This window comes from Schistocerca serialis, chromosome 9 (assembly GCF_023864345.2).
Source record: "Schistocerca serialis cubense isolate TAMUIC-IGC-003099 chromosome 9, iqSchSeri2.2, whole genome shotgun sequence".
Lineage (NCBI taxonomy): Eukaryota > Metazoa > Arthropoda > Insecta > Orthoptera > Acrididae > Schistocerca > Schistocerca serialis.
Window position 1 is genome coordinate 151,442,003 of NC_064646.1, and position 144,179 is coordinate 151,586,181.

Here is a 144,179-nt window from a genome sequence, read left to right on the forward strand (position 1 = left end):
TTGACAAGAGATGTGTGGGAGCGGCGACATATTCTAGAAGAAAATCGCTAGTGCTGTGCACATAGCATTCTTCACACCGAATGTATATACGTACAGGGGATCACTGCATTAGTAATAAGTTTTTTGGTAAGAAACAGCTCGATGTTTAAATTGTTCTCAATATGCTTTAGAATACAGATAAAATTACACATTGTGGCGACTTTGGATTGCGCTAATGGTTGCATTTTCTTTCGTTAGCAGGTTGACAAGATATGTGTGGGAGCGGCGACATATTCGAGAAGAAAATCGCTAGTGCTGTGCACATAGCATTATTCACAAAGAATGTATCTACGTACAGGGGATCACTGCATGAGTAATAAGTTTTTTGGTAAGAAACAACTCGATGTTTAAATTGTTCTCAATGTGCTTTAGAATACAGATAAAATTACACATTGTGACGACTTTGGATTGCGCTAATGGTTGCATTTTCTTTCGTTAGCAGGTTGACAAGAGATGTGTGGGAGCGGCGACAGATTCTAAAGGAAAATCGCTAGTGCTGTGCACATAGCATTCTTCACACCGAATGTATCTACGTACAGGGGATCACTGCATGAGTAATAAGTTTTTTGGTAAGAAATAACTCGATGTTTAAATTGTTCTCAATATGCTTTAGAATACAGATAAAATTACACATTGTGACGACTTTGGATTGCGCTAATGGTTGCATTTTCTTTCGTTAGCAGGTTGACAAGAGATGTGTGGGAGCGGCGACATATTCTAAAGGAAAATCGCTAGTGCTGTGCACATAGCATTCTTCACACCGAATGTATCTACGTACAGGGGATCACTGCATGAGTAATAAGTTTTTTGGTAAGAAACAGCTCGATGTTTAAATTGTTCTTAATATGCTTTAGAATACAGGTAAAATTACACATTGTGGCGACTTTGGATTGCGCTAATGGTTGCATTTTCTTTCGTTAGCAGGTTGACAAGAGATGTGTGGGAGCGGCGACTTATTCTAGAAGAAAATCGCTAGTGCTGTGCACATAGCATTCTTCACACCGAATGTATCTACGTACAGGGGATCACTGCATGAGTAATAAGTTTTTTGGTAAGAAACAGCTCGATGTTTAAATTGTTCTCAATATGCTTTAGAATACAGATAAAATTACACATAGTGGCGACTTTGGATTGCGCTAATGATTGCATTTTATTTCGTTAGCAGGTTGACAAGAGATGTGTGGGAGCGGCGACATATTCTAGAAGAAAATCGCTAGTGCTGTGCACATAGCATTCTTCACACCAAATGTATCTACGTAATGGGGATCACTGCATGAGTAATATGTTTTTTGGTAAGAATCAGCTCGATGTTTAAATTGTTTTCATTATTCTTTAGAATACAGATAAAATTACACATTGTGGCGACTTTGGTTTTCGTTAGCAAGTTCACAAGAGATGTGTGGGAGCGGCAACATATTCTAGAAGAAAATCGCTAGTGCTGTGCACATAGCATTCTTCACACCGTATGTATCTACGTAATGGGGATCACTGCATGAGTAATGATTTTTGGGAAGAATCAGCTCGATGTTTAAATAGTTTTCATTATGCATTAGAATACAGATAAAATTACACATTGAGGCGACTTTGGATTGCGCTAATGTCTGCATTCTCTTTCGTTCGCAGGTTGACAAGAGATGTTTGGGAGCGGCGACATATTCTAGAAGAAAATTGCTAGTGCTATGCACATAGCATTCTTCACACTGAATGCATCTACGTACAGGGGATCACTGCATGAGTAATAAGTTTTTTGGTAAGAAACAGCTCGATGTTTAAATTGTTTTCATTATGCTTTAGAATACAGATAAAATTACACACTGTGGCGACTTTGGATTGCGCTAATGTTTGCATTCTCTTTCGTTCGCAGGTTGACAAGAGATGTGTGGGAGCGGCGACATATTCTAGAAGAAAATCGCTAGTGCTGTGCACATAGCATTCTTCACACCGAATGTATCTACGTACAGGGGATCACTGCATGAGTAATATGTTTTTTGGTAAGAATCAGCTAGATTTTTAAATTGTTTTCATTATGCCTTAGAATTCAGATAAAATTACACATTGTGGCGACTTTGGATTGCGGTAATGATTGCATTTTCTTTCGTTAGCAGGTTGACAAGAGATGTGTGGGAGCGGCGACATATTCTAGAAGAAAATCGCTAGTGCTGTGCACATAGCATTCTTCACACCGAATGTATCTACGTACAGGGGATCACTGCATGAGTAATATGTTTTTTGGTAAGAAACAGCTGGATGTTTAAATTGTTTTCATTATGCTTTAGAATACAGATAAAATTACACATTGTGGCGACTTTGTATTGCGCTAATGATTGCATTTTCTTTCGTTAGCAGGTTCACAAGAGATGTGTGGGAGCGGCGACATATTCTAGAAGAAAATCGCTAGTGCTGTGCACATAGCATTCTTCACACCGTATGTATCTACGTACAGGGGATCACTGCATGAGTAATAAGGTTTTTGGTAAGAAGCAACTCGATGTTTAAATTGTTTTCATTATGCTTTAGAATACAGATAAAATTACACATTGTGGCGACTTTGAGTTGCGCTAATGATTGCATTTTCTTTCGTTAGCAGGTTGACAAGAGATGCGTAGGAGCGGCGACATATTCTAGAAGAAAATCGCTAGTGCTGTGCACATAGCACTCTTCACACCGAATGTATCTACGTAATGGGGATCACTGCATGAGTAATATGTTTTTTGGTAAGAATCAGCTCGATGTTTAAATTGTATTCATTATGCTTTAGAATGCAGATAAAATTACACATTGTGGCGACTTTGGATTGTGCTAATGTTTGCATTCTCTTTCGTTTGCAGGTTGACAAGAGATGTGTGGGAGCGGCGACATATTCTAGGAGAAAATCGCTAGTGCTGTGCACATAGCATTCTTCACACCGAATGTATCTACGTACAGGGTATCACTGCATGAGTAATAAGTTTTTTGGTAAGAAACAGCTCGATGTTTAAATTGTTTTCATTATGCTTTAGAATACAGATAAAATTACACATTGTGGCGACTTTGGATTGCGCTAATGATTGCATTTTCTTTCATTAGCAGGTTGACAAGAGATGTGTGGGAGCGGCGACATATTCTAGAAGAAAATCGCTAGTGCTGTGCACATAGCATTCTTCACACCGAAGGTATCTACGTACAGGGGATCACTGCATGAGTAGTAAGTTTTTTGGTAAGAAACAGCTCGCTGTTAAAATTGTTTTCATTACGCTTTAGAATACAGATAAAATTACACATTGTGGCGACTTTGGATTGCGCTAATGAATGCATTTTCTTTCGTTAGCAGGTTGACAAGAGATGTGTGGGAGCGGCGACATATTCTAGAAGAAAATCGCTAGTGCTGTGCACATAGTATCTTCACACCGAATGTATCTACGTACAGGGGATCACTGCGTGAGTAATAAGTTTTTTGGTAAGAAACAGCTCGATGTTTAAATTTTTTTCATTATGCTTTAGAATACAGATAAAATTACACATTGTGGCGACTTTGGATTGCGGTAATGTTTGCATTCTCTTTCGTTCGCAGGTTGACAAGAGATGTGTGGGAGCGGCGACATATTCTAGAAGAAAATCGCTAGTGCTGTGCACATAGTATCTTCACACCGAATGTATCTACGTACAGGGGATCACTGCATGAGTAATAAGTTTTTTGGTAAGAAACAGCTCGATGTTGAAATTGTTTTCAATATACTTTAGAATACAAATATAATTACACATTGTGGCACTTTGGATTGCGCAAATGACTGCATTTTCTTTCGTTAGCAGGTTGACAAGGGATGTGTGGGAGCGGCGACATATTCTAGAAGAAAATCACTAGTGCTGTGCACATAGCATTCTTCACACCGAAGGTATCAACGTACAGGGGATCACTGCATGAGTAGTAAGTTTTTTGGTAAGAAACAGCTCGCTGTTAAAAGTGTTTTCATTACGCTTTAGAATACAGATAAAATTACACATTGAGGCGACTTTGGATTGCGCTAATGAATGCATTTTTTCGTTTGCAGGTTGACAAGAGATGTGTGGGAGCGGCGACATATTCTAGGAGAAAATCGCTAGTGCTGTGCACATAGCATTCTTCACACCGAATGTATCTACGTACAGGGTATCACTGCATGATTAATAAGTTTTTTGGTAAGAAACAGCTCGATGTTTAAATTGTTTTCATTATGCTTTAGAATACAGATAAAATTACACATTGTGGCGACTTTGGATTGCGCTAATGGTTGCATTTTCTTTCATTAGCAGGTTGACAAGAGATGTGTGGGAGCGGCGACATATTCTAGAAGAAAATCGCTAGTGCTGTGCACATAGCATTCTTCACACCGAAGGTATCTACGTACAGGGGATCACTGCATGAGTAGTAAGTTTTTTGGTAAGAAACAGCTCGCTGTTAAAATTGTTTTCATTACGCTTTAGAATACAGATAAAATTACACATTGTGGCGACTTTGGATTGCGCTAATGAATGCATTTTCTTTCGTTAGCAGGTTGACAAGAGATGTGTGGGAGCGGCGACATATTCTAGAAGAAAATCGCTAGTGCTGTGCACATAGTATCTTCACACCGAATGTATCTACGTACAGGGGATCACTGCGTGAGTAATAAGTTTTTTGGTAAGAAACAGCTCGATGTTTAAATTTTTTTCAGTATGCTTTAGAATACGGATAAAATTACACATTGTGGCGACTTTGGATTGCGCTAATGTTTGCATTCTCTTTCGTTCGCAGGTTGACAAGGGGTGTGTGGGAGCGGCGACATATTCTAGAAGAAAATCGCTAGTGCTGTGCACATAGTATCTTCACACCGAATGTATCTACGTACAGGGGATCACTGCATGAGTAATAAGTTTTTTGGTAAGAAACAGCTCGATGTTTAAATTGTTTTCAATATACTTTAGAATACAAATATAATTACACATTGTGGCACTTTGGATTGCGCAAATGACTGCATTTTCTTTCGTTAGCAGGTTGACAAGAGATGTGTGGGAGCGGCGACATATTCTAGAAGAAAATGGCTAGTGCTGTGCACATAGCATTCTTCACACCGAAGGTATCAACGTACAGGGGATCACTGCATGAGTAGTAAGTTTTTTGGTAAGAAACAGCTCGCTGTTAAAAGTGTTTTCATTACGCTTTAGAATACAGATAAAATTACACATTGTGGCGACTTTGGATTGCGCTAATGAATGCATTTTTTCGTTAGCAGGTTGACAAGAGATGTGTGGGAGCGGCGACATATTCTAGAAGAAAATCGCTAGTGCTGTGCACATAGTATCTTCACACCGAATGTATCTACGTACAGGGGATCACTGCGTGAGTAATAAGTTTTTTGATAAGAAACAGCTCGATGTTTAAATTTTTTTCATTATGCTTTAGAATACAGATAAAATTACACATTGTGGCGACTTTGGATTGCGCTAATGTTTGCATTCTCTTTCGTTCGCAGGTTGACAAGAGATGTGTGGGAGCGGCGACATATTCTAGAAGAAAATCGCTAGTGCTGTGCACATAGTATCTTCACACCGAATGTATCTACGTACAGGGGATCACTGCATGAGTAATAAGTTTTTTGGGAAGAAACAGCTCGATGTTTAAATTGTTTTCATTAAGCTTTAGAATACAGATAAAATTACACATTGTGGCGACTTTGGATTGCGCTATTGATTGCATTTTCTTTCGTTAGCAGGTTGACATGAGATGTGTGGGAGCGGCGACATATTCTAGAAGAAAATCGCTAGTGCTGTGCACATAGCATTCTTCACACCGAAGGTATCAACGTACAGGGGAGAACTGCATGAGTAGTAAGTTTTTTGGTAAGAAACAGCTCGCTGTTAAAAGTGTTTTCATTACGCTTTAGAATACAGATAAAATTACACATTGTGGCGACTTTGGATTGCGCTAATGAATGCATTTTTTCGTTAGCAGGTTGACAAGAGATGTGTGGGAGCGGCGACATATTCTAGAAGAAAATCGCTAGTGCTGTGCACATAGTATCTTCACACCGAATGTATCTACGTACAGGGGATCACTGCGTGAGTAATAAGTTTTTTGATAAGAAACAGCTCGATGTTTAAAGTTTTTTCATTATGCTTTAGAATACAGATAAAATTACACATTGTGGCGACTTTGGATTGCGCTAATGTTTGCATTCTCTTTCGTTCGCAGGTTGACAAGAGATGTGTGGGAGCGGCGACATATTCTAGAAGAAAATCGCTAGTGCTGTGCACATAGCATTCTTCACACCGAAGGTATCAACGTACAGGGGATCACTGCATGAGTAGTAAGTTTTTTGGTAAGAAACAGCTCGCTGTTAAAAGTGTTTTCATTACGCTTTAGAATACAGATAAAATTACACATTGAGGCGACTTTGGATTGCGCTAATGAATGCATTTTTTCGTTAGCAGGTTGACAAGAGATGTGTGGGAGCGGCGACATATTCTAGGAGAAAATCGCTAGTGCTGTGCACATAGCATTCTTCACACCGAATGTATCTACGTACAGGGTATCACTGCATGAGTAATAAGTTTTTTGGTAAGAAACAGCTCGATGTTTAAATTGTTTTCATTATGCTTTAGAATACAGATAAAATTACACATTGTGGCGACTTTGGATTGCGCTAATGATTGCATTTTCTTTCATTAGCAGGTTGACAAGAGAAGTGTGGGAGCGGCGACATATTCTAGAAGAAAATCGCTAGTGCTGTGCACATAGCATTCTTCACACCGAAGGTATCTACGTACAGGGGATCACTGCATGAGTAGTAAGTTTTTTGGTAAGAAACAGCTCGCTGTTAAAATTGTTTTCATTACGCTTTAGAATACAGATAAAATTACACATTGTGGCGACTTTGGATTGCGCTAATGAATGCATTTTCTTTCGTTAGCAGGTTGACAAGAGATGTGTGGGAGCGGCGACATATTCTAGAAGAAAATCGCTAGTGCTGTGCACATAGTATCTTCACACCGAATGTATCTACGTACAGGGGATCACTGCGTGAGTAATAAGTTTTTTGGTAAGAAACAGCTCGATGTTTAAATTTTTTTCATTATGCTTTAGAATACAGATAAAATTACACATTGTGGCGACTTTGGATTGCGCTAATGTTTGCATTCTCTTTCGTTCGCAGGTTGACAAGAGATGTGTGGGAGCGGCGACATATTCTAGAAGAAAATCGCTATTGCTGTGCACATAGTATCTTCACACCGAATGTATCTACGTACAGGGGATCACTGCATGAGTAATAAGTTTTTTGGTAAGAAACAGCTCGATGTTTAAATTGTTTTCAATATACTTTAGAATACAAATATAATTACACATTGTGGCACTTTGGATTGCGCAAATGACTGCATTTTCTTTCGTTACAGGTTGACAAGAGATGTGTGGGAGCGGCGACATATTCTAGAAGAAAATCGCTAGTGCTGTGCACATAGCATTCTTCACACCGAAGGTATCAACGTACAGGGGATCACTGCATGAGTAGTAAGTTTTTTGGTAAGAAACAGCTCGCTGTTAAAAGTGTTTTCATTACGCTTTAGAATACAGATAAAATTACACATTGTGGCGACTTTGGATTGCGCTAATGAATGCATTTTTTCGTTAGCAGGTTGACAAGAGATGTGTGGGAGCGGCGACATATTCTAGAAGAAAATCGCTAGTGCTGTGCACATAGTATCTTCACACCGAATGTATCTACGTACAGGGGATCACTGCGTGAGTAATAAGTTTTTTGATAAGAAACAGCTCGATGTTTAAATTTTTTTCATTATGCTTTAGAATACAGATAAAATTACACATTGTGGCGACTTTGGATTGCGCTAATGTTTGCATTCTCTTTCGTTCGCAGGTTGACAAGAGATGTGTGGGAGCGGCGACATATTCTAGAAGAAAATCGCTAGTGCTGTGCACATAGTATCTTCACACCGAATGTATCTACGTACAGGGGATCACTGCATGAGTAATAAGTTTTTTGGGAAGAAACAGCTCGATGTTTAAATTGTTTTCATTAAGCTTTAGAATACAGATAAAATTACACATTGTGGCGACTTTGGATTGCGCTATTGATTGCATTTTCTTTCGTTAGCAGGTTGACATGAGATGTGTGGGAGCGGCGACATATTCTAGAAGAAAATCGCTAGTGCTGTGCACATAGCATTCTTCACACCGAAGGTATCAACGTACAGGGGAGAACTGCGTGAGTAATAAGTTTTTTGATAAGAAACAGCTCGATGTTTAAAGTTTTTTCATTATGCTTTAGAATACAGATAAAATTACACATTGTGGCGACTTTGGATTGCGCTAATGTTTGCATTCTCTTTCGTTCGCAGGTTGACAAGAGATGTGTGGGAGCGGCGACATATTCTAGAAGAAAATCGCTAGTGCTGTGCACATAGTATCTTCACACCGAATGTATCTACGTACAGGGGATCACTGCATGAGTAATAAGTTTTTTGGTAACGAACAACTCGATGTTTAAATTGTTTTCAATATACTTTAGAATACAAATAAAATTACACATTGTGGCGACTTTGGATTGCGCAAATGAATGCATTTTCTTTCGTTACCCGGTTGACAAGAGATGTGTGGGAGCGGCGACATATTCTAGAAGAAAATCGCTAGTGCTGTGCACATAGCATTCTTCACACCGAAGGTATCTACGTACAGGGGATCACTGCACGAGTAGTAAGTTTTTTGGTAAGTAACAGCTAACAGCTCGTTGTTAAAATTGTTTTCATTACGCTTTAGAATGCAGATAAAATTACACATTCTGGCGACTTTGGATTGCGCTAATGAATGCATTTTCTTTCGATGGCAGGTTGACAAGAGATGTATGGGAGCGGCGACATATTCTAGAAGAAAATCGCTAGTGCTGTGCACATAGCATTCTTCACACCGAATGTATCTACGTACAGGGGATCACTGCATGAGTGATAAGTTTTTTGGGAAGAAACAGCTCCATGTTTAAATTGTTTTCATTATGCTTTAGAATACAGATAAAATTACACATTGTGGCGACTTTGGATTGCGCTAATGATTGTATTTTCTTTCGTTAGCAGGTTGACAAGAGATGTGTGTTAGCGGCGACATATTCTAGAAGAAAATCGCTAGTGCTGTGCACATAGCATTCTTCACACCGAATGTGTCTACGTACAGGGGATCAGTACATGAGTAATAAGTTTTTTGGTAAGAAACAGCTCGATGTTTAAATTGTTTTCATTATGCTTTAGAATACAGATAAAATTACACATTGTGGCGACTTTGGATTGCGCTAATGATTGCATTTTCTTTCGTTAGCAGGTTGACAAGAGATGCGTAGGAGCGGCGACATATTCTAGAAGAAAATCGCTAGTGCTGTGCACATAGCTTTCTTCACACCGAATGTATCTACGTACAGGGGATCACTGCATGAGTAATATGTTTTTTGGTAAGAAACAGCTCGATATTTAAATTGTTTTCATTATGCTTTAGAATACAGATAAAATTACACATTGTGGCGACTTTGTATTGCGCTAATGATTGCATTTTCTTTCGTTAGCAGGTTGACAAGAGATATGTGGGAGCGGCGACATATTCTAGAAGAAAATCGCTAGTGCTGTGCACATAGCATTCTTCACACCGAATGTATCTACGTACAGGGGATCACTGCATGAGTAATAAGTTTTTTGGTAAGAAACAGCTCGGTGTTTAAATTGTTTCCATTATGCTTTAGAATACAGATAAAATTACACATTGTGGGGACTTTGTATTGCGCTAATGATTGCATTTTCTTTCGTTAGCAGGTTGACAAGAGATGTGTGGGAGCGGCGACATGTTCTAGAAGAAAATCGCTAGTGCTGTGTGTGGTGTCACCGCCAGACACCACACTTGCTAGGTGGTAGCTTAAATCGGCCGCGGTCCATGTAGTACATGTCGGACCCGCGTGTCGCCACTGTGATCGCAGACCTAGCGCCACCACCAAGGCAGGTCTCGTGATACGAGAGTGGACTTACCCCAGTTGTACGAGAACCTAGCTACCGCCCAGTTGTACGAGAACCTAGCTACCGCCCAGTTGTACGAGAACTTAGCTACCGACCAGATGTAAGAAGCCTTTCTCTCTCATTAGCCGAGAGACAGAATAGCCATCAGCTAAGTTAATGGCTACTAACTAGCAAGGCGCCATTTGTATCAGTGCCTATAGCTTACGAGTATTCAAGAGAGATGTATTCCAAGGACTAATTAAAAGATAAGTAATAAGCATCTACATACTTTTCTTCTTATTCATTTATAAGTTCTCATTTTCCAGTACTTCACGCCCGTCTGCATTTTCAGCCATCTCAACTTCACGGTGTCGGCCCAGCTACCGACACAACACTGTGCACATAGCATTCTTCACACCGTATGTATCTACGTACAGGGGATCACTGCATGAGTAATAGGTTTTTTGGTAAGAAACAGCTCGATGTTTAAATTGTTTTCATTATGCTTTAGAATACAGATAAAATTACACATTGTGGCGACTTTGGATTGCGCTAATGATTGCATTTTCTTTCGTTAGCAGGTTGACAAGAGATGCGTAGGAGCGGCGACATATTCTAGAAGAAAATCGCTAGTACAGTGCACATAGCATTCTTCACACCGAATGTATCTACGTAATGGGGATCACTGCATGAGTAATATGTATTTTGGTAAGAATCAGTTAGATGTTTAAATTGTTTTCATTATGCTTTAAAATACAGATAAAATTACACATTGTGGCGACTTTGGATTGCGCTAATGATTGCATTTTCTTTCGCTAGCAGGTTGACAAGAGATGTGTGGGAGCGGCGACATATTCTAGAAGAAAATCGCTACTGCTGTGCACATAGCATTCTTCACACCGAATGTATCTACGTACAGGGGATCACTGCATGAGTAATATGTTTTTTGGTAAGAAACAGCTCGATGTTTAAATTGTTTTCATTATGCTTTAGAATACGCAACGGCCTTGCCGCAGTGGATACACCGGTTCCCGTGAGATCACCGAAGTTAAGCGCTGTTGGGCGTGGCCGGCACTTGGATGGGTGACCATCCAGCCGCCATGCGCTGTTGCCATTTTTCGGGGTGCACTCAGCCTCGTGATGCCAATTGAGGAGCTACTCGACCGATTAGTAGCGGCTTCGGTCAAGAAAACCATCTTAACGGCCGGGAGAGCGGTGTGCTGACCCCACGCCCCTCCTATCCGCAACCTCCTCGGAGGATGACACGGCGGTCGGATGGTCCCGGTAGGCCATTCGTGGCCTGACGACGGAGTTAGTAAAGTTAGTAGTATGCTTTAGAATACAGTAAAAATTACACATTGTGGCGACTTTGAATTGCGCTAATGATTGCATTTTCTTTCGTTAGCAGGTTGACAAGAGATGCGTAGGTGCGCACGACATATTCTAGAAGCAAATCGCTAGTGCTGTGCACATAGCATTCTTCACACCGAATGTATCTACGTAATGGGGATCACTGCATGAGTAATATGTTTTTTGGTAAGAATCAGCTAGATGTTTAAATTGTTTTCATTATGTTTTAGAATACAGATAAAATTACACATTGTGGCGACTTTGTATTGCGCTAATGATTGCATTTTCTTTCGTTAGCAGGTTCACAAGAGATGTGTGGGAGCGGCGACATGTTCTAGAAGAAAATCGCTAGTGCTGTGCACATAGCATTCTTCACACCGTATGTATCTACGTACAGGGGATCACTGCATGAGTAATAAGTTTTTTGGTAAGAAATAGCTCGATGTTTAAATTGTTTTCATTTTCTTTAGAATACAGTAAAAATTACACATTGTGGCGACTTTGAATTGCGCTAATGATTGCATTTTCTTTCGTTAGCAGGTTGACAAGAGATGCGTAGGAGCGGCGACATATTCTAGAAGAAAATCGCTAGTGCTGTGCACATAGCATTCTTCGCACCGAATGTATCTAAGTACAGGGGATCACTGCATGAGTAATAAGTTTTTTGGTAAGAAACAGCTCGATGTTTAAATTGTTTTCATTATGCTTTAGAATACAGATAAAATTACACATTGTGGCGACTTTGGATTGCGCTAATCAATGCATTTTCTTTCGTTAGCAGGTTGACAAGAGATGTGTGGGAGCGGCGACATATTCTAGAAGAAAATCGGTAGTGCTGTGCACATAGCATTCTTCACACCGAATGTATCTACGTACAGGGGATCACTACATGAGTAATAAGTTTTTTGGTAAGAAACAGCTCGATGATTAAATTGTTTTCATTACGCTTTAGAATACAGATAAAATTACACATTGTGGCGACTTTGGATTGCGCTAATGAATGCATTTTCTGTCGTTAGCAGGTTGACAGGAGATGTGTGGGAGCGGCGACATATTCTAGAAGAAAATCGCTAGTGCTGTGCACATAGCATTCTTCACACCGAATGTATCTACGTACAGGGGATCACTGCATGAGTAATAAGTATTTGGTAAGAAACAGCTCGATGTTTAAATTGTTTTCATTATGCTTTAGAATACAGATAAAATTTCACATTGTGGCGACTTTGGATTGCGATAGTGATTGCATTTTGTTTCGTTAGCAAGTTCACAAGAGATGTGTGGGAGCGGCGACATATTCTAGAAGAAAATCGCTAGTGCTGTGCACATAGCATTCTTCACACCGAATGTATATACGTACAGGGTAACACTGCATGAGTAATAAGTTTTTTGATAAGAAACAGCTCGATGTTTACATTGTTTTCATTATGCTTTAGAATACAGATAAAATTACACATTGTGGCGACTTTGTATTGCGCTAATGATTGCATTTTCTTTCGTTAGCAGGTTGACAAGAGATGTGTGGGAGCGGCGACATATTCTAGAAGAAAATCGCTAGTGCTGTGCACATAGCATTCTTCACACCGAATGTGTCTACGTACAGCGGATCAGTACATGAGTAATAAGTTTTTTGGTCAGAAACAGCTCGATGTTTAAATTGTTTTCATTTTGCTTTAGAATAAAGATAAAATTACACATTGTGGCGACTTTGGATTGCGCTAATGATTGCATTTTCTTTCGTTAGCAGGTTGACAAGAGATGTGTGGGAGCGGCGACATATTCTAGAAGAAAATCGCTAGTGCTGTGCACATAGCATTCTTCACACCGAATGTATCTACGTACAGGGGATCACTGCATGAGTAATATGTTTTTTGGTAAGAAACAGCTCGATGTTTAAATTGTTTTCATTATGCTTTAGAATACAAATAAAATTACACATTGTGGCGACTTTGAATTGCGCTAATGATTGCATTTTCTTTCGTTAGCAGGTTGACGAGAGATGCGTAGGAGCGGCGACATATTCTAGAAGAAAATCGCTAGTGCTGTGCACATAGCATTCTTCACACCGAATGTAGCTACGTAATGGGGATCACTGCATGAGTAATATGTTTTTTGGTAGGAATCAGCGAGATGTGTAAATTGTTTTCATTATGCTTTAGAATACAGATAAAATTACACATTGTGGCGACTTTGTATTGCGCTAATGATTGCATTTTCTTCGTTAGCAGGTTGACAAGAGATGTGTGGGAGCGGTGACATGTTCTAGAAGAAAATCGCTAGTGCTGTGCACATAGCATTCTTCACACCGAATGTATCTACGTACAGGGGATCACTGCATGAGTAATAAGTTTTTTCGTAAGAAACAGCTCAATGTTTAAATTGTTTTCATTATGCTTTAGAATACAGTAAAAATTACACATTGTGGCAACTTTGAATTGCGCTAATGATTCCTTTTTCTTTCGTTAGCAGGTTGACAAGAGATGCGTAGGAGCGGCGACATATTCTAGAAGAAAATCGCTAGTGCTGTGCACATAGCATTCATCACACCGAATGTATCTACGTAATGGGGATCACTGCATGAGTAATATGTTTTTTGGTAAGAATCAGCTAGATGTTTAAATTGTTTTCATTATGTTTTAGAATAGAGATAAAATTACACATTGTGGCGTCTTTGTATTGCGCTAATGATTGCATTTTCTTTCGTTAGCAGGTTCACAAGAGATGTGTGGGAGCGGCGACATGTTCTAGAAGAAAATCGCTAGTGCTTTGCACATAGCATTCTTCACACCGTATGTATCTACGTACAGGGGATCACTGCATGAGTAATAAGTTTTTTGGTAAGAAACAGCTCGATGTTTAAATTGTTTTCATTATGTTTTAGAATAGAGATAAAATTACACATTGTGGCGACTTTGGATTGCGCAAAGGAATGCATTTTCTTTCGTTAGCAGGTTGACAAGAGATGTGCGGGAGCGGCGACATATTCTAGAAGAAAATCGCTAGTGCTGTGCACATAGCATTCTTCACACCGAAGGTATCTACGTACAGGGGATCACTGCATGAGTAGTAAGTTTTTTGGTAAGAAACAGCTCGCTGTTAAAATTGTTTTCATTACGCTTTAGAATACAGATAAAATTACACATTGTGGCGACTTTGGATTGCGCTAATGAATGCATTTTCTGTCGTTAGCAGGTTGACAGGAGATGTGTGGGAGCGGCGACATATTCTAGAGGAAAATCGCTAGTGCTGTGCACATAGCATTCTTCACACCGAATGTATCTACGTACAGGGGATCACTGCATGAGTAATAAGTTTTTGGCAAGTAACAGCTCGATGTTTAAATTGTTTTCATTATGCTTTAGAATACAGATAAAATTACACATTGTGGCGACATTGAATTGCGCTAATGATTGCATTTTCTTTCGTTAGCAGGTTGACGAGAGATGCGTAGGAGCGGCGACATATTCTAGAAGAAAATCGGTAGTGCTGTGCACATAGCATTCTTCACACCGAATGTATCTACGTAATGGGGATCACTGCATGAGTAATATGATTTTTGGTAAGAATCAGCGAGATGTGTAAATTGTTTTCATTATGCTTTAGAATACAGATAAAATTACACATTGTGGCGACTTTGTATTGCGCTAATGATTGCATTTTCTTTCGTTAGCAGGTTGACAAGAGATGTGTGGGAGCGGTGACATGTTCTAGAAGAAAATCGCTAGTGCTGTGCACATAGCATTCTTCACACCGAATGTATCTACGTACAGGGGATCACTGCATGAGTAATAAGTTTTTTCGTAAGAAACAGCTCGATGTTTAAATTGTTTTCATTATGCTTTAGAATACAGTAAAAATTACACATTGTCGCAACTTTGAATTGCGCTAATGATTGTTTTTCTTTCGTTAGCAGGTTGACAAGAGATGCGTAGGAGCGGCGACATATTCTAGAAGAAAATCGCTAGTGCTGTGCACATAGCATTCTTCACACCGAATGTATCTACGTAATGGGGATCACTGCATGAGTAATATGTTTTTTGGTAAGAAACAGCTAGATGTTTAAATTGTTTTCATTATGTTTTAGAATAGAGATAAAATTACACATTGTGGCGTCTTTGTATTGCGCTAATGATTGCATTTTCTTTCGTTAGCAGGTTCACAAGAGATGTGTGGGAGCGGCGACATGTTCTAGAAGAAAATCGCTAGTGCTGTGCACATAGCATTCTTCACACCGTATGTATCTACGTACAGGGGATCACTGCATGAGTAATACGTTTTTTGGTAAGAAACAGCTCGATGTTTAAATTGTTTTCATTATGCTTTAGAATACAGTAAAAATTACACATTGTGGCGACTTTGGATTGCGATAATGATTGCATTTTGTTTCGTTAGCAGGTTCACAAGAGATGTGTGGGAGCGGCGACATATTCTAGAAGACAATCGCTAGTGCTGTGCACATAGCATTCTTCACACCGTATGAATCTACGTATAGGGGTCACTGCATGAGTAATAAGTTTTTTGGTAAGAAACAGCTCGATGTTTAAATTGTTTGCATTATGCTTTAGAATACAGATAAAATTACACATTGTGGCGACTTTGAAATGCGCTAATGATTGCATTTTCCTTCGTTAGCAAGTTGACAAGAGATGCGTAGGAGCTGCGACATATTCTAGAAGAAAATCGCTAGTGCTGTGCACATAGCATTCTTCACACCGAATGTATCTACGTAATGGGGATCACTGCATGAGTAATATGTTTCTTGGTAAGAAACAGCTCGATATTTAAATTGTTTTCATTATGCTTTAGAATACAGATAAAATTACACATTGTGGCGACTTTGGATTGCGCCAATGATTGCATTTTCTTTCGTTAGCAGGTTGACAAGAGATGTGTGGGAGCTTCGACATATTCTAGAAGAAAATCGCTAGTGCTGTGCACATAGCATTCTTCACACCGAATATATCTACCTACAGGGGATCACTGCATGAGTAATAAGTTTTTTGGTAACAAACAGCTCAATGTTTAAATTGTTTTCATTATGCTTTAGAATACAGATAAAATTACACATTGTGACGACTTTGTTTTGCGCTAATGATTGCATTTTCTTTCGTTAGCAGGTTCTCAAGAGATGTGTGGGAGCGGCGACATATTCTAGAAGAAAATCGCTAGTGCTGTGCACATAGCATTCTTCACACCGTATGTATCTACGAAAAGGGATCACTCTATGAGTAATAAGTTTTTTGGTAAGAAACAGCTCGCTGTTAAAATTGTTTCCATTACGCTTTAGAATACAGATAAAATTACACATTGTGGCGACTTTGGATTGCGCTAATGAATGCATTTTCTTTCGTTAGCAGGTTGACAAGAGATGTGTGGGAGCGGCGACATATTCTGGAAGAAAATCGCTAGTGCTGTGTACATAGCATTCTTCACACCGTATGTATCTACGTACAGGGAATCACTGCATGAGTAATAAGTTTTTGGTAAGAAACAGCTCGATTTTTAAATTGTTTTCATTATGCTTTAGAATACAGATAAAATTACACATTGTGGCGACTTTGAATTGCGCTAATGATTGCATTTTCTTTCGTTAGCAGGTTGACATGAGATGCGTAGGAGCGGCGACATATTCTAGAAGAAAATCGCTAGTGCTGTGCACATAGCATTCTTCACACCGAATGTATCTACGTACAGGGGATCACTGCATGAGTAATAAGTTTTTTGGTAAGAAACAGCTCGATGTTTAAATTGTTTTCATTATGCTTTAGAATACAGATAAAATTACACATGGTGGCGACTTTGGATTGCGCTAATGAATGCATTTTCTTTCGTTAGCAGGTTGACAAGAGATGTGTGGGATCGGCGACATATTCAAGAAGAAAATCGCTAGTGCTGTGCACATAGCATTCTTCACACCGAAGGTATCTACGTACAGGGGATCACTGCATTAGTAGTAAGTTTTTTGGTAAGAAACAGCTCGCTGTTAAAATTGTTTTCATTACGCTTTAGAATACAGATAAAATTACACATTGTGGCGACTTTGGATTGCGCTAATGAATGCATTTTCTTTCGTTAGCAGGTTGACAAGAGATGTGTGGGAGCGGCGACATATTCTAGAAGAAAATCGCTAGTGCTGTGCACATAGCATTCTTTACAACGAATGTATCTACGTACAGGGGATCACTGCATGAGTAATAAGTTTTTGGTAAGAAACAGCTCGATGTTTAAATTGTTTTATTATGCTTTAGAATACAGATAAAATTACACATTGTGGCGACTTTGGATTGCGATAATGATTGCATTTTGTTTCGTTAGCAGGTTCACAAGAGATGTGTGGGAGCGGCGACATATTCTAGAAGAAAATCGCTAGTGCTGTGCACATAGCATTCTTCACACCGAATGTATGTACGTAATGGGGATCACTGCATGAGTAATATGTTTCTTGGTAAGAAACAGCTCGATATTTAAATTGTTTTCATTATGCTTTAGAATACAGATAAAATTACACATTGTGGCGACTTTGGATTGCGCCAATGATTGCATTTTCTTTCGTTAGCAGGTTGACAAGAGATGTGTGGGAGCTTCGACATATTCTAGAAGAAAATCGCTAGTGCTGTGCACATAGCATTCTTCACACCGAATATATCTACCTACAGGGGATCACTGCATGAGTAATAAGTTTTTTGGTAACAAACAGCTCAATGTTTAAATTGTTTTCATTATGCTTTAGAATACAGATAAAATTACACATTGTGACGACTTTGTTTTGCGCTAATGATTGCATTTTCTTTCGTTAGCAGGTTCTCAAGAGATGTGTGGGAGCGGCGACATATTCTAGAAGAAAATCGCTAGTGCTGTGCACATAGCATTCTTCACACCGTATGTATCTACGAAAAGGGATCACTCTATGAGTAATAAGTTTTTTGGTAAGAAACAGCTCGATGTTTAAATTGCTTTCATTATGCTTTAGAATACAGATAAAATTACACATTGTGGCGACTTTGGATTGCGCTAATGATTGCATTTTCTTTCGTTAGCAGGTTGACAAGAGATGTGTGGGAGCGGCGACATATTCTAGAAGAAAATCGCTAGTGCTGTGCACATAGCATTCTTCACACCGAAGGTATCTACGTACAGGGGATCACTGCATGAGTAGTAAGTTTTTTGGTAAGAAACAGCTCGTTGTTAGAATTGTTTTCATTACGCTTTAGAATACAGATAAAATTACACATTGTGGCGAATTAGGATTGCGCTAATGATTGCATTTTCTTTCTTTAGCAGGTTGACAAGAGATGTGTGGGAGCGGCGACATATTCTAGAAGAAAATCGCTAGTGCTGTGCACATAGCATTCTTCACACCGAATGTATCTACGTACAGGGGATCACTGCATGAGTAATAAGTTTTTTGGTAAGAAGCAGCTCGATGTTTAAATTGTTTTCACTATGCTTTAGAATACAGATAAAATTACACATTGTGGCGACTTTGGATTGCGCTAATGAATGCATTTTCTTTCGTTAGCAGGTTGACAAGAGATGTGTGGGAGCGGCGACATATTCTAGAAGAAAATCGCTAGTGCTGTGCACATAGCATTCCTCACACCGAATGTATCTACGTACAGGGGATCACTGCATGAGTAATAAGTTTTTTGGTAAGAAACAGCTCGATGTTTAAATTTTTTTCATTATGCTTTAGAATACAGGTAAAATTACACTTTGTGGCGACTTTGGATTGCGCTAATGAATGCATTTTCTTTCGTTGGCAGGTTGACAAGAGATGTGTGGGAGCGCGACATATTCTAGAAGAAAATCGCTAGTGCTGTGCACAAAGCATTCTTCACACCGAATGTATCTACTTACAGGGGATCACTGCTTGAGTAGTAAGTTTTTTGGTAAGAAACAGCTCGTTGTTATAATTGTTTTCATTACGCTTTAGAATACAGATAAAATTACACATTGTGGCGACTTTGTATTGCGCTAATGATTGCATTTTCTTTCGTTAGCAGGTTCACAAGAGATGTGTGGGAGCGGCGACATATTCTAGAAGAAAATCGCTAGTGCTGTGCACATAGCATTCTTCACACCGTATGTATCTACGTACAGGGGATCACTGCATGAGTAATAAGTTTTTTGGTAAGAAACAGCTCGATGTTTAAATTGGTTTCATTATGCTTTAGAATACAGATAAAATTACACGTTGTGGCGACTTTGGATTGCGCTAATGATTGCATTTTCTTTCGTTAGCAGGTTGACAAGGGATGTGTGGGAGCGGCGATATATTCTAGAAGAAAATCGCTAGTGCTGTGCACATAGCATTCTTCACACCGTAGGTATCTACGTACAGGGGATCACTGCATGAGTAATAAGTTTTTTGGTAAGAAACAGCTCGATGTTTAATTTGGTTTCATTATGCTTTAGAATACAGATAAAATTACACATTGTGGCGACTTTGTATTGCGCTAATGATTGCATTTTCTTTCGTTAGCATGTTGACAAGAGATGTGTGGGAGCGGCGACATATTCTAGAAGAAAATCGCTAGTGCTGTGCACATAGCATTCTTCACACGGTATGTATCTACGTACAGGGGATCACTGCATGAGTAATAAGTTTTTTGGTAAGAAACAGCTCGATGTTTAAATTGCTTTCATTATGCTTTAGAATACAGATAAAATTACACATTGTGGCGACTTTGGATTGCGCTAATGATTGCATTTTCTTTCGTTAGCAGGTTGACAAGAGATGTGTGGGAGCGGCGATGTATTCTAGAAGAAAATCGCTAGTGCTGTACACATAGCATTCTTCACACCGAAGGTATCTACGTACAGGGGATCACTGCATGAGTAGTAAGTTTTTTGGTAAGAAACACCTCGTTGTTAAAATTGTTTTCATTACGCTTTAGAATACAGATAAAATTACACATTGTGGCGACTTTGGATTGCGCTAATGATTGCATTTTCTTTCGTTAGCAGGTTGACAAGAGATGTGTGGGAGCGGCGACATATTCTGGAAGAAAATCGCTAGTGCTGTGCACATAGCATTCTTCACACCGAATGTATCTACGTACAGGGGATCACTGCATGAGTAGTAAGTTTTTTGGTAAGAAACACCTCGTTGTTAAAATTGTTTTCATTACGCTTTAGAATACAGATAAAATTACACATTGTGGCGACTTTGGATTGCGCTAATGATTGCATTTTCTATCGTTAGCAGGTTGACAAGAGATGTGTGGGAGCGGCGATATATTCTAGAAGAAAATCGCTAGTGCTGTGCACATAGCATTCTTCACACCGAAGGTATCTACGTACAGGGGATCACTGCATGAGTAATAAGTTTTTTGGTAAGAAACAGCTCGATGTTTAAATTGGTTTCATTATGCTTTAGAATACAGATAAAATTACACATTGTGGCGACTTTGGATTGCGCTAATGATTGTATTTTCTTTCGTTAGCAGGTTGACAAGAGATGTGTGGGAGCGGCGACATATTCTAGAAGAAAATCGCTAGTGCTGTGCACATAGCATTCTTCACACCGTATGTATCTACGTACAGGGGATCACTTCATGAGTAATAAGTTTTTTGGTAAGAAACAGCTCGGTGTTTAAATTGCTTTCATTATGCTTTAGAATACAGATAAAATTACACATTGTGGCGACATTGGATTGCGCTAATGAATGCATTTTCTCTCGTTAGCAGGTTGACAAGAGATGTGTGGGAGCGGCGATATATTCTAGAAGAAAATCGCTAGTGCTGTGCACATAGCATTCTTCACACCGAAGGTATCTACGTACAGGGGATCACTGCATGAGTAGTAAGTTTTTTGGTAAGAAACACCTCGTTGTTAAAATTGTTTTCATTACGCTTTAGAATACAGATAAAATTACACATTGTGGCGACTTTGGATTGCGCTAATGATTGCATTTTCTTTCGTTAGCAGGTTGACAAGAGATGTGTGGGAGCGGCGACATACTCTGGAAGAAAATCGCTAGTGCTGTGCACATAGCATTCTTCACACCGAATGTATCTACGTACAGGGGATCACTGCATGAGTAATAAGTTTTTTGGTAAGAAACAGCTCGATGTTTAAATTTTTTTCATTACGCTTTAGAATACAGATAAAATTACACATTGTGGTGACTTTGGAATGCGCTAATGAATGCATTGTCTTTCGTTAGCAGGTTGACAAGAGATGTGTGGGAGCATCGACATATTCTAGAAGAAAATCGCTAGTGCTGTGCACATAGCATTCTTCACACCGAATGTATCTACGTACAGGGGATCACTGCATGAGTAATAAGTTTTTTGGTAAGAAACAGCTCTATGTTTAAATTGTTTCAATTATGCTTTAGAATACAGATAAAATTACACATTGTGGCGACTTTGTATTGCGCTAATGATTGCATTTTCTTTCGTTAGCAGGTTCACGAGAGATGTGTTGGAGCGGCGACATATTCAAGAAGAAAATCGTCAGTGCTGTGCACATAGCATTCTTCACACCGTATGTATCTACGTACAGGGGATCACTGCATGAGTAATAAGTTTTTTGGTAAGAAACAGCTCGATGTTTAAATTTTTTTCATTATGCTTTAGAATACAGATAAAATTACACATTGTGGCGACTATGGATTGCGCTAATGAATGCATTTTCTTTCGTTGGCAGGTTGACAACAGATGTGTGGGAGCGGCGACATATTCTAGAAGAAAATCGCTATTGCTGTGCACAAAGCATTCTTCACACCGAATGTATCTACTTACAGGGGATCACTGCTTGAGTAGTAAGTTTTTTGGTAAGAAACAGCTCGTTGTTATAATTGTTTTCATTACGCTTTAGAATACAGATAAAATTACACATTGTGGTGATTTTGGAGTGCGCTAATGAATGCATTTTCTTTCGATAGCAGGTTGACAAGAGATGTGTGGGAGCGGTGACATATTCTAGAAGAAAATCGCTAGTGCTGTGCACATAGCATTCTTCACACCGAATGTATCTACGTACAGGGGATCACTGCATGAGTAATAAGTTTTTTGGTAAGAAACAGCTCTATGTTTAAATTGTTTTCATTATGCTTTAGAATACAGATAAAATTACACATTGTGGCGACTTTGTATTGCGCTAATGAATGCATTTTCTTTCGTTAGCAGGTTGACAAGAGATGTGTGGGAGCGGCGACATATTCTAGAAGAAAATCGCTAGTGCTGTGCACATAGCATTCTTCACACCGTATGTATCTACGTACAGGGGATCACTGCATGAGTAATAAGTTTTTTGGTAAGAAACAGCTCGATGTTTAAATTGGTTTCATTATGCTTTAGAATACAGATAAAATTACACATTGGCGACTTTGGATTGCGCTAATGATTGCATTTTCTTTCGTTAGCAGGTTGACAAGAGATGTGTGGGAGCGGCGACATATTCTAGAAGAAAATCGCTAGTGCTGTGCACATAGCATTCTTCACACCGAATATATCTACCTACAGGGGATCACTGCATGAGTAATAAGTTTTTTGGTAACAAACAGCTCAATGTTTAAATTGTTTTCATTATGCTTTAGAATACAGATAAAATTACACATTGTGGCGACTTTGTATTGCGCTAATGATTGCATTTTCTTTCGTTAGCAGGTTGACAAGAGATGTGTGGGAGCGGCGATATATTCTAGAAGAAAATCGCTAGTGCTGTGCACATAGAATTCTTCACACCGAAGGTATCTACGTATAGGGGATCACTGCATGAGTAGTAAGTTTTTTGGTAAGAAACACCTCGTTGTTAAAATTGTTTTCATTACGCTTTAGAATACAGATAAAATTACACATTGTGGCGACTTTGGATTGCGCTAATGATTGCATTTTCTTTCGTTAGCAGGTTGACAAGAGATGTGTGGGAGCGGCGATATATTCTAGAAAAAAATCGCTAGTGCTGTGCACATAGCATTCTTCACACCGAAGGTATCTACGTACAGGGGATCACTGCATGAGTAATAAGTTTTTTGGTAAGAAACGGCTCGATGTTTAAATTGGTTTCATTATGCCTTAGAATACAGATAAAATTACACATTGTGGCGACTTTGGATTGCGCTAATGATTGCATTTTCTTTCGTTAGCAGGTTGACAAGAGATGTGTGGGAGCGGCGACATATTCTAGAAGAAAATCGCTAGTGCTGTGCACATAGCATTCTTCACACGGTATGTATCTACGTACAGGGGATCACTGCATGAGTAATAAGTTTTTTGGTAAGAAACAGCTCGATGTTTAAATTGCTTTCATAATGCTTTAGAATACAGATAAAATTACACATTGTGGCGACCTTGGATTGCGCTAATGATTGCATTTTCTTTCGTTAGCAGGTTGACAAGAGATGTGTGGGAGCGGCGATATATTCTAGAAGAAAATCGCTAGTGCTGTGCACATAGCTTTCTTCACACCGAAGGTATCTACGTACAGGGGATCACTGCATGAGTAGTAAGTTTTTTGGTAAGAAACACCTCGTTGTTAAAATTGTTTTCATTACGCTTTAGAATACAGATAAAATTACACATTGTGGCGACTTTGGATTGCGCTAATGATTGCATTTTCTTTCGTTAGCAGGTTGACAAGAGATGTGTGGGAGCGGCGATATATTCTAGAAGAAAATCGCTAGTGCTGTGCACATTGAATTCTTCACACCGAAGGTATCTACGTATAGGGGATCACTGCATGAGTAGTAAGTTTTTTGGTAAGAAACACCTCGTTGTTAAAATTGTTTTCATTACGCTTTAGAATACAGATAAAATTACACATTGTGGCGACTTTGGCTTGCGCTAATGATTGCATTTTCTTTCGTTAGCAGGTTGACAAGAGATGTGTGGGAGCGGCGATATATTCTAGAAGAAAATCGCTAGTGCTGTGCACATAGCATTCTTCACACCGAAGGTATCTACGTACAGGGGATCACTGCATGAGTAGTAAGTTTTTTGGTAAGAAACACCTCGTTGTTAAAATTGTTTTCATTACGCTTTAGAATACAGATAAAATTACACATTGTGGCGACTTTGGATTGCGCTAATGATTGCATTTTCTTTCGTTAGCAGGTTGACAAGAGATGTGTGGGAGCGGCGATATATTCTAGAAGAAAATCGCTAGTGCTGTGCACATAGCATTCTTCACACCGAAGGTATCTACGTACAGGGGATCACTGCATGAGTAATAACTTTTTTGGTAAGAAACAGCTCGATGTTTAATTTGGTTTCATTATGCTTTAGAATACAGATAAAATTACACATTGTGGCGACTTTGGATTGCGCTAATGATTGCATTTTCTTTCGTTAGCATGTTGACAAGAGATGTGTGGGAGCGGCGACATATTCTAGAAGAAAATCGCTAGTGCTGTGCACATAGCATTCTTCACACGGTATGTATCTACGTACAGGGGATCACTGCATGAGTAATAAGTTTTTTGGTAAGAAACAGCTCGATGTTTAAATTGCTTTCATTATGCTTTAGAATACAGATAAAATTACACATTGTGGCGACTTTGGATTGCGCTAATGATTGCATTTTCTTTCGTTAGCAGGTTGACAAGAGATGTGTGGGAGCGGCGATATATTCTAGAAGAAAATCGCGAGTGCTGTGCACATAGCATTCTTCACACCGAAGGTATCTACGTACAGGGGATCACTGCATGAGTAGTAAGTTTTTTGGTAAGAAACACCTCGTTGTTAAAATTGTTTTCATTACGCTTTAGAATACAGATAAAATTACACATTGTGGCGACTTTGGATTGCGCTAATGATTGCATTTTCTTTCGTTAGCAGGTTGACAAGAGATGAGTGGGAGCGGCGACATATTCTGGAAGAAAATCGCTAGTGCTGTGCACATAGCATTCTTCACACCGAATGTATCTACGTACAGGGGATCACTGCATGAGTAGTAAGTTTTTTGGTAAGAAACACCTCGTTGTTAAAATTGTTTTCATTACGCTTTAGAATACAGATAAAATTACACATTGTGGCGACTTTGGATTGCGCTAATGATTGCATTTTCTATCGTTAGCAGGTTGACAAGAGATGTGTGGGTGCGGCGATATATTCTAGAAGAAAATCGCTAGTGCTGTGCACATAGCATTCTTCACACCGAAGGTATCTACGTACAGGGGATCACTGCATGAGTAATAAGTTTTTTGGTAAGAAACAGCTCGATGTTTAAATTGGTTTCATTATGCTTTAGAATACAGATAAAATTACACATTGTGGCGACTTTGGATTGCGCTAATGATTGTATTTTCTTTCGTTAGCAGGTTGACAAGAGATGTGTGGGAGCGGCGACATATTCTAGAAGAAAATCGCTAGTGCTGTGCACATAGCATTCTTCACACCGTATGTATCTACGTACAGGGGATCACTTCATGAGTAATAAGTTTTTTGGTAAGAAACAGCTCGATGTTTAAATTGCTTTGATTATGCTTTAGAATACAGATAAAATTACACATTGTGGCGACTTTGGATTGCGCTAATGATTGCATTTTCTCTCGTTAGCAGGTTGACAAGAGATGTGTGGGAGCGGCGATATATTCTAGAAGAAAATCGCTAGTGCTGTGCACATAGCATTCTTCACACCGAAGGTATCTACGTACAGGGGATCACTGCATGAGTAGTAAGTTTTTTGGTAAGAAACACCTCGTTGTTAAAATTGTTTTCATTACGCTTTAGAATACAGATAAAATTACACATTGTGGCGACTTTGGATTGCGCTAATGATTGCATTTTCTTTCGTTAGCAGGTTGACAAGAGATGTGTGGGAGCGGCGTCATATTCTGGAAGAATATCGCTAGTGCTGTGCACATAGCATTCTTCACACCGAATGTATCTACGTACAGGGGATCACTGCATGAGTAATAAGTTTTTTGGTAAGAAGCAGCTCGATGTTTAAATTGTTTTCATTATGCTTGAGAATACAGATAAAATTACACATTGTGGCGACTTTGGATTGCGCTAATGAATGCATTTTCTTTCGTTAGCAGGTTGACAAGAGATTTTTAGGAGCGGCGACATATTCTAGAAGAAAATCGCTAGTGCTGTGCACATAGCTTTCCTCACACCGAATGTACCTACGTACAGGGGATCACTGCATGAGTAATAAGTTTTTTGGTAAGAAACAGCTCGATGTTTAAATTTTTTTCATTATGCTTTAGAATACAGATAAAATTACACATTGTGGCGACTTTGTATTGCGCTAATGAATGCATTTTCTTTCGTTAGCAGGTTCACAAGAGATGTGTGGGAGCGGCGACATATTCTAGAAGAAAATCGCTAGTGCTGTGCACATAGCATTCTTCACACCGTATGTATCTACGTACAGGGGATCACTGCATGAGTAATAAGTTTTTTGGTAAGAAACAGCTCGATGTTTAAATTGTTTTCATTATGCTTTAGAATACAGATAAAATTACACATTGGCGTTTTTGGATTGCGCTAATGTTTGCATTTTCTTTCGTTAGCAGGTTGACAAGAGATGTGTGGGAGCGGCGACATATTCTAGAAGAAAATCGCTAGTGCTGTGCACATAGCATTCTTCACACCGAATATATCTACCTACAGGGGATCACTGCATGAGTAATAAGTTTTTTGGTAACAAACAGCTCAATGTTTAAATTGTTTTCATTATGCTTTAGAATACAGATAAAATTACACATTGTGGCGACTTTGTATTGCGCTAATGATTGCATTTTCTTTCGTTAGCAGGTTGACAAGAGATGTGTGGGAGCGGCGATATATTCTAGAAGAAAATCGCTAGTGCTGTGCACATTGAATTCTTCACACCGAAGGTATCTACGTATAGGGGATCACTGCATGAGTAGTAAGTTTTTTGGTAAGAAACACCTCGTTGTTAAAATTGTTTTCATTACGCTTTAGAATACAGATAAAATTACACATTGTGGCGACTTTGGCTTGCGCTAATGATTGCATTTTCTTTCGTTAGCAGGTTGACAAGAGATGTGTGGGAGCGGCGATATATTCTAGAAGAAAATCGCTAGTGCTGTGCACATAGCATTCTTCACACCGAAGGTATCTACGTACAGGGGATCACTGCATGAGTAATAAGTTTTTTGGTAAGAAACGGCTCGATGTTTAAATTGGTTTCATTATGCCTTAGAATACAGATAAAATTACACATTGTGGCGACTTTGGATTGCGCTAATGATTGCATTTTCTTTCGTTAGCAGGTTGACAAGAGATGTGTGGGAGCGGCGACATATTCTAGAAGAAAATCGCTAGTGCTGTGCACATAGCATTCTTCACACGGTATGTATCTACGTACAGGGGATCACTGCATGAGTAATAAGTTTTTTGGTAAGAAACAGCTCGATGTTTAAATTGCTTTCATAATGCTTTAGAATACAGATAAAATTACACATTGTGGCGACCTTGGATTGCGCTAATGATTGCATTTTCTTTCGTTAGCAGGTTGACAAGAGATGTGTGGGAGCGGCGATATATTCTAGAAGAAAATCGCTAGTGCTGTGCACATAGCATTCTTCACACCGAAGGTATCTACGTACAGGGGATCACTGCATGAGTAGTAAGTTTTTTGGTAAGAAACACCTCGTTGTTAAAATTGTTTTCATTACGCTTTAGAATACAGATAAAATTACACATTGTGGCGACTTTGGATTGCGCTAATGATTGCATTTTCTTTCGTTAGCAGGTTGACAAGAGATGTGTGGGAGCGGCGATATATTCTAGAAGAAAATCGCTAGTGCTGTGCACATAGCATTCTTCACACCGAAGGTATCTACGTACAGGGGGTCACTGCATGAGTAGTAAGTTTCTTGGTAAGAAACACCTCGTTGTTAAAATTGTTTTCATTACGCTTTAGAATACAGATAAAATTACACATTGTGGCGACTTTGGATTGCGCTAATGATTGCATTTTCTATCGTTAGCAGGTTGACAAGAGATGTGTGGGAGCGGCGATATATTCTAGAAGAAAATCGCTAGTGCTGTGCACATAGCATTCTTCACACCGAAGGTATCTACGTACAGGGGATCACTGCATGAGTAATAAGTTTTTTGGTAAGAAACAGCTCGATGTTTAAATTGGTTTCATTATGCTTCAGAATACAGATAAAATTACACATTGTGGCGACTTTGGATTGCGCTAATGAATGCATTTTCTTTCGTTAGCAGGTTGACAAGAGATTTGTGGGAGCGGCGACATATTCTAGAAGAAAATCGCTAGTGCTGTGCACATAGCATTCCTCACACCGAATGTACCTACGTACAGGGGATCACTGCATGAGTAATAAGTTTTTTGGTAAGAAAATGCTCGATGTTTAAATTTTTTTCATTATGCTTTAGAATACAGATAAAATTACACATTGTGGCGACTTTGGATTGCGCTAATGAATGCATTTTCTTTCGTTGGCAGTTTGACAAGAGATGTGTGGGAGCGGCGACATATTCTAGAAGAAAATCGCTAGTGCTGTGCACAAAGCATTCTTCACACCGAAGGTATCTACTTACAGGGGATCACTGCCTGAGTAGTAAGTTTTTTGGTAAGAAACAGCTCTATGTTACAATTGTTTTCATTACGCTTTAGAATACAGATAAAATTACACATTGTGGCGACTATGAATTGCGCTAATGATTGCATTTTCTTTCGTTAGCAGGTTGACAAGAGATGCGTAGGTGCGGCGACATATTCTAGAAGAAAATCGCTAGTGCTGTGCACATAGCATTCTTCACACCGAATGTATCTACGTATTGGGGATCACCGCATGAGTAATATGTTTTTTGGTAAGAATCAGCTCGATGTTTAAATTGTTTTCATTATGCTTTAGAATACAGATAAAATTACACATTGTGGCGACTTTGGATTGCGCTAATGATTGCATTTTCTTTCGTTAGCAGGTTGACAAGAGATGTGTGGGAGCGGCGACATATTCTAGAAGAAAATCGCTAGTGCTGTGCACGTAGCATTCTTCACACCGAATGTATCTACGTACAGGGGATCACTGCATGAGTACTAAGTTTTTTAATAAGAAACAGCTCGATGTTTAAATTGTTTTCATTATGCATTAGAATACAGATAAAATTACACATTGTGGCGACTTTATATTGCGCTAATGATTCCATTTTCTTTCGTTAGCAGGTGACAAGAGATGTGTGGGAGCGGCGACTTATTCTAGAAGAAAATCGCTAGTGCTGTGCACATAGCATTTTTCACACCGTATGAATCTACGTACAGGGGATCACTGAATGAGTAATTAGTTTCTTGGTAAGATACCGCTCGATGTTTAAATTGTTTTCATTATGCTTTAGAATACAGATAAAATTACACATTGTGGCGACTTTATATTGCGTTAATGATTGCATTTTCTTTCGTTAGCAGGTTCACGAGAGATGTGTGGGAGCGGCGACATATTCAATAGGAAAATCGCTAGTGCTGTGCACATAGCATTCTTCACACCGTATGTATCTACGTACAGGGGATCACTGCATGAGTAATAAGTTTTTTGGTAAGAAACAGCTCGATGTTTAAATTGTTTTCATAATGCTTTGGAAAAAAGATAAAATTACACATTGTGGCGACTTTGAATTGCGCTAATGATTGCATTTTCTTTCGTTAGCAGGTTGACAAGAGATGCGTAGGAGCGGCGACATATTCTAGAAGAAAATCGCTAGTGCTGTGCACATAGCATTCTTCACACCGAATGTATCTACGTAATGGGGATCACCGCATGAGTAATTTGGTTTTTGGTAAGAATCAGCTCGATGTTTAAATTGTTTTCATTATGCTATAGAATACAGATAAAATTACACATTGTCGCGAGTTTGGATTGCGCTAATGATTGCATTTTCTTTCGTTAGCAGGTTGACAAGAGATGTGTGGGAGCGGCGACATATTCTAGAAGAAAATCGCTAGTGCTGTGCACATAGCATTCTTCACACCGTATGTATCTACGTACAGGGGTTCACTGCATGAGTAATAAGTTTTTTGGTAAGAAACAGCTCGATGTTTAAATTGCTTTCATTATGCTGTAGAATACAGATAAAATTACACATTGTGGCGACTTTGGATTGCGCTAATGATTGCATTTTCTTTCGTTAGCAGGTTGACAAGAGATGTGTGGGGGCGGCGATATATTCTAGAAGAAAATCGCTAGTGCTGTGCACATAGCATTCTTCACTCCGAAGGTATCTACGTACAGGGGATCACTGCATGAGTAGTAAGTTTTTTGGTAAGAAACACCTCGTTGTTAAAATTGTTTTCATTACGCTTTAGAATACAGATAAAATTACACATTGTGGCGACTTTGGATTGCGCTAATGATTGCATTTTCTTTCGTTAGCAGGTTGACAAGAGATGTGTGGGAGCGGCGATATATTCTAGAAGAAAATCGCTAGTGCCGTGCACATAGCATTCTTCACACCGAAGGTATCTACGTACAGGGGATCACTGCATGAGTAGTAAGTTTTTTGGTAAGAAACACCTCGTTGTTAAAATTGTTTTCATTACGCTTTAGAATACAGATAAAATTACACATTGTGGCGACTTTGGATTGCGCTAATGAATGCATTTTCTTTCGTTAGCAGGTTGACAAGAGATGTGTGGGAGCGGCGACATATTCTAGAAGAAAATCGCTAGTGCTGTGCACATATCATTCCTCACACCGAATGTATCTACGTACAGGGGATCACTGCATGAGTAATAAGTTTTTTGGTAAGAAACAGCTCGATGTTTAAATTTTTTTCATTATGCTTTAGAATACAGATAAAATTACACATTGTGGCGACTTTGGATTGCGCTAATGAATGCATTTTCTTTCGTTGGAAGTTTGACAAGAGATGTGTGGGAGCGGCGACATATTCTAGAAGAAAATCGCTAGTGCTGTGCACAAAGCATTCTTCACACCGAAGGTATCTACTTACATGGGATCACTGCCTGAGTAGTAAGTTTTTTGGTAAGAAACAGCTCTATGTTACAACTGTTTTCATTACGCTTTAGAATACAGATAAAATTACACATTGTGGTGACTTTGGATTGCGCTAATGAATGCATTTTCTTTCGTTAGCAGGTTGACAAGAGATGTGTGGGAGCGGTGACATATTCTAGAAGAAAATCGCTAGTGTTGTGAACATAGCATTCATTACACCGAATGTATCTACGTACAGGGGATCACTGCATGAGTAATAAGTTTTTTGGTAAGAAACAGCTCGATGTCTAAATTGTTTTCATTATGCTTTAGAATACAGATAAAATTACACATTGTGGCGACTTTGAATTGCGCTAATGATTGCATTTTCCTTCGTTAGCAGGTTGACAAGAGATGTGTGGGAGCGGCGACATATTCTAGAAGAAAATCGCTAGTGCTGTGCACATAGCATTCTTCACACCGAATGTATCTACGTACAGGGGATCACTGCATGAGTAATAAGTTTTTTGGTAAGAAACAGCTCTATGTTTAAATTGTTTCCATTATGCTTTAGAATACAGATAAAATTACATATTGTGGCGACTTTGTATTGCGCTAATGATTGCATTTTCTTTCGTTAGCAGGTTCACGAGAGATGTGTGGGAGCGGCGACATATTCAAGAAGAAAATCGCTAGTAATGTGCACATGGCATTCTTCACACCGTATGTATCTACGTACAGGGGATCACTGCATGAGTAATAAGTTTTTTGGTAAGAAACAGCTCGATGTTTAAATTGTTTTCATTATGCTTTAGAATACAGTAAAAATTACACATTGTGGCGACTTTGAATAGCGCTAATGATTGCATTTTCTTTCGTAAGCAGGTTGACAAGAGATGCGTAGGAGCGGCGACATATTCTAGAAGAAAATCGCTAGTGCTGTGCACATAGCATTCTTCACACCGAATGTATCTACGTATTGGGGATCACAGCATGAGTAATATGTTTTTTGGTAAGAATCAGCTCGATGTTTAAATTGTTTTCATTATGCTTTAGAATACAGATAAAATTACACATTGTGGCGACTTTGGATTGCGCTAATGATTGCATTTTCTTTCGTTAGCAGGTTGACAAGAGATGTGTGGGAGCGGCGACATATTCTAGAAGAAAATCGCTAGTGCTGTGCACATAGCATTCTTCACAAAGAATGTATCTACGTACAGGGGATCACTGCATGAGTACTAAGTTTTTTGGTAAGAAACAGCTCGATGTTTAAATTGTTTTCATTATGCATTAGAATACAGATAAAATTACACATTGTGGCGACTTTATATTACGCTAATGATTCCATTTTCTCTCGTTAGCAGGTGACAAGAGATATGTGGGAGCGGCGACTTATTCTAGAAGAAAATCGCTAGTGCTGTGCACATAGCATTCTTCACACCGAATGTATCTACGTACAGGGGATCATTGAATGAGTAATTAGTTTTTTGGTAAGAAACCGCTCGATGTTTAAATTGTTTTCATTATGCTTTAGAATACAGATAAAATTACACATTGTGGCGACTTTGTATTGCGTTAATGATTGCATTTTCTTTCGTTAGCAGGTTCACGAGAGATGTGTGGGAGCGGCGACATATTCAATAGGAAAATCGCTAGTGCTGTGCACATAGCATTCTTCACACCGTATGTATCTACGTACAGGGGAACACTGCATGAGTAATAAGTTTTTTGGTAAGAAACAGCTCGATGTTTAAATTGTTTTCATAATGCTTTAGAATACAGATAAAATTGCACATTGTGGCGACTTTGAATTGCGCTAATGGTTGCATTTTCTTTCGTTAGCAGGTTGACAAGAGATGCGTAGGAGCGGCGACATATTCTAGAAGAAAATCGCTAGTGCTGTGCACATAGCATTCTTCACACCGAATGTATCTACGTAATGGGGATCACCGCATGAGTAATATGTTTTTTGGTAAGAATCAGCTCGATGTTTAAATTGTTTTCATTACGCTTTAGAATACAGATAAAATTACACATTGTGGCGACTTTGGATTGCGCTAATGAATACATTTTCTTTCGTTAGCAGGTTGACAAGAGATGTGTGGGAGCGGCGACATATTCTAGAAGAAAATCGCTAGTGCTGTGCACATTGCATTCTTCACACCGAATGCATCTACGTACAGGGGATCACTGCATGAGTAACAAGTTTTTTGGTAAGAAACAGCTCGCTGTTTAAATTTTTTTCATTATGCTTTAGAATACAGATAAAATTACACATTGTGGCGACTTTGGATTGCGCTAATGAATGCATTTTCTTTCGTTGGCAGGTTGACAAGAGATGTGTGGGAGCGGCTACGTATTCTAGAAGAAAATCGCTAGTGCTGTGCACATAGCATTCTTCACACCGAAGGTAACTACCTACAGGGTATCACTGCATGAGTAGTAAGTTTTTGGTAAGAAACAGCTCGTTGTTAAAATTGTTTTATTACGCTTTTGAATACAGATAAAATTACACATTGTGGCGACATTGGATTGCGCTAATGAATGCATTTTCTTTCGTTAGCAGGTTAACAAGAGATGTGTTGGAGCGGCGACATATTCTAATAGAAAATCGCTTGTGCTGTGCATATAGCATTCTTCACACCGAATGTATCTACATAGAGGGGATCACTGCATGAGTAATAAGTTTTTTGGTAAGAAACAGCTCGATGTTTAAATTGTTTTCATTATGCTTTAGAATACAGATAAAATTACACATTTTGGCGACTTTGTATTGCGCTAATGATTGCATTTTCTTTCGTTAGCAGGTTGACAAGAGATGTGTGGGAGCGGCGACATATTCTAGAAGAAAATCGCTAGTGCTGTGCACATAGCATTCTTCACACCGTATGTATCTACGTACAGGGGATCACTGCATGAGTAATAAGTTTTTTGGTAAGAAACAGCTCGATGTTTAAATTGTTTTCATTATGCTTTAGAATACAGATAAAATTACACATTTTGGCGACTTTGTATTGCGCTAATGATTGCATTTTCATTCGTTAGCAGGTTAACAAGAGATGTGTGGGAGCGGCGACATATTCTAGAAGAAAATCGCTAGTGCGGTGCACAGAGCATTCTTCACACCGTATGTATCTACGTACAGGGGATCACTGCATGAGTAATAAGTTTTTTGGTAAGAAACTGCTCGATGTTTAAATTGATTTCATTATGCTTTAGAATACAGATAAAATTACACATTGTGGCGACTTTGAATTGCTCTAATGATCGCATTTTCTTTCGTTAGCAGGTTGACAAGAGATGCGTAGGAGCGGCGACATATTCTAGAAGAAAATCGCTAGTGCTGTGCACATAGAATTCTTCACACCGGATGTATCTACGTAATGGGGATCACTGCATGAGTAATATGTTTTTTGGTAAGAATCAGCTCGATGTTTAAATAGTTTTCATTATGCTTTAGAATACAAATAAAATTATACATTGTGGCGACTTTGTTTTGCGCTAATGATTGCATTTTCTTTCGTTAGCAGGTTAACAAGAGATGTGTGGGAGCGGCGACATATTCTAGAAGAAAAACGCTAGTGCAGTGCACATAGCATTCTTCACACCGAATGTATCTACGTACAGGGGATCACTGCATGAGTAATAAGTTTTTTGGTAAGAAACAGCTCGATGTTTAAATTGTTTTCATTCTGCTTTAGAATACAGATAAAATTACACATTGTGGCGACTTTTTATTGCGCTAATGATTGCATTTTCTTTCGTTAGCAGGTTGACAAGAGATGTGTGGGAGCGGCGACATATTCTAGAAGATAATCGCTAGTGCTGTGCACATAGCATTCTTCACATCGTATGTATCTACGTACAGGGGATCACTGCATGAGTAATAAGTTTTTTGGTAAGAAACAGCTCGATGTTTAAATTGTTTTCATTATGCTTTAGAATACAGATAAAATTACACATTGTTGCGGCTTTGAATTGCGCTAATGATTGCATTTTCTTTCGTAAGCAGGTTGACAAGAGATGCGTAGGAGCGGCGACATTTTCTAGAAGAAAATCGCTAGTGCTGTGCACATAGCATTCTTCACACCGAATGTATATACGTAATGGTGATCACTGTATGAGTAATATGTTTTTTGGTAAGAAACAGCTCGATGTTTAAATTGTTTTCATTATGCTTTAGAATACAGATAAAATTACACATTGTGGCGACTTTGGATTGCGCTAATGATTGCATTTTCTTTCGTTAGCAGGTTGGCAAGAGATGTGTGGGAGCGGCGACACATTCTAGAAGAAAATCGCGAGTGCTGTCCACATAGCATTCTTCACACCGAATGTATCTACGTACAGGGGATCACTGCATGAGTAATAAGTTTTTTGGTAAGAAACAGCGCGATGTTTAAATTGTTTTCTTTATGCTTTAGAATACAGATAAAATTACACATTGTGGCGACTTTGGATTGCGCTAATGAATGCATTTTCTTTCGTTAGCAGGTTCACAAGAGATGTGTGGGAGCGGCGACATATTCTAGAAGAAAATCGCTAGTGCTGTGCACATAGCATTCTTCACACCGAATGTATCTACGTACAGGGGATCACTGCATGAGTAATAAGTTTTTTGGTAAGAAACAGCTCGATGTTTAAATTGGTTTCATTATGCTTTAGAATACAGATAAAATTACACATTGTGGCGACTTTGGATTGCGCTAATGATTGCATTTTCTTTCGTTAGCAGGTTGACAAGAGATGTGTGGGAGCGGCGACATATTCTTGAAGAAAATCGCTAGTGCTGTGCACATAGCATTCTTCACACCGAAGGTATCTACGTACAGGGGATCACTGCATGAGTAGTAAGTTTTTTGGTAAGAAACAGCTGGTTGTTATAATCGTTTCCATTACGCTTTAGAACACAGATAAAATTACACATTGTGGCGACTTAGGATTGCGCTAATGAATGCATTTTCTTTCGTTAGCAGGTTGACAAGAGATATGTGGGAGCGGCGACATATTCTAGAAGAAAATCGCTAGTGCTGTGCAGATAGCATTCTTCATCCCGAATGTATCTACGTACAGGGGATCACTGCATGAGTAATAAGTTTTTTGGTAAGAATCTGCTCGATGTTTAAATTTATTTCATTATGCTTTTGAATACAGATAAAATTACACATTGTGGCGACTTTGGATTGCGCTAATGAATGCATTTTCTTTCGTTAGCAGGTTGACAAGAGATGTGTGGGAGCGGCGACATATTCTAGATGAAAATCGCTAGTGCTGTGCACACAGCATTCTTCACACCGAAGGTATCTACGTACAGGGGATCACTGCATGAGTAGGTAGTTTTTTGGTAAGAAACAGCTCGTTGTTAAAATTGTTTTCATTACGCTTGAGAACACAGATAAAATTACACATTGGCGACTTTGGATTGCGCTAATGAATGCATTTCCTTTCGTTAGCAGGTTGACAAGAGATATGTGGGAGCGGCGACATATTCTAGAAGAAAATCGCTAGTGCTGTGCACATAGCATTCTTCACACCGAAGGTATCTACGTACAGGGGATCACTGCATGAGTAGTAAGTTTTTGGTAAGAAACAGCTCGTTGTTAAAATTGTTTTCATTACGCTTTAGAACACAGATAAAATTACACATTGTGGCGACTTTGGATTGCGCTAATGAATGCATTTTCTTTCGTTAGCAGGTTTACAAGAGATATGTGGGAGCGGCGACATATGCTAGAAGAAAATCGCTAGTGCGGTGCACATAGCATTCTTCACACCGAATGTATCTACGTACAGGGGATCACTGCATGAGTAATAAGTTTTTGGTAAGAAACAGCTCGATGTTTAAATTGTTTTCATTATGCTATAGAATACAGATAAAATTACACATTGTGGCGACTTTGAATTACACTAATGATTGCATTTTCTTTCGTTAACAGGTTGACAAGAGATGCGTAGGTGCGGCGACATATTCTAGAAGAAAATCGCTAGTGCTGTGCACATAGCATTCGTCACACTGAATGTATCTACGTACAGGGGATCACTGCATGAATAATAAGTTTTTTGGTAAGCAACAGCTCGATGTTTAAATTGTTTTCATTATGCTTTAGAATACAGATAAAATTACACATTGTGGCGACTTTGTATTGCGCTAATGAATCGATTTTCTTTCGTTAGCAGGTTGACAAGAGATGTGTGGGAGCGGCGACATATTCTAGAAGAAAATCGCTAGTGCTGTGCACATAGCATTCTTCACACCGAATGTATCTACGTAAAGGGGATCACTGCATGAGTAATAAGTTTTTTGCTAAGAAACAGCCCGATGTTTAAATTGTTTTCATTATGCTTTAGAATACAGATGAAATTACACATTGTGGCGACTTTGGATTGCGCTAATGATTGCATTTTCTTTCGTTAGCAGGTTGACAAGAGATGTGTGGGAGCGGCGACATATTCTAGAAGAAAATGGCTTGTGCTGTGCGCATAGCATTCTTCACACCTAAGGTATCTACGTAATGGGGATCACTGCATGAGTAATAAGGTTTGGTAAGAAACAGCTCGATGTTTAAATTGTTTTCATTATGCTTTAGAATACAGATAAAATTACACATTGTGGCGACTTTGGATTGCGCTAATGATTGCACTATCTTTCGTTAGCAGGTTGACAAGAGATGTGTGTTAGTGGCGACATATTCTAGAAGAAAATCGCGAGTGCTGTGCACATAGCATTCTTCACACCGAATGTATCTACGTACAGGGGATCACTGCATGAGTAATAAGATTTTTTAAAGAAACAGATCGATGTTTAATTGTCTTCATTATGCTTTAGAATACAGATAAAATTACACATTGTGGCGACTTTGGATTGCGCTAATGAATGCATTTTCTTTCCTTAGCACGTTGACAAGAGATGTATGGGAACGCCGACATATTCTAGAGGAAAATCACTAGTGCTGTGCACATAGCATTCTTCACCCCGAATGTATCTACTTGCACTGGATCACTGCATGAGTAATACGTTTTTTGGTAAGAAACAGCTCGATGTTTAAATTGTTTTCATTATACTTTAGAATACAGATAAATTACACATTGTGGCGACTTTGGATTGCGCTAATGAATGCATTTTCTTTTGTTAGCAGGTTGACAAGAGATGTGTGGGTGCGGTGACATATTCTATGAGGAAATCGCTAGTGCTGTGCACATAGCATTCTTCACACCGATTGTATCTACGTCCAGGGGATCACTGCATGAGTAATAAGTTTTTTGGTAAGAAACAGATCGATGATTAAATTGTTTTCATTATGCTTTAGAATACAGATAAAATTACACATTGTGGCGACTTTGGATTGCGCTAATGAATGCATTTTCTTTCGTTAGCAGGTTGACAAGAGATGTGGGGGAGCGGCGACATTTTCTAGAAGAAAATCGCTAGTGCTGTGCACATAGCATTCTTCACACCGAATGTACCTACGTACAGGGGATCACTGCATGGGTAATAAGTCTTTTGGTAAGCAACAGCTCGATGTTTCAATTCTTTTCATTATGCTTTAGAATACAGATAAAATTATACATTGTGGCGACTTGGGATAGCGCTAATGAATGCATTTTCTTTCGTTAGCAGGTTGACAAGAGATGTGTGGGAGCGGCGACATATTCTAGAAGAAAATCGCTAGTGCTGTGCACATAGCATTCTTCACACCGAATGTATCTACGTACAGGGGATCACTGCATGAGTAATAAATTTTTTGGTAAGAAACTGCTCGATGTTTCAATTGTTTTCATTATGCTTTAGAATACAGATAAAGTTACACATTGTGGCGATATTGGATTGCGCTAATGAATGCATTTTCTTTCGTTAGCAGGTTTACAAGAGATATGTGGGAGCGGCGACATATTCTAGAAGAAAATCGCTAGTGCTGTGCACATAGCATTCTTCACACCGAATGTATCTACGTACAGGGGATCACTGCATGAGTAATAAGTTTTTTGGTAAGAAACAGCTCGATGTTTAAATTTTTTTTATTATGCTTTAGAATACAGATAAAATTACATATTGTGGCGACTTTGGATTGCGCTAATGAATGCATTTTCTTTCGATAGCAAGTTGGCAAGAGATGTGTGGGAGCGGCGACATATTCTAGAAGAAAATCGCTAGTGCTGTGCACATAGCATTCTTCACACCGAATGTACCTACGTACAGGGGATCACTGCATGTGTAACAAGTCTTTTGGTAAGCAACAGCTCGATGTTTCAATTCTTCTCATTATGCTTTATAATACAGATAAAATTATACATTGTGGCGACTTTGGATAGCGCTAATGAATGCATTTTCTTTCGTTAACAGGTTGACAAGAGATGTGTGGGAGCGGCGACATATTCTAGAAGAAAATCGCTAGTGCTGTGCACATAGCATTCTTCACACCGAATGTATCTACGTACAGGGGATCACTGCATGAGTAATAAGTTTTTTGGTAAGAAACAGCTCGATTTTTAAATTGTTTTTATTATGCTTTAGAATACAGATAAAATTACACATTGTGGCGGCTTTGTATTGCGCTAATGATTGCATTTTCTTTCGTAAGCAGGTTGACAAGAGATGTGTGGGAGCGGCGACATATTCTAGAAGAAAATCGCTAGTGCTGTGCACATAGCATTCTTCACACCGAAGGTATCTACGGACAGGGGATCACTGCATGAGTAGTAAGTTTTTTGGTAAGAAACAGCTCGTTGTTGAAATCGTTTTCATTACGCTTAAGAACACAGATAAAATTACACATTGTGGCGACTTTGGATTGCGCTAATGAATGCATTTTCTTTCGTTAGCAGGTTGACAAGAGATATCTGGGAGCGGCGACATATTCTAGAAGAAAATCGCTAGTGCTGTGCACATAGCATTCTTCACACCGAATGTATCTACGTACAGGGGATCACTGCATGAGTAATAAGTTTTTTGGTAAGAAACTGCTCGATGTTTAAATTTATTTCATTATGCTTTAGAATACAGATAAAATTACACATTGTGGCGACTTTGGATTGCGCTAATGAATGCATTTTCTTTCGTTAGCAGGTTGACAAGAGATGTGTGGGGAGCGGCGACATATTCTAGAAGAAAATCGCTAGTGCTGTGCACATAGCATTCTTCACACCGAAGGTATCTACGTACAGGGGATAGCTGCATGAGTAGTAAGTTTTTTGGTACGAAACAGCTCGTTGTTAAAATTGTTTTCATTACGCTTTAGAACACAGATAAAATTACACATTGTGGCGACTTTGGATTGCGCTACTGAATGCATTTTCTTTCGTTAGCAGGTTGACAAGAGATATGTGGGAGCGGCGACATATTCTAGAAGAAAATCGCTATTGCTGTGCACATAGCATTCTTCACACCGAAGGTATCTACGTACAGGGGATCACTGCATGAGTAGTAAGTTTTTTGGTAAGAAACAGCTCGTTGTTAAAATTGTTCTCATTACGCTTTAGAACACAGATAAAATTACACATTGTGGCGACTTTGGATTGCGCTAATGAATGCATTTTCTTTCGTTAGCAGGTTGACAAGAGATGTGTGGGAGCGGCGACATATTCTAGAAGAAAATCGCTAGTGCTGTGCACATAGCATTCTTCACACCGAAGGTATCTACGTACAGGGGATCACTGCATGAGTAGTAAGTTTTTTGGTAAGAAACATCTCGTTGTTAAAATTGTTTTCATTACGCTTTAGAACACAGATAAAATTACACATTGTGGCGACTTTGGATTGCGCTAATGAATGCATTTTCTTTCGTTAGCAGGTTGACAAGAGATATGTGGGAGCGGAGACATATTCTAGAAGAAAATCGCTAGTGCTGTGCACATAGCATTCTTCACACTGAATGTATCTACGTACAGGGGATCACTGCATGAGTAATAAGTTTTTTGGTAAGAAACAGCTCGATGTTTAAATTGTTTTCATTATGCTTTAGAATACAGATAAAATTACACATTGTGGCGACTTTGAATTGCGCTAATGAATGCATTTTCTTTCGTTAGCAGGTTGACAAGAGATGTGTGGGAGCGGCGACGTATTCTAGAAGAAAATCACTAGTGCTGTGCACATAGCATTCTTCACACCGAATGTATCTACGTACAGGGGATCACTGCATGAGTAATAAGTTTTTTTTAAGAAACAGATCGATGTTTAAATTGTTTTCATTATGCTTTAGAATACAGATACAATTACACATTGTGGGACTTTGAATTGCGCTAATGATTGCATTTTCTTTCGTTAGCAGGTTGACAAGAGATGCGTAGGACCGGCGACATATTCTAGAAGAAAATCGCTAGTGCTGTGCACATAGCATTCTTCACACCGAATGTATCTACGTACAGGGGATCACTGCATGAATAATAAGTTTTTTGGTAAGCAACAGCTCGATGTTTAAATTGTTTTCATTATGCTTTAGAATACAGATAAAATTACACATTGTGGCGACTTTGTATTGCGCTAATGAATCCATTATCTTTCGTTAGCAGGTTGACAAGAGATGTGTGGGAGCGGCGACATATTCTAGAAGAAAATCGCTAGTGCTGTGCACATAGCATTCTTCACACCGAATGTATCTTCGTACAGGGGATCACTGCATGAGTAATAAGTTTTTTGGTAAGAAACAACCCGATGTTTAAATTGTTTTCATTATGCTTTAGAATACAGATAAAATTACACATTGTGGCGACTTTGGATTGCGCTAATGATGGCATTTTCTTTCGTTAGCAGGTTGACAAGAGATGTGTGGGAGCGGCGACATATTCTAGAAGAAAATCGCTAGTGCTGTGCGCATAGCATTCTTCACACCTAAGGTATCTACGTAATGGGGATCACTGCATGAGTAATAAGGTTTGGTAAGAAACAGCTCGATGTTTAAATTGTTTTCATTATGATTTAGAATACAGATAAAATTACACATTGTGGCGACTTTGGATTGCGCTAATGATTGCACTATCTTTCGTTAGCAGGTTGACAAGAGATGTGTGTTAGCGGCGACATATTCTAGAAGAAAATCGCGAGTGCTGTGCACATAGCATTCTTCACACCGAATGTATCTACGTACAGGGGATCACTGCATGAGTAATAAGTTTTTTTAAAGAAACAGATCGATGTTTAAATTGTTTTCATTATGCTTTAGAATACAGATAAAATTACACATTGTGGCGACTTTGAATTGCGCTAATGATTGCATTTTCTTTCGTTAGCAGGTTGACAAGAGATGCGTAGGAGCGGCGACATATTCTAGAAGAAAATCGCTAGTGCTGTGCGCATAGCATTCTTCACACCTAAGGTATCTACGTAATGGGGATCACTGCATGAGTAATAAGATTTGGTAAGAAACAGCTCGATGTTTAAAATGTTTTCATTATGCTTTAGAATACAGATAAAATTACACATTGTGGCGACTTTGGATTGCGCTAATGAATGAATTTTTTTTCGTTAGCAGGTTGACAAGAGATGTGTGGGAGCGGCGACATATTCTAGAAGAAAATCGCTAGTGCTGTGCACATAGCATTCTTCACACCGAATGTATCTACGTACAATGGATCACTGCATGAGTAATAAGTTTTTTGGTAAGAAACTGCTCGATGTTTCAATTGTTTTCATTATGCTTTAGAATACAGATAAAATTACACATTGTGGCGACTTTGGATTGCGCTAATGAATGCATTTTCTTTCGTTAGCAGGTTTACAAGAGATATGTGGGAGCGGCGACATATTCTAGAAGAAAATCGCTAGTGCTGCGCACATAGCATTCTTCACACCGAATGTATCTACGTACAGGGGATCACTGCATGAGTAATAAGTTTTTTGGTAAGAAACAGCTCGATGTTTAAATTTTTTTCATTATGCTTTAGAATACAGATAAAATTACACATTGTGCTGACTTTGGATTGCGCTAATGAATGCATTTTCTTTCGTTAGCAGGTTGACAAGAGATGTGTGGGAGCGGCGACATATTCTAGAAGAAAATCGGTAGTGCTGTGCACATAGCATTCTTCACACCGAATGTATCTACGTACAGGGGATCACTGCATGAGTAATACGATTTTTTAAAGAAACAGATCGATGTTTAATTGTCTTCATTATGCTTTAGAATACAGATAAAATTACACATTGTGGCGACTTTGGATTGCGCTAATGAATGCATTTTCTTTCCTTAGCACGTTGACAAGAGATGTATGGGAGCGGCGACATATTCTAGAGGAAAATCACTAGTGCTGTGCACATAGCATTCTTCACCCCTAATGTATCTACGTGCACTGTATCACTGCATGAGTAATAAGTTTTTTGGTAAGAAACAGCTCGATGTTTAAATTGTTTTCATTATACTTTAGAATACAGATAAAATTACACATTGTGGCGACTTTGGATTGAGCTAATGAATGGATTTTCTTTCGTTAGCAGGTTGACAAGAGATGTGTGGGAGCGGTGACATATTCTATGGGGAAATCGCTAGTGCTGTGCACATAGCATTCTTCACACCGATTGTATCTATGTCCAGGGGATCACTGCATGAGTAATAAGTTTTTTGGTAAGAAACAGATCGATGTTTCAATTGTTTTCATTATGCTTTAGAATACAGATAAAATTACACATTGTGGCGACTTTGGATTGCGCTAATGAATGCATTTTCTTTCGTTAGCAGGTTTACAAGAGATATGTGGGAGCGGCGACATATTCTAGAAGAAAATCGCTAGTGCTGTGCACATAGCATTCTTCACACCGAATGTATCTACGTACAGGGGATCACTGCATGAGTAATAAGTTTTTTGGTAAGAAACAGCTCGATGTTTAAATTTTTTTCATTATGCTTTAGAATACAGATAAAATTATACATTGTGGCGACTTGGGATAGCGCTAATGAATGCATTTTCTTTCTTTAGCAGGTTGACAAGAGATGTGTGGGAGCGGCGACATATTCTAGAAGAAAATCGCTAGTGCTGTGCACATAGCATTCTTCACACCGAATGTATCTACGTACAGGGGATCACTGCATGAGTAATAAATTTTTTGGTAAGAAACAGATCGATGTTTCAATTGTTTTCATTATGCTTTAGAATACAGATAAAATTACACATTGTGGCGACTTTGGATTGCGCTAATGAATGCATTTTCTTTCGTTAGCAGGTTTACAAGAAATATGTGGGAGCGGCGACATATTCTAGAAGAAAATCGCTAGTGCTGTGCACATAGCATTCTTCACACCGAATGTATCTACGTACAGGGGATCACTGCATGAGTAATAAGTTTTTTGGTAAGAAACAGCTCGATGTATAAATTTTTTTCATTATGCTTTAGAATACAGATAAAATTATACATTGTGGCGACTTTGGATTGCGCTAATGATTGCACTATCTTTCGTTAGCAGGTTGACAAGAGATGTGTGTTAGTGGCGACATATTCTAGAAGAAAATCGCGAGTGCTGTGCACATAGCATTCTTCACACCGAATGTATCTACGTACAGGGGATCACTGCATGAGTAATAAGATTTTTTAAAGAAACAGATCGATGTTTAATTGTCTTCATTATGCTTTAGAATACAGATAAAATTACACATTGTGGCGACTTTGGATTGCGCTAATGAATGCATTTTCTTTCCTTAGCACGTTGACAAGAGATGTATGGGAGCGCCGACATATTCTAGAGGAAAATCACTAGTGCTGTGCACATAGCATTCTTCACCCCGAATGTATCTACTTGCACTGGATCACTGCATGAGTAATACGTTTTTTGGTAAGAAACAGCTCGATGTTTAAATTGTTTTCATTATACTTTAGAATACAGATAAATTACACATAGTGGCGACTTTGGATTGCGCTAATGAATGCATTTTCTTTCGTTAGCAGGTTGACAAGAGATGTGTGGGTGCGGTGACATATTCTATGAGGAAATCGCTAGTGCTGTGCACATAGCATTCTTCACACCGATTGTATCTACGTCCAGGGGATCACTGCATGAGTAATAAGTTTTTTGGTAAGAAACAGATCGATGATTAAATTGTTTTCATTATGCTTTAGAATACAGATAAAATTACACATTGTGGCGACTTTGGATTGCGCTAATGAATGCATTTTCTTTCGTTAGCAGGTTGACAAGAGATGTGGGGGAGCGGCGACATATTCTAGAAGAAAATCGCTAGTGCTGTGCACATAGCATTCTTCATACCGAATGTACCTACGTACAGGGGATCACTGCATGAGTAATAAGTCTTTTGGTAAGCAACAGCTCGATGTTTCAATTCTTTTCATTATGCTTTAGAATACAGATAAAATTATACATTGTGGCGACTTGGGATAGCGCTAATGAATGCATTTTCTTTCGTTAGCAGGTTGACAAGAGATGTATGGGAGCGGCGACATATTCTAGAAGAAAATCGCTAGCGCTGTGCACATAGCATTCTTCACACCGAATGTATCTACGTACAGGGGATCTCTGCATGAGTAATAAATTTTTTGGTAAGAAACTGCTCGATGTTTCAATTGTTTTCATTATGCTTTAGAATACAGATAAAGTTACACATTGTGGCGATATTGGATTGCGCTAATGAATGCATTTTCTTTCGTTAGCAGGTTTACAAGAGATATGTGGGAGCGGCGACATATTCTAGAAGAAAATCGCTAGTGCTGTGCACATAGCATTCTTCACACCGAATGTATCTACGTACAGGGGATCACTGCATGAGTAATAAGTTTTTTGGTAAGAAACAGCTCGATGTTTAAATTTTTTTTATTATGATTTAGAATACAGATGAAATTACACAATGTGGCGACTTTGGATTGCGCTAATGAATGCATTTTCTTTCGATAGCAAGTTGGCAAGAGATGTGTAGGAGCGGCGACATATTCTAGAAGAAAATCGCTAGTGCTGTGCACATAGCATTCTTCACACCGAATGTACCTACGTACAGGGTATCACTGCATGTGTAACAAGTCTTTTGGTAAGCAACAGCTCGATGTTTCAATTCTTCTCATTATGCTTTAGAATACAGATAAAATTATACATTGTGGCGACTTTGGATAGCGCTAATGAATGCATTTTCTTTCGTTAACAGGTTGACAAGAGATGTGTGGGAGCGGCGACATATTCTAGAAGAAAATCGCTAGTGCTGTGCACATAGCATTCTTCACACCGAATGTATCTACGTACAGGGGATCACTGCATGAGTAATAAGTTTTTTGGTAAGAAACAGCTCGATTTTTAAATTGTTTTTATTATGCTTTAGAATACAGATAAAATTACACATTGTGGCGGCTTTGTATTGCGCTAATGATTGCATTTTCTTTCGTAAGCAGGTTGACAAGAGATGTGTGGGAGCGGCGACATATTCTAGAAGAAAATCGCTAGTGCTGTGCACATAGCATTCTTCACACCGAAGGTATCTACGTACAGGGGATCACTGCATGAGTAGTAAGTTTTTTGGTAAGAAACAGCTCGTTGTTGAAATCGTTTTCATTACGCTTTAGAACACAGATAAAATTACACATTGTGGCGACTTTGGATTGCGCTAATGAATGCATTTTCTTTCGTTAGCAGGTTGACAAGAGATATCTGGGAGCGGCGACATATTCTAGAAGAAAATCGCTAGTGCTGTGCACATAGCATTCTTCACACCGAATGTATCTACGTACAGGGGATCACTGCATGAGTAATAAGTTTTTTGGTAAGAAACTGCTCGATGTTTAAATTTATTTCATTATGCTTTAGAATACAGATAAAATTACACATTGTGGCGACTTTGGATTGCGCTAATGAATGCATTTTCTTTCGTTAGCAGGTTGACAAGAGATGTGTGGGGAGCGGCGACATATTCTAGAAGAAAATCGCTAGTGCTGTGCACATAGCATTCTTCACACCGAAGGTATCTACGTACAGGGGATAGCTGCATGAGTAGTAAGTTTTTTGGTAAGAAACAGCTCGTTGTTAAAATTGTTTTCATTACGCTTTAGAACACAGATAAAATTACACATTGTGGCGACTTTGGATTGCGCTACTGAATGCATTTTCTTTCGTTAGCAGGTTGACAAGAGATATGTGGGAGCGGCGACATATTCTAGAAGAAAATCGCTATTGCTGTGCACATAGCATTCTTCACACCGAAGGTATCTACGTACAGGGGATCACTGCATGAGTAGTAAGTTTTTTGGTAAGAAACAGCTCGTTGTTAAAATTGTTTTCATTACGCTTTAGAACACAGATAAAATTACACATTGTGGCGACTTTGGATTGCGCTAATGAATGCATTTTCTTTCGTTAGCAGGTTGACAAGAGATGTGTGGGAGCGGCGACATATTCTAGAAGAAAATCGCTAGTGCTGTGCACATAGCATTCTTCACACCCAAGGTATCTACGTACAGGGGATCACTGCATGAGTAGTAAGTTTTTTGGTAAGAAACAGCTCGTTGTTAAAATTGTTTTCATTACGCTTTAGAACACAGATAAAATTACACATTGTGGCGACTTTGGATTGCGCTAATGAATGCATTTTCTTTCGTTAGCAGGTTGACAAGAGATATGTGGGAGCGGCGACATATTCTAGAAGAAAATCGCTAGTGCTGTGCACATAGCATTCTTCACACCGAATGTATCTACGTACAGGGGATCACTGCATGAGTAATAAGTTTTTTGGTAAGAAACAGCTCGATGTTTAAATTGTTTTCATTATGCTTTAGAATACAGATAAAATTACACATTGTGGCGACTTTGAATAGCGCTAATGAATGCATTTTCTTTCGTTAGCAGGTTGACAAGAGATGTGTGGGAGCGGCGACGTATTCTAGAAGAAAATCACTAGTGCTGTGCACATAGCATTCTTCACACCGAATGTATCTACGTACAGGGGATCACTGCATGAGTAATAAGTTTTTTTAAAGAAACAGATCGATGTTTAAATTGTTTTCATTATGCTTTAGAATACAGATACAATTACACATTGTGGGACTTTGAATTGCGCTAATGATTGCATTTTCTTTCGTTAGCAGGTTGACAAGAGATGCGTAGGAGCGGCGACATATTCTAGAAGAAAATCGCTAGTGCTGTGCACATAGCATTCTTCACACCGAATGTATCTACGTACAGGGGATCACTGCATGAATAATAAGTTTTTTGGTAAGCAACAGCTCGATGTTTAAATTGTTTTCATTATGCTTTAGAATACAGATAAAATTACACATTGTGGCGACTTTGTATTGCGCTAATGAATCCATTATCTTTCGTTAGCAGGTTGACAAGAGATGTGTGGGAGCGGCGACATATTCTAGAAGAAAATCGCTAGTGCTGTGCACATAGCATTCTTCACACCGAATGTATCTTCGTACAGGGGATCACTGCATGAGTAATAAGTTTTTTGGTAAGAAACAACCCGATGTTTAAATTGTTTTCATTATGCTTTAGAATACAGATAAAATTACACATTGTGGCGACTTTGGATTGCGCTAATGATGGCATTTTCTTTCGTTAGCAGGTTGACAAGAGATGTGTGGGAGCGGCGACATATTCTAGAAGAAAATCGCTAGTGCTGTGCGCATAGCATTCTTCACACCTAAGGTATCTACGTAATGGGGATCACTGCATGAGTAATAAGGTTTGGTAAGAAACAGCTCGATGTTTAAATTGTTTTCATTATGATTTAGAATACAGATAAAATTACACATTGTGGCGACTTTGGATTGCGCTAATGATTGCACTATCTTTCGTTAGCAGGTTGACAAGAGATGTGTGTTAGCGGCGACATATTCTAGAAGAAAATCGCGAGTGCTGTGCACATAGCATTCTTCACACCGAATGTATCTACGTACAGGGGATCACTGCATGAGTAATAAGCTTTTTTAAAGAAACAGATCGATGTTTAATTGTCTTCATTATGCTTTAGAATACAAATAAAATTACACATTGTGGCGACTATGGATTGCGCTAATGAATGCATTTTCTTACCTTAGCACGATGACAAGAGATGTATGGGAGCAGTGAGATATTCTATGAGGAAATCGCTAGTGCTGTGCACATAGCATTCTTCACACCGAATGTATCTACGTACAGGGGATCACTGCATGAGTAATAAGTTTTTTGGTAAGAAACAGCTCGATGTTTAAATTTTTTTTATTATGCTTTAGAATACAGATAAAATTACACATTGTGGCGACTTTGGATTGCGCTAATGAATGCATTTTCTTTCGATAGCAAGTTGGCAAGAGATGTGTGGGTGCGGCGACATATTCTAGAAGAAAATCGCTAGTGCTGTGCACATAGCATTCTTCACACCGAATGTACCTACGTACAGGGGATCACTGCATGTGTAACAAGTCTTTTGGTAAGCAACAGCTCGATGTTTCAATTCTTCTCATTATGCTTTAGAATACAGATAAAATTATACATTGTGGCGACTTTGGATAGCGCTGATGAATGCATTTTCTTTCGTTAACAGGTTGACAAGAGATGTGTGGGAGCGGCGACATATTCTAGAAGAAAATCGCTAGTGCTGTGCACATAGCATTCTTCACACCGAAGGTATCTACGTACAGGGGATCACTGCATGAGTAGTACGTTTTTTGGTAAGAAACAGCTCGTTGTTGAAATCGTTTTCATTACGCTTTAGAACACAGATAAAATTACACATTGTGGCGACTTTGGATTGCGCTAATGAATGCATTTTCTTTCGTTAGCAGGTTGACAAGAGATATCTGGGAGCGGCGACATATTCTAGAAGAAAATCGCTAGTGCTGTGCACATAGCATTCTTCACACCGAATGTATCTACGTACAGGGGATCACTGCATGAGTAAATTTTTTTGGTAAGAAACTGCTCGATGTTTAAATTTATTTCATTATGCTTTAGAATACAGATAAAATTACACATTGTGGCGACTTTGGATTGCGCTAATGAATGCATTTTCTTTCGTTAGCAGGTTGACAAGAGATGTGTGGGGAGCGGCGACATATTCTAGAAGAAAATCGCTAGTGCTGTGCACATAGCATTCTTCACACCGAAGGTATCTACGTACAGGGGATAGCTGCATGAGTAGTAAGTTTTTTGGTAAGAAACAGCTCGTTGTTAAAATTGTTTTCATTACGCTTTAGAACACAGATAAAATTACACATTGTGGCGACTTTGGATTGCGCTACTGAATGCAATTTCTTTCGTTAGCAGGTTGACAAGAGATATGTGGGAGCTGCGACATATTCTAGAAGAAAATCGCTATTGCTGTGCACATAGCATTCTTCACACCGAAGGTATCTACGTACAGGGGATCACTGCATGAGTAGTAAGTTTTTTGGTAAGAAACAGCTCGTTGTTAAAATTGTTTTCATTACGCTTTAGAACACAGATAAAATTACACATTGTGGCGACTTTGGATTGCTCTAATGAATGCATTTTCTTTCGTTAGCAGGTTGACAAGAGATGTGTGGGAGCGGCGACATATTCTAGAAGAAAATCGCTAGTGCTGTGCACATAGCATTCTTCACACCGAAGGTATCTACGTACAGGGGATCACTGCATGAGTAGTAAGTTTTTTGGTAAGAAACAGCTCGTTGTTAAAATTGTTTTCATTACGCTTTAGAACACAGATAAAATTACACATTGTGACGACTTTGGATTGCGGTAATGAATGCATTTTCTTTCGTTAGCAGGTTGACAAGAGATATGTGGGAGCGGCGACATATTCTAGAAGAAAATCGCTAGTGCTGTGCACATAGCATTCTTCACACCGAATGTATCTACGTACAGGGGATCACTGCATGAGTAATAAGTTTTTTGGTAAGAAACAGCTCGATGTTTAAATTGTTTTCATTATGCTTTAGAATACAGATAAAATTACTCATTGTGGCGACTTTGAATTGCGCTAATGAATGCATTTGCTTTCGTTAGCAGGTTGACAAGAGATGTGTGGGAGCGGCGACGTATTCTAGAAGAAAATCGCTATTGCTGTGCACATAGCATTCTTCACACCGAAGGTATCTACGTACAGGGGATCACTGCATGAGTAGTAAGTTTTTTGGTAAGAAACAGCTCGTTGTTAAAATTGTTTTCATTACGCTTTAGAACACAGATAAAATTACACATTGTGGCGACTTTGGATTGCGCTAATGAATGCATTTTCTTTCGTTAGCAGGTTGACAAGAGATGTGTGGGAGCGGCGACATATTCTAGAAGAAAATCGCTAGTGCTGTGCACATAGCATTCTTCACACCGAAGGTATCTACGTACAGGGGATCACTGCATGAGTAGTAAGTTTTTTGGTAAGAAACAGCTCGTTGTTAAAATTGTTTTCATTACGCTTTAGAACACAGATAAAATTACACATTGTGACGACTTTGGATTGCGGTAATGAATGCATTTTCTTTCGTTAGCAGGTTGACAAGAGATATGTGGGAGCGGCGACATATTCTAGAAGAAAATCGCTAGTGCTGTGCACATAGCATTCTTCACACCGAATGTATCTACGTACAGGGGATCACTGCATGAGTATTAAGTTTTTTGGTAAGAAACAGCTCGATGTTTAAATTGTTTTCATTATGCTTTAGAATACAGATAAAATTACTCATTGTGGCGACTTTGAATTGCGCTAATGAATGCATTTGCTTTCGTTAGCAGGTTGACAAGAGATGTGTGGGAGCGGCGACGTATTCTAGAAGAAAATCACTAGTGCTGTGCACATAGCATTCTTCACACCGAATGTATCTACGTACAGAGGATCACTGCATGAGTAATAAGTTTTTTTAAAGAAACAGATCGATGTTTAAATTGTTTTCATTATGCTTTAGAATACAGATACAATTACACATTGTGGGACTTTGAATTGCGCTAATGATTGCATTTTCTTTCGTTAGCAGGTTGACAAGAGATGCGTAGGAGCGGCGACATATTCTAGAAGAAAATCGCTAGTGCTGTGCACATAGCATTCTTCACACCGAATGTATCTACGTACAGGGGATCACTGCATGAATAATAAGTTTTTTGGTAAGCAACAGCTCGATGTTTAAATTGTTTTTATTATGCTTTAGAATACAGATAAAATTACACATTGTGGCGACTTTGTATTGCGCTAATGAATCCATTATCTTTCGTTAGCAGGTTGACAAGAGATGTGTGGGAGCGGCGACATATTCTAGAAGAAAATCGCTAGTGCTGTGCGCATAGCATTCTTCACACCTAAGGTATCTACGTAATGGGGATCACTGCATGAGTAATAAGGTTTGGTAAGAAACAGCTCGATGTTTAAATTGTTTTCATTATGATTTAGAATACAGATAAAATTACACATTGTGGCGACTTTGGATTGCGCTAATGATTGCACTATCTTTCGTTAGCAGGTTGACAAGAGATGTGTGTTAGCGGCGACATATTCTAGAAGAAAATCGCGAGTGCTGTGCACATAGCATTCTTCACACCGAATGTATCTACGTACAGGGGATCACTGCATGAGTAATAAGATTTTTTAAAGAAACAGATCGATGTTTAATTGTCTTCATTATGCTTTAGAATACAAATAAAATTACACATTGTGGCGACTTTGGATTGCGCTAATGAATGCATTTTCTTACCTTAGCACGTTGACAAGAGATGTATGGGAGCGGCGACATATTCAAGAGGAAAATCACTAGTGCTGTGCACATAGCATTCTTCACCCCGAATGTATCTACGTGCACTGGATCACTGCATGAGTAATACGTTTTTTGGTAAGAAACAGCTCGATGTTTAAATTGTTTTCATTATACTTTAGAATACAGATAAAATTTCACATTGTGGCGACTTTGGATTGCGCTAATGAATGAATTTTTTTTCGTTAGCAGGTTGACAAGAGATGTGTGGGAGCGGCGACATATTCTAGAAGAAAATCGCTAGTGCTGTGCACATAGCATTCTTCACACCGAATGTATCTACGTACAATGGATCACTGCATGAGTAATAAGTTTTTTGGTAAGAAACTGCTCGATGTTTCAATTGTTTTCATTATGCTTTAGAATACAGATAAAATTACACATTGTGGCGACTTTGGATTGCGCTAATGAATGCATTTTCTTTCGTTAGCAGGTTTACAAGAGATATGTGGGAGCGGCGACATATTCTAGAAGAAAATCGCTAGTGCTGTGCACATAGCATTCTTCACACCGAATGTATCTACGTACAGGGGATCACTGCATGAGTAATAAGTTTTTTGGTAAGAAACAGCTCGATGTTTAAATTTTTTTCATTATGCTTTAGAATACAGATAAAATTACACATTGTGCTGACTTTGGATTGCGCTAATGAATGCATTTTCTTTCGTTAGCAGGTTGACAAGAGATGTGTGGGAGCGGCGACATATTCTAGAAGAAAATCGCTAGTGCTGTGCACATAGCATTCTTCACACCGAATGTATCTACGTACAGGGGATCACTGCATGAGTAATACGATTTTTTTAAGAAACAGATCGATGTTTAATTGTCTTCATTATGCTTTAGAATACAGATAAAATTACACATTGTGGCGACTTTGGATTGCGCTAATGAATGCATTTTCTTTCCTTAGCACGTTGACAAGAGATGTATGGGAGCGGCGACATATTCTAGACGAAAATCACTAGTGCTGTGCACATAGCATTCTTCACCCCGAATGTATCTACGTGCACTGTATCACTGCATGAGTAATAAGTTTTTTGGTAAGAAACAGCTCGATGTTTAAATTGTTTTCATTATACTTTAGAATACAGATAAAATTACACATTGTGGCGACTTTGGATTGAGCTAATGAATGGATTTTCTTTCGTTAGCAGGTTGACAAGAGATGTGTGGGAGCGGTGACATATTCTATGAGGAAATCGCTAGTGCTGTGCACATAGCATTCTTCACACCGATTGTATCTATGTCCAGGGGATCACTGCATGAGTAATAAGTTTTTTGGTAAGAAACAGATCGATGTTTCAATTGTTTTCATTATGCTTTAGAATACAGATAAAATTACACATTGTGGCGACTTTGGATTGCGCTAATGAATGCATTTTCTTTCGTTAGCAGGTTTACAAGAGATATGTGGGAGCGGCGACATATTCTAGAAGAAAATCGCTAGTGCTGTGCACATAGCATTCTTCACACCGAATGTATCTACGTACAGGGGATCACTGCATGAGTAATAAGTTTTTTGGTAAGAAACAGCTCGATGTTTAAATTTTTTTCATTATGCTTTAGAATACAGATAAAATTACACATTGTGGCGACTTTGGATTGCGCTAATGAATGCATTTTCTTTCGTTAGCAGGTTGACAAGAGATGTGTGGGAGCGGCGGCATATTCTAGAAGAAAATCGCTAGTGCTGTGCACATAGCATTCTTCACACCGAATGTATCTGCGTACAGGGGATCACTGCATGAGTAATACGTTTTTTGGTAAGAAACAGCTAGCTGTTTAAATTGTTTTCATTATACTTTAGAATGTAGATAAAATTACACATTGTGGCGACTTTGGATTGCGCTAATGAATGCATTTTCTTTCGTTAGCAGGTTGACAAGAGATGTGTGGGAGCGGCGACATATTCTAGGAGAAAATCGCTAGTGCTATGCACATAGCATTCTTCACACCGAATGTATCTACGTACACGGGATCACTGCATGAGTAATAAGTTTTTTGGTAAGAAACAGCCCGATGTTTAAATTGTTTTCATTATGCTTTAGAATACAGATAAAATTACACATTGTGGCGACTTTGGATTGCGCTAATGATTGCATTTTCTTTCGTTAGCAGGTTGACAAGAGATGTGTGGGAGCGGTGACATATTCTATGAGGAAATCGCTAGTGCTGTGCACATAGCATTCTTCACACCGATTGTATCTACGTCCAGGGGATCACTGCATGAGTAATAAGTTTTTTGGTAAGAAACAGATCGATGTTTAAATTGTTTTCATTATGCTTTAGAAAACAGATAAAATTACACATTGTGGCGACTTTGGATTGTGCTAATGAAAGCATTTTTTTTCGTTAGCAGGTTGACAAGAGATGTGTGGGAGTGGCGACATATTCTAGAAGAAAATCGCTAGTGCTGTGCACATAGCATTCTTCACACCGAATGTATCTACGTACAGGGGATCACTGCATGAGTAATAAGTTTTTTGGTAAGAAACTGCTCGATGTTTCAATTGTTTTCATTATGCTTTAGAATACAGATAAAATTACACATTGTGGCGACTTTGGATTGCGCTAATGAATGCATTTTCTTTCGTTAGCAGGTTGGCAAGAGATGTGTGGGAGCGGCGACATATTCTAGAAGAAAATCGGTAGTGCTGTGCACATAGCATTCTTCACACCGAATGTATCTACGTACAGGGGATCACTGCATGAGTAATAAGAATTTTTAAAGAAACAGATCGATGTTTAATTGTCTTCATTATGCTTTAGAATACAGATAAAATTACACATTGTGGCGACTTTGGATTGCGCTAATGAATGCATTTTCTTTCCTTAGCACGTTGACAAGAGATGTATGGGAGCGGCGACATATTCTAGAAGAAAATCACTAGTGCTGTGCACATAGCATTCTTCACCCCGAATGTATCTACGTGCACTGGATCACTGCATGTGTAATACGTTTTTTGGTAAGAAACAGCTCGATGTTTAAATTGTTTTCATTTTGCTTTAGAATACAGATAAAATTACACATTGTGGCGACTTTGGATTGCGCTAATGAATGCATTTCCTTTCGTTAGCAGGTTTACAAGAGATATGTGGGAGCGGCGACATATTCTAGAAAAAAATCGCTAGTGCTGTGCACATAGCATTCTACACACCGAATGTATCTACGTACAGGGGATCACTGCATGAGTAATAAGTTTTTTGGTAAGAAACAGCTCGATGTTTAAATTTTTTTCATTATGCTTTAGAATACAGATTAAATTACACATTGTGGCGACTTTGGATTGCGCTAATGAATGCATTTTCTTTCGTTAGCAGGTTGACAAGAGTTGTGTGGGAGTGGCGACATATTCTAGAAGAAAATCGCTAGTGCTGTGCACATAGCATTCTTCACACCGAATGTATCTGCGTACAGGGGATCACTGCATGAGTAATACGTTTTTTGGTAAGAAACAGCTCGCTGTTTAAATTGTTTTCATTATACTTTAGAATATAGATAATATTACACATTGTGGCGACTTTGGATTGCGCTAATGGATGCATTTTCTTTCGTTAGCAGTTTGACAAGAGATGTGTGGGAGCGGCGACGTATTCTAGAAGAAAATCGCTAGTGCTGTGCACATAGCATTCTTCACACCGAATGTATCTGCGTACAGGGGATCACTGCATGAGTAATACGTTTTTTGGTAAGAAACAGCTCGCTGTTTAGATTGTTATCATTACACTTTAGAATATAGATAAAATTACACATTGTGGCGACTTTGGATTGCGCTAATAAATGCATTTTCTTTCGTTAGCACGTTGACAAGAGATGTGTGGGAGCGGCGACATATTCTAGGAGAAAATCGCTAGTGCTATGCACATAGCATTCTTCACACCGAATGTATCTACGTACAGGGGATCACTGCATGAGTAATAAGATTTTTGGTAAGAAACAGCTCGATGTTTAAATTGTTTTCATTATGCTTTAGAATACAGATAAAATTACACATTGTGGCGACTTTTGATTGCGCTAATGAATGCATTTTCTTTCGTTAGCAGGTTGACAAGAGATGTGTGGGAGCGGCGACGTATTCTAGAAGAAAATCGCTATTGCTGTGCACATAGCATTCTTCACACCGAATGTATCTACGTACAGGGGATCACTGCATGAGTAATAAGTTTTTTGGAAAGAAAAAGCTCGATGTTTAAATTGTTTTCATTATCCTGTAGAATACAGATAAAATTACACATTGTGGCGACTTTGGATTGCGCTAATGAATGCATTTTCTTCCGTTAGCAGGTTGACAAGAGATGTGTGGGAGCGGCGACATACTCAAGAAGAAAATCGCTAGTGCTGTGCACATATCGTTCTTCACACCGAATGTATCTACGTACAGGGGATCACTGCATGAGTAATAAGTTATTTGGTAAGAAACAGCTCGATGTTTAAATTGTTTTCATTATGCTTTAGAATACAGATAAAATTACACATTGTGGCGACTTTGGATAGCGCTAATGAATGCATTTTCTTTCGTTAGCAGGTTGACAAGAGATGTGTGGGAGCGGCGACATAATCTAGAAGAAAATCGCTAGTGCTGTGCACATAGCATTCTTCACACCGAATATATCTACGTACAGGGGATCACTGCATGAGTAATAAGTTTTTGGTTAGAAACAGCTCGATGTTTAAATTTTTTTCATTATGCTGTAGAATACAGATTAAATTACACATTGTGGCGACTTTGAATTGCGCTAATGATTGCACTTTCTTTCGTTAGCAGGTTGACAAGAGATGTGTGGGAGCGGTGACATATTCTATGAGGAAATCGCTAGTGCTGTGCACATAGCATTCTTCACACCGATTGTATATACGTCCAGGGGATCACTGCATGAGTAATAAGTTTTTTGGTAAGAAACAGATCGATGTTTAAATTGTTTTCATTATGCTTTAGAATACAGATAAAATTACACATTGTGGCGTCTTTGGATTGCGCTAATGAATGCATTTTCTTTCGTTAGCAGGTTGACAAGAGATGTGTGGGAGCGGCGACGTATTCTAGAAGAAAATCGCTATTGCTGTGCACATAGCATTCTTCACACCGAATGTATCTACGTACAGGGGATCACTGCATGAGTAATAAGTCTTTTGGTAAGCAACAGCTCGATGTTTCAATTGTTTTCATTATGCTTTAGAATACAGATAAAGTTATACATTGTGGCGACTTTGGATAGCGCTAATGAATGCATTTTCTTTCGTTAGCAGGTTGACAAGAGATGTGTGGGAGCGGCGACATATTCTAGAAGAAAATCGCTAGAGCTGTGCACATAGCATTCTTCACACCGAATGTATCTACGTACAGGGGATCACTGCATGAGTAATAAGTTTTTTGGTAAGAAACTGCTCGATGTTTCAATTGTTTTCATTATGCTTTAGAATACAGATAAAATTACACATTGTGGCGACTTTGGATTGCACTAATGAATGCATTTTCTTTCGTTAGCAGGTTTACAGTAGATATGTGGGAGCGGCGACATATTCTAGAAGACAATCGCTAGTGCTGTGCACATAGCATTCTTCACACCGAATGTATCTACGTACAGGGGATCACTGCATGAGTAATAAGTTTTTTGGTAAGAAACAGCTCGATGTTTAAATTTTTTTCATTATACTTTAGAATACAGATAAAATTACACATTGTGGCGTCTTTGAATTGCGCTAATGAATGCATTTTCTTTCGTTAGCAGGTTGACAAGAGATGCGTGGGAGCGGCGACATATTCTAGAAGAAAATCGCTAGTGCTGTGCACAAAGCATTCTTCACACCGAATGTATCTACGTAGAGGGGATCACTGCATTAGTAATAAGGTTTTTGGTAAGCAACAGCTCGATGACTAAATTGTTTTCATTATACTTTAGAATACAGATAAAATTACACATTGTGGCGACTTTTGACTACGCTAATGAATGCATTTTCTTTCGTTTGCAGGTTGACAAGAGATGTGTGGGAGCGGCGAAATATTCTAGAAGAAAATCGCTAGTGCTGTGCACATAGCACTCTTCACACCGAATGTATCTACGTACAGGGGATCACTGCATGAGTAATACGTTTTTTGGTAAGAAACAGCTCGATGTTTAAATTATTTTCATTATGCTTTAGAATACAGACAAAATAACACATTGTGGCGACTTTGGATTGCGCTAATGATTGCATTTTCTTTCGTATGCAGGTTGACAAGAGATGTGTGGGAGCGGCGACATATTCTAGAAGAAAATCGCTACTGCTGTGCACATAGCATTCTTCACACCGAATGTATCTACGACCAGGGGATCACTGCATGAGTAATAAGTATTTTGGTAAGAAACAGCTCGATGTTTAAAATGTTTACATTATGCTTTAGAATACAGATAAAATTACACATTGTGGCAACTTTGGATTGCGCTAATGAATGCATTTTCTTTAGTTAGCAGGTTGACAAGAGATGTGTGGGAGCGGCGACATATTCTAGAAGAAAATCGCTAGTGCTGTGCACATAGCATTCTTCACACCGAATGTATCTACGTACAGGGGATCACTGCATGAGTAATAAGTTTTTTGGTAAGATACAGCTCGATGTTTAAATTGTTTTCATTTTGCTTTATAATACAGTTGAAATTACACATTGTGGCGACTTTGGATTGCGCTAATGAATGCATTTTCTTTCGTTAGCAGGTTGACGTGAGATGTGTGGGAGCGGCGACATATTCTAGAAGAAAATCGCTAGTGCTGTGCACATAGCATTCTTCACACCGAATGTATCTACGTACAGGGGATCACTGCATTAGTAATAAGTCTTTAGGTAAGAAACAGCTCGATTTTTAAATTGTTTTCATTATGCTTTAGAATACAGATAAAATTACACATTGTGGCGACTTTGGATTGCGCTGATGAATGCATTTTCTTTCGTTAGCAGGTTGACAACAGATGTGTGGGAGCGGCGACATATACTAGAAGAAAATCGCTAGTGCTGTGCACATAGCATTCTTCACACCGAATGTATCTGCGTACAGGGGATCACTGCATGAGTAATACGTTTTTTGGTAAGAAACAGCTCGCTGTTTAATTTGTTTTCATTATACTTTAGAATATAGATAAAATTACACATTGTGGCGACTTTGGATTGCGCTAATGAATGCCTTTTTTTTCGTTAGCAGGTTGACAAGAGATGTGTCGGAGCGGCGACATATTCTAGGAGAAAATCGCTAGTGCTATGCACATAGCATTCTTCACACCGAATGTATCTACATACAGGGGATCACTGCATGAGTAATAAGATTTTTGGTAAGAAACAGCTCGATGTTTAAATTGTTTTCATTATGCTTTAGAATACAGATAAAATTACACATTGTGCCGACTTTTGATTGCGCTAATGAATGCATTTTCTTTCGTTAGCAGGTTGACAAGAGATGTGTGGGAGCGGCGACGTATTCTAGAAGAAAATCGCTAGTGCTGTGCACATAGCATTCTTCACACCGAATTTATCTACGTACAGAGGATCACTGCATGAGTAATAAGTTTTTGGAAAGAAAAAGCTCGATGTTTAAATTGTTTTCATTATGCTTTAGAGTACAGATAAAATTACACATTGTGGCGACTTTGGATTGCGCTAACGAATGCATTTTCTTTCGTTAGCAGGTTGACAAGAGATGTGTGGGAGCGGCGACATACTCAAGAAGAAAATCGCTAGTGCTGTGAACATAGCATTCTTCACACCGAATGTATCTACGTACAGGGGATCACTGCATGAGTAATAAGTTTTTTGGTAAGAAACAGCTCGATGTTTAAATTGTTTTCATTATGCTTTAGAATACAGATAAAATTACACATTGTGGCGACTTTGGATAGCGCTAATGAATGCATTTTCTTTCGTTAGCAGGTTGACAAGAGATGTGTGGGAGCGGCGACATAATCTAGATGAAAATCGCTAGTGCTGTGCACATAGCATTCTTCACACCGAATGTATCTACGTAAAGGGGATCACAGCATGTGTAATATGTTTTTTGGTAAGAAACAGCTCGATGTTTAAATTGTTTTCATTATGCTATACAATACAGATAAAGTTACACATTGTGGCGACTTTGGTTTGCGCTAATGAATGCATTTTCTTTCGTTAGCAGATTGACAAGAGATGTGTGGGAGCGGCGACATATTCTAGAAGGAAGTCGCTAGTGCCGTGCACATAGCATTCTTCACACCGAATGTATCTACGTACAGGGGATCACTGCATGAGTAAAAGTTTTTTGGTTAGAAACAGCTCGATGTTTAAATTTTTTTCATTATGCTTTAGAATACAGATAAAATTACACATTGTGGCGACTTTGGATTGCGCTAATGATTGCACTTTCTTTCGTTAGCAGGTTGACAAGAGATGTGTGTTAGCGGAGACATATTCTAGAAGAAAATCGCGAGTGCTGTTCACATAGCATTCTTCACACCGAATGTATCTACGTACAGGGGATCACTGCATGGGTAATAAGATTTTTTAAAGAAACAGATCGATGTTTAATTGTCTTCATTATGCTTTAGAATACAGATAAAATTACACATTGTGGCGACTTTGGATTGCGCTAATGAATGCATTTTCTTTCGTTAGCAGGTTTACAAGAGATATGTGGGAGCGGCGACATATTCTAGAAGAAAATCGCTAGTGCTGTGCACATAGCATTCTTCACACCGAATGTATCTACGTATAGGGGATCACTGCATGAGTAATAAGTTTTTTGGTAAGAAACAGCTCGATGTTTAAATTTTTTTCATTATGCTTTAGAATACAGATAAAATTACACATTGTGGCGACTTTGGATTGCGCTAATGAATGCATTTTCTTTCGTTAGCAGGTTGACAAGAGATGTGTGGGAGCGGCGACATATTCTAGAAGAAAATCGCTAGTGCTGTGCACATAGCATTCCTCACACCGAATGTGTCTACGTACAGGGGATCACTGCATGAGTAATAAGTTTTTTGGTAAGAAACTGCTCGATGTTTCAATTGTTTTCATTATGCTTTAGAATACAGATAAAATTACACATTGTGGCGACTTTGGATTGCGCTAATGAATGCATTTTCTTTCGTTAGCAGGTTTACAAGAGATATGTGGGAGCGGCGACATATTCTACAAGAAAATCGCTAGTGCTGTGCACATAGCATTCTTCACACCGAATGTATCTACGTACAGGGGATCACTGCATGAGTAATAAGTTTTTTGGTAAGAAACAGCTCGATGTTTAAATTTTTTTCATTATGCATTAGAATACAGATAAAATTACACATTGTGGCGACTTTGGATTGCGCTAATGAATGCATTTTCTTTCGTTAACAGGTTGACAAGAGATGTGTGGGAGCGGCGAATTATTCTAGGAGAAAATCGCTAGTGCTATGCACATACCATTCTTCACACCGAATGTATCTACGTACAGGGGATCACTGCATGGGTAATACGTTTTTTGGTAAGAAACAGTCCGCTGTTTAAATTGTTTTCATTATTCTTTAGAATATAGATAAAATTACACATTGTGGCGACTTTGGATTGCGCTAATGAATGCATTTCCTTTCGTTAGCAGGTTTACAAGAGATATGTGGGAGCGGCGACATATTCTAGAAGAAAATCGCTAGTGCTGTGCACATAGCATTCTACACACCGAATGTATCTACGTACAGGGGATCACTGCATGAGTAATAAGTTTTTTGGTAAGAAACAGCTCGATGTTTAAATTTTTTTCATTATGCTTTAGAATACAGATAAAATTACACATTGTGGCGACTTTGGATTGCGCTAATGAATGCATTTTCTTTCGTTAGCAGGTTGACAAGAGTTGTGTGGGAGTGGCGACATATTCTAGAAGAAAATCGCTAGTGCTGTGCACATAGCATTCTTCACACCGAATGTATCTGCGTACAGGGGATCACTGCATGAGTAATACGTTTTTTGGTAAGAAACAGCTCGCTGTTTAAATTGTTTTCATTATACTTTAGAATATAGATAATATTACACATTGTGGCGACTTTGGATTGCGCTAATGAATGCATTTTCTTTCGTTAGCAGGTTGACAAGAGATGTGTGGGAGCGGCGACGTATTCTAGAAGAAAATCGCTAGTGCTGTGCACATAGCATTCTTCACACCGAATGTATCTGCGTACAGGGGATCACTGCATGAGTAATACGTTTTTTGGTAAGAAACAGCTCGCTGTTTAAATTGTTATCATTACACTTTAGAATATAGATAAAATTACACATTGTGGCGACTTTGGATTGCGCTAATAAATGCATTTTCTTTCGTTAGCACGTTGACAAGAGATGTGTGGGAGCGGCGACATATTCTAGGAGAAAATCGCTAGTGCTATGCACATAGCATTCTTCACACCGAATGTATCTACGTACAGGGGATCACTGCATGAGTAATAAGATTTTTGGTAAGAAACAGCTCGATGTTTAAATTGTTTTCATTATGCTTTAGAATACAGATAAAATTACACATTGTGGCGACTTTTGATTGCGCTAATGAATGCATTTTCTTTCGTTAGCAGGTTGACAAGAGATGTGTGGGAGCGGCGACGTATTCTAGAAGAAAATCGCTATTGCTGTGCACATAGCATTCTTCACACCGAATGTATCTACGTACAGGGGATCACTGCATGAGTAATAAGTTTTTTGGAAAGAAAAAGCTCGATGTTTAAATTGTTTTCATTATGCTGTAGAATACAGATAAAATTACACATTGTGGCGACTTTGGATTGCGCTAATGAATGCATTTTCTTCCGTTAGCAGGTTGACAAGAGATGTGTGGGAGCGGCGACATACTCAAGAAGAAAATCGCTAGTGCTGTGCACATATCGTTCTTCACACCGAATGTATCTACGTACAGGGGATCACTGCATGAGTAATAAGTTATTTGGTAAGAAACAGCTCGATGTTTAAATTGTTTTCATTATGCTTTAGAATACAGATAAAATTACACATTGTGGCGACTTTGGATAGCGCTAATGAATACATTTTCTTTCGTTAGCAGGTTGACAAGAGATGTGTGGGAGCGGCGACATAATCTAGAAGAAAATCGCTAGTGCTGTGCACATAGCATTCTTCACACCGAATATATCTACGTACAGGGGATCACTGCATGAGTAATAAGTTTTTGGTTAGAAACAGCTCGATGCTTAAATTTTTTTCATTATGCTGTAGAATACAGATTAAATTACACATTGTGGCGACTTTGAATTGCGCTAATGATTGCACTTTCTTTCGTTAGCAGGTTGACAAGAGATGTGTGGGAGCGGTGACATATTCTATGAGGAAATCGCTAGTGCTGTGCACATAGCATTCTTCACACCGATTGTATATACGTCCAGGGGATCACTGCATGAGTAATAAGTTTTTTGGTAAGAAACAGATCGATGTTTAAATTGTTTTCATTATGCTTTAGAATACAGATAAAATTACACATTGTGGCCTCTTTGGATTGCGCTAATGAATGCATTTTCTTTCGTTAGCAGGTTGACAAGAGATGTGTGGGAGCGGCGACATATTCTAGAAGAAAATCGCTAGTGCTGTGCACATAGCATTCTTCACACCGAATGTACCTACGTACAGGGGATCACTGCATGAGTAATAAGTCTTTTGGTAAGCAACAGCTCGATGTTTCAATTGTTTTCATTATGCTTTAGAATACAGATAAAGTTATACATTGTGGCGACTTTGGATAGCGCTAATGAATGCATTTTCTTTCGTTAGCAGGTTGACAAGAGATGTGTGGGAGCGGCGACATATTCTAGAAGAAAATCGCTAGAGCTGTGCACATAGCATTCTTCACACCGAATGTATCTACGTACAGGGGATCACTGCATTAGTAATAAGTTTTTTGGTAAGAAACTGCTCGATGTTTCAATTGTTTTCATTATGCTTTAGAATACAGATAAAATTACACATTGTGGCGACTTTGGATTGCACTAATGAATGCATTTTCTTTCGTTAGCAGGTTTACAGTAGATATGTGGGAGCGGCGACATATTCTAGAAGACAATCGCTAGTGCTGTGCACATAGCATTCTTCACACCGAATGTATCTACGTACAGGGGATCACTGCATGAGTAATAAGTTTTTTGGTAAGAAACAGCTCGATGTTTAAATTTTTTTCATTATACTTTAGAATACAGATAAAATTACACATTGTGGCGTCTTTGAGTTGCGCTAATGAATGCATTTTCTTTCGTTAGCAGGTTGACAAGAGATGCGTGGGAGCGGCGACATATTCTAGAAGAAAATCGCTAGTGCTGTGCACAAAGCATTCTTCACACCGAATGTATCTACGTAGAGGGGATCACTGCATTAGTAATAAGGTTTTTGGTAAGCAACAGCTCGATGACTAAATTGTTTTCATTATACTTTAGAATACAGATAAAATTACACATTGTGGCGACTTTTGACTACGCTAATGAATGCATTTTCTTTCGTTTGCAGGTTGACAAGAGATGTGTGGGAGCGGCGAAATATTCTAGAAGAAAATCGCTAGTGCTGTGCACATAGCACTCTTCACACCGAATGTATCTACGTACAGGGGATCACTGCATGAGTAATACGTTTTTTGGTAAGAAACAGCTCGATGTTTAAATTATTTTCATTATGCTTTAGAATACAGACAAAATAACACATTGTGGCGACTTTGGATTGCGCTAATGATTGTATTTTCTTTCGTATGCAGGTTGACAAGAGATGTGTGGGAGCGGCGACATATTCTAGAAGAAAATCGCTACTGCTGTGCACATAGCATTCTTCACACCGAATGTATCTACGACCAGGGGATCACTGCATGAGTAATAAGTATTTTGGTAAGAAACAGCTCGATGTTTAAAATGTTTTCATTATGCTTTAGAATACAGATAAAATTACACATTGTGGCAACTTTGGATTGCGCTAATGAATGCATTTTCTTTAGTTAGCAGGTTGACAAGAGATGTGTGGGAGCGGCGACATATTCTAGAAGAAAATCGCTAGTGCTGTGCACATAGCATTCTTCACACCGAATGTATCTACGTACAGGGGATCACTGCATGAGTAATAAGTTTTTTGGTAAGATACAGCTCGATGTTTAAATTGTTTTCATTTTGCTTTATAATACAGTTGAAATTACACATTGTGGCGACTTTGGATTGCGCTAATGAATGCATTTTCTTTCGTTAGCAGGTTGACGTGAGATGTGTGGGAGCGGCGACATATTCTAGAAGAAAATCGCTAGTGCTGTGCACATAGCATTCTTCACACCGAATGTATCTACGTACAGGGGATCACTGCATTAGTAATAAGTCTTTAGGTAAGAAACAGCTCGATTTTTAAATTGTTTTCATTATGCTTTAGAATACAGATAAAATTACACATTGTGGCGACTTTGGATTGCGCTGAAGAATGCATTTTCTTTCGTTAGCAGGTTGACAACAGATGTGTGGGAGCGGCGACATATACTAGAAGAAAATCGCTAGTGCTGTGCACATAGCATTCTTCACACCGAATGTATCTGCGTACAGGGGATCACTGCATGAGTAATAAGATTTTTGGTAAGAAACAGCTCGATGTTTAAATTGTTTTCATTATGCTTTAGAATACAGATAAAATTACACATTGTGGCGACCTTGGATTGCGCTAATGAATGCATTTTCTTTCGTTAGCAGGTTTACAAGAGATATGTGGGAGCGGCGACATATTCTAGAAGAAAATCGCTAGTGCTGTGCACATAGCATTCTTCACACCGAATGTATCTACGTACAGGGGATCACTGCATGAGTAATAAGTTTTTTGGTAAGAAACAGCTCGATGTTTAAATTTTTTTCATTATGCATTAGAATACAGATGAAAATTACACATTGTGGCGACTTTGGATTGCGCTAATGATTGCATTTTCTTTCGTTAACAGGTTGACAAGAGATGTGTGGGAGCGGCGAATTATTCTAGGAGAAAATCGCTAGTGCTATGCACATACCATTCTTCACACCGAATGTATCTACGTACAGGGGATCACTGCATGGGTAATACGTTTTTTGGTAAGAAACAGCCCGCTGTTTAAATTGTTTTCATTATTCTTTAGAATATAGATAAAATTACACATTGTGGCGACTTTGGATTGCGCTAATGAATGCATTTTCTTTCGTTAGCAGGTTGACAAGAGATGTGTGGGAGTGCGACATATTCTAGAAGAAAATCGCTAGTGCTGTGCACATAGCATTCTTCACACCGAATGTATCTGCGTACAGGGGATCACTGCATGAGTAATACGTTTTTTGGTAAGAAACAGATCGCTGTTTAAATTGATTTCATTATACTTTAGAATATAGATAAAATTACACATTGTGGCGACTTTTGATTGCGCTAATGAATGCGTTTTCTTTCGTTAGCAGGTTGACAAGAGATGTGTGGGAGCGGCGACATATTCTAGGAGAAAATCGCTAGTGCTATGCACATAGCATTCTTCACACCGAATGTATCTACGTACAGGGGATCACTGTATGAGTAATAAGATATTTGGTAAGAAACAGCTCGATGTTTAAATTGTTTTCATTATGCTTTAGAATACAGATAAAATTACACATTGTGGCGACTTTTGATTGCGCTAATGAATGCATTTTCTTTCGTTAGCAGGTTGACAAGAGATGTGTGGGAGCGGCGACGTATTCTAGAAGAAAATCGCTATTGCTGTGCACATAGCATTCTTCACACCGAATGTATCTACGTACAGGGGATCACTGCATGAGTAATAAGTTTTTTGGAAGAAAAAGCTCGATGTTTAAATTGTTTTCATTATGCTTTAGAGTACAGATAAAATTACACATTGTGGCGACTTTGGATTGCGCTAATGAATGCATTTTCTTTCGTTAGCAGGTTGACAAGAGATGTGTGGGAGCGGCGACTTACTCAAGAAGAAAATCGCTAGTGCTGTGCACATAGCATTCTTCACACCGAATGTATCTACGTACAGGGGATCACTGCATGAGTAATAAGTTTTTTGGTAAGAAACAGCTCGATGTTTAAATTGTTTTCATTATGCTTTAGAATACAGATAAAATTACACATTGTGGCGACTTTGGATAGCGCTAATGAATGCATTTTCTTTCGTTAGCAGGTTGACAATAGATGTGTGGGAGCGGCGACATAATCTAGATGAAAAGCGCTAGTGCTGTGCACATAGCATTCTTCACACCGAATGTATCTACGTACAGGGGATCACTGCATGAGTAATAAGTTTTTTGGTTAGAAACAGCTCGATGTTTAAATTTTTTTCATTATGCTTTAGAATACAGATAAAACTACACATTGTGGCGACTTTGGATTGCGCTAATGATTGCACTTTCTTTCGTTAGCAGGTTGACAAGAGATGTGTGTTAGCGGCGACATATTCTAGAAGAAAATCACGAGTGCTGTGCACATAGCATTCTTCACACCGAATGTATCTACGTACAGGGGATCACTGCATGAGTAATACGTTTTTTGGTAAGAAACAGCTCGCTGTTCAAATTGTTTTCATTATACTTTAGAATATAGATAAAATTACACATTGTGGCGACTTTGGATTCGCTAATGAATGCATTTTCTTTCGTTAGCAGGTTGACAAGAGATGTGTGGGAGCTGCGACATATTCTAGAAGAAAATCGCTAGTGCTGTGCACATAGCGTTCTTAACACCGAATGTATCTGCGTACAGGGGATCACTGCATGAGTAATACGTTTTTTGGTAAGAAACAGCTCGAAGTTTAAATTATTTTCATTATGCTTTAGAATACAGATAAAATTACACATTCTGGGGACTTTGGATTGCGCTAATGAATGCATTTTCTTTCGTTAGCAGGTTTACAAGGGATATGTGGGAGCGGCGACATATTCTAGAAGAAAATCGCTAGTGCTGTGCACATAGCATTCTTCACACCGAATGTATCTACGTACAGGGGATCACAGCATGAGTAATAAGTTTTTTGGTAAGAAACAGCTCGATGTTTAAATTTTTTTCATTATGCTTTAGAATACAGATAAAATTACACATTGTGGCGAATTTGGATTGCGCTAATGATTGCATTTTCTTTCGTTAGCAGTTTGACAAGAGATGTGTGGGAGCGGCGACATATTCTAGGAGAAAATCGCTAGTGCTATGCACATAGCATTCTTCACACCGAATGTTTCTACGTACAGGGGATTACTGCATGAGTAATACGTTTTTTGGTAAGAAACAGCTCGCTGTGCAAATATGTTTTCATTATACTTTAGAATATAGATAAAATTACACATTGTGGCGACTTTGGATTCGCTAATGAATGCATTTTCTTTCGTTAGCAGGTTGACAAGAGATGTGTGGGAGCGGCGACATATTCTAGAAGAAAATCGCTAGTGCTGTGCACATAGCGTTCTTCACACCGAATGTATCTGCGTACAGGGGATCACTGCATGAGTAATACGTTTTTTGGTAAGAAACAGCTCGATGTTTAAATTGTTTTCATTATACTTTAGAATATAGATAAAATTACACATTGTGGCGACTTTGGATTGCGCTAATAAATGCATTTTCTTTCGTTAGCAGGTTGACAAGAGATGTGTGGGAGCGGCGACATATTGTAGGAGAAAATCGCTAGTGCTATGCACATAGCATTCTTCACACCGAATGTATCTACGTACAGGGGATCACTGCATGAGTAATAAATTTTTTGGTTAGAAACAGCTCGATGTTTAAATTTTTTTCATTATGCTTTAGAATACAGATAAAACTACACATTGTGGCGACTTTGGATTGCGCTAATGATTGCACTTTCTTTCGTTAGCAGGTTGACAAGAGATGTGTGTTAGCGGCGACATATTCTAGAAGAAAATCGCGAGTGCTGTGCACATAGCATTCTTCACACCGAATGTATCTACGTACAGGGGATCACTGCATGAGTAATAAGATTTTTTAATGAAACAGATCGATGTTTAATTGTCTTCATTATGCTTTAGAATACAGATAAAATTACACATTGTGGCGACTTTGGATTGCGCTAATGAATGCATTTTCTTTCGTTAGCACGTTGACAAGAGATGTATGGGAGCGGCGACATATTCTAGAGGAAAATCACTAGTGCTGTGCACATAGCATTCTTCACCCCGAATGTATCTACGTGCACTGGATCACTGCATGAGTAATACGTTTTTGGTAAGAAACAGCTCGATGTTTAAATTGTTTTCAGTATACTTTAGAATACAGATAAAATTACACATTGTGGCGACTTTGGATTGCGCTAATGAATGCATTTTCTTTCGTTAGCAGGTTTACAAGAGATATGTGGGAGCGGCGACACATTCTAGAAGAAAATCTCTAGTGCTGTGCACATAGCATTCTTCACACCGAATGTATCTACGTACAGGGGATCACTGCATTAGTAATAAGTTTTTTGGTAAGAAACAGCTCGATGTTTAAATTTTTTTCATTATGCTTTAGAATACAGATAAAATTACACATTGTGGCGACTTTGGATTGCGCTAATGAATGCATTTTCTTTCGTTAGCAGGTTGACAAGAGATGTGTGGGAGCGGCGACATATTCTAGAAGAAAATCGCTAGTGCTGTGCACATAGCATTCTTCACACCCAATGTATCTACGTGCAGGGGATCACTGCATGAGTAATACGTTTTTTGGTATGAAACAGCTCGATGTTTAAATTGTTTTCATTATACTTTAGAATACAGATAAAATTACACATTGTGGCGTCTTTGGATTGCGCTAATGAGTGCATTTTCTTTCGTTAGCAGGTTGACAAGAGATGCGTGGGAGCGGCGACATATTCTAGAAGAAAATCGCTAGTGCTGTGCACAAAGCATTCTTCACACCGAATGTATCTACGTAGAGGGGATCACTGCATGAGTAACAAGATTTTTGGTAAGCAACAGCTCGATGTCTAAATTGTTTTCATTATACTTTAGAATACAGATAAAACTACACATTGTGGCGACTTTGGATTGCGCTAATGAATGCATTTTCTTTCGTTAGCAGGTTGACAAGAGATGTGTGGGAGCGGCGACATACTCAAGAAGAAAATCGCTAGTGCTGTGCACATAGCATTCTTCACACCGAATGTATCTACGTACAGGGGATCACTGCATGAGTAATAAGTTTTTTGGTAAGAAACAGCTCGATGTTTAAATTGTTTTCATAATGCTTTAGAATACAGTTAAAATTACACATTGTGGCGACTTTGGATAGCGCTAATGAATGCATTTTCTTTCGTTAGCAGGTTGACAAGAGATGTGTGGGAGCGGCGACATAATCTAGATGAAAATCGCTAGTGCTGTGCACATAGCATTCTTCACACCGAATGTATCTACGTAAAGGGGATCACAGCATGTGTAATATGTTTTTTGGTAAGAAACAGCTCAATGTGTAAATTGTTTTCATTATGCTATACAATACAGATAAAATTACACATTGTGGCGACTTTGGATTGCGCTAATGAATGCATTTTCTTTCGTTAGAAGGTTGACAAGAGATGTGTGGGAGGGGCGACATATTCTAGAAGGAAATCGCTAGTGCCGTGCACATAGCATTCTTCACACCGAGTGTATCTACGTACAGGGGATCACTGCATGAGTAAAAGTTTTTTGGTTAGAAACAACTCGATGTTTAAATTTTTTTCATTATGTTTTAGAATACAGATAAAATTACACATTGTGGCGACTTTGGATTCCGCTATTGATTGCACTTTCTTTCGTTAGCAGGTTGACAAGAGATGTGTGTTAGCGGCGACATATTGTAGAAGAAAATCGCGAGTGATGTGCACATAGCATTCTTCACACCGAATGTATCTACGAACAGGGGATCACTGCATGAGTAATAAGATTTTTTAAAGAAACAGATCGATGTTTAATTGTCTTCATTATGCTTTAGAATACAGATAAAATTACACATTGTGGCGACTTTGGATTGCACTAATGAATGCATTTTCTTTCGTTAGCAGGTTGACAAGAGATGTGTGGGAGCGGCGACATATTCTAGAAGAAAATCGCTAGTGCTGTGCACATAGCATTCTTCACACTGAATGTATCTACGTACAGGGGATCACTGCATGAGTAATAAGTTTTTTGGTAAGAAAATGCTCGATGTTTCAATTGTTTTCATTATGCATTAGAATGCAGATAAAATTACACATTGTGGCGACTTTGGATTGCGCTAATGAATGCATTTTCTTTCGTTAGCAGGTTGACAAGAGATGTGTGGGAGCGGCGACATATTCTAGAAGAAAATCGCTAGTGCTGTGCACATAGCATTCTTCACACCGAATGTATCTACGTACAGGGGATCACTGCATGTGTAAAAGTTTTTTGGTTAGAAACAACTCGATGTTTAAATTTTTTTCATTATGCTTTAGAATACAGATAAAATTACACATTGTGGCGACTTTGGATTGAGCTAATGATTGCACTTTCTTTCGTTAGCAGGTTGACAAGAGATGTGTGTTAGCGGCGACATATTCTAGAAGAAAATCGCGAGTGCTGTGCACATAGCATTCTTCACACCGAATGTATCTACGTACAGGGGATCACTGCATGAGTAATAAGATTTTTTAAAGAAACAGATCGATGTTTAATTGTCTTCATTATGCTTTAGAATACAGATAAAATTACACATTGTGGCGACTTTGGATTGCGCTAATGAATGCATTTTCTTTCGTTAGCAGGTTGACAAGAGATGTGTGGGAGCGGCGACATATTCTAGGAGAAAATCGCTAGTGCTATGCACATAGCATTCTTCACATCGAATGTATCTACGTACAGGGGATCACTGCATGAGTAATAAGATTTTTGGTAAGAAACAGCTCGAAGTTTAAATTGTTTTCATTATGCTTTAGAATACAGATAAAATTACACATTGTGGCGACTTTGGATTGCGCTAATGAATGCATTTTCTTTCGTTAGCAGGTTGACAAGAGATGTGTGGGAGCGGCGACATACTCAAGAAGAAAATCGCTAGTGCTGTGCACATAGCATTCTTCACACCGAATGTATCTACGTACAGGGGATCACTGCATGAGTAATAAGTTTTTTGGTAAGAAACAGCTCGATGTTTAATTTGTTTTCATAATGCTTTAGAATACAGTTAAAATTACACATTGTGGCGACTTTGGATAGCGCTAATGAATGCATTTTCTTTCGTTAGCAGGTTGACAAGAGATGTGTGGGAGCGGCGACATAATCTAGATGAAAATCGCTAGTGCTGTGCACATTGCATTCTTCACACCGAATGTATCTACGTAAAGGGGATCACAGCATGTGTAATATGTTTTTTGGTAAGAGACAGCTCGATGTTTAAATTGTTTTCATTATGCTATACAATACAGATAAAATTACACATTGTGGCGACTTTGGATAGCGCTAATGAATGCATTTTCTTTCGTTAGCAGGTTGACAAGAGATGTGTGGGAGCGGCGACATATTCTAGAAGAAAATCGCTAGTGCTGTGCACATAGCATTCTTCACACCGAATGTATCTACGTACAGGGGATCACTGCATGAGTAATAAGTTTTTTGGTAAGAAAATGCTCGATGTTTCAATTGTTTTCATTATGCTTTTGAATGCAGATAAAATTACACATTGTGGCGACTTTGGATTGCGCTAATGAATGCATTTTCTTTCGTTAGCAGGTTGACAAGAGATGTGTGGGAGCGGCGACATATTCTAGAAGAAAATCGCTAGTGCTGTGCACATAGCATTCTTCACACCGAATGTATCTACGTACAGGGGATCACTGCATGAGTAAAAGTTTTTTGGTTAGAAACAACTCGATGTTTAAATTTTTTTCATTATGCTTTAGAATACAGATAAAATTACACATTGTGGCGACTTTGGATTGAGCTAATGATTGCACTTTCTTTCGTTAGCAGGTTGACAAGAGATGTGTGTTAGCGGCGACATATTCTAGAAGAAAATCGCGAGTGCTGTGCACATAGCATTCTTCACACCGAATGTATCTACGTACAGGGGATCACTGCATGAGTAATAAGATTTTTTAAAGAAACAGATCGATGTTTAATTGTCTTCATTATGCTTTAGAATACAGATAAAATTACACATTGTGGCGACTTTGGATTGCGCTAATGAATGCATTTTCTGTCGTTAGCAGGTTGACAAGAGATGTGTGGGAGCGGCGACATATTCTAGAAGAAAATCGCTAGTGCTGTGCACATAGCATTCTTCACACCGAATGTACCTACGTACAGGGGATCACTGCATGAGTAATAAGTCTTTTGGTAAGCAACAGCTCGATGTTTCAATTGTTTTCATTATGCTTTAGAATGCAGATAAAATTATACATTGTGGCGACTTTGGATAGCGCTAATGAATGCATTTTCTTTCGTTAGCAGGTTGAGAAGAGATGTGTGGGTGCGGCGACATATTCTAGAAGAAAATCGCTAGTGCTGTGCACATAGCATTCTTCACACCGAATGTATCTACGTACAGGGGATCACTGCATGAGTAATAAGTTTTTTGGTAAGAAACTGCTTGATGTTTCAATTGTTTTCATTATGCTTTAGAATACAGATAAAATTACACATTGTGGCGACTTTGGATTGCGCTAATGAATGCATTTTCTTTCGTTAGCAGGTTTACAAGAGATATGTGGGAGCGGCGACATATTCTAGAAGAAAAGCGCTAGTGCTGTGCACATAGCATTCTTCACACCGAATGTATCTACGTACAGGGGATCACTGCATGAGTAATAAGATTTTTGGTAAGCAGCAGCTCGATGTTTAAATTGTTTTCATTATGCTTTAGAATACAGATAAAATTACACATTGTGGCGACTTGGGATTGCGCTAATGTATGCATTTTCTTTCGTTAGCAGGTTGACAAGAGATGTGTGGGAGCGGCGACATATTCTAGAAGAAAATTGCTAGTGCTGTGCACATAGCATTCTTCACACCGAATGTATCTACGTACAGGGGATCACTGCACGAGTAAAAGTTTTTTGGTTAGAAACAACGCGATGTTTAAATTTTTTTCATTATGCTTTAGAATACAGATAAAATTACACATTGTGGCGACTTTGGATTGAGCTAATGATTGCACTTTCTTTCGTTAGCAGGTTGACAAGAGATGTGTGTTAGCGGCGACATATTCTAGAAGAAAATCGCGAGTGCTGTGCACATAGCATTCTTCACACCGAATGTATCTACGTACAGGGGATCACTGCATGAGTAATAAGATTTTTTAAAGAAACAGATCGATGTTTAATTGTCTTCATTATGCTTTAGAATACAGATAAAATTACACATTGTGGCGACTTTGGATTGCGCTAATGAATGCATTTTCTTTCGTTAGCAGGTTGACAAGAGATGTGTGGGAGCGGCGACATATTCTAGAAGAAAATCGCTAATGCTGTGCACATAGCATTCTTCACACCGAATGTATCTACGTACAGGGGATCACTGCATGAGTAATAAGTTTTTTGGTAAGAAACTGCTCGATGTTTCAATTGTTTTCATTATGCTTTAGAATACAGATAAAATTACACATTGTGGCGACTTTGGATTGCGCTAATGAATGCATTTTCTTTCGTTAGCAGGTTTACAAGAGATATGTGGGAGCGGCGACATATTCTAGAAGAAAAGCGCTAGTGCTGTGCACATAGCATTCTTCACACCGAATGTATCTACGTACAGGGGATCACTGCATGAGTAATAAGATTTTTGGTAAGCAGCAGCTCGATGTTTAAATTGTTTTCATTATGCTTTAGAATACAGATAAAATTACACATTGTGGCGACTTGGGATTGCGCTAATGAATGCATTTTCTTTCGTTAGCAGGTTGACAAGAGATGTGTGGGAGCGGCGACATATTCTAGAAGAAAATTGCTAGTGCTGTGCACATAGCATTCTTCCCACCGAATGTATCTACGTGCAGGGGATCACTGCATTAGTAATAAGTTTTTTGGTAAGAAACAGCTCGATGTTTCAATTGTTTTCATTATGCTTTAGAATACAGATAAAATTACACATTGTGGCGACTTTGGATTGCGCTAATGAATGCATTTTCTTTCGTTAGCATGTTGACAAGAGATGTGTGGGAGCGGCGACATATTCTAGAAGAAAATTGCTAGTGCTGTGCACATAGCATTCTTCCCACCGAATGTATCTACGTGCAGGGGATCACTGCATGAGTAATACGTTTTTTGGTATGAAACAGCTCGATGTTTAAATTGTTTTCATTATACTTTAGAATACAGATAAAATTACACATTGTGGCGTCTTTGGATTGCGCTAATGAATGCATTTTCTTTCGTTAGCAGGTTGACAAGAGATGCGTGGGAGCGGCGACGTATTCTAGAAGAAAATCGCTAGTGCTGTGCACAAAGCATTCTTCACACCGAAGGTATCCACGTAGAGCGGATCACTGCATGAGTAATAAGATTTTTGGTAAGCAACAGCTCGATGTCTAAATTGTTTTCATTATGCTTTAGAATGCAGATAAAGTTACACATTGTGGCGACTTTGGATTGCGCTGATGAATGCATTTTCTTTCGTTAGCAGGTTGACAAGAGATGTGTGGGAGCGGCGACATATTCTAGAAGAAAATTGCTAGTGCTGTGCACATAGCAGTCTTCACACAGAATGTGTCTACGTACAGCGGATCATTGCATGAGTAATACGTTTTTTGGTATGAAACAGCTCGATGTTTAAATTGCTTTCATCATACTTTAGAATACAGATAAAATTACACATTGTGGCGTCTTTGCATTGCGCTAATGAATGCATTTTATTTCGTTAGCAGGTTGACAAGAGATGCGTGGGAGCGGCGACATATTCTAGAAGAAAATCGCTAGTGCTGTGCACATAGCATTCTTCACACTGAATGTATCTACGTAAAGGGGATCACACCATGAGTAATAAGTTTTTTGATAAGAAACTGCTCGAAGTTTAAATTGTTTTCATTATACTTTAGAATACACATGAAATTACACATTGTGGCGACTTTGGATTGCGCTAATGAATGCATTTTCTTTCGTTAGCAGGTTGACAAGAGATGTGTGGGAGCGGCGACATATTCTAGAAGAAAATCGCTAGTTCTGTGCACATAGCACTCTTCACACCGAATGTATCTACGTACAGGGGATCACTGCATGGGTAATACGTTTTTTGGTAAGAAACAGCTCGATGTTTAAATTGTTTTCATTATGCTTTAGAATACAGACAAAATAACACATTGTGGCGACTTGGGATTGCGCTAATGATTGCATTTTCTCTCGTATGCAGGTTGACAAGAGATGTGTGGGAGCGGCGACATATTCTAGAAGAAAATCGCTACTGCTGTGCACATAGCATTCTTCACACAGAATGTATCTACGAACAGGGGATCACTGCATGAGTAATAAGTATTTTGGTAAGAAACAGCTCGATGTTTAAAATGTTTTCATTATGCTTTAGAATACAGATAAAATTACACATTGTGGCGACTTTGGATTGCGCTAATGAATGCATTTTCTTTAGTTAGCAGGTTGACAAGAGATGTGTGGGAGCGGCGACATATTCTAGAAGAAAATCGCTAGTGCTGTGCACATAGCATTCTTCACACCGAATGTACCTACGTACAGGGGATCACTGCATGAGTAATAAGTCTTTTGGTAAGCAACAGCTCGATGTTTCAATTGTTTTCATTATACTTTAGAATACAGATAAAATTACACATTGTGGCGTCTTTGGATTGCGCTAATGAGTGCATTTTCTTTCGTTAGCAGGTTGACAAGAGATGCGTGGGAGCGGCGACATATTCTAGAAGAAAATCGCTAGTGCTGTGCACAAAGCATTCTTCACACCGAATGTATCTACGTAGAGGGGATCACTGCATGAGTAATAAGATTTTTGGTAAGCAACAGCTCGATGTCTAAATTGTTTTCATTATACTTTAGAATACAGATAAAATTACACATTGTGGCGACTTTGGATTGCGCTAATGAATGCATTTTCTTTCGTTAGCAGGTTGACAAGACATGTGTGGGAGCGGCGAAATATTCTAGAAGAAAATCGCTAGTGCTGTGCACATAGCACTCTTCACACCGAATGAATCTACGTACAGGGGATCACTGCATGAGTAATACGTTTTTTGGTAAGAAAGAGCTCGATGTTTAAATTATTTACATTATGCTTTAGAATACAGACAAAATAACACATTGTGGCGACTTTGGATTGCGCTAATGATTGCATTTTCTTTCGTATGCAGGTTGACAAGAGATGTGTGGGAGCGGCGACATATTCTAGAAGAAAATCGCTACTGCTGTGCACATAGCATTCTTCACACCGAATGTATCTACGTACAGGGGATCACTGCATGAGTAATAAGTTTTTTGGTAAGAAACTGCTTGATGTTTCAATTGTTTTCATTATGCTTTAGAATACAGATAAAATTACACATTGTGGCGACTTTGGATTGCGCTAATGAATGCATTTTCTTTCGTTAGCAGGTTTACAAGAGATATGTGGGAGCGGCGACATATTCTAGAAGAAAAGCGCTAGTGCTGTGCACATAGCATTCTTCACACCGAATGTATCTACGTACAGGGGATCACTGCATGAGTAATAAGATTTTTGGTAAGCAGCAGCTCGATGTTTAAATTGTTTTCATTATGCTTTAGAATACAGATAAAATTACACATTGTGGCGACTTGGGATTGCGCTAATGTATGCATTTTCTTTCGTTAGCAGGTTGACAAGAGATGTGTGGGAGCGGCGACATATTCTAGAAGAAAATTGCTAGTGCTGTGCACATAGCATTCTTCACACCGAATGTATCTACGTACAGGGGATCACTGCACGAGTAAAAGTTTTTTGGTTAGAAACAACGCGATGTTTAAATTTTTTTCATTATGCTTTAGAATACAGATAAAATTACACATTGTGGCGACTTTGGATTGAGCTAATGATTGCACTTTCTTTCGTTAGCAGGTTGACAAGAGATGTGTGTTAGCGGCGACATATTCTAGAAGAAAATCGCGAGTGCTGTGCACATAGCATTCTTCACACCGAATGTATCTACGTACAGGGGATCACTGCATGAGTAATAAGATTTTTTAAAGAAACAGATCGATGTTTAATTGTCTTCATTATGCTTTAGAATACAGATAAAATTACACATTGTGGCGACTTTGGATTGCGCTAATGAATGCATTTTCTTTCGTTAGCAGGTTGACAAGAGATGTGTGGGAGCGGCGACATATTCTAGAAGAAAATCGCTAATGCTGTGCACATAGCATTCTTCACACCGAATGTATCTACGTACAGGGGATCACTGCATGAGTAATAAGTTTTTTGGTAAGAAACTGCTCGATGTTTCAATTGTTTTCATTATGCTTTAGAATACAGATAAAATTACACATTGTGGCGACTTTGGATTGCGCTAATGAATGCATTTTCTTTCGTTAGCAGGTTTACAAGAGATATGTGGGAGCGGCGACATATTCTAGAAGAAAAGCGCTAGTGCTGTGCACATAGCATTCTTCACACCGAATGTATCTACGTACAGGGGATCACTGCATGAGTAATAAGATTTTTGGTAAGCAGCAGCTCGATGTTTAAATTGTTTTCATTATGCTTTAGAATACAGATAAAATTACACATTGTGGCGACTTGGGATTGCGCTAATGAATGCATTTTCTTTCGTTAGCAGGTTGACAAGAGATGTGTGGGAGCGGCGACATATTCTAGAAGAAAATTGCTAGTGCTGTGCACATAGCATTCTTCCCACCGAATGTATCTACGTGCAGGGGATCACTGCATTAGTAATAAGTTTTTTGGTAAGAAACAGCTCGATGTTTCAATTGTTTTCATTATGCTTTAGAATACAGATAAAATTACACATTGTGGCGACTTTGGATTGCGCTAATGAATGCATTTTCTTTCGTTAGCATGTTGACAAGAGATGTGTGGGAGCGGCGACATATTCTAGAAGAAAATTGCTAGTGCTGTGCACATAGCATTCTTCCCACCGAATGTATCTACGTGCAGGGGATCACTGCATGAGTAATACGTTTTTTGGTATGAAACAGCTCGATGTTTAAATTGTTTTCATTATACTTTAGAATACAGATAAAATTACACATTGTGGCGTCTTTGGATTGCGCTAATGAATGCATTTTCTTTCGTTAGCAGGTTGACAAGAGATGCGTGGGAGCGGCGACGTATTCTAGAAGAAAATCGCTAGTGCTGTGCACAAAGCATTCTTCACACCGAAGGTATCCACGTAGAGCGGATCACTGCATGAGTAATAAGATTTTTGGTAAGCAACAGCTCGATGTCTAAATTGTTTTCATTATGCTTTAGAATGCAGATAAAGTTACACATTGTGGCGACTTTGGATTGCGCTGATGAATGCATTTTCTTTCGTTAGCAGGTTGACAAGAGATGTGTGGGAGCGGCGACATATTCTAGAAGAAAATTGCTAGTGCTGTGCACATAGCAGTCTTCACACAGAATGTATCTACGTACAGCGGATCATTGCATGAGTAATACGTTTTTTGGTATGAAACAGCTCGATGTTTAAATTGCTTTCATCATACTTTAGAATACAGATAAAATTACACATTGTGGCGTCTTTGCATTGCGCTAATGAATGCATTTTATTTCGTTAGCAGGTTGACAAGAGATGCGTGGGAGCGGCGACATATTCTAGAAGAAAATCGCTAGTGCTGTGCACATAGCATTCTTCACACTGAATGTATCTACGTAAAGGGGATCACACCATGAGTAATAAGTTTTTTGATAAGAAACTGCTCGAAGTTTAAATTGTTTTCATTATACTTTAGAATACACATGAAATTACACATTGTGGCGACTTTGGATTGCGCTAATGAATGCATTTTCTTTCGTTAGCAGGTTGACAAGAGATGTGTGGGAGCGGCGACATATTCTAGAAGAAAATCGCTAGTTCTGTGCACATAGCACTCTTCACACCGAATGTATCTACGTACAGGGGATCACTGCATGGGTAATACGTTTTTTGGTAAGAAACAGCTCGATGTTTAAATTGTTTTCATTATGCTTTAGAATACAGACAAAATAACACATTGTGGCGACTTGGGATTGCGCTAATGATTGCATTTTCTCTCGTATGCAGGTTGACAAGAGATGTGTGGGAGCGGCGACATATTCTAGAAGAAAATCGCTACTGCTGTGCACATAGCATTCTTCACACAGAATGTATCTACGAACAGGGGATCACTGCATGAGTAATAAGTATTTTGGTAAGAAACAGCTCGATGTTTAAAATGTTTTCATTATGCTTTAGAATACAGATAAAATTACACATTGTGGCGACTTTGGATTGCGCTAATGAATGCATTTTCTTTAGTTAGCAGGTTGACAAGAGATGTGTGGGAGCGGCGACATATTCTAGAAGAAAATCGCTAGTGCTGTGCACATAGCATTCTTCACACCGAATGTACCTACGTACAGGGGATCACTGCATGAGTAATAAGTCTTTTGGTAAGCAACAGCTCGATGTTTCAATTGTTTTCATTATACTTTAGAATACAGATAAAATTACACATTGTGGCGTCTTTGGATTGCGCTAATGAGTGCATTTTCTTTCGTTAGCAGGTTGACAAGAGATGCGTGGGAGCGGCGACATATTCTAGAAGAAAATCGCTAGTGCTGTGCACAAAGCATTCTTCACACCGAATGTATCTACGTAGAGGGGATCACTGCATGAGTAATAAGATTTTTGGTAAGCAACAGCTCGATGTCTAAATTGTTTTCATTATACTTTAGAATACAGATAAAATTACACATTGTGGCGACTTTGGATTGCGCTAATGAATGCATTTTCTTTCGTTAGCAGGTTGACAAGACATGTGTGGGAGCGGCGAAATATTCTAGAAGAAAATCGCTAGTGCTGTGCACATAGCACTCTTCACACCGAATGAATCTACGTACAGGGGATCACTGCATGAGTAATACGTTTTTTGGTAAGAAAGAGCTCGATGTTTAAATTATTTACATTATGCTTTAGAATACAGACAAAATAACACATTGTGGCGACTTTGGATTGCGCTAATGATTGCATTTTCTTTCGTATGCAGGTTGACAAGAGATGTGTGGGAGCGGCGACATATTCTAGAAGAAAATCGCTACTGCTGTGCACATAGCATTCTTCACACCGAATGTATCTACGATCAGGGGATCACTGCATGAGTAATAAGTATTTTGGTAAGAAACAGCTCGATGTTTAAAATGTTTTCATTATGCTTTAGAATACAGATAAAATTACACATTGTGGCAACTTTGGATTGCGCTAATGAATGCATTTTCTTTAGTTAGCAGGTTGACAAGAGATGTGTGGTAGCGGCGACATATTCTAGAAGAAAATCGCTAGTGCTGTGCACATAGCATTCTTCACACCGAATGCATCTACGTACAGGGGATCACTGCATGAGTAATAAGTTTTTTGGTAAGATACAGCTCGATGTTTAAATTGTTTTCATTATGCTTTAGAATACAGATAAAATTACACATTGTGGCGACTTTGGATTGCGCTAATGAATGCATTTTCTTTCGTTAACAGGGTAACAAGAGATGTGTGGGAGCGGCGACATATTCTAGAAGAAAATCGCTAGTGCTGTGCACATAGCATTCTTCACACCGAATGTAACTACGTACAGGGGATCACTGCATTAGTAATAAGTCTTTAGGTAAGAAACAGCTCGATTTTTAAATTGTTTTCGTTATGCTTTAGAATACAGACAAAATTACACATTGTGGCGACTTTGGATTGCGCTGATGAATGCATTTTCTTTCGTTAGCAAGTTGACAAGAGATGTGTGGGAGCGGCGACGTATACTAGAAGAAAATCGCTACTGCTGTGCACATAGCATTCTTCACACCGAATGTATCTACGTACAGGGGATCACTGCATGCGTAATACGTTTTTTGGTAAGAAACAGCACGCTGTTTAATTTGTTTTCATTATAATTTAGAATATAGATAAAATTACACATTGTGGCGACTTTGGATTGCGCTAATGAATGCATTTTCTTTCGTTAGCAGGTTGACAAGAGATGTGTGGGAGCGGCGACATATTCTAGGAGAAAATCGCTAGTGCTATGCACATAGCATTCTTCACATCGAATGTATCTACGTACAGGGGATCACTGCATGAGTAATAAGATTTTTGGTTAGAAACAGCTCAATGTTTAAATTGTTTTCATTATGCTTTAGAATACAGATAAAATTACACATTGTGGCGACTTTGGATTGCGCTAATGAATGCATTTTCTTTCGTTAGCAGGTTGACAAGAGATGTGTGGGAGCGGCGACATACTCAAGAAGAAAATCGCTAGTGCTGTGCACATAGCATTCTTCACACCGAATGTATCTACGAACAGGGGATCACTGCATGAGTAATAAGATTTTTTAAAGAAACAGATCGATGTTTAATTGTCTTCATTATGCTTTAGAATACAGATAAAATTACACATTGTGGCGACTTTGGATTGCACTAATGAATGCATTTTCTTTCGTTAGCAGGTTGACAAGAGATGTGTGGGAGCGGCGACATATTCTAGAAGAAAATCGCTAGTGCTGTGCACATAGCATTCTTCACACCGAATGTATCTACGTAAAGGGGATCACAGCATGTGTAATATGTTTTTTGGTAAGAAACAGCTCGATGTTTAAATTGTTTTCATTATGCTATACAATACAGATAAAATTACACATTGTGGCGACTTTGGATTGCGCTAATGAATGCATTTTCTTTCGTTAGCAGGTTGACAAGAGATGTGTGGGAGGGGCGACATATTGTAGAAGGAAATCGCTAGTGCCGTGCACATAGCATTCTTCACACCGAATGTATCTACGTACAGGGGATCACTGCATGAGTAAAAGTTTTTTGGTTAGAAACAATTCGATGTTTAAATTTTTTTCATTATGTTTTAGAATACAGATAAAATTACACATTGTGGCGACTTTGGATTCCGCTAAAGATTGCACTTTCTTTCGTTAGCAGGTTGACAAGAGATGTGTGTTAGCGGCGACATATTCTAGAAGAAAATCGCGAGTGATGTGCACATAGCATTCTTCACACCGAATGTATCTACGAACAGGGGATCACTGCATGAGTAATAAGATTTTTTAAAGAAACAGATCGATGTTTAGTTGTCTTCATTATGCTTTAGAATACAGATAAAATTACACATTGTGGCGACTTTGGATTGCGCTAATGAATGCATTTTCTTTCGTTAGCAGGTTGACAAGAGATGTGTGGGAGCGGCGACATATTCTAGAAGAAAATCGCTAGTGCTGTGCACATAGCATTCTTCACACCGAATGTACCTACGTACAGGGGATCACTGCATGAGTAATAAGTCTTTTGGTAAGCAACAGCTCGATGTTTCATTTGTTTTCATTATGCTTTAGAATGCAGATAAAATTATACATTGTGGCGACTTTGGATAGCGCTAATGAATGCATTTTCTTTCGTTAGCAGGTTGACAAGAGATGTGTGGGAGCGGCGACATATTCTAGATGAAAATCGCTAGTGCTGTGCACATAGCATTCTTCACACCGAATGTATCTACGTACAGGGGATCACTGCATGAGTAATAAGTTTTTTGGTAAGAAAATGCTCGATGTTTCAATTGTTTTCATTATGCTTTAGAATGCAGATAAAATTACACATTGTGGCGACTCTGGATTGCGCTAATGAATGCATTTTCTTTCGTTAGCAGGTTGACAAGAGATGTGTGGGAGCGGCGACATATTCTAGAAGAAAATCGCTAGTGCTGTGCACATAGCATTCTTCACACCGAATGTATCTACGTACAGGGGATCATTGCATGAGTAAAAGTTTTTTGGTTAGAAACAACTCGATGTTTAAATTTTTTTCATTATGCTTTAGAATACAGATAAAATTACACATTATGGCGACTTTGGATTGAGCTAATGATTGCACTTTCTTTCGTTAGCAGGTTGACAAGAGATGTGTGTTAGCGGCGACATATTCTAGAAGAAAATCGCGAGTGCTGTGCACATAGCATTCTTCACACCGAATGTATCTACGTACAGGGGATCACTGCATGAGTAATAAGATTTTTTAAAGAAACAGATCGATGTTTAATTGTCTTCATTATGCTTTAGAATACAGATAAAATTACACATTGTGGCGACTTTGGATTGCGCTAATGAATGCATTTTCTTTCGTTAGCAGGTTGACAAGAGATGTGTGGGAGCGGCGACATATTCTAGAAGAAAATCGCTAGTGCTGTGCACATAGCATTCTTCACACCGAATGTACCTACGTACAGGGGATCACTGCATGAGTAATAAGTCTTTTGGTAAGCAACAGCTCGATGTTTCAATTGTTTTCATTATGCTTTAGAATGCAGATAAAATTATACATTGTGGCGACTTTGGATAGCGCTAATGAATGCATTTTCTTTCGTTAGCAGGTTGAGAAGAGATGTGTGGGTGCGGCGACATATTCTAGAAGAAAATCGCTAGTGCTGTGCACATAGCATTCTTCACACCGAATGTATCTACGTACAGGGGATCACTGCATGAGTAATAAGTTTTTTGGTAAGAAACTGCCCGATGTTTCAATTGTTTTCATTATGCTTTAGAATACAGATAAAATTACACATTGTGGCGACTTTGGATTGCGCTAATGAATGCATTTTCTTTCGTTAGCAGGTTTACAAGAGATATGTGGGAGCGGCGACATATTCTAGAAGAAAAGCGCTAGTGCTGTGCACATAGCATTCTTCACACCGAATGTATCTACGTACAGGGGATCACTGCATGAGTAATAAGATTTTTGGTAAGCAGCAGCTCGATGTTTAAATTGTTTTCATTATGCTTTAGAATACAGATAAAATTATTATTGTGGCGACTTGGGATTGCGCTAATGAATGCATTTTCTTTCGTTAGCAGGTTGACAAGAGATGTGTGGGAGCGGCGACATATTCTAGAAGAAAATCGCTAGTGCTGTGCACATAGCATTCTTCACACCGAATGTATCTACGTACAGGGGATCACTGCATTAGTAATAAGTTTTTTGGTAAGAAACAGCTCGATGTTTCAATTGTTTTCATTATGCTTTACAATACAGATAAAATTACACATTGTGGCGACTTTGGATTGCGCTAATGAATGCATTTTCTTTCGTTAGCATGTTGACAAGAGATGTGTGGGAGCGGCGACATATTCTAGAAGAAATTGGCTAGTGCTGTGCACATAGCATTCTTCCCACCGAATGTATCTACGTGCAGGGGATCACTGCATGAGTAATACGTTTTTTGGTATGAAACAGCTCGATGTTTAAATTGTTTTCATTATACTTTAGAATACAGATAAAATTACACATTGTGGCGTCTTTGGATTGCGCTAATGAATGAATTTTCTTTCGTTAGCAGGTTGACAAGAGATGCGTGGGAGCGGCGACGTATTCTAGAAGAAAATCGCTAGTGCTGTGCACAAAGCTTTCTTCACACCGAAGGTATCCACGTAGAGCGGATCACTGCATGAGTAATAAGATTTTTGGTGAGCAACAGCTCGATGTCTAAATTGTTTTCATTATGCTTTAGAATGCAGATAAAGTTACACATTGTGGCGACTTTGGATTGCGCTGATGAATGCATTTTCTTTCGTTAGCAGGTTGACAAGAGATGTGTGGGAGCGGCGACATATTCTAGAAGAAAATTGCTAGTGCTGTGCACATAGCATTCTTCACACTGAATGTATCTACGTACGGGGGATCACTGCATGAGTAATAAGTTTTTTGGTAAGAAACAGCTCGATGTTTAAATTGTTTTCATTATGCTTTAAAATACAGTTAAAATTACACATTGTGGCGACTTTGGATTGCGCTAATGAATGCTTTTTCTATCGTTAGCAGGTTGACAGGAGATGTGTGGGAGCGGCGACATATTCAAGAAGAAAATTGCTAGTGCTGTGCACTTAGCATTCTTCACACCGAATGTATCTACGTACAGGGGATCACTGCATGAGTAATAAGTTTTTTGGTAAGAAACAGCTCGTTGTTTCAATTGTTTTCATTATGGTTTAGAATACAGATAAAATTACACATTGTGGCGAATTTGGATAGCGCTAATGATTGCATTTTCTTTCGTATGCAGGTTGACAAGAGATGTGTGGGAGCGGCGACATATTCTAGAAGAAAATCGCTACTGCTGTGCACATAGCATTCTTCACACAGAATGTATCTACGAACAGGGGATCACTGCATGAGGAATAAGTATTTTGGTAAGAAACAGCTCGATGTTTAAAATGTTTTCATTATGCTTTAGAATACAGATAAAATTACACATTGTGGCAACTTTGGATTGCGCTAATGAATGCATTTTCTTTAGTTAGCAGGTTGACAAGAGATGTGTGGGAGCGGCGACATATTCTAGAAGAAAATCGCTAGTGCTGTGCACATAGCATTCTTCACACCGAATGTATCTACGTACAGGGGATCACTGCATGAGTAATAAGTTTTTTGGTAAGATACAGCTCGATGTTTAAATTGTTTTCATTATGCTTTAGAATACAGATAAAATTACACATTGTGGCGACTTTGGATTGCGCTAATGAATGCATTTTCTTTCGTTAACAGGGTGACAAGAGATGTGTGGGAGCGGCGACATATTCTAGAAGAAAATCGCTAGTGCTGTGCACATAGCATTCTTCACACCGAATGTATCTACGTACAGGGGATCACTGCATTAGTAATAAGTCTTTAGGTAAGAAACAGCTCGATTTTTAAATTGTTTTCATTATGCTTTAGAATACAGATAAAATTACACATTGTGGCGACTTTGGATTGCGCTGATGAATGCATTTTCTTTCGTTAGCAGGTTGACAAGAGATGTGTGGGAGCGGCGACGTATACAAGAAGAAAATCGCTACTGCTGTGCACATAGCATTCTTCACACCGAATGTATCTACGTACAGGGGATCACTGCATGAGTAATACGTTTTTTGGTAAGAAACAGCACGCTGTTTAATTTGTTTTCATTATAATTTAGAATATAGATAAAATTACACATTGTGGCGACTTTGGATTGCGCTAATGAATGCATTTTCTTTCGTTAGCAGGTTGACAAGAGATGTGTGGGAGCGGCGACATATTCTAGGAGAAAATCGCTAGTGCTATGCACATAGCATTCTTCACACCGAATGTATCTACGTACAGGGGATCACTGCATGAGTAATAAGATTTTTGGTAAGAAACAGCTCGATGTTTAAATTGTTTTCATTATGCTTTAGAATACAGATAAAATTACACATTGTGGCGACTTTGGATTGCGCTAATGAATGAATTTTCTTTCGTTAGCAGGTTGACAAGAGATGTGTGGGAGCGGCGACATACTCAAGAAGAAAATCGCTAGTGCTGTGCACATAGCATTCTTCACACCGAATGTATCTACGTACAGGGGATCACTGCATGAGTAATAAGTTTTTTGGTAAGAAACAGCTCGATGTTTAAATTGTTTTCATAATGCTTTAGAATACAGTTAAAATTACACATTGTGGCGACTTTGGATAGCGCTAATGAATGCATTTTCCTTCGTTAGCAGGTTGACAAGAGATGTGTGGGAGTGGCGACATAATCTAGATGAAAATCGCTAGTGCTGTGCACATAGCATTCTTCACACCGAATGTATCTACGTAAAGGGGATCACAGCATGTGTAATATGTTTTTTGGTAAGAAACAGCTCGATGTTTAAATTGTTTTCATTATGCTACACAATACAGATAAAATTACACATTGTGGCGACTTTGGATTGCGCTAATGAATGCATTTTCTTTCGTTAGCAGGTTGACAAGAGATGTGTGGGAGGGGCGACATATTCTAGAAGGAAATCGCTAGTGCCGTGCACATAGCATTCTTCACACCGAGTGTGTCTACGTACAGGGGATCACTGCATGAGTAAAAGTTTTTTGGTTAGAAACAACTCGATGTTTAAATTATTTTCATTATGTTTTAGAATACAGATAAAATTACACATTGTGGCGACTTTGGATTCCGCTATTGATTGCACTTTCTTTCGTTAGCAGGTTGACAAGAGATGTGTGTTAGCGGCGACATATTCTAGAAGAAAATCGCGAGTGATGTGCACATAGCATTCTTCACACCGAATGTATCTACGAACAGGGGATCACTGCATGAGTAATAAGATTTTTTAAAGAAACAGATCGATGTTTAATTGTCTTCATTATGCTTTAGAATACAGATAAAATTACACATTGTGGCGACTTTGGATTGCACTAATGAATGCATTTTCTTTCGTTAGCAGGTTGACAAGAGATGTGTGGGAGCGGCGACATATTCTAGAAGAAAATCGCTAGTGCTGTGCACATAGCATTCTTCACACTGAATGTACCTACGTACAGGGGATCACTGCATGAGTAATAAGTCTTTTGGTAAGCAACAGCTCGATGTTTCAATTGTTTTCATTATGCTTTAGAATGCAGATAAAATTATACATTGTGGCGACTTTGGATAGCGCTAATGAATGCATTTTCTTTCGTTAGCAGGTTGACAAGAGATGTGTGGGAGCGGCGACATATTCTAGAAAAAAATCGCTATTGCTGTGCACATAGCATTCTTCACACCGAATGTATCTACGTACAGGGGATCACTGCATGAGTAATATGTTTTTTGGTAAGAAAATGCTCGATGTTTCAATTGTTTTCATTATGCATTAGAATGCAGATAAAATTACACATTGTGGCGACTTTGGATTGCGCTAATGAATGCATTTTCTTTCGTTAGCAGGTTGACAAGAGATGTGTGGGAGCGGCGACATATTCTAGAAGAAAATCGCTAGTGCTGTGCACATAGCATTCTTCACACCGAATGTATCTACGTACAGGGGATCACTGCATGTGTAAAAGTTTTTTGGTTAGAAACAACTCGATGTTTAAATTTTTTTCATTATGCTTTAGAATACAGATAAAATTACACATTGTGGCGACTTTGGATTGAGCTAATGATTGCACTTTCTTTCGTTAGCAGGTTGACAAGAGATGTGTGTTAGCGGCGACATATTCTAGAAGAAAATCGCGAGTGCTGTGCACATAGCATTCTTCACACCGAATATATCTACGTACAGGGGATCACTGCATGAGTAATAAGATTTTTTAAAGAATCAGATCGATGTTTAATTGTCTTCATTATGCTTTAGAATACAGATAAAATTACACATTGTGGCGACTTTGGATTGCGCTAATGAATGCATTTTCTTTCGTTAGCAGGTTGACAAGAGATGTCTGGGAGCGGCGACATATTCTAGGAGAAAATCGCTAGTGCTATGCACATAGCATTCTTCACATCGAATGTATCTACGTACAGGGGATCACTGCATGAGTAATAAGATTTTTGGTAAGAAACAGCTCGCTGTTTAATTTGTTTTCATTATAATTTAGAATATTGATAAAATTACACATTGTGGCGACTTTGGATTGCGCTAATGAATGCATTTTCTTTCGTTAGCAGGTTGACAAGAGATGTGTGGGAGCGGCGACATATTCTAGGAGAAAATCGCTAGTGCTATGCACATAGCATTCTTCACATCGAATGTATCTACGTACAGGGGATCACTGCATGAGTAATAAGATTTTTGGTAAGAAACAGCTCGATGTTTAAATTGTTTTCATTATGCTTTAGAATACAGATAAAATTACACATTGTGGCGACTTTGGATTGCGCTAATGAATGCATTTTCTCTAGTTAGCAGGTTGACAAGAGATGTGTGGGAGCGGCGACATATTCTAGAAGAAAATCGCTAGTGCTGTGCACATAGCATTCTTCACACCGAATGTACCTACGTACAGGGGATCACTGCATGAGTAATAAGTCTTTTGGTAAGCAACAGCTCGATGTTTCAATTGTTTTCATTATACTTTAGAATACAGATAAAATTACACATTGTGGCGTCTTTGGATTGCGCTAATGAGTGCATTTTCTTTCGTTAGCAGGTTGACAAGAGATGCGTGGGAGCGGCGACATATTCTAGAAGAAAATCGCTAGTGCTGTGCACAAAGCATTCTTCACACCGAATGTATCTACGTAGAGGGGATCACTGCATGAGTAATAAGATTTTTGGTAAGCAACAGCTCGATGTCTAAATTGTTTTCATTATACTTTAGAATACAGATAAAATTACACATTGTGGCGACTTTGGATTGCGCTAATGAATGCATTTTCTTTCGTTAGCAGGTTGACAAGAGATGTGTGGGAGCGGCGAAATATTCTAGAAGAAAATCGCTAGTGCTGTGCACATAGCACTCTTCACACCGAATGTATCTACGTAGAGGGGATCACTGCATGAGTAACACGTTTTTTGGTAAGAAACAGCTCGATGTTTAAATTATTTACATTATGCTTTAGAATACAGACAAAATAACACATTGTGGCGACTTTGGATTGCGCTAATGATTGCATTTACTTTCGTATGCAGGTTGACAAGAGATGTGTGGGAGCGGCGACATATTCTAGAAGAAAATCGCTACTGCTGTGCACATAGCATTCTTCACACCGAATGTATCTACGAACAGGGGATCACTGCATGAGGAATAAGTATTTTGGTAAGAAACAGCTCGATGTTTAAAATGTTTTCATTATGCTTTAGAATACAGATAAAATTACACATTGTGGCAACTTTGGATTGCGCTAATGAATGCATTTTCTTTAGTTAGCAGGTTGACAAGAGATGTGTGGGAGCGGCGACATATTCTAGAAGAAAATCGCTAGTGCTGTGCACATAGCATTCTTCACACCGAATGTATCTACGTACAGGGGATCACTGCATGAGTAATAAGTTTTTTGGTAAGATACAGCTCGATGTTTAAATTGTTTTCATTATGCTTTAGAATACAGATAAAATTACACATTGTGGCGACTTTGGATTGCGCTAATGAATGAATTTTCTTTCGTTAACAGGGTGACAAGAGATGTGTGGGAGCGGCGACATATTCTAGAAGAAAATCGCTAGTGCTGTGCACATAGCATTCTTCACACCGAATGTATCTACGTACAGGGGATCACTGCATTAGTAATAAGTCTTTTGGTAAGCAACAGCTCGATGTTTCAATTGTTTTCATTATACTTTAGAATACAGATAAAATTACACATTGTGGCGTCTTTGGATTGCGCTAATGAGTGCATTTTCTTTCGTTAGCAGGTTGACAAGAGATGCGTGGGAGCGGCGACATATTCTAGAAGAAAATCGCTAGTGCTGTGCACAAAGCATTCTTCACACCGAATGTATCTACGTAGAGGGGATCACTGCATGAGTAATAAGATTTTTGGTAAGCAACAGCTCGATGTCTAAATTGTTTTCATTATACTTTAGAATACAGATAAAATTACACATTGTGGCGACTTTGGATTGCGCTAATGAATGCATTTTCTTTCGTTAGCAGGTTGACAAGAGACGTGTGGGAGCGGCGAAATATTCTAGAAGAAAATCGCTAGTGCTGTGCACATAGCACTCTTCACACCGAATGTATCTACGTAGAGGGGATCACTGCATGAGTAACACGTTTTTTGGTAAGAAACAGCTCGATGTTTAAATTATTTACATTATGCTTTAGAATACAGACAAAATAACACATTGTGGCGACTTTGGATTGCGCTAATGATTGCATTTTCTTTCTTATGCAGGTTGACAAGAGATGTGTGGGAGCGCCGACATATTCTAGAAGAAAATCGCTACTGCTGTGCACATAGCATTCTTCACACCGAATGTATCTACGAACAGGGGATCACTGCATGAGGAATAAGTATTTTGGTAAGAAACAGCTCGATGTTTAAAATGTTTTCATTATGCTTTAGAATACAGATAAAATTACACATTGTGGCAACTTTGGATTGCGCTAATGAATGCATTTTCTTTAGTTAGCAGGTTGACAAGAGATGAGTGGGAGCGGCGACATATTCTAGAAGAAAATCGCTAGTGCTGTGCACATAGCATTCTTCACACCGAATGTATCTACGTACAGGGGATCACTGCATGAGTAATAAGTTTTTTGGTAAGATACAGCTCGATGTTTAAATTGTTTTCATTATGCTTTAGAATACAGATAAAATTACACATTGTGGCGACTTTGGATTGCGCTAATGAATGCATTTTCTTTCGTTAACAGGGTGACAAGAGATGTGTGGGAGCGGCGACATATTCTAGAAGAAAATCGCTAGTGCTGTGCACATAGCATTCTTCACACCGAATGTATCTACGTACAGGGGATCACTGCATTAGTAATAAGTCTTTAGGTAAGAAACAGCTCGATTTTTAAATTGTTTTCATTATGCTTTAGAATACAGATAAAATTACACATTGTGGCGACTTTGGATTGCGCTGATGAATGCATTTTCTTTCGTTAGCAGGTTGACAAGAGATGTGTGGGAGCGGCGACGTATACTAGAAGAAAATCGCTACTGCTGTGCACATAGCATTCTTCACACCGAATGTATCTACGTACAGGGGATCACTGCATGAGTAATACGTTTTTTGGTAAGAAACAGCACGCTGTTTAATTTGTTTTCATTATAATTTAGAATATAGATAAAATTACACATTGTGGCGACTTTGGATTGCGCTAATGAATGCATTTTCTTTCGTTAGCAGGTTGACAAGAGATGTGTGGGAGCGGCGACATATTCTAGGAGAAAATCGCTAGTGCTATGCACATAGCATTCTTCACATCGAATGTATCTACGTACAGGGGATCACTGCATGAGTAATAAGATTTTTGGTAAGAAACAGCTCGATGTTTAAATTGTTTTCATTATGCTTTAGAATACAGATAAAATTACACATTGTGGCGACTTTGTATTGCGCTAATGAATGCATTTTCTCTAGTTAGCAGGTTGACAAGAGATGTGTGGGAGCGGCGACATATTCTAGAAGAAAATCGCTAGTGCTGTGCACATAGCATTCTTCACACCGAATGTACCTACGTACAGGGGATCACTGCATGAGTAATAAGTCTTTTGGTAAGCAACAGCTCGATGTTTCAATTGTTTTCATTATACTTTAGAATACAGATAAAATTACACATTGTGGCGTCTTTGGATTGCGCTAATGAGTGCATTTTCTTTCGTTAGCAGGTTGACAAGAGATGCGTGGGAGCGGCGACATATTCTAGAAGAAAATCGCTAGTGCTGTGCACAAAGCATTCTTCACACCGAATGTGTCTACGTAGAGGGGATCACTGCATGAGTAATAAGATTTTTGGTAAGCAACAGCTCGATGTCTTAAATTGTTTTCATTATACTTTAGAATACAGATAAAATTACACATTGTGGCGACTTTGGATTGCGCTAATGAATGCATTTTCTTTCGTTAGCAGGTTGACAAGAGACGTGTGGGAGCGGCGAAATATTCTAGAAGAAAATCGCTAGTGCTGTGCACATAGCACTCTTCACACCGAATGTATCTACGTAGAGGGGATCACTGCATGAGTAACACGTTTTTTGGTAAGAAACAGCTCGATGTTTAAATTATTTACATTATGCTTTAGAATACAGACAAAATAACACATTGTGGCGACTTTGGATTGCGCTAATGATTGCATTTTCTTTCGTATGCAGGTTGACAAGAGATGTGTGGGAGCGGCGACATATTCTAGAAGAAAATCGCTACTGCTGTGCACATAGCATTCTTCACACCGAATGTATCTACGAACAGGGGATCACTGCATGAGGAATAAGTATTTTGGTAAGAAACAGCTCGATGTTTAAAATGTTTTCATTATGCTTTAGAATACAGATAAAATTACACATTGTGGCAACTTTGGATTGCGCTAATGAATGCATTTTCTTTAGTTAGCAGGTTGACAAGAGATGTGTGGGAGCGGCGACATATTCTAGAAGAAAATCGCTAGTGCTGTGCACATAGCATTCTTCACACCGAATGTATCTACGTACAGGGGATCACTGCATTACTAATAAGTCTTTAGGTAAGAAACAGCTCGATTTTTAAATTGTTTTCATTATGCTTTAGAATACAGATAAAATTACACATTGTGGCGACTTTGGATTGCGCTGATGAATGCATTTTCTTTCGTTAGCAGGTTGACAAGAGATGTGTGGGAGCGGCGACGTATACTAGAAGAAAATCGCTACTGCTGTGCACATAGCATTCTTCACACCGAATGTATCTACGTACAGGGGATCACTGCATGAGTAATACGTTTTTTGGTAAGAAACAGCACGCTGTTTAATTTGTTTTCATTATAATTTAGAATATAGATAAAATTACACATTGTGGCGACTTTGGATTGCGCTAATGAATGCATTTTGTTTCGTTAGCAGGTTGACAAGAGATGTGTGGGAGCGGCGACATATTCTAGGAGAAAATCGCTAGTGCTATGCACATAGCATTCTTCACATCGAATGTATCTACGTACAGGGGATCACTGCATGAGTAATAAGATTTTTTAAAGAATCAGATCGATGTTTAATTGTCTTCATTATGCTTTAGAATACAGATAAAATTACACATTGTGGCGACTTTGGATTGCGCTAATGAATGCATTTTCTTTCGTTAGCAGGTTGACAAGAGATGTCTGGGGGCGGCGACATATTCTAGGAGAAAATCGCTAGTGCTATGCACATAGCATTCTTCACATCGAATGTATCTACGTACAGGGGATCACTGCATGAGTAATAAGATTTTTGGTAAGAAACAGCTCGATGTTTAAATTGTTTTCATTATGCTTTAGAATACAGATAAAATTACACATTGTGGCGACTTTGGATTGCGCTAATGAATGCATTTTCTCTAGTTAGCAGGTTGACAAGAGATGTGTGGGAGCGGCGACATATTCTAGAAGAAAATCGCTAGTGCTGTGCACATAGCATTCTTCACACCGAATGTACCTACGTACAGGGGATCACTGCATGAGTAATAAGTCTTTTGGTAAGCAACAGCTCGATGTTTCAATTGTTTTCATTATACTTTAGAATACAGATATAATTACACATTGTGGCGTCTTTGGATTGCGCTAATGAGTGCATTTTCTTTCGTTAGCAGGTTGACAAGAGATGCGTGGGAGCGGCGACATATTCTAGAAGAAAATCGCTAGTGCTGTGCACAAAGCATTCTTCACACCGAATGTATCTACGTACAGGGGATCACTGCATGAGTAATATGTTTTTTGGTAAGAAAATGCTCGATGTTTCAATTGTTTTCATTATGCATTAGAATGCAGATAAAATTACACATTGTGGCGACTTTGGATTGCGCTAATGAATGCATTTTCTTTCGTTAGCAGGTTGACAAGAGATGTCTGGGAGCGGCGACATATTCTAGGAGAAAATCGCTAGTGCTATGCACATAGCATTCTTCACATCGAATGTATCTACGTACAGGGGATCACTGCATGAGTAATAAGATTTTTGGTAAGAAACAGCTCGCTGTTTAATTTGTTTTCATTATAATTTAGAATATTGATAAAATTACACATTGTGGCGACTTTGGATTGCGCTAATGAATGCATTTTCTTTCGTTAGCAGGTTGACAAGAGATGTGTGGGAGCGGCGACATATTCTAGGAGAAAATCGCTAGTGCTATGCACATAGCATTCTTCACATCGAATGTATCTACGTACAGGGGATCACTGCATGAGTAATAAGATTTTTGGTAAGAAACAGCTCGATGTTTAAATTGTTTTCATTATGCTTTAGAATACAGATAAAATTACACATTGTGGCGACTTTGGATTGCGCTAATGAATGCATTTTCTCTAGTTAGCAGGTTGACAAGAGATGTGTGGGAGCGGCGACATATTCTAGAAGAAAATCGCTAGTGCTGTGCACATAGCATTCTTCACACCGAATGTACCTACGTACAGGGGATCACTGCATGAGTAATAAGTCTTTTGGTAAGCAACAGCTCGATGTTTCAATTGTTTTCATTATACTTTAGAATACAGATAAAATTACACATTGTGGCGTCTTTGGATTGCGCTAATGACTGCATTTTCTTTCGTTAGCAGGTTGACAAGAGATGCGTGGGAGCGGCGACATATTCTAGAAGAAAATCGCTAGTGCTGTGCACAAAGCATTCTTCACACCGAATGTATCTACGTAGAGGGGATCACTGCATGAGTAATAAGATTTTTGGTAAGCAACAGCTCGATGTCTAAATTGTTTTCATTATACTTTAGAATACAGATAAAATTACACATTGTGGCGACTTTGGATTGCGCTAATGAATGCATTTTCTTTCGTTAGCAGGTTGACAAGAGATGTGTGGGAGCGGCGAAATATTCTAGAAGAAAATCGCTAGTGCTGTGCACATAGCACTCTTCACACCGAATGTATCTACGTAGAGGGGATCACTGCATGAGTAACACGTTTTTTGGTAAGAAACAGCTCGATGTTTAAATTATTTACATTATGCTTTAGAATACAGACAAAATAACACATTGTGGCGACTTTGGATTGCGCTAATGATTGCATTTACTTTCGTATGCAGGTTGACAAGAGATGTGTGGGAGCGGCGACATATTCTAGAAGAAAATCGCTACTGCTGTGCACATAGCATTCTTCACACCGAATGTATCTACGAACAGGGGATCACTGCATGAGGAATAAGTATTTTGGTAAGAAACAGCTCGATGTTTAAAATGTTTTCATTATGCTTTAGAATACAGATAAAATTACACATTGTGGCAACTTTGGATTGCGCTAATGAATGCATTTTCTTTAGTTAGCAGGTTGACAAGAGATGTGTGGGAGCGGCGACATATTCTAGAAGAAAATCGCTAGTGCTGTGCACATAGCATTCTTCACACCGAATGTATCTACGTACAGGGGATCACTGCATGAGTAATAAGTTTTTTGGTAAGATACAGCTCGATGTTTAAATTGTTTTCATTATGCTTTAGAATACAGATAAAATTACACATTGTGGCGACTTTGGATTGCGCTAATGAATGCATTTTCTTTCGTTAACAGGGTGACAAGAGATGTGTGGGAGCGGCGACATATTCTAGAAGAAAATCGCTAGTGCTGTGCACATAGCATTCTTCACACCGAATGTATCTACGTACAGGGGATCACTGCATTAGTAATAAGTCTTTTGGTAAGCAACAGCTCGATGTTTCAATTGTTTTCATTATACTTTAGAATACAGATAAAATTACACATTGTGGCGTCTTTGGATTGCGCTAATGAGTGCATTTTCTTTCGTTAGCAGGTTGACAAGAGATGCGTGGGAGCGGCGACATATTCTAGAAGAAAATCGCTAGTGCTGTGCACAAAGCATTCTTCACACCGAATGTATCTACGTAGAGGGGATCACTGCATGAGTAATAAGATTTTTGGTAAGCAACAGCTCGATGTCTAAATTGTTTTCATTATACTTTAGAATACAGATAAAATTACACATTGTGGCGACTTTGGATTGCGCTAATGAATGCATTTTCTTTCGTTAGCAGGTTGACAAGAGACGTGTGGGAGCGGCGAAATATTCTAGAAGAAAATCGCTAGTGCTGTGCACATAGCACTCTTCACACCGAATGTATCTACGTAGAGGGGATCACTGCATGAGTAACACGTTTTTTGGTAAGAAACAGCTCGATGTTTAAATTATTTACATTATGCTTTAGAATACAGACAAAATAACACATTGTGGCGACTTTGGATTGCGCTAATGATTGCATTTTCTTTCTTATGCAGGTTGACAAGAGATGTGTGGGAGCGGCGACATATTCTAGAAGAAAATCGCTACTGCTGTGCACATAGCATTCTTCACACCGAATGTATCTACGAACAGGGGATCACTGCATGAGGAATAAGTATTTTGGTAAGAAACAGCTCGATGTTTAAAATGTTTTCATTATGCTTTAGAATACAGATAAAATTACACATTGTGGCAACTTTGGATTGCGCTAATGAATGCATTTTCTTTAGTTAGCAGGTTGACAAGAGATTAGTGGGAGCGGCGACATATTCTAGAAGAAAATCGCTAGTGCTGTGCACATAGCATTCTTCACACCGAATGTATCTACGTACAGGGGATCACTGCATGAGTAATAAGTTTTTTGGTAAGATACAGCTCGATGTTTAAATTGTTTTCATTATGCTTTAGAATACAGATAAAATTACACATTGTGGCGACTTTGGATTGCGCTAATGAATGCATTTTCTTTCGTTAACAGGGTGACAAGAGATGTGTGGGAGCGGCGACATATACTAGAAGAAAATCGCTAGTGCTGTGCACATAGCATTCTTCACACCGAATGTATCTACGTACAGGGGATCACTGCATTAGTAATAAGTCTTTAGGTAAGAAACAGCTCGATTTTTAAATTGTTTTCATTATGCTTTAGAATACAGATAAAATTACACATTGTGGCGACTTTGGATTGCGCTGATGAATGCATTTTCTTTCGTTAGCAGGTTGACAAGAGATGTGTGGGAGCGGCGACGTATACTAGAAGAAAATCGCTACTGCTGTGCACATAGCATTCTTCACACCGAATGTATCTACGTACAGGGGATCACTGCATGAGTAATACGTTTTTTGGTAAGAAACAGCACGCTGTTTAATTTGTTTTCATTATAATTTAGAATATAGATAAAATTACACATTGTGGCGACTTTGGATTGCGCTAATGAATGCATTTTCTTTCGTTAGCAGGTTGACAAGAGATGTGTGGGAGCGGCGACATATTCTAGGAGAAAATCGCTAGTGCTATGCACATAGCATTCTTCACATCGAATGTATCTACGTACAGGGGATCACTGCATGAGTAATAAGATTTTTGGTAAGAAACAGCTCGATGTTTAAATTGTTTTCATTATGCTTTAGAATACAGATAAAATTACACATTGTGGCGACTTTGTATTGCGCTAATGAATGCATTTTCTCTAGTTAGCAGGTTGACAAGAGATGTGTGGGAGCGGCGACATATTCTAGAAGAAAATCGCTAGTGCTGTGCACATAGCATTCTTCACACCGAATGTACCTACGTACAGGGGATCACTGCATGAGTAATAAGTCTTTTGGTAAGCAACAGCTCGATGTTTCAATTGTTTTCATTATACTTTAGAATACAGATAAAATTACACATTGTGGCGTCTTTGGATTGCGCTAATGAGTGCATTTTCTTTCGTTAGCAGGTTGACAAGAGATGCGTGGGAGCGGCGACATATTCTAGAAGAAAATCGCTAGTGCTGTGCAGAAAGCATTCTTCACACCGAATGTATCTACGTAGAGGGGATCACTGCATGAGTAATAAGATTTTTGGTAAGCAACAGCTCGATGTCTTAAATTGTTTTCATTATACTTTAGAATACAGATAAAATTACACATTGTGGCGACTTTGGATTGCGCTAATGAATGCATTTTCTTTCGTTAGCAGGTTGACAAAAGACGTGTGGGAGCGGCGAAATATTCTAGAAGAAAATCGCTAGTGCTGTGCACATAGCACTCTTCACACCGAATGTATCTACGTAGAGGGGATCACTGCATGAGTAACACGTTTTTTGGTAAGAAACAGCTCGATGTTTAAATTATTTACATTATGCTTTAGAATACAGACAAAATAACACATTGTGGCGACTTTGGATTGCGCTAATGATTGCATTTTCTTTCGTATGCAGGTTGACAAGAGATGTGTGGGAGCGGCGACATATTCTAGAAGAAAATCGCTACTGCTGTGCACATAGCATTCTTCACACCGAATGTATCTACGAACAGGGGATCACTGCATGAGGAATAAGTATTTTGGTAAGAAACAGCTCGATGTTTAAAATGTTTTCATTATGCTTTAGAATACAGATAAAATTACACATTGTGGCAACTTTGGATTGCGCTAATGAATGCATTTTCTTTAGTTAGCAGGTTGACAAGAGATGTGTTTGAGCGGCGACATATTCTAGAAGAAAATCGCTAGTGCTGTGCACATAGCATTCTTCACACCGAATGTATCTACGTACAGGGGATCACTGCATTACTAATAAGTCTTTAGGTAAGAAACAGCTCGATTTTTAAATTGTTTTCATTATGCTTTAGAATACAGATAAAATTACACATTGTGGCGACTTTGGATTGCGCTGATGAATGCATTTTCTTTCGTTAGCAGGTTGACAAGAGATGTGTGGGAGCGGCGACGTATACTAGAAGAAAATCGCTACTGCTGTGCACATAGCATTCTTCACACCGAATGTATCTACGTACAGGGGATCACTGCATGAGTAATACGTTTTTTGGTAAGAAACAGCACGCTGTTTAATTTGTTTTCATTATAATTTAGAATATAGATAAAATTACACATTGTGGCGACTTTGGATTGCGCTAATGAATGCATTTTGTTTCGTTAGCAGGTTGACAAGAGATGTGTGGGAGCGGCGACATATTCTAGGAGAAAATCGCTAGTGCTATGCACATAGCATTCTTCACATCGAATGTATCTACGTACAGGGGATCACTGCATGAGTAATAAGATTTTTTAAAGAATCAGATCGATGTTTAATTGTCTTCATTATGCTTTAGAATACAGATAAAATTACACATTGTGGCGACTTTGGATTGCGCTAATGAATGCATTTTCTTTCGTTAGCAGGTTGACAAGAGATGTCTGGGGGCGGCGACATATTCTAGGAGAAAATCGCTAGTGCTATGCACATAGCATTCTTCACATCGAATGTATCTACGTACAGGGGATCACTGCATGAGTAATAAGATTTTTGGTAAGAAACAGCTCGCTGTTTAATTTGTTTTCATTATAATTTAGAATATTGATAAAATTACACATTGTGGCGACTTTGGATTGCGCTAATGAATGCATTTTCTTTCGTTAGCAGGTTGACAAGAGATGTGTGGGAGCGGCGACATATTCTAGGAGAAAATCGCTAGTGCTATGCACATAGCATTCTTCACATCGAATGTATCTACGTACAGGGGATCACTGCATGAGTAATAAGATTTTTGGTAAGAAACAGCTCGATGTTTAAATTGTTTTCATTATGCTTTAGAATACAGATAAAATTACACATTGTGGCGACTTTGGATTGCGCTAATGAATGCATTTTCTTTCGTTAGCAGGTTGACAAGAGATGTGTGGGAGCGGCGACATACTCAAGAAGAAAATCGCTAGTGCTGTGCACATAGCATTCTTCACACCGAATGTATCTACGTACAGGGGATCACTGCATGAGTAATAAGTTTTTTGGTAAGAAACAGCTCGATGTTTAATTTGTTTTCATAATGCTTTAGAATACAGTTAAAATTACACATTGTGGCGACTTTGGATAGCGCTAATGAATGCATTTTCTTTCGTTAGCAGGTCGACAAGAGATTAGTGGGAGCGGCGACATAATCTAGATGAAAATCGCTAGTGCTGTGCACATAGCATTCTTCACACCGAATGTATCTACGTAAAGGGGATCACAGCATGTGTAATATGTTTTTTGGTAAGAAACAGCTCGATGTTTAAATTGTTTTCATTATGCTATACAATACAGATAAAATTACACATTGTGGCGACTTTGGATTGCGCTAATGAATGCATTTTCTTTCGTTAGCAGGTTGACAAGAGATGTGTGGGAGGGGCGACATATTCTAGAAGGAAATCGCTAGTGCCGTGCACATAGCATTCTTCACACCGAATGTATCTACGTACAGGGGATCACTGCATGAGTAAAAGTTTTTTGGTTAGAAACAACTCGATGTTTAAATTTTTTTCATTATGTTTTAGAATACAGATAAAATTACACATTGTGGCGACTTTGGATTCCGCTAATGATTGCACTTTCATTCGTTAGCAGGTTGACAAGAGATGTGTGTTAGCGGCGACATATTCTAGAAGAAAATCGCTACTGCTGTGCACATAGCATTCTTCACACCGAATGTATCTACGAACAGGGGATCACTGCATGAGGAATAAGTATTTTGGTAAGAAACAGCTCGATGTTTAAAATGTTTTCATTATGCTTTAGAATGCAGATAAAATTACACATTGTGGCAACTTTGGATTGCGCTAATGAATGCATTTTCTTTAGTTAGCAGGTTGACAAGAGATGTGTGGGAGCGGCGACATATTCTAGAAGAAAATCGCTAGTGCTGTGCACATAGCATTCTTCACACCGAATGTATCTACGTACAGGGGATCACTGCATGAGTAATAAGTTTTTTGGTAAGATACAGCTCGATGTTTAAATTGTTTTCATTATGCTTTAGAATACAGATAAAATTACACATTGTGGCGACTTTGGATTGCGCTAATGAATGCATTTTCTTTCGTTAACAGGGTGACAAGAGATGTGTGGGAGCGGCGACATATTCTAGAAGAAAATCGCTAGTGCTGTGCACATAGCATTCTTCACACCGAATGTATCTACGTACAGGGGATCACTGCATTAGTAATAAGTCTTTAGGTAAGAAACAGCTCGATTTTTAAATTGTTTTCATTATGCTTTAGAATACAGATAAAATTACACATTGTGGCGACTTTGGATTGCGCTGATGAATGCATTTTCTTTCGTTAGCAGGTTGACAAGAGATGTGTGGGAGCGGCGACGTATACTAGAAGAAAATCGCTACTGCTGTGCACATAGCATTCTTCACACCGAATGTATCTACGTACAGGGGATCACTGCATGAGTAATACGTTTTTTGGTAAGAAACAGCACGCTGTTTAATTTGTTTTCATTATAATTTAGAATATAGATAAAATTACACATTGTGGCGACTTTGGATTGCGCTAATGAATGCATTTTCTTTCGTTAGCAGGTTGACAAGAGATGTGTGGGAGCGGCGACATATTCTAGGAGAAAATCGCTAGTGCTATGCACATAGCATTCTTCACATCGAATGTATCTACGTACAGGGGATCACTGCATGAGTAATAAGATTTTTGGTAAGAAACAGCTCGATGTTTAAATTGTTTTCATTATGCTTTAGAATACAGATAAAATTACACATTGTGGCGACTTTGTATTGCGCTAATGAATGCATTTTCTCTAGTTAGCAGGTTGACAAGAGATGTGTGGGAGCGGCGACATATTCTAGAAGAAAATCGCTAGTGCTGTGCACATAGCATTCTTCACACCGAATGTACCTACGTACAGGGGATCACTGCATGAGTAATAAGTCTTTTGGTAAGCAACAGCTCGATGTTTCAATTGTTTTCATTATACTTTAGAATACAGATAAAATTACACATTGTGGCGTCTTTGGATTGCGCTAATGAGTGCATTTTCTTTCGTTAGCAGGTTGACAAGAGATGCGTGGGAGCGGCGACATATTCTAGAAGAAAATCGCTAGTGCTGTGCACAAAGCATTCTTCACACCGAATGTATCTACGTAGAGGGGATCACTGCATGAGTAATAAGATTTTTGGTAAGCAACAGCTCGATGTCTAAATTGTTTTCATTATACTTTAGAATACAGATAAAATTACACATTGTGGCGACTTTGGATTGCGCTAATGAATACATTTTCTTTCGTTAGCAGGTTGACAAGAGACGTGTGGGAGCGGCGAAATATTCTAGAAGAAAATCGCTAGTGCTGTGCACATAGCACTCTTCACACCGAATGTATCTACGTAGAGGGGATCACTGCATGAGTAACACGTTTTTTGGTAAGAAACAGCTCGATGTTTAAATTATTTACATTATGCTTTAGAATACAGACAAAATAACACATTGTGGCGACTTTGGATTGCGCTAATGATTGCATTTTCTTTCGTATGCAGGTTGACAAGAGATGTGTGGGAGCGGCGACATATTCTAGAAGAAAATCGCTACTGCTGTGCACATAGCATTCTTCACACCGAATGTATCTACGAACAGGGGATCACTGCATGAGGAATAAGTATTTTGGTAAGAAACAGCTCGATGTTTAAAATGTTTTCATTATGCTTTAGAATACAGATAAAATTACACATTGTGGCAACTTTGGATTGCGCTAATGAATGCATTTTCTTTAGTTAGCAGGTTGACAAGAGATGAGTGGGAGCGGCGACATATTCTAGAAGAAAATCGCTAGTGCTGTGCACATAGCATTCTTCACACCGAATGTATCTACGTACAGGGGATCACTGCATGAGTAATAAGTTTTTTGGTAAGATACAGCTCGATGTTTAAATTGTTTTCATTATGCTTTAGAATACAGATAAAATTACACATTGTGGCGACTTTGGATTGCGCTAATGAATGCATTTTCTTTCGTTAACAGGGTGACAAGAGATGTGTGGGAGCGGCGACATATTCTAGAAGAAAATCGCTAGTGCTGTGCACATAGCATTCTTCACACCGAATGTATCTACGTACAGGGGATCACTGCATTACTAATAAGTCTTTAGGTAAGAAACAGCTCGATTTTTAAATTGTTTTCATTATGCTTTAGAATACAGATAAAATTACACATTGTGGCGACTTTGGATTGCGCTGATGAATGCATTTTCTTTCGTTAGCAGGTTGACAAGAGATGTGTGGGAGCGGCGACGTATACTAGAAGAAAATCGCTACTGCTGTGCACATAGCATTCTTCACACCGAATGTATCTACGTACAGGGGATCACTGCATGAGTAATACGTTTTTTGGTAAGAAACAGCACGCTGTTTAATTTGTTTTCATTATAATTTAGAATATAGATAAAATTACACATTGTGGCGACTTTGGATTGCGCTAATGAATGCATTTTCTTTCGTTAGCAGGTTGACAAGAGATGTGTGGGAGCGGCGACATATTCTAGGAGAAAATCGCTAGTGCTATGCACATAGCATTCTTCACATCGAATGTATCTACGTACAGGGGATCACTGCATGAGTAATAAGATTTTTTAAAGAATCAGATCGATGTTTAATTGTCTTCATTATGCTTTAGAATACAGATAAAATTACACATTGTGGCGACTTTGGATTGCGCTAATGAATGCATTTTCTTTCGTTAGCAGGTTGACAAGAGATGTGTGGGAGCGGCGACATATTCTAGGAGAAAATCGCTAGTGCTATGCACATAGCATTCTTCACATCGAATGTATCTACGTACAGGGGATCACTGCATGAGCAATAAGATTTTTGGTAAGAAACAGCTCGATGTTTAAATTGTTTTCATTATGCTTTAGAATGCAGATAAAATTACACATTGTGGCGACTTTGGATTGCGCTAATGAATGCATTTTCTTTCGTTAGCAGGTTGACAAGAGATGTGTGGGAGCGGCGACATACTCAAGAAGAAAATCGCTAGTGCTGTGCACATAGCATTCTTCACACCGAATGTATCTACGTACAGGGGATCACTGCATGAGTAATACGTTTTTTGGTAAGAAACAGCTCGATGTTTAATTTGTTTTCATAATGCTTTAGAATACAGTTAAAATTACACATTGTGGCGACTTTGGATAGCGCTAATGAATGCATTTTCTTTCGTTAGCAGGTTGACAAGAGATGTGTGGGAGCGGCGACATAATCTAGATGAAAATCGCTAGTGCTGTGCACATAGCATTCTTCACACCGAATGTATCTACGTAAAGGGGATCACAGCATGTGTAATATGTTTTTTGGTAAGAAACAGCTCGATGTTTAAATTGTTTTCATTATGCTATACAATACAGATAAAATTACACATTGTGGCGACTTTGGATTGCGCTAATGAATGCATTTTCTTTCGTTAGCAGGTTGACAAGAGATGTGTGGGAGGGGCGACATATTCTAGAAGGAAATCGCTAGTGCCGTGCACATAGCATTCTTCACACCGAATGTATCTACGTACAGGGGATCACTGCATGAGTAAAAGTTTTTTGGTTAGAAACAACTCGATGTTTAAATTTTTTTCATTATGTTTTAGAATACAGATAAAATTACACATTGTGGCGACTTTGGATTCCGCTAATGATTGCACTTTCATTCGTTAGCAGGTTGACAAGAGATGTGTGTTAGCGGCGACATATTCTAGAAGAAAATCGCGAGTGATGTGCACATAGCATTCTTCACACCGAATGTATCTACGTACAGGGGATCACTGCATGAGTAATAAAATTTTTTAAAGAAACAGATCGATGTTTAATTGTCTTCATTATGCTTTAGAATACAGATAAAATTACACATTGTGGCGACTTTGGATTGCGCTAATGAATGCATTTTCTTTCGTTAGCAGGTTGACAAGAGATGTGTGGGAGCGGCGACATATTCTAGAAGAAAATCGCTAGTGCTGTGCACATAGCATTCTTCACACCGAATGTACCTACGAACAGGGGATCACTGCATGAGTAATAAGTCTTTTGGTAAGCAACAGCTCGATGTTTCAATTGTTTTCATTATGCTTTAGAATGCAGATAAAATTATACATTGTGGCGACTTTGGATAGCGCTAATGAATGCATTTTCTTTCGTTAGCAGGTTGAGAAGAGATGTGTGGGTGCGGCGACATATTCTAGAAGAAAATCGCTAGTGCTGTGCACATAGCATTCTTCACACCGAATGTATCTACGTACAGGGGATCACTGCATGAGTAATAAGTTTTTTGGTAAGAAACTGCTCGATGTTTCAATTGTTTTCATTATGCTTTAGAATACAGATAAAATTACACATTGTGGCGACTTTGGATTGCGCTAATGAATGCATTTTCTTTCGTTAGCAGGTTTACAAGAGATATGTGGGAGCGGCGACATATTCTAGAAGAAAAGCGCTAGTGCTGTGCACATAGCATTCTTCACACCGAATGTATCTACGTACAGGGGATCACTGCATGAGTAATAAGATTTTTGGTAAGCAACAGCTCGATGTCTAAATTGTTTTCATTATGCTTTAGAATGCAGATAAAGTTACACATTGTGGCGACTTTGGATTGCGCTGATGAATGCATTTTCTTTCGTTAGCAGGTTGACAAGAGATGTGTGGGAGCGGCGACATATTCTAGAAGAAAATTGCTAGTGCTGTGCACATAGCAGTCTTCACACAGAATGTATCTACGTACAGGGGATCACTGCATGAGTAATACGTTTTTTGCTAAGAAACTGCTCGAAGTTTAAATTGTTTTCATTATACTTTACAATACAGATGAAATTACACATTGTGGCGACTTTGGATTGCGCTAATGAATGCATTTTCTTTCGTTAGCAGGTTGACAAGAGATGTGTGGGAGCGGCGACATATTCTAGAAGAAAATCGCTACTGCTGTGCACATAGCATTCTTCACACAGAATGTATCTACGAACAGGGGATCACTGCATGAGTAATAAGTATTTTGGTAAGCAACAGCTCGATGTCTAAATTGTTTTCATTTTGCTTTAGAATGCAGATAAAGTTACACATTGTGGCGACTTTGGATTGCGCTGATGAATGCATTTTCTTTCGTTAGCAGGTTGACAAGAGATGTGTGGGAGCGGCGACATATTCTAGAAGAAAATTGCTACTGCTGTGCACATAGCAGTCTTCACACAGAATGTATCTACGTACAGGGGATCACTGCATGAGTAATACGTTTTTTGGTATGAAACAGCTCGATGTTTATATTGCTTTCATTATACTTTAGAATACAGATAAAATTACACATTGTGGCGACTTTGGATTGCGCTAATGAATGCATTTTCTTTCGTTAGCAGGTTGACAAGAGATGCGTGGGAGCGGCGACATATTCTAGAAGAAAATCGCTAGTGCTGTGCACATAGCATTCTTCACACTGAATGTATCTACGTACAGGGGATCACTGCATGAGTAATAAGTTTTTTGGTTAGAAACAGCTCGATGTTTAAATTGTTTTGATTATGCTTTAAAATACAGTTAAAATTACACATTGTGGCGACTTTGGATTGCGCTAATGAATGCATTTTCTATCGTTAGCAGGTTGACAGGAGATGTGTGGGAGCGGCGACATATTCAAGAAGAAAATTGCTAGTGCTGTGCACTTAGCATTCTTCACACCGAATGTATCTACGTACAGGGGATCACTGCATTAGTAATAAGTTTTTTGGTAAGAAACAGCTCGTTGTTTAAATTGTTTTCATTATGGTTTAGAATACAGATAAAATTACACATTGTGGCGAATTTGGATAGCGCTAATGAATGCATTTTCTTTCGTTAGCTGGTTGACAAGAGATGTGTGGGAGCGGCGACATAATCTAGAAGAAAATCGCTAGTGCTGTGCACATAGCATTCTTCACACCGAATGTATCTACGTAAAGGGGATCACAGCATGAGTAATAAGTTTTTTGCTAAGAAACTGCTCGAAGTTTAAATTGTTTTCATTATACTTTAGAATACAGATGAAATTACACATTGTGGCGACTTTGGATTGCGCTAATGAATGCATTTTCTTTCGTTAGCAGGTTTACAAGAGATGTGTGGGAGCGGCGACATATTCTAGAAGATAATCGCTAGTGCTGTGCACATAGCACTCTTCACACCGAATGTATCTACGTACAGGAAATCACTGCATGAGTAATACGTTTTTTGGTAAGAAACAGCTCGATGTTTAAATTATTTTCATTATGCTTTAGAATACAGACATAATAACACATTGTGGCGACTTTGGATTGCGCTAATGATTGCATTTTCTTTCGTATGCAGGTTGACAAGAGATGTGTGGGAGCGGCGACATATTCTAGAAGAAAATCGCTACTGCTGTGCTCATAGCATTCTTCACACAGAATGTATCTACGAACAGGGGATCACTGCTTGAATAATAAGTATTTTGGTAAGAAACAGCTCGATTTTTAAAATGTCTTCATTATGCTTTAGAATACAGATAAAATTACACATTGTGGCGACTTTGGATTGCCCCTAATGAATGCATTTTCTTTAGTTAGCAGGTTGACAAGAGATGTGTGGGAGCGGCGACATATTCTAGAAGAAAATCGCTAGTGCTGTGCACATAGCATTCTTCACACCGAATGTATCTACGTACAGGGGATCACTGCATGAGTAATAAGTTTTTTGGTAAGATACAGCTCGATGTTTAAATTGTTTTCATTATGCTTTAGAATACAGATAAAAAAACACATTGTGGCGACTTTGGATTGCGCTAATGAATGCATTTTCTTTCGTTAGCAGGTTGACAAGAGATGTGTGGGAGCGGCGACATATGCTAGAAGAAAATCGCTAGTGCTGTGCACATAGCATTCTTCACACCGAATGTATCTACGTACAGGGGATCACTGCATTAGTAATAAGTTTTTAGGTAAGAAACAGCTCGATTTTTAAATTGTTTTCATTATGCTTTAGAATACAGATAAAATTACACATTGTGGCGACTTTTGATTGCGCTGATGAATGCATTTTCTTTCGTTAGCAGGTTGACAAGAGATGTGTGGGAGCGGCGACATATACTAGAAGAAAATCACTAGTGCTGTGCACATAGCATTCTTCACACCGAATGTATCTGCGTACAGGGGATTACTGCATGAGTAATACGTTTTTTGGTAAGGAACAGCTCGCTGTTTAAATTGTTTTTATTATACTTTAGAATATAGATAAAATTACATATTGTGGAGACTTTGTATTGCGCTAATGAATGCATTTTCTTTCGATAGCAGGTTGACAAGAGATGTGTGGGAGCGGCGACATATTCTAGAAGAAAATCGCTAGTGCTGTGCACATAGCATTCTTCACACCGAATGTATCTACGTACAGGGGATCACTGCATGAGTAATAAGTTTTTTGGTAAGAAACTGCTCGATGTTTCAATTGTTTTCATTATGCTTTAGAATACAGATAAAATTACACATCGTGGCGACTTTGGATTGCGCTAATGAATGCATTTTCTTTCGTTAGCAGGTTTACAAGAGATATGTGGGAGCGGCGACATATTCTAGAAGAAAATCGCTAGTGCTGTGCACATAGCATTCTTGACACCGAATGTATCTACGTGGAGGGGATCACTGCATGAGTAATAAGATTTTTGGTAAGCAGCAGCTCGATGTTTAAATTGTTTTCATTATGCTTTTGAATACAGATAAAATTACACATTGTGGCGACTTGGGATTGAGCTGATGAATGCATTTTCTTTCGTTAGCATGTTGATAAGAGATGTGTGGGAGCGGCGACATATTCTAGAAGAAAATTGCTAGTGCTGTGCACATAGATTTCTTCCCACCGAATGTATCTACGTGCAGGGCATCACTGCATGAGTAATAAGTTTTTTGGTAAGAAACAGCTCGATGTTTTTTCATTATGCTTTAGAATACAGATAAAATTACACATTGTGGCGACTTTGGATTGCGCTAATGAATGCATTTTCTTTCGTTAGCAGGTTACACGAGATGTGTGGGAGCGGCGACATATTCTAGAAGAAAATCGCTAGTGCTGTGCACATAGCATTCTTCACACCGAATGTATCTACGTGGAGGGGATCACTGCATGAGTAATAAGATTTTTGGTAAGCAGCAGCTCGATGTTTAAATTGTTTTCGTTATGCTTTAGAATACAGATAAAATTACACATTGTGGCGACTTTGGATTGCGCTGATGAATGCATTTTCTTTCGTTAGCAGGTTGACAAAAGATGTGTGGGAGCGGCGACATATTCTACAAGAAAATTGCTAGTGCTGTGCACATAGCATTCTTCCCACCGAATGTATCTACGTGCAGGGGATCACTGCATGAGTAATACGTTTTTTGGTAAGAAACAGCTCGATGTTTAAATTATTTTCATTATGCTTTAGAATACAGACAAAATAACACATAGTGGCGACTTTGGATTGCGCTAATGATTGCATTTTCTTTCGTATGCAGGTTGACAAGAGATGTTTGGGAGCGGCGACATATTCTAGAAGAAAATCGCTACTGCTGTGCACATAGCATTCTTCACACCGAATGTATCTACGAACAGGGGATCACTGCATGAGTAGTAAGTATTTTGGTAAGAAACAGCTCGATGTTTAAATTGTTTTCATTATGCTTTAGAATACAGATAAAATTACACATTGTGGCGACTTTGGATTGCGCTAATGAATGCATTTTCTTTAGTTAGCAGGTTGACAAGAGATGTGTGGGTGCGGCGACATATTCTAGAAGAAAATCGCTAGTGCTGTGCACATAGCATTCTTCACACCGATTGTATCTACGTACAGGGGATCCCTGCATGAGTAATAAGTTTTTTGGTAAGATACAGCTCGATGTTTAAATTGTTTTCATTATGCTTTAGAATACAGATAAAATTACACATTTCGGCGACTTTGGATTGCGCTAATGAATGCATTTTCTTTCGTTAGCAGGTTGACAAGCGATGTGTGGGAGCGGCGACATATTCTAGAAGAAAATCGCTAGTGCTGTGCACATAGCATTCTTCACACCGAATGTATCTACGTACAGGGGATCACTGCATTAGTAATAAGTTTTTAGGTAAGAAACAGCTCGATTTTTAAATTGTTTTCATTATGCTTTAGAATACAGATAAAATTACACATTGTGGTGACTTTGGATTGCGCTGATGAATGCATTTTCTTTCGTTAGCAGGTTGACAAGAGATGTGTGGGAGCGGCGACATATACTAGAAGAAAATCACTGGTGCTGTGCACAAAGCATTCTTCACACCGAATGTATCTGCGTACAGGGGATCACTGCATGAGTAAAACGTTTTTTGGTAAGAAGCAGCTCGCTGTTTAAATTGTTTTTATTATACTTTAGAATATAGATAAAATCACACATTGTGGAGACTTTGGATTGCGCTAATGAATGCATTTTCTTTCGTTAGCAGGTTGACAAGAGATGTGTGGGAGCGGCGACATAGTCTAGGAGAAAATCGCTAGTGCTATGCACATAGCGTTCTTCACACCGAATGTATCTACGTACAGGGGATCACTGCATGAGTAATAAGATTTTTGGTAAGAAACAGCTCGATGTTTAAATTGTTTTCATTATGCTTTAGAATACAGATAAAATTACACATTGTGGCGACTATTGATTGCGCTAATGAATGCATTTTCTTTCGTTAGCAGGTTGACAAGAGATGTGTGGGAACGGCGACGTATTCTAGAAGAAAATCGCTAGTGCTGTGCACATAGCATTCTTCACACCGAATGTATCTACGTACAGGGGATCATTGCATGAGTAATAAGTTTTTTGGTAAGAATAAGATCGATGTTTAAATTGTTTTCATTATGCTTTAGAGTACAGATAAAATTACACATTGTGGCGACTTTGGATTGCGCTAATGAATGCATTTTCTTTCGTTAGCAGGTTGACAAGAGATGTGTGGGAGCGGCGACATACTCAAGAAGAAAGTCGCTAGTGCTGTGCACATAGCATTCTTCACACCGAATGTATCTACGTACAGGGGATCACTGCATGAGTAATAAGTTTTTTGGTAAGAAACAGCTCGATGTTTAAATTGTTTTCATTATGCTTTAGAATACAGATAAAATTACACATTGTGGTGACTTTGGATTGCGCTAATGAATGCATTTTCTCTCGTTAGCAGGTTGACAAGAGATGTGTGGGAGCGGCGACATATTCTAGAAGAAAATCGCTAGTGCTGTGCACATAGCCTTCTTCACACCGAATGTATCAACGTCCAGGGGATCACTGCGTGAGTAATAAGTTTTTTGGTAAGAATAAACTCGATGTTTAAATTGTTTTCATTATGCTTTAGAATACAGATAAAATTACACATTGTGGCAACTCTGGATTGCGCTAATGAATGCATTTTCTTTCGTTAGCAGGTTGACAAGAGATGTGTAGGAGCGGCGACATATTCTAACAGAAAATCGCTAGTGCTGTGCACATAGCATTCTTCACACCGAATGTATCTACGTACAATGGATCACTGCATGTGTAATAAGTTTTTTGGTAAGAAACAGCTAGATGTTTAAATTGTTTTCATTATGCTTTAGAATACAGATAAAATTACACATTGTGGCGACTTTGGATTGCGATAATGAATGCATTTTCTTTCGTTAGAAGGTTGACAAGAGATGTGTGGGAGCGGCGACATATTGTAGAAGAAAATCGCCATTGCTGTGCACATAGCATCCTTCACACCGAATGTATCTACGTACAGGGGTCACTGCATGAGTAATAAGTTTTTTGGTAAGAGACAGCTCGATGTTTAAAATGTTTTCATTATACTTTAGAATACAGATAAAATTACACATTGAGGCGACATTGGATTGCGCTAATGAATGCATTTTCTTTCGTTAGCAGGTTGACAAGAGATGTGTGGGAGCGGCGACATATTCTAGGATATTATCGCTAGTGCTGTGCACATAGCGTTCTTCACACCGAATGTATCTACGTACAGGGGATCACTGCATGAGTGATAAGATTTTTGGTAAGAAACAGCTCGATGTTTAAATTATTTTCATTATGCTTTAGAATACAGATAAAATTACAGATTGTGGCGACTTTGGATTGCGCTAGTGAATGCATTTTCTTTCGTTAGCAGGTTGACAAGAGATGTGTGGGAGCGGCGACATATTCTAGCAGAAAATCGCTAGTGCTGTGCAGATAGCATTCTTCACACCGAATGTATCAACGTACAGGGGATCACTGCATGAGTAATACGTTTTTTGGTAAGAAACAGCTCGATGTTTAAATTGCTTTCATTATACTTTAGAATACAGATAAAATTACACATTGTGGCGACTTTGGATTGCGCTAATGAATGCATTTTCTTTCGTTAGCAGGTTTACAAGAGATGTGTGGGAGCGGCGACATATTCTAGGAGAAAATCGCTAGTGCTGTGCACATAGCATTCTTCACACCGAATGTATCTACGTACAGGGGATCACTGCATGAGTAATAAGTTTTTTGGTAAGAAACAGCTCGATGTTTAAATTGTTTTCATTATGCTTTAGAATACAGATAAAATTACACATTGTGGTGACTTTGGATTGCGCTAATGAATGCATTTTCTCTCGTTAGCAGGTTGACAAGAGATGTGTGGGAGCGGCGACATATTCTAGAAGAAAATCGCTAGTGCTGTGCACATAGCCTTCTTCACACCGAATGTATCTACGTCCAGGGGATCACTGCGTGAGTAATAAGTTTTTTGGTAAGAATAAACTCGATGTTTAAATTGTTTTCATTATGCTTTAGAATACAGATAAAATTACACATTGTGGCAACTCTGGATTGCGCTAATGAATGCATTTTCTTTCGTTAGCAGGTTGACAAGAGATGTGTAGGAGCGGCGACATATTCTAGCAGAAAATCGCTAGTGCTGTGCACATAGCATTCTTCACACCGAATGTATCTACGTACAATGGATCACTGCATGTGTAATAAGTTTTTTGGTAAGAAACAGCTAGATGTTTAAATTGTTTTCATTATGCTTTAGAATACAGATAAAATTACACATTGTGGCGACTTTGGATTGCGATAATGAATGCATTTTCTTTCGTTAGCAGGTTGACAAGAGATGTGTGGGAGCGGCGACATATTCTAGAAGAAAATCGCTATTGCTGTGCACATAGCATCCTTCACACCGAATGTATCTACGTACAAGGGTCACTGCATGAGTAATAAGTTTTTTGGTAAGAAACAGCTCGATGTTTAAATTGTTTTCATTATACTTTAGAATACAGATAAAATTACACATTGAGGCGACTTTGGATTGCGCTAATGAATGCATTTTCTTTCGTTAGCAGGTTGACAAGAGATGTGTGGGAGCGGCGACATATTCTAGGATATTATCGCTAGTGCTGTGCACATTGCGTTCTTCACACCGAATGTATCTACGTACAGGGGATCACTGCATGAGTAATAAGATTTTTGGTAAGAAACAGCTCGATGTTTAAATTATTTTCATTATGCTTTAGAATACAAATAAAATTACACATTGTGGCGACTTTGGATTGCGCTAATGAATGCATTTTCTTTCGTTAGCAGGTTGACAAGAGATGTGTGGGAGAGGCGACATATTCTAGAAGAAAATCGCAAGTGCTGTGCACATAGCATTCTTCACACCGAATGTATCTACGTAAAGGGGATCACAGCATGTGTAATAAGTTTTTTGGTAAGAAACAGCTCGATGTTTAAATTGTTTTCATTATGCTTTAGAATACAGATAAAATTACAGATTGTGGCGACTTTGGATTGCGCTAATGAATGCATTTTCTTTCGTTAGCAGGTTGACAAGAGATGTGTGGGAGCGGCGACATATTCTAGCAGAAAATCGCTAGTGCTGTGCAGATAGCATTCTTCACACCGAATATATCTACGTACAGGGGATCACTGCATGAGTAATAAGATTTTTGGTATGAAACAGCTCGCTGTTTAAATTGTTTTCATTATACTTTAGAATACAGAGAAAATTACACATTGTGGCGACTTTGTATTGCGCTAATGAATGCATTTTCTTTCGTTAGCAGGTTGACAAGAGATGTGTGGGAGCGGCGACATATTCTAGGAGAAAATCGCTAGTGCTGTGCACATAGCATTCTTCACACCGAATGTATCTACGTACAGGTGATCACCGCATGAGTAATAAGTTTTTTGGTAAGAAACAGCTCGATGTTTAAATTGTTTTCATTATGCTTTAGAATACAGATAAAATTACACATTGTGGCGACTTTGGATTGCGCTAATGAATGCATTTTCTTTCGTTAGCAGGTTGACAAGAGATGTATGGGAGCGGCGATATGTTCTAAAAGAAAATCGCTAGTGCTGTGCACATAGCATTCTTCACACCGAATGTATCTACGTACAGGGGATCACTGCATGAGTAATAAGGTTTTTGGTAAGAAACAGCTCGATGTTTAGATTGTTTTCATTATGCTTTAGAATACAGATAAAATTACACATTGTGGCGACTTTGGATTGCGCTAATGAATGCATTTTCTTTCGTTAGCGGGTTGACAAGAGATGTGTGGGAGCGGCGACATATTCTAGAAGAAAATCGCTAGTGCTGTGCACATAGCATTCTTCACACCGAATGTATCTACGTACAGGGGATCACTGAATGAGTAATAAGTTTTTTGGTAAGAAACAGCTCGATGTTTAAATTGTTTTCATTATGCTTTAGAATACAGATAAAATTACACATTGTGGCGACTTTGGATTGTGCTAATGAATGCATTTTCTTTCGTTAGCAGGTTGACAAGAGATGTGTGGGAGCGGCGACATATTCTAGAAGAAAATCGCTAGTGCTGTGCACATAGCATTCTTCACATCGAATGTATCTACGTACAGGGGATCACTGCATGAGTAATAAGTTGTTTGGTAAAAAACAGCTCGATGTTTAAATTGTTTTCATTATGCTTTAGAATACAGATAAAATTACACATTGTTGCGACTTTGGATTGCGCTAATGAATGCATTTTCTTTCGTTAGCAGGTTGACAAGAGATGTGTGGGAGCGGCGACATATTCTAGAAGAAAATCGCTATTGCTGTGCACATAGCATTCTTCACACCGAATGTATCTACGTACAGGGGATCACTGAATGAGTAATAAGTTTTTTGGTAAGAAACAGCTCGATGTTTAAATTGTTTTCATTATGCTTTAGAATACAGATAAAATTACACATTGTGGCGACTTTGGATTGTGCTAATGAATGCATTTTCTTTCGTTAGCAGGTTGACAAGAGATGTGTGGGAGCGGCGACATATTCTAGAAGAAAATCGCTAGTGCTGTGCACATAGCATTCTTCACATCGAATGTATCTACGTAAAGAGGATCTCAGCATGTGTAATAAGTTTTTTGGTAAGAAACAGCTCGATGTATAAATTGTTTTCATTATGGTTTAGAACACAGATAAAATTACACATTGTGGCGACATTGGATTGCGCTAATGATTGCATTTTCTTTCGTTAGCAGGGTGACAAGAGATGTGTGGGAGCGGCGACATATTCTAGAAGAAAATCGCCAGTGCTGTGCACATAGCATTCTTCACACCGAATGTATCTACGTACAGGGGATCACTGAATGAGTAGTAAGTTTTTTGGTAAGAAACAGCTCGATGTTTAAATTGTTTTCATTATGCTTTAGAATACAGATAAAATTACACATTGTGGCGACTTTGGATTGTGCTAATGAATGCATTTTCTTTCGTTAGCAGGTTGACAAGAGATGTGTGGGAGCGGCGACATATTCTAGAAGAAAATCGCTAGTGCTTTGCACATAGCATTCTTCACATCGAATGTATCTACGTACAGGGGATCACTGCATGAGTAATAAGTTGTTTGGTAAAAAACAGCTCGATGTTTAAATTGTTTTCATTATGCTTTAGAATACAGATAAAATTACACATTGTTGCGACTTTGGATTGCGCTAATGAATGCATTTTCTTTCGTTAGCAGGTTGACAAGAGATGTGTGGGAGCGGCGACATATTCTAGGAGAAAATCGCTAGTGCTGTGCACATAGCATTCTTCACACCGAATGTATCTACGTACAGGGGATTACCGCATGAGTAATAAGTTTTTTGGTAAGAAACAGCTCGATGTTTAAATTGTTTTCATTATGCTTTAGAATACAGATAAAATTACACATTGTGGCGACTTTGGATTGCGCTAATGATTGCATTTCCTTTCGTTAGCAGGTTGACAAGAGATGTGTGGGAGCGGCGACATATTCTAGAAGAAAATCGCTAGTGCTGTGCACATAGCATTCTTCACACCGAATGTATCTACGTACAGGGGATCACTGCATGAGTAATAAGTTTTTTGGTAAAAAACAGCTCAATGTTTAAATTGTTTTCATTATGCTTTAGAATACAGATAAAATTACACATTGTGGCGACTTTGGATTGCGCTAATGAATGCCTTTTCTTTCGTTAGCAGGTTGACAAGAGATGTTTGGGAGCGGCGACATATTCTAGAAGAAAATCGCTAGTGCTGTGCACATAGCATTCTTCACACCGAATGTATCTACGTACAGGGGATCACTGCATGAGTAATAAGTTTTTTGGTAAGAAACAGCTCGATGCTTAAATTGTTTTCATTATGCTGTAGAATACAGATAAAATTACAGATTGTGGCGACTTTGGATTGCGCTAATGATTGCATTTTCTTTCGTTAGCAGATTGACAAGAGATGTGTGGGAGCGGCGACATATTCTAGAAGAAAATCGCTAGTGCTGTGCACATAGCATTCTTCACACCGAATGTATCTACGTACAGGGGATCACTGCATCAGTAATAATTTCTTTGGTAAGAAACAGCTCGATGTTTAAATTTTTTTCATTATACTTTAGAAAACAGATAAAATTACACATTGTGGTGATTTTTGGATTGCGCTAATGAATGCATTTCCTTTCGTTAGCAGGTTGACAAGAGATGTGTGGGAGCGGCGACATATTCTAGGAGAAAATCGCTAGTGCTGTGCACATAGCATTCTTCATACCGAATGTGTCTACGTACAGGGGATCACTGCATGAGTAATAAGTTTTTTGGTAAAAAACAGCTCGATGTTTAAATTGTTTTCATTATGCTTTAGAATACAGATAAAATTACACATTGTGGCGACTTTGGATTGCGCTAATGAATGCATTTTCTTTCGTTAGCAGGTTGACATGAGTTGTGTGGGAGCGGCGACATATTCTAGAAGAAAATCGCTAGTGCTGTGCACATAGCATTCTTCACACCGAATGTATCTACGTACAGGGGATCACTGCATGAGTAATAAGTTTTTTGGTAAGAAAGAGCTCGATGTTTTTTAATTGTTTTCATTATGCTTTAGAATACGGATAAAATTACACATTGTGGCGACTTTGGATTGCGCTAATGAATGCATTTTCTTTCTTTAGCAGGTTGACAAGAGATGTGTGAGAGCGGCGACATATTCTAGAAGAAAATCGCTAGTGCTGTGCACATAGCATTCTTCACATCGAATGTATCAACGTACAGGGGATCACTGCATGAGTAATAAGTTTTTTGGTATGACACAGCTCGATGTTTAAATTGTTTTCATTATGCTTTAGAATACAGATGAAATTACACATTGTGGCGACTTTGGATTGCGCTAATGAATGCATTTTCTTTCGTTAGCAGGTTGACAAGAGATGTGTGGGAGCGGCGACATATTCTAGAAGAAAATCGCTAGTGCTGTGCACATAGCATTCTTCACACCGAATGTATCTACGTACAGGGGATCACTGCATGAGTAATAAGTTTTTTGGTAAAAAACAGCTCAATGTTTAAATTGTTTTCATTATGCTTTAGAATACAGATAAAATTACACATTGTGGCGACTTTGGATTGCGCTAATGAATGCCTTTTCTTTCGTTAGCAGGTTGACAAGAGATGTGTGTGAGCGGCGACATATTCTAGAAGAAAATCGCTAGTGCTGTGCACATAGCATTCTTCACACCGAATGTATCTACGTACAGGGGATCACTGCATGAGTAATAAGTTTTTTGGTAAAAAACAGCTCGATGTTTAAATTGTTTTCATTATGCTTTAGAATACAGATAAAATTACACATTGTGGCGACTTTGGATTGCGCTAATGAATGCATTTTCTTTCGTTAGCAGGTTGACAAGAGATGTGTGGGAGCGGCGACATATTCTAGAAGAAAATCGCTAGTGCTGTGCACATAGCATTCTTCACACCGAATGTATCTACGTACAGGGGATCACTGCATGAGTAATAAGTTTTTTGGTATGAAACAGCTCGATGTTTACATTGTTTTCATTATGCTTTAGAATACAGATAAAATTACACATTGCGGCGACTTTGGATTGCGCTAATGATTGCATTTTCTTTCGTTAGCAGGTTGACAGGAGATGTGTAGGAGCGGCGACATATTCTAGAAGAAAATCGCTAGTCCTGTGCACATAGCATTCTTCACACCGAATGTATCTACGTACAGGGGATCACTGCATGAGTAATAAGTTTTTTAATAAGAAACAGCTCGTTGTTTAAATTGTTTTCATTATGCTTTAGAATACACATAAAATTACATTTTGTGACGACTTTGGATTGCGCTAATGAATGCATTTCATTAGTTAGCAGGTTGACAAGAAATGTGTGGGAGCGGCGACATATTGTAGAAGATAATCGCTAGTGCTGTGCACATAGCATTCGTCACACCGAATGTATCTACGTACAGGGGATCACTGCATGAGTAATACGTTTTTTGGTAAGAAACAGCTCGATGTTTAAATTGCTTTCATTATACTTTAGAATACAGATAAAATTACACATTGTGGCGACTTTGGATTGCGCTAATGAATGCATTTTCTTTCGTTAGCAGGTTTACTAGAGATGTGTGGGGGCGGCGACATATTCTAGGAGAAAATCGCTAGTGCTGTGCACATAGCATTCTTCACACCGAATGTTTCTACGTACAGGGGATCACTGCATGAGTAATAAGATTTTTGGTTAGAAACAGCTCGATGTTTAAATTGTTTTCATTATGCTTTAGAATACAGATAAAATTACACATTGTGGCGACTTTGGATTGTGCTAATGAATGCATTTTCTTTCGTTAGCAGGTTGACAAGAGATGTGTGGGAGCGGCGACATATTCTAGAAGAAAATCGCTTGTGCTGTGCACATAGCATTCTTCACATCGAATGTATCTACGTAAAGAGGATCTCAGCATGTGTAATAAGTTTTTTGGTAAGAAACAGCTCGATGTATAAATTGTTTTCATTATGCTTTAGAATACAGATAAAATTACACATTGTGGCGACATTGGATTGCGCTAATGATTGCATTTTCTTTCGTTAGCAGGTTGACAAGAGATGTGTGGGAGCGGCGACATATTCTAGATGAAAATCGCCAGTGCTGTGCACATAGCATTCTTCACACCGAATGTATCTACGTACAGGGGATCACTGAATGAGTAATAAGTTTTTTGGTAAGAAACAGCTCGATGTTTAAATTGTTTTCATTATGCTTTAGAATACAGATAAAATTACACATTGTGGCGACTTTGGATTGTGCTAATGAATGCATTTTCTTTCGTTAGCAGGTTGACAAGAGATGTGTGGGAGCGGCGACATATTCTAGAAGAAAATCGCTAGTGCTGTGCACATAGCATTCTTCACATCGAATGTATCTACGTACAGGGGATCACTGCATGAGTAATAAGTTGTTTGGTAAAAAACAGCTCGATGTTTAAATTGTTTTCATTATGCTTTAGAATACAGATAAAATTACACATTGTTGCGACTTTGTATTGCGCTAATGAATGCATTTTCTTTCGTTAGCAGGTTGACAAGAGATGTGTGGGAGCGGCGACATATTCTAGCAGAAAATCGCTAGTGCTGTGCACATAGCATTCTTCACACCGAATGTATCTACGTACAGGGGATCACCGCATGAGTAATAAGTTTTTTGGTAAGAAACAGCTCGATGTTTAAATTGTTTTCATTATGCTTTAGAATACAGATAAAATTACACATTGTGGCGACTTTGGATTGCGCTAATGAATGCATTTTCTTTCGTTAGCAGGTTGACAAGAGATGTATGGGAGCGGCGATATGTTCTAAAAGAAAATCGCTAGTGCTGTGCACATAGCATTCTTCACACCGAATGTATCTACGTACAGGGGATCACTGCATGAGTAATAAGGTTTTTGGTAAGAAACAGCTCGATGTTTAGATTGTTTTCATTATGCTTTAGAATACAGATAAAATTACACATTGTGGCGACTTTGGATTGCGCTAATGAATGCATTTTCTTTCGTTAGCGGGTTGACAAGAGATGTGTGGGAGCGGCGACATATTCTAGAAGAAAATCGCTAGTGCTGTGCACATAGCATTCTTCACACCGAATGTATCTACGTAAAGAGGATCTCAGCATGTGTAATAAGTTTTTTGGTAAGAAACAGCTCGATGTTTAAATTGATTTCATTGTGCTTTAGAATACAGATAAAATTACACATTGTGGCGACTTTGGATTGCGCTAATGATTGCATTTTCTTTCGTTAGCAGGTTGACAAGAGATGTGTGGGAGCGGCGACATATTCTAGAAGAAAATCGCCAGTGCTGTGCACATAGCATTCTTCACACCGAATGTATCTACGTACAGGGGATCACTGCATGAGTAATAATTTCTTTGGTAAGAAACAGCTCGATGTTTAAATTTTTTTCATTATACTTTAGAAAACAGATAAAATTACACATTGTGGTGATTTTTGGATTGCGCTCATGAATGCATTTCCTTTCGTTAGCAGGTTGACAAGAGATGTGTGGGAGCGGCGACACATTCTAGGAGAAAATCGCTAGTGCTGTGCACATAGCATTCTTCATACCGAATGTGTCTACGTACAGGGGATCACTGCATGAGTAATTAGTTTTTTGGTAAAAAACAGCTCTATGTTTAAATTGTTTTCATTATGCTTTAGAATACAGATAAAATTACACATTGTGGCGACTTTGGATTGCGCTAATGAATGCATTTTCTTTCGTTAGCAGGTTGACATGAGTTGTGTGGGAGCGGCGACATATTCTAGAAGAAAATCGCTAGTGCTGTGCACATAGCATTCTTCACACCGAATGTATCTACGTACAGGGGATCACTGCATGAGTAATAAGTTTTTTGGTAAGAAACAGCTCGATGTTTTTTAATTGTTTTCATTATGCTGTAGAATACAGATAAAATTACACATTGTGGCGACTTTGGATTGCGCTAATGAATGCATTTTCTTTCGTTAGCAGGTTGACAAGAGATGTGTGGGAGCGGCGACATATTCTAGAAGAAAATCGCTAGTGCTGTGCACATAGCATTCTTCACATCGAATGTATCTACGTACAGGGGATCACTGCATGAGTAATAAGTTTTTTGGTATGAAACAGCTCGATGTTTAAATTGTTTTCATTATGCTTTAGAATACAGATAAAATTACACATTGTTGCGGCTTTGGATTGCGCTAATGAATGCATTTTCTTTCGTTAGCAGGTTGACAAGAGATGTGTTTGAGCGGCGACATATTCTAGAAGAAAATCGCTAGTGCTGTGCACATAGCATTCTTCACACCGAATGTATCTACATACAGGGGATCACTGCATGAGTAATAAGTTTTTTGGTAAGAAACAGCTCGATGTTTAAATTGTTTTCATTATGCTTTAGAATACAGATAAAATTACACATTGTGGCGACTTTGGATTGCGCTAATGAATGCATTTTCTTTCGTTAGCAGGTTGACAAGAGATGTGTGGGAGCGGCGACATATTCTAGAAGAAAATCGCTAGTGCTGTGCACATAGCATTCTTCACACCGAATATATCTACGTACAGGGGATCACTGCATGAGTAATAAGTTTTTTGGAAATAAACAGCTCGATGTTTAAATTGTTTTCATTATGCTTTAGAATACAGATAAAATTACACATTGTGGCGACTTTGGATTGCGCTAATGATTGCATTTCCTTTCGTTAGCAGGTTGACAAGAGATGTGTGGGAGCGGCGACATATTCTAGAAGAAAATCGCTAGTGCTGTGCACATAGCATTCTTCACACCGAATGTATCTACGTACAGGGGATCACTGCATGAGTAATAAGTTTTTTGGTAAAAAACAGCTCAATGTTTAAATTGTTTTCATTATGCTTTAGAATACAGATAAAATTACACATTGTGGCGACTTTGGATTGCGCTAATGAATGCCTTTTCTTTCGTTAGCAGGTTGACAAGAGATGTGTGGGAGCGGCGACATATTCTAGAAGAAAATCGCTAGTGCTGTGCACATAGCATTCTTTACACCGAATGTATCTACGTACAGGGGATCACTGCATGAGTAATAAGTTTTTTGGTAAGAAACAGCTCGATGCTTAAATTGTTTTCATTATGCTGTAGAATACAGATAAAATTACACATTGTGGCGACTTTGGATTGCGCTAATGATTGCATTTTCTTTCGTTAGCAGATTGACAAGAGATGTGTGGGAGCGGCGACATATTCTAGAAGAAAATCGCTAGTGCTGTGCACATAGCATTCTTCACACCGAATGTATCGACGTACAGGGGATCACTGCATCAGTAATAATTTCTTTGGTAAGAAACAGCTCGATGTTTAAATTTTTTTCATTATACTTTAGAAAACAGATAAAATTACACATTGTGGTGATTTTTGGATTGCGCTAATGAATGCATTTCCTTTCGTTAGCAGGTTGACAAGAGATGTGTGGGAGCGGCGACATATTCTAGGAGAAAATCGCTAGTGCTGTGCACATAGCATTCTTCATACCGAATGTGTCTACGTACAGGGGATCACTGCATGAGTAATAAGTTTTTTGGTAAAAAACAGCTCAATGTTTAAATTGTTTTCATTATGCTTTAGAATACAGATAAAATTACACATTGTGGCGACTTTGGATTGCGCTAATGAATGCATTTTCTTTCGTTAGCAGGTTGACATGAGTTGTGTGGGAGCGGCGACATATTCTAGAAGAAAATCGCTAGTGCTGTGCACATAGCATTCTTCACACCGAATGTATCTACGTAAAGAGGATCTCAGCATGTGTAATAAGTTTTTTGGTAAGAAACAGCTCGATGTTTAAATTGATTTCATTATGCTTTAGAATACAGATAAAATTACACATTGTGGCGACTTTGGATTGCGCTAATGATTGCATTTTCTTTCGTTAGCAGGTTGACAAGAGATGTGTGGGAGCGGCGACATATTCTAGAAGAAAATCGCCAGTGCTGTGCACATAGCATTCTTCACACCGAATGTATCTACGTACAGGGGATCACTGCATGAGTAATAATTTCTTTGGTAAGAAACAGCTCGATGTTTAAATTTTTTTCATTATACTTTAGAAAACAGATAAAATTACACATTGTGGTGATTTTTGGATTGCGCTAATGAATGCATTTCCTTTCGTTAGCAGGTTGACATGAGATGTGTGGGAGCGGCGACACATTCTAGGAGAAAATCGCTAGTGCTGTGCACATAGCATTCTTCATACCGAATGTGTCTACGTACAGGGGATCACTGCATGAGTAATTAGTTTTTTGGTAAAAAACAGCTCTATGTTTAAATTGTTTTCATTATGCTTTAGAATACAGATAAAATTACACATTGTGGCGACTTTGGATTGCGCTAATGAATGCATTTTCTTTCGTTAGCAGGTTGACATGAGTTGTGTGGGAGCGGCGACATATTCTAGAAGAAAATCGCTAGTGCTGTGCACATAGCATTCTTCACACCGAATGTATCTACGTACAGGGGATCACTGCATGAGTAATAAGTTTTTTGGTAAGAAACAGCTCGATGTTTTTTATTGTTTTCATTATGCTTTAGAATACAGATAAAATTACACATTGTGGCGACTTTGGATTGCGCTAATGAATGCATTTTCTTTCGTTAGCAGGTTGACAAGAGATGTGTGGGAGCGTCGACATATTCTAGAAGAAAATCGCTAGTGCTGTGCACATAGCATTCTTCACATCGAATGTATCTACGTACAGGGGATCACTGCATGAGTAATAAGTTTTTTGGTATGAAACAGCTCGATGTTTAAATTGTTTTCATTATGCTTTAGAATACAGATAAAATTACACATTGTTGCGACTTTGGATTGCGCTAATGAATGCATTTTCTTTCGTTAGCAGGTTGACAAGAGATGTGTTTGAGCGGCGACATATTCTAGAAGAAAATCGCTAGTGCTGTGCACATAGCATTCTTCACACCGAATGTATCTACATACAGGGGATCACTGCATGAGTAATAAGTTTTTTGGTAAGAAACAGCTCGATGTTTAAATTGTTTTCATTATGCTTTAGAATACAGATAAAATTACACATTGTGGCGACTTTGGATTGCGCTAATGAATGCATTTTCTTTCGTTAGCAGGTTGACAAGAGATGTGTGGGAGCGGCGACATATTCTAGAAGAAAATCGCTAGTGCTGTGCACATAGCATTCTTCACACCGAATATATCTACGTACAGGGGATCACTGCATGAGTAATAAGTTTTTTGGAAATAAACAGCTCGATGTTTAAATTGTTTTCATTATGCTTTAGAATACAGATAAAATTACACATTGTGGCGACTTTTGATTGCGCTAATGAATGCATTTTCTTTCGTTAGCAGGTTGACAAGAGATGTGTGGGAGCGGCGACATATTCTAGAAGAAAATCGCTAGTGCTGTGCACATAGCATTCTTCACACCGAATGTATCTACGTACAGGGGATCACTGCATGAGTAATAAGTTTTTTGGTAAGAAACAGCTCGATGTTTAAATTGTTTTCATTATGCTTTAGAATACAGATAAAATTACACATTGTGGCGACTTTGGATTGCGCTAATGATTGCATTTCCTTTCGTTAGCAGGTTGACAAGAGATGTGTGGGAGCGGCGACATATTCTAGAAGAAAATCGCTAGTGCTGTGCACATAGCATTCTTCACACCGGATGTATCTACGTACAGGGGATCACTGCATGAGTAATAAGTTTTTTGGTAAAAAACAGCTCAATGTTTAAATTGTTTTCATTATGCTTTAGAATACAGATAAAATTACACATTGTGGCGACTTTGGATTGCGCTAATGAATGCCTTTTCTTTCGTTAGCAGGTTGACAAGAGATGTGTGGGAGCGGCGACATATTCTAGAAGAAAATCGCTAGTGCTGTGCACATAGCATTCTTCACACCGAATGTATCTACGTACAGGGGATCACTGCATGAGTAATAAGTTTTTTGGTAAGAAACAGCTCGATGCTTAAATTGTTTTCATTATGCTGTAGAATACAGATAAAATTACACATTGTGGCGACTTTGGATTGCGCTAATGATTGCATTTTCTTTCGTTAGCAGATTGACAAGAGATGTGTGGGAGCGGCGACATATTCTAGAAGAAAATCGCTAGTGCTGTGCACATAGCATTCTTCACACCGAATGTATCGACGTACAGGGGATCACTGCATCAGTAATAATTTCTTTGGTTAGAAACAGCTCGATGTTTAAATTTTTTTCATTATACTTTAGAAAACAGATAAAATTACACATTGTGGTGATTTTTGGATTGCGCTAATGAATGCATTTCCTTTCGTTAGCAGGTTGACAAGAGATGTGTGGGAGCGGCGACATATTCTAGGAGAAAATCGCTAGTGCTGTGCACATAGCATTCTTCATACCGAATGTGTCTACGTACAGGGGATCACTGCATGAGTAATAAGTTTATTGGTAAAAAACAGCTCAATGTTTAAATTGTTTTCATTATGCTTTAGAATACAGATAAAATTACACATTGTGGCGACTTTGGATTGCGCTAATGAATGCATTTTCTTTCGTTAGCAGGTTGACATGAGTTGTGTGGGAGCGGCGACATATTCTAGAAGAAAATCGCTAGTGCTGTGCACATAGCATTCTTCACACCGAATGTATCTACGTACAGGGGATCACTGCATGAGTAATAAGTTTTTTGGTAAGAAACAGCTCGATGTTTTTTAATTGTTTTCATTATGCTTTAGAATACGGATAAAATTACACATTGTGGCGACTTTGGATTGCGCTAATGAATGCATTTTCTTTCTTTAGCAGGTTGACAAGAGATGTGTGGGAGCGGCGACATATTCTAGAAGAAAATCGCTAGTGCTGTGCACATAGCATTCTTCACATCGAATGTATCAACGTACAGGGGATCACTGCATGAGTAATAAGTTTTTTGGTATGACACAGCTCGATGTTTAAATTGTTTTCATTATGCTTTAGAATACAGTTAAAATTACACATTGTTGCGACTTTGGATTGCGCTAATGAATGCATTTTCTTTCGATAGCAGGTTGACAAGAGATGTGTGGGAGCGGCGACATATTCTAGAAGAAAATCGCTAGTGCTGTGCACATAGCATTCTTCACACCGAATGTATCTACATACAGGGGATCACTGCATGAGTAATCAGTTTTTTGGTAAGAAACAGCTCGATGTTTAAATTGTTTTCATTATGCTTTAGAATACAGATAAAATTACACATTGTGGCGACTTTGGATTGCGCTAATGAATGCATTTTCTTTCGTTAGCAGGTTGACAAGAGATGTGTGGGAGCGGCGACATATTCTAGAAGAAAATCGCTAGTGCTGTGCACATAGCATTCTTCACACCGAATATATCTACGTACAGGGGATCACTGCATGAGTAATAAGTTTTTTGGAAATAAACAGCTCGATGTTTAATTTGTTTTCATTATGCTTTAGAATACAGATAAAATTACACATTGTGGCGACATTGGATTGCGCTAATGAATGCATTTTCTTTCGTTAGCAGGTTGACAAGAGATGTGTGGGAGCGGCGACATATTCTAGAAGAAAATCGCTAGTGCTGTGCACATAGCATTCTTCACACCGAATGTTCCTACGTACAGGGGATCACTGCATGAGTAATAAGTTTTTTGGTAAAAAACAGCTCAATGTTTAAATTGTTTTCATTATGCTTTAGAATACAGATAAAATTACACATTGTGGCGACTTTGGATTGCGCTAATGAATGCCTTTTCTTTCGTTAGCAGGTTGACAAGAGATGTGTGGGAGCGGCGACATATTCTAGAAGAAAATCGCTAGTGCTGTGCGCATAGCATTCTTCACACCGAATGTATCTACGTACAGGGGATCACTGCATGAGTAATAAGTTTTTTGGTAAGAAACAGCTCGATGTTTAAATTGTTTTCATTATGCTGTAGAATACAGATAAAATTACACATTGTGGCGACTTTGGATTGCGCTAATGATTGCATTTTCTTTCGTTAGCAGGTTGACAAGAGATGTGTAGGAGCGGCGACATATTCTAGAAGAAAATCGCTAGTGCTGTGCACATAGCATTCTTCACACCGAATGTATCTACGTACAGGGGATCACTGCATGAGTAATAAGTTTTTTGGTAAAAAACAGCTCGATGTTTAAATTGTTTTCATTATGCTTTAGAATACAGATAAAATTACACATTGTGGCGACTTTGGATTGCGCTAATGATTGCATTTTCTTTCGTTAGCAGGTTGACAAGAGATGTGTGGGAGCGGCGACATATTCTAGAAGAAAATCGCTAGTGCTGTGCCCATAGCATTCTTCACACCGAATGTATCTACGTACAGGGGATCACTGCATGAGTAATAAGTTTTTTGGTAAAAAACAGCTCGATGTTTAAATTGTTTTCATTATGCTGTAGAATACAGATAAAATTACACATTGTGGCGACTTTGGATTGCGCTAATGAATGCCTTTTGTTTCGTTAGCAGGTTGACAAGAGATGTGTGGGAGCGGCGACATATTCTAGAAGAAAATCGCTAGTGCTGTGCACATAGCATTCTTCACACCGAATGTATCTACGTACAGGGGATCACTGCATGAGTAATAAGTTTTTTGGTAAGAAACAGCTCGATGTTTAAATTGTTTTCATTATGCTGTAGAATACAGATAAAATTACACATTGTGGCGACTTTGGATTGCGCTAATGATTGCATTTTCTTTCGTTAGCAGGTTGACAAGAGATGTGTTGGAGCGGCGACATATTCTAGAAGAAAATCGCTAGTGCTGAGCACATAGCATTCTTCACACCGAATGTATCTACGTACAGGGGATCACTGCATGAGTAATAAGTTTTTTGGTAAAAAACAGCTCAATGTTTAAATTGTTTTCATTATGCTGTAGAATACAGATAAAATTACACATTGTGGCGACTTTGGATTGCGCTAATGAATGCCTTTTCTTTCGTTAGCAGGTTGACAAGAGATGTGTGGGAGCGGCGACATATTCTAGAAGAAAATCGCTAGTGCTGTGCACATAGCATTCTTCACACCGAATGCTCCTACGTACAGGGGATCACTGCATGAGTAATAAGTTTTTTGGTAAAAAACAGCTCAATGTTTAAATTGTTTTCATTATGCTGTAGAATACAGATAAAATTACACATTGTGGCGACTTTGGATTGCGCTAATGAATGCCTTTTCTTTCGTTAGCAGGTTGACAAGAGATGTGTGGGAGCGGCGACATATTCTAGAAGAAAATCGCTAGTGCTGTGCACATAGCATTCTTCACACCGAATGTATCTACGTACAGGGGATCACTGCATGAGTAATAAGTTTTTTGGTAAAAAACAGCTCGATGTTTAAATTGTTTTCATTATGCTGTAGAATACAGATAAAATTACACATTGTGGCGACTTTGGATTGCGCTAATGAATGCCTTTTCTTTCGTTAGCAGGTTGACAAGAGATGTGTGGGAGCGGCGACATATTCTAGAAGAAAATCGCTAGTGCTGTGCACATAGCATTCTTCACACCGAATGTTCCTACGTACAGGGGATCACTGCATGAGTAATAAGTTTTTTGGTAAAAAACACCTCAATGTTTAAATTGTTTTCATTATGCTGTAGAATACAGATAAAATTACACATTGTGGCGACTTTGGATTGCGCTAATGAATGCCTTTTCTTTCGTTAGCAGGTTGACAAGAGATGTGTGGGAGCGGCGACATATTCTAGAAGAAAATCGCTAGTGCTGTGCACATAGCATTCTTCACACCGAATGTATCTACGTACAGGGGATCACTGCATGAGTAATAAGTTTTTTGGTAAGAAACAGCTCGATGTTTAAATTGTTTTCATTATGCTGTAGAATACAGATAAAATTACACATTGTGGCGACTTTGGATTGCGCTAATGATTGCATTTTCTTTCGTTAGCAGGTTGACAAGAGATGTGTAGGAGCGGCGACATATTCTAGAAGAAAATCGCTAGTGCTGTGCACATAGCATTCTTCACACCGAATGTATCTACGTACAGGGGATCACTGCATGAGTAATAAGTTTTTTGGTAAAAAACAGCTCGATGTTTAAATTGTTTTCATTATGCTTTAGAATACAGATAAAATTACACATTGTGGCGACTTTGGATTGCGCTAATGATTGCATTTTCTTTCGTTAGCAGGTTGAGAAGAGATGTGTGGGAGCGGCGACATATTCTAGAAGAAAATCGCTAGTGCTGTGCACATAGCATTCTTCACACCGAATGTATCTACGTACAGGGGATCACTGCATGAGTAATAAGTTTTTTGGTAAAAAACAGCTCGATGTTTAAATTGTTTTCATTATGCTGTAGAATACAGATAAAATTACACATTGTGGCGACTTTGGATTGCGCTAATGAATGCCTTTTCTTTCGTTAGCAGGTTGACAAGAGATGTGTGGGAGCGGCGACATATTCTAGAAGAAAATCGCTAGTGCTGTGCACATAGCATTCTTCACACCGAATGTTCCTACGTACAGGGGATCACTGCATGAGTAATAAGTTTTTTGGTAAAAAACACCTCAATGTTTAAATTGTTTTCATTATGCTGTAGAATACAGATAAAATTACACATTGTGGCGACTTTGGATTGCGCTAATGAATGCCTTTTCTTTCGTTAGCAGGTTGACAAGAGATGTGTGGGAGCGGCGACATATTCTAGAAGAAAATCGCTAGTGCTGTGCACATAGCATTCTTCACACCGAATGTATCTACGTACAGGGGATCACTGCATGAGTAATAAGTTTTTTGGTAAGAAACAGCTCGATGTTTAAATTGTTTTCATTATGCTGTAGAATACAGATAAAATTACACATTGTGGCGAATTTGGATTGCGCTAATGAATGCATTTTCTTTCGTTAGCAGGTTGACAAGAGATGTGTGGGAGCGGCGACATATTCTAGAAGAAAATCGCTAGTGCTGTGCACATAGCATTCTTCACACCGAATGTATCTACGTACAGGGGATCACTGCATGAGTAATAAGTTTTTTGGTATGAAACAGCTCGATGTTTAAATTGTTTTCATTATGCTTTAGAATACAGATAAAATTACACATTGCGGCGACTTTGGATTGCGCTAATGATTGCATTTTCTTTCGTTAGCAGGTTGACAGGAGATGTGTAGGAGCGGCGACATATTCTAGAAGAAAATCGCTAGTCCTGTGCACATAGCATTCTTCACACCGAATGTATCTACGTACAGGGGATCACTGCATGAGTAATAAGTTTTTTAATAAGAAACAGCTCGTTGTTTAAATTGTTTTCATTATGCTTTAGAATACACATAAAATTACATTTTGTGACGACTTTGGATTGCGCTAATGAATGCATTTCATTAGTTAGCAGGTTGACAAGAAATGTGTGGGAGCGGCGACATATTGTAGAAGATAATCGCTAGTGCTGTGCACATAGCATTCGTCACACCGAATGTATCTACGTACAGGGGATCACTGCATGAGTAATACGTTTTTTGGTAAGAAACAGCTCGATGTTTAAATTGCTTTCATTATACTTTAGAATACAGATAAAATTACACATTGTGGCGACTTTGGATTGCGCTAATGAATGCATTTTCTTTCGTTAGCAGGTTTACAAGAGATGTGTGGGAGCGGCGACATATTCTAGGAGAAAATCGCTAGTGCTCTGCACATAGCATTCTTCACACCGAATGTTTCTACGTACAGGGGATCACTGCATGAGTAATAAGATTTTTGGTTAGAAACAGCTCGATGTTTAAATTTTTTTCATTATGCTTTAGAATACAGATAAAATTACACATTGTGGCGACTTTGGATTGCGCTAATGAATGCATTTTCTTTCGTTAGCAGGTTGACAAGAGATGTGTGGGAGCGGCGATATATTCTAGAAGAAAATCGCTAGTGCTGTGCACATAGCATTCTTCACACCGAAAGTATCTACGTACAGGGGATCACTGCATGAGTAATAAGTTTTTTTGGAAGAAACAGCTCGATGTTTAAATTGTTTTCATTATGCTTTAGAATACAGATAAAATTACACATTGTGGCGACTTTGGATTGCGCTAATGAATGCATTTTCTTTCGTTAGCAGGTTGACAAGAGATGTGTGGGAGAGGCGACATATTCTAGAAGAAAATCGCTAGTGCTGTGCACATAGCATTCTTCACACAGAATGTATCTACGTAAAGGGGATCACAGCATGTGTAATAAGTTTTTTGGTAAGAAACAGCTCGATGTTTAAATTGTTTTCATTATGCTTTAGAATACAGATAAAATTACAGATTGTGGCGACTTTGGATTGCGCTAATGAATGCATTTTCTTTCGTTAGCAAGTTGACAAGAGATGTGTGGGAGCGGCGACATATTCTAGCAGAAAATCGCTAGTGCTGTGCACATAGCATTCTTCACACCGAATGTATCTACGTACAGGGGATCACTGCATGAGTAATACGTTTTTTGGTAAGAAACAGCTCGATGTTTAAATTGCTTTCATTATACTTTAGAATACAGATAAAATTACACATTGTGGCGACTTTGGATTGCGCTAATGATTGCATTTTCTTTCGTTAGCAGGTTTACAAGAGATGTGTGGGAGCGGCGACATATTCTAGGAGAAAATCGCTAGTGCTCTGCACATAGCATTCTTCACACCGAATGTTTCTACGTACAGGGGATCACTGCATGAGTAATAAGTTTTTTGGTAAGAAACAGCTCGATGTTTAAATTGTTTTCATTATGCTTTAGAATACAGATAAAATTACACATTGTGGTGACTTTGGATTGCGCTAATGAATGCATTTTCTCTCGTTAGCAGGTTGACAAGAGATGTGTGGGAGCGGCGACATATTCTAGAAGAAAATCGCTAGTGCTGTGCACATAGCCTTCTTCACACCGAATGTATCTACGTACAGGGGATCAATGCGTGAGTAATAAGTTTTTTGGTAAGAATAAACTCGATGTTTAAATTGTTTTCATTATGCTTTAGAATACAGATAAAATTACACATTGTGGCGACTCTGGATTGCGCTAATGAATGCATTTTCTTTCGTTAGCAGGTTGACAAGAGATGTGTGGGAGCGGCGACATATTCTAGCAGAAAATCGCTAGTGCTGTGCACATAGCATTCTTCACACCGAATGTATCTACGTACAATGGATCACTGCATGTGTAATAAGTTTTTTGGTTAGAAACAGCTCGATGTTTAAATTGTTTTCATTATGCTTTAGAATACAGATAAAATTACACATTGTTGCGACTTTGGATCGCGATAATGAATGCATTTTCTTTCGTTAGCAGGTTGACAAGAGATGTGTGGGAGCGGCGACATATTCTAGAAGAAAATCGTAGTGCAGTGCACATAGCATTCTTCACACCGAATGTATCTACGTACAGGGGATCACTGCATGAGTAATAAGTTTTTTGGTAAGAAACAGCTCGATGTTTAAATTGTTTTCATTATACTTCAGAATACAGATAAAATTACACATTGTGGCGACTTTGGATTGCGCTAATGAATGCATTTTCTTTCGTTAGCAGGTTGACAAGAGATGTGTGGGAGCGGCGACATATTCTAGGAGAATATCGCTAGTGCTGTGCACATAGCGTTCTTCACACCGAATGTAACTACGTACAGGGGATCACTGCATGAGTAATAAGTTTTTTGGTAAGAAACAGCTCGATGTTTAAATTGTTTTCATTATGCTTTAGAATACAAATAAAATTACACATTGTGGCGACTTTGGATTGCGCTAATGAATGCATTTTCTTTCGTTAGCAGGTTGACAAGAGATGTGTGGGAGCGGCGGCATAATCTAGAAGAAAATCGCTAGTGCTGTGCACATAGCATTCTTCACACCGAATGTATCTACATACAGGGGATCACTGCATGAGTAATAAGTTTTTTGGTAAGAAACAGCTCGATGTTTAAATTGTTTTCATTATGCTTTAGAATACAGATAAAATTACACATTGTGGCGACTTTGGATTGCGCTAATGAATGCATTTTCTTTCGTTAGCAGGTTGACAAGAGATGTGTGGGAGCGGCGACATATTCTAGAAGAAAATCGCTAGTGCTGTGCACATAGCATTCTTCACACCGAATGTATCTACGTACAGGGGATCACTGCATGAGTAATAAGTTTTTTGGTATAAAACAGCTCAATGTTTAAATTGTTTTCATTATGCTTTAGAATACAGATAAAATTACACATTGTGGCGACTTTGGATAGCGCTAATGAATGCCTTTTCTTTCGTTAGCAGGTTGACAAGAGATGTGTGGGAGCGGCCACATATTCTAGAAGAAAATCGCTAGTGCTGTGCACATAGCATTCTTCACACCGAATGTATCTACGTATAGGGGATCACTGCATGAGTAATAAGTTTTTTGGTAAGAAACAGCTCGATGTTTAAATTGTTTTCATTATGCTTTAGAATACAGATAAAATTACACATTGTGGTGACTTTGGATTGCGCTAATGAATGCATTTTCTCTCGTTAGCAGGTTGACAAGAGATGTGTGGGAGCGGCGACATATTCTAGAAGAAAATCGCTAGTGCTGTGCACATAGCCTTCTTCACACCGAATGTATAAACGTACAGGGGATCAATGCGTGAGTAATAAGTTTTTTGGTAAGAATAAACTCGATGTTTAAATTGTTTTCATTATGCTTTAGAATACAGATATAATTACACATTGTGGCGACTCTGGATTGCGCTAATGAATGCATTTTCTTTCGTTAGCAGGTTGACAAGAGATGTGTGGGAGCGGCGACATATTCTAGGAGAAAATCGCTAGTGCTGTGCACATAGCATTCTTCACACCGAATGTATCTACGTACAATGGATCACTGCATGTGTAATACGTTTTTTGGTAAGAAACAGCTCGATGTTTAAATTGTTTTCATTATGCTTTAGAATACAGACAAAATAACACATTGTGGCGACTTGGGATTGCGCTAATGATTGCATTTTCTTTCGTATGCAGGTTGACAAGAGATGGGTGGGAGCGGCGACATATTCTAGAAGAAAATCGCTACTGCTGTGCACATAGCATTCTTCACACAGAATGTATCTACGTACAGGGGATCACTGCATGAGTAATACGTTTTTTGGTAAGAAACAGCTAGATGTTTAAATTGTTTTCATTTTGCTTTAGAATACAGTTAAAATTACACATTGTTGCGACTTTGGATCGCGATAATGAATGCATTTTCTTTCGTTAGCAGGTTGACAAGAGATGTGTGGGAGCGGCGATATATTCTAGAAGAAAATCGTAGTGCTGTGCACATAGCATTCTTCACTCCGAATGTATCTACGTACAGGGGATCACTGCATGAGTAATAAGTTTTTTGGTAAGAAACAGCTCGATGTTTAAATTGTTTTCATTATACTTTAGAATACAGATAAAATTACACATTGTGGCGACTTTGGATTGCGCTAATGAATGCATTTTCTTTCGTTAGCAGGTTGACAAGAGATGTGTGGGAGAGGCGACATATTCTAGAAGAAAATCGCTAGTGCTGTGCACATAGCATTCTTCACACCGAATGTATGTACGTACAGGGGATCACTGCATGTGTAATACGTTTTTTGGTAACAAACAGCTCGATGTTTAAATTGCTTTCATTATACTTTAGAATACAGATAAAATTACACATTGTGGCGACTTTGGATTGCGCTAATGAATGCATTTTCTTTCGTTAGCAGGTTTACAAGAGATGTGTGGGAGCGGCGACATATTCTAGGAGAAAATCGCTAGTGCTGTGCACATAGCATTCTTCACACCGAATGTATCTACGTACAGGGGATCACTGCATGAGTAATAATTTTTTTGGTAAGAAACTGCTCGATGTTTAAATTGTTTTCATTATGCTTTAGAAAACAGATAACATGACACATTGCGGCGACTTTGGATTGCGCTAATGATTGCAATTCCTTTCGTTAGCAGGTTGACAAGAGATGTGTGGGAGCGGCGACATAATCTACAAGAAAATCGCTAGTGCTGTGCACATAGCATTCTTCACACCGAATGTATCTACATACAGGGGATCACTGCATGAGTAATAAGTTTTTTGGTAAGAAACAGCTCGATGTTTAAATTGTTTTCATTATGCTTTAGAATACAGATAAAATTACACATTGTGGCGACTTTGGATTGCGCTAATGAATGCATTTTCTTTCGTTAGCAGGTTGACAAGAGATGTGTGGGAGCGGCGACATATTCTAGAAGAAAATCGCTAGTGCTGTGCACATAGCATTCTTCACACCGAATATATCTACGTACAGGGGTTCACTGCATGAGTAATATGTTTTTTGGAAATAAACAGCTCGATGTTTAAATTGTTTTCATTATGCTTTAGAATACAGATAAAATTACACATTGTGGCGACTTTTGATTGCGCTAATGAATGCATTTTCTTTCGTTAGCAGGTTGACAAGAGATGTGTGGGAGCGGCGACATATTCTAGAAGAAAATCGCTAGTGCTGTGCACATAGCATTCTTCACACCGAATGTATCTACGTACAGGGGATCACTGCATGAGTAATAAGTTTTTTGGTAAGAAACAGCTCGATGTTTAAATTGTTTTCATTATGCTTTAGAATACAGATAAATTTACACATTGTGGCGACTTTGGATTGCGCTAATGATTGCATTTCCTTTCGTTAGCAGGTTGACAAGAGATGTGTGGGAGCGGCGACATATTCTAGAAGAAAATCGCTAGTGCTGTGCACATAGCATTCTTCACACCGAATGTATCTACGTACAGGGGATCACTGCATGAGTAATAAGTTTTTTGGTAAAAAACAGCTCAATGTTTAAATTGTTTTCATTATGCTTTAGAATACAGATAAAATTACACATTGTGGCGACTTTGGATTGCGCTAATGAATGCCTTTTCTTTCGTTAGCAGGTTGACAAGAGATGTGTGGGAGCGGCGACATATTCTAGAAGAAAATCGCTAGTGCTGTGCACATAGCATTCTTCACACCGAATGTATCTACGTACAGGGGATCACTGCATGAGTAATAAGTTTTTTGGTAAGAAACAGCTCGATGTTTAAATTGTTTTCATTATGCTGTAGAATACAGATAAAATTACACATTGTGGCGACTTTGGATTGCGCTAATGATTGCATTTTCTTTCGTTAGCAGGTTGACAAGAGATGTGTGGGAATGGCGACATATTCTAGAAGAAAATCGCTAGTGCTGTGCACATAGCATTCTTCACACCGAATGTATCTACGTACAGGGTATCACTGCATGAGTAATAAGTTTTTTGGTAAAAAACAGCTCGATGTTTAAATTGTTTTCATTATGCTTTAGAATACAGATAAAATTACACATTGTGGCGACTTTGGATTGCGCTAATGAATGCATTTTCTTTCGTTAGCAGGTTGACAAAAGATGTGTGGGAGCGGCGACATATTCTAGAAGAAAATCGCTAGTGCTGTGCACATAGCATTCTTCACACCGAATGTATCTACGTACAGGGGATCACTGCATGAGTAATAAGTTTTTTGGTATGAAACGGCTCGATGTTTAAATTGTTTTCATTATGCTTTAGAATACAGATAAAATTACACATTGCGGCGACTTTGGATTGCGCTAATAATTGCATTTTCTTTCGTTAGCAGGTTGACAGGAGATGTGTGGGAGCGGCGACATATTCTAGAAGAAAATCGCTAGTCCTGTGCACATAGCATTCTTCACACCGAATGTATCTACGTACAGGGGATCACTGCATGAGTAATAAGTTTTTTAATAAGAAACAGCTCGTTGTTTAAATTGTTTTCATTATGCTTTAGAATACACATAAAATTACACATTGTGACGACTTTGGATTGCGCTAATGAATGCATTTCATTAGTTAGCAGGTTGACAAGAAATGTGTGGGAGCGGCGACATATTGTAGAAGATAATCGCTAGTGCTGTGCACATAGCATTCGTCACACCGAATGTATCTACGTACAGGGGATCACTGCATGAGTAATAAGTTTTTTGGTAAAAAACAGCTCGATGTTTAAATTGTTTTCATTATGCTTTAGAATACAGATAAAATTACACATTGTGGCGACTTTGGATTGCGCTAATGAATGCATTTTCTTTCGTTAGCAGGTTGACAAAAGATGTGTGGGAGCGGCGACATATTCTAGAAGAAAATCGCTAGTGCTGTGCACATAGCATTCTTCACACCGAATGTATCTACGTACAGGGGATCACTGCATGAGTAATAAGTTTTTTGGTATGAAACAGCTCGATGTTTAAATTGTTTTCATTATGCTTTAGAATACAGATAAAATTACACATTGCGACGACTTTGGATTGCGCTAATGATTGCATTTTCTTTCGTTAGCAGGTTGACAGGAGATGTGTGGGAGCGGCGACATATTCTAGAAGAAAATCGCTAGTCCTGTGCACATAGCATTCTTCACACCGAATGTATCTACGTACAGGGGATCACTGCATGAGTAATAAGTTTTTTAATAAGAAACAGCTCGTTGTTTAAATTGTTTTCATTATGCTTTAGAATACAGATAAAATTACACATTGTGGCGACTTTGGATTGCGCTAATGATTGCATTTTCTTTCGTTAGCAGGTTGACAAGAGATGTGTGGGAGCGGCGACATATTCTAGAAGAAAATCGCTAGTGCTGTGCACATAGCATTCTTCACACCGAATGTATCTACGTACAGGGGATCACTGCATGAGTAATAAGTTTTTTGGTAAGAAACAGCTCGATGTTTAAATTGTTTTCATTATGCTTTAGAATACAGATAAAATTACACATTGTGGCGACTTTGGGTAGCGCTAATGAATGCATTTTCTTTCGTTAGCAGGTTGACAAGAGATGTGTGGGAGCGGCGACATAATCTAGAAGAAAATCGCTAGTGCTGTGCACATAGCATTCTTCACAACGAATGTATCTACGTAAAGGGGATCACAGCATGTGTAATATGTTTTTTGGTAAGAAACAGCTCGATGTTCAAATTGTTTTCATTATGCTATACAATACAGATAAAATTACACATTGTGGCGACTTTGGATTGCGCAAATGAATGCATTTTCTTTCGTTAGCAGGTTGACAATAGATGTGTGGGAGGGGCGACATATTCTAGAAGGAAATCGCTAGTGCCGTGCACATAGCATTCTTCACACCGAATGTATCTACGTACAGGGGATCACTGCATGAGTAATAAGTTTTTTGGTTAGAAACAGCTCGATGTTTAAATTTTTTTCATTATGCTTTAGAATACAGATAAAATTACACATTGTGCCGACTTTGGATTGCGCTAATGAATGCATTTTCTTTCGTTAGCAGGTTGACAAGAGATGTGTGGGAGCGGCGACATATTCTAGAAGAAAATCGCTAGTGCTGTGCACATAGCATTCTTCACACCGAAAGTATCTACGCACAGGGGATCACTGCATGAGTAATAAGATTTTTTTGGAAGAAACAGCTCGATGTTTAAATTGTTTTCATTATGCTTTAGAATACAGATAAAATTACACATTGTGGCGACTTTGGATTGCGCTAATGAATGCATTTTCTTTCGTTAGCAGGTTGACAAGAGATGTGTGGGAGAGGCGACATATTCTAGAAGAAAATCGCTAGTGCTGTGCACATTGCATTCTTCACACAGAATGTATCTACGTAAAGGGGATCACAGCATGTGTAATAAGTTTTTTGGTAAGAAACAGCTCGATGTTTAAATTGTTTTCATTATGCTTTAGAATACAGATAAAATTACAGATTGTGGCGACTTTGGATTGCGCTAATGAATGCATTTTCTTTCGTTAGCAGGTTGACAAGAGATGTGTGGGAGCGGCGACATATTCTAGCAGAAAATCGCTAGTGCTGTGCAGATAGCATTCTTCACACCGAATGTATCTACGTACAGGGGATCACTGCATGAGTAATACGTTTTTTGGTAAGAAACAGCTCGATGTTTAAATTGCTTTCATTATACTTTAGAATACAGATAAAATTACACATTGTGGCGACTTTGGATTGCGCTAATGAATGCATTTTCTTTCGTTAGCAGGTTGACAAGAGATGTGTAGGAGCGGCGACATATTCTAGGGGAAAATCGCTAGTGCTGTGCAGATAGCATTCTTCACACTGAATGTATCTACGTACAGGGGATCACTGCATGAGTAATACGTTTTTTGGTAAGAAACAGCTCGATGTTTAAATTGCTTTCATTATACTTTAGAATACAAATAAAATTACACATTGTGGCGACTTTGGATTGCGCTAATGAATGCATTTTCTTTCGTTAGCAGGTTTACAAGAGATGTGTGGGAGCGGCGACATATTCTAGGAGAAAATCGCTAGTGCTGTGCACATTGCATTCTTCACACCGAATGTATCTACGTACAGGGGATCACTGCATGAGTAATAATTTTTTTGGTAAGAAACTGCTCGATGTTTAAATTGTTTTCATTATGCTTTAGAAAACAGATAACATGACACATTGCGGCGACTTTGGATTGCGCTAATGATTGCAATTCCTTTCGTTAGCAGGTTGACAAGAGATGTGTGGGAGCGGCGACATAATCTAGAAGAAAATCGCTAGTGCTGTGCACATAGCATTCTTCACACCGAATGTATCTACGTACAGGGGATCACTGCATGAGTAATAAGTTTTTTGGTAAGAAACAGCTCGATGTTTAAATTGTTTTCATTATGCATTAGAATACAGACAAAATTACACATTGTGGCGAATTTGGATTGCGCTAATGAATGCATTTTCTTTCGTTAGCAGGTTGACAAGAGATGTGTGGGAGCGGCGACATATTCTAGAAGAAAATCGCAAGTACTGTGCACATAGCATTCTTCACACCGAATGTATCTACGTACAGGGGATCACTGCATGAGTAATAAGTTTGTTGGAAAGAAACAGCTTGATGTTTAAATTGATTTCATTAAGCTTTAGAATACAGATAAAATTACACATTGTGGCGACTTTGGATTGCGCTAATGAATGCATTTTCTTTCGTTAGCAGGTTGACAAGAGATGTGTAGGAGCGGCGACATATTCTAGGAGAAAATCGCTAGTGCTGTGCATATAGCATTCTTCACACCGAATGTATCTACGTACAGGGGATCACTGCATGAGTAATAAGATTTTTGGTATGAAACAGCTCGCTGTTTAAATTGTTTTCATTATACTTTAGAATACAGATAAAATTACACATTGTGGCGACTTTGGATTGCGCTAATGAATGCATTTTCTTTCGTTAGCAGGTTGACAAGAGATGTGTGGGAGCGGCGACATATTCTAGGAGAAAATCGCTAGTGCTGTGCACATAGCATTCTTCACACCGAATGTATCTACGTACAGGGGATCACTGCATGAGTAATAAGTTTTTTGGTAAAAAACAGCTCGATGTTTAAATTGTTTTCATTATGCTTTAGAATACAGATAAAATTACACATTGTGGCGACTTTGGATTGCGCTAATGAATGCATTTTCTTTCGTTAGCAGGTTGACAAGAGATGTGTGGGAGCGGCGACATATTCTAGAAGAAAATCGCTAGTGCTGTGCACATAGCATTCTTCACACCGAATGTATCTACGTACAGGGGATCACTGCATGAGTAATAAGTTTTTTGGTATGAAACAGCTCGATGTTTAAATTGTTTTCATTATGCTTTAGAATACAGATAAAATTACACATTGCGGCGACTTTGGATTGCGCTAATGATTGCATTTTCTTTCGTTAGCAGGTTGACAGGAGATGTGTGGGAGCGGCGACATATTCTAGAAGAAAATCGCTAGTCCTGTGCACATAGCATTCTTCACACCGAATGTATCTACGTACAGGGGATCACTGCATGAGTAATAAGTTTTTTAATAAGAAACAGCTCGTTGTTTAAATTGTTTTCAGTATGCTTTAGAATACACATAAAATTACACATTGTGACGACTTTGGATTGCGCTAATGAATGCATTTCATTAGTTAGCAGGTTGACAAGAAATGTGTGGGAGCGGCGACATATTGTAGAAGATAATCGCTAGTGCTGTGCACATAGCATTCTTCACACCGAATGTATCTACGTACAGGGGATCACTGCATGTGTAATAAGTTTTTTGGTAAGAAACAGCTCGATGTTTAAATTGTTTTCATTACGCTTTAGAATACAGATAAAATTACACATTGTGGCGACTTTGGATTGCGCTAATGATTGCATTTTCTTTCGTTAGCAGGTTGACAAGAGATGTGTGGGAGCGGCGACATATTCTAGAAGAAAATCGCTAGTGCTGTGCACATAGCATTCTTCACACCGAATGTAACTACGTACAGGGGATCACAGCATGAGTAATAATTTTTTTGGTAAGAACCCGCTCGATGTTTAAATTGTTTTCATTATGCTTTAGAATACAGATAAAACTACACATTGTGGCGACTTTGGATTGCGCTAATGATTGCATTTTCTTTCGTTAGCAGGTTGACAGGATATGTGTGGGAGCGGCGACATATTCTAGAAGAAAATCTCTAGTGCTGTGCACATAGCATTCTTCACACCGAATTTATCTACGTACAGGGGATCACTGCATGAGTATTAAGTTTTTTGGTAAGAAACAGCTCGATGTTTAAATTGTTTTCATTATGCTTTAGAATACAGATAAAATTACACATTGTGGCGACTTTGGGTAGCGCTAATGAATGCATTTTCTTTCGTTAGCAGGTTGACAAGAGATGTGTGGGAGCGGCGACATAATCTAGAAGAAAATCGCTAGTGCTGTACACATAGCATTCT